Raw genomic sequence first — 121,896 nt, 5'->3', positions numbered from 1 at the left:
ATTTATAGCAGCATTATGCAGAACAGCCCCAAACTGGAAACTCTAATGTCCATGAACAGCAAAATGGATAAGTTATGGTGTGAGAGACACAATGGAATTCTATACAACAGCAAGTAAACAAACCTCTGCTGCCTGCAACCTGGATGGATTCCAGGCACGACACAGAGCCGAAGAAACCAGGCACAAAACCAGATTGCATGAGTCTATATCAAAAGCAAGCAAAACTAATCTATGGTGTTGGATTCGCAGTTGCCCTTGGGGAGGGGTGAGGGGGGCAGGTTTTCCGAATAGTGTTCGTTTAGGCGGCCAGCGGCGGCCACGCGGGTGTGCTCACTCTGCTGCAGATTTCTGATCTGCGCGCTTTCCTGTGTACCAGGCTTCAACATGAATATCTAATTGTCTGTAGAGCACAGGCCTAACCACAAATTCGACCGGGGCGGGCGACCCAGCCCGTCCTCATCTGGTACGCCGGGGGCCAAAATCCGGGACCCATCACTGGACCCACGGGTGGAGTGAGGACAGTCACAGCCTCCCTTTCACCTCACGGTGCACGGATGCACGAGAAAGTTCCCTTTCGGGGCTTTCACATTTTGTTAACTTGCGGACACAGCTGTCCGGACTCGGGGTCCCTGCAGACCGCTGCGGTGCCAGAGGAACAGAGCCAGAACCAGAGCGGACCCCGAGCCCAGGGGCGTGGCTTCTCGATTGCTTCGGCCTGGACGCTGCTCAGCCCGCGCACGCCGGCGGCGATTGGTGCTGCCTGGCGCGGGCGCCGGCGCGGGCGCGGGGCATGCCGGGACGTCAGTGCGGCGAGAGGAGCGGGCGGCGAGGTGGGCGGGAGGTGGCAGGATGGTGAAACTGACGGCGGAGCTGATAGAGCAGGCGGCGCAGTACACCAACGCCGTGCGGGACCGCGAGCTCGACCTGCGGGGTGAGTCGGACGGGGGCGGGCGGTCCGGCCTCCCCGCCCGCCAGGCGGCCCGGCCTAGCCGCGTGCGCCAGGGCCGGAGCGTGGCCGGCGGCCTGCTTCCCGTGCTCCGAGCCGGGCTGGGTCCCGCTGTCGTCGGCGAAAAGCCGTCTCTGGGCCCTTCCGAGGCGCCCCTCACCCCAGCTCTTCCCCGCACACATGGGGCCGCCGCGATGCTCCGGTAGGACCGCGGGCCTGTGCCGGGCCAGCCGGGCGGGCTTCGCGGCCTGAGCCGCTGCGGGACCGGGAAATACACGATCTAGCGGTTGCGACCCTCGTGCGGAGCGAGACGCGTTAACTTGCTGTCGTGAGAGTGTAGACAGGGTAAGGGAGCGAGGAGACGAAGTACGGGACAAAAGCGATTGTCTTCCCGATATATGCTCCTCATTGGCTTCAGTCGTCTTTTCCCCCTTTACCAGAACATTGCAAAGAGCGGACTGTGAGAGCGAGGCTGGCGCTGCCCGGTGCCTGCTGAAGGGTCGCGGAAGCCCCCAAACTGTTAGGTTCCTGTAGTGATTTCCGCCTCGGCGTGCAGCTCGTCAGCATTTTAAGGGGCGGCTTCTCCGGGGTATAAGATAATTAGTCTTGGCCTGAGATTGGCTCCCACGGGGAAAGCGCGGTCGCCGGAGCAGCACGGCTGCGGGCTCTGCTTTCTGCTTGCTTTTTTGTTTGCTGACAAAACCCAGTACTTTCGTTTTGTTGAAACTAAGTTTCTTAGAGAAAGGTTCAACCCAAGCGTAACCGACCGCTTTCACAGTCTTGGCACAGGTGATCCCTGCCTTCTCTCTGAGTCTGAAGTGCACCCCAACGTTGAGGAGTCTTGTTTTGGTGCAGCACTTACTTTGATGTAGCCCTTACAGCTCTGCACTGTGTGCTTTCACCTTGGCTCGTTTAACTTCTTTTTTTCTCCGAGCACTTAGCACAATAATTATGCCCGTGTTAGACAAATCAGGGAGTATTTGAGTTGTCCACAGGGTGATTTACCATTGTGTGTGAACTATTGACTTTCAACTCTGGGTTTGAGCTGGGGGAGGTGAAGTAAGGGGGAACTGTCATGATATCATGAAGACATCCCAATGAGTTCTAGGAATCGGGCCTGTGGGATGCAAAAGAGGTTGAGGGCTGTTGTCCACCATGTGTGAACAACGTTTGGACGCTGACAGTTAAGCAGCTCACAGCGTAAAGTCCTCTTAGGCCACTTCACTAGCTCTGGGGCCTTGCTTAGAGCAGCATTAGGCACCTTGTAAATATTCTTGAAAACTGTTAGGTACTAGTTACTGCTACTAAGTATTCTCATCATTACTGCCCTTGTCACCATCGCCATCTTCATGTCCACTGCTAGACTATAAGCTACATGGCAGCTGGGACTTGTGACTGTCTTGTTCCTTGTACTATGTGCCAGTACCTGGCAGTGTCTGGCAACGGCATAGGTGTTAGGTAAACACTTTTGGAAGGAACATTAGCTGTGAGTCCAATTACATGAAATGCTGCTAATGTTTTAGGTGCCTTTTAATTATATTAATATTTGTGTGGGTGTTTTTTTTTCCTCCTTTTTGCAGGGTATAAAATTCCTGTCATTGAAAATCTAGGCGCTACCTTAGACCAGTTTGATGCCATTGATTTTTCTGACAATGAAATCAGGAAACTGGATGGTTTTCCTTTGTTGAGAAGACTGAAAACATTATTAGTGAACAACAACAGAATATGGTAATTGTCTACCAGTGGAAAGTAGCTTTTTCCCCCTAGAGTAAATGTTGCAGAGTTCCCTGAAGAAGTTGCAGTATATACTGCCAGTTAAACCTACATATTTCTTTATTTTTCTTTTTAACCTACATATTTCTTAAATGGAAAATGAGCTGCACTTGTCTCATACAGATCCAGAGATTAATTTGTCATTGGTCTAGTCTTATTTGCATTTATTCAGAAATCTTGTGTGTATATATATATGTTCATGGTAAGTTTCTAATTTAAGTTAAAAACATGCTGCTTTGTACATATTTTGGTTGATTTCTAAAATAATAATTAAAATTATCAGAGGGGTCATATTAAAGAGATAACATAAAATTCAACAATTATATTTTTGACTGAACATCTCATTCTACCTCAAATCCTCTGCTATTTGTTTTTCTTTAACTGCAGCTGATTTTTAGAATATTGCTTATTGAAATTAAGATTTTTTTTTGACCCACGTTCATCATCTCTGTAAATTTTGTTGGAGAAAAGTTATTAAAGGTCTATAGACAATGTCTTTAAGAAGTTCTGGGTGTTGAGTTGCGTTTTTTTAATAGGTGTATTTCTCATGAGTTAACTATTCCGTTGTGGTTTGGTTGGTGTATCTTGTGCTTGAGCTGTGAATGCAGAACCACTTGTATTTCTGTGCTACCTGCACACAAGTCCTGAGATGAGCAAAGTAAGTCTATTTACACAGGACTTTCTCTTCGTGTTAGGTCTCATTAGATAGCGTAGCAGTGGAAGGAGCCCCCGGCAGCTTTCAGGAGGCATTTCAGGAGGCATGGGTTTTAAAATCATCCCACTTCTGTGACCTCAGACAAGTTTCCTCTTTGTGCCTCATTTTCCTTCTGTTAGAGTGTTGGAAGAAAGATCTCTAAGGTTCTTCCCGCTTTGAAGTCCTCTGGGCAAGGGCTTAGATGAAGTTGTTAGCTTACTTAATTTTTACTTTCATTAAGATTTTTTCTTTTTATTTTAGCCGTATAGGTGAGGGACTTGATCAGGCTCTGCCCTGTCTGACAGAACTCATTCTCACCAACAACAGTCTTGTGGAATTGGTAAGTTGAACAGGGGAAAAACGTATTTGCAGGGAGGAGTTAAAGGTACTTACATGCCTTTTATAGAAAACTTGGAAAATCCAGAAAATTATCTCATCATCCTTTTTCTTTTCTTAATTAATTCAGGAAAAGGGCCTTTTTTGGTTATGTGTTGCAAATATCTTCCCACTCTCTAGCTCACCTTTTGACTCTCTTAGGGTCTTGATAAAGAAGTTCCTAATTCAAGCATAATCCATTTCATCAGTCTGTTGTTATTAGTACTTTTGAGTTCTGTTAAGCTTCCCCTACCCCAGGGTCATAAAGAAACTCACATATTCTGTTTTCTAGAATCACAGTGTCCAGTATGGTAGCTATTAGCCACAAGTGGCTACTTTGAATTAAGATATACTAGAATATAAAATACACTACAGATTCTAGAGCGTTAGTACAAAAAAAAAAGAATATAAACTATCAATTTTTTTAAACTGACATTGAAATGGTAATATTTTGGAAAATAGGTAAAACAATGTATTACTAAAATTAGTTTCTCCTGTTTTAATGTCACTACTAGAAAATTACATATGTGACATACATTAAATTTTGTTGGAGAGTTTTATTCGAGAAATTATTGTTTTCCTCCACATTTAGATCAACGATCCATTTGAAATCTGTTTTTTTTTTAAAAAAAAATTATACTTTCTTTATTTTTTTATAAATTTATTTATTTCTTTTATTATTTTTGGCTGCGTTGGGTCTTCGTTGCTGCGTGTGGGCTTTCTCTAGTTGTGGCGAGTGGGCTTCGCATTGCGGTGGCTTCTCTTGTTGTGGAGCATGGGCTCCAGGTGCACGGGCTTCAGTAGTTGCGGCTCAGGGGCTTAGTTGCCCTTCAGCATGTGGGCTCTTCCCGGACCAGGGCTCGAACCTGTGTCCCCTGCATTGGCAGGTGGATTCTTAACCACTGTGCCACCAAGGAAGCCCCTGAAATCCAGTTTCTTATAAGATAGGGGGCAAGTTTCATTTTCTCTATTTGAATATGATTATTCTTATGTTTTTAAATTTCTGCTCTGTGTATAATTTTTAACAAAATTGAGCTTATACTATACATTGTTTTGCAACCTAAATTTCTCACTTAAATACTGGATGTTTAAGTTCATATGATATAACTTGATTTAAGGTTATTATGCCCTTAACCCCTCCCTTCCCTATTTCCCTGATTGTTCCTTTCCTGGTGGACGAGGTCTATAAGCTTCTTTCAGATTCCCAAAGGAGTACTTGACTCCAAAAGTAAGAAAGCACTGATCTGAGGGCATGTCCTTTCTAAACTATATGAGGTATGTGCGTTCATAGGGAACTTGTGGCATGATGGGGGCAGTATATTCTGTGTGTTGTAATTGTGTTTAAAGCTGTTTGCAAAGATGAAGGCTGTTTGTCCGATCAGTCACCGAAAGAGGTGTATTAAAATCCTGCATGATAGTGGATTTGACTGTTTCCTTGGAGTTCTGTCAATTTTAGTTTTATATATTTTTAGGTTATTTTATTTGATATATCCAAATTTTATGTATCTTACTGATGAAATAAACCTTTTATGTGTGGTGACCCTCTTTACATCTTATTAGTGCTGTTTTACCCTGGTTGTCTATTTTATCTGCTGCAGTATACCAAAACAAGCTTTCTTTCAATTAGTATTTGCATAATCATTTTTTTCATCCTAACTTTACATTGTTTTTCTGTACTTATATTTTAGATTTGTCTCTTGAAAACAGCATATGATAGGATTCTTTTTTTAAATCCAGTCTGAAGTCTGACTTTTAAATGAAATAGTCTGTTTATGTTTAATGTAATTACTGGTATATTTGAGTTTATCTTCTTTCTTTTCTAGAATTTTTTATTTGTTCCATCTATCTGCAATTTTTTTTCTCTCCTGTATTGCTTGCTCTCTCTTTTTTTGGCATTCCACTTCTCCTTCTGATAGTTTAGAGATTAACTAATTATTAAATAGACTCTGTTTCTATTCTTAGCATCCTAGGAATTAGCACACCCATATTTATCCAAGTGTAAAGCAGTTAACCAGCACCTCTACCTCCTGAATAATGTGGCACCTTAACCATCTCACCGCCCCCCACCCCCCCGTGAAGACGTCACTGTGTTTTGCACAGTCCATATGTGTGTCTGTGTGTGTGACTAAATTTACCGTTCTTCCTTTCTTTTGGTTTTGCAGCTTTATTGAAGTATGATGGACAAATGAAAATTATATATGTTTAAGGTGTACAATGTGAAATTTGATATATGTATACATTGTGAAATGATTACCACAGACTAACATATTCACCACTTCACCTAGTTACCTTTTCGTGTGTGCAGTGAGAATACTTGAGATCTACTTTTTTATCATATTGAGTACACCATATGTTATTTTTAACTATAGTCGCAATGTTGTACCTGAAATCTCTAGAACTTATTTATCTTATAACTGAAAGTTTGTGCTCTTTAATCAATAGGTCATCTCCCCTTTCCTCCACCCCCTCAGCCTCTGGTAACCACCATTCAACTCTGTTGCTGTGAGTTGGACTTTTCTTGAGATTCCACATAAAAGTGAGGTCAGGCAATATTTGTCTTCCTTTGTTCCTTTTTGGATTGTTCTTTAGATTTCCTTTAGTGATGGTGTGCCAGTAGCAAGCTTTAGAGCTCCCTCCCATGCTGTTGTGAGGTATTTAAAAGTGGCAGCTTTCTGAGCACCTGGCTGTGTTGCCCTCTCCTGCTTTTACTTGTACTTTTTTCCTCATTGTCCCTCTTGGCCCTGTCCCACTTAGTTCAGATCTGTTCTAGCAGTTTCTCCTCCATGTGGGGCTTTGTTCTGGAAAGGGCACAGTTTCTGGTGGAGTGAAGTCCCAGATTGCTCGAGCCCTTCAGGCGTCATCACACACTTAATGTGTTCATTATTGGGACATGCCTATCTTTTGCCTATCCTTTCTCAAACTGGGTACCTGTCAGTCGCTTTGGAGTTCTCGGGTCTCTTGGACGCCTCTCTGCCTTTCCTCTCTTCTTCCTTTATGGATGTTGTCACCAGGCAAGGCATGTAGCTCTCACAGTAGTTTGTCCTCACTGGCTTCTGTGTTAGGTTCTTGCCAGAGTACCTTTTCATCTAGTTTGCTTGTAGTTGACTGTACATTTTGGTTTTCCTATCCTTGTGGCACTGTGTTTTATGACATAATTTGGGAAGATTCAAAAGCTAACCTGCCTTCTTCCCATATACGTTTGTTTTTTTTTTCTTTGCGGTACGTGGGCCTCTCACTGTTGTGGCCTCTCCCGTTGCGGAGCACAGGCTCCGGACGCGCAGGCTCAGCGGCCATGGCTCACAGGCCCAGCTGCTCCGCGGCATGTGGGATCTTCCCGGACTGGGGTACGAACCCGTGTCCCCTGCATCGGCAGGCGGACTCTCAACCACTGCACCACCAGGGAAGCCCAATATATACGTTATTTTTTAAGTGTACTCCTTGTCCTTGAAAATTTTATTTGAAGAGGTTTGGGGGCGCCTAGAATAAAGCTGCCTTCCCTCAAAGATGACATACCCGTGTTGCTCCCAGGCACCAACAGGAAAAACCACCTTACACCAAGATCACGGTTTGAGGTTCCCTATGTGAACAACTTGCTCAAAAGTTACAGAAGTTTTCACATTGCTTTCTTTTCTCAATCACTGCTTTAAGCTCAGTAGTCCTTTTGAACTTGCTACAGGAAATGATTTTTTTTTTTTTTTTTTGGTCTCTTCTGCTGTTGAGACAGAAACTGTTGTGGCCAAGATATTAAGTTTAAGAAGCTCAAATTTATGAACCAGGGTATTCAGTAGAAATGTGCCAAGCATCTGTGATGTGCTAGTGTTGTGCGGTTCTGGGGCAGGAAAAACAAATGCATAAAAGACAAGATCAGTCCTTGCTCCAAAGGCATCCACCGTTTCACAGTATCAAAATGGGGTGTGGTATTCGTGTTCTTACCTGTGGCTGTTATTTTACAGGGTGATCTGGACCCTTTGGCATCTCTCAAATCATTGACTTATTTAAGGTATGGAAATTATTTGTGGTGGTGACAATAAAGTCTTTTAAAATAACACCATTACCAGCCTTGATCTTAAAGTCATCAGTTAGTAAAAAGTACCTTTAAAAAACAAATACTGAAAGTATTTCCTTTGGGCTATGTTAAAATTTCCGTAGTGTTAAGTTCTTATGACATTGAAATGTGAAGAATAGTGAACTTTGCCTTACTTCATGGACTCATTAGATTTTATTAAAATGGACCTCTTGAGTGCTGTGCTGTGAACAACATTGGCACTGTATTGTTCCTTTTCTTGTAGTATTCTAAGGAATCCTGTAACAAATAAGAAGCATTACAGACTATATGTGATTTATAAAGTTCCACAAGTCAGAGTACTGGATTTCCAGAAGGTGAAACTAAAAGTAAGTATTACTCTGTTGTAAGTCATTATAGATTGGTGTGTTTTCCTTTATACTTTCGTTACTGACTTTTTAAATGGCCCAGTGATTTTTATCATTGGTTTATAATGAGAATGGGGAGGGGGCGCTAAGTCAATTTTCGCATACGGTGTTTATGGTGGGACTTTGAGTTCCGGTTGTCTTGTGTGGGGCTGGCCTTTCTAGAGGTGGCACAGCCTCAGAGCCGCCGTGGGCACTGTCACAGCAGACGGCCTGCTTAGATGCACTCCCTGTGGGGAGTGTAATGTAATCCACGTTTCAGTACCTTTAATTGTTAGAATGATTTTCCCTTTATTGGGGGATTTTTTTTTTTTTTTTAACCTTCTTAGTTCCTTGAGAGCCCCTCCTTGAAACTCGGAGAGGGAACTTTCTTCAAGGACCTTCACCAGAAAGGCGACCACTGTGTCTCCTTTTAATGTGAAATTGGCTTCGTGGTATTTTCACCAGCCCAGAGTATTCCAGGAGAGTTTTCTTCCATGTTTTCTGAGGAATGCATCTAAATGCATGTGGTATTCCTATTTCCATTAACTATGTGTGTGGTGTCGCTGTAGGAGCGTCAGGAAGCAGAGAAAATGTTCAAGGGCAAACGGGGTGCACAACTTGCAAAGGATATTGCCAGGAGAAGCAAAACGTAAGATCCGGATGTCCAACTTCACTCCACTTCACCTTCAGAAACATTATCTGTCTGGCATTTTGCCTCCTGCAAAATGAAATGAAACACCTGTGACTACTACAGTACTAAATTTGCGTGATGATGATCCGTGACCATCAGTGGTCCATGTATCACATGAGATTTCTACCAGGGTAGCAGAGCAAATATTTCAGTATTCAGTCTTAGTGTGATATTATATACGTCCTCCTTTCTCTGTAGGAAGATGAACTGGGTGGTGTTTCTGAAGGAGAGAGTTTCTTGTATCAGTTTGTTAACAAAGATAAGATACTACACTGGTTGAATTACTTTCAAAAGCTTTTGAAAGTAAAAGAGAAGCAATTTCTATTGGTCTGGATTTGACAGTTTTGTACTTCCCTCCCCTCCCAAGTTTCAATCCAGGTGCTGGTTTGCCAACTGACAAAAAGAAAGGTGGGCCATCTCCAGGGGATGTGGAAGCAATCAAGGTAATCATGTGTTAGGATTCTTGGACTGGAGTGAGCTGTTATGGGTTTAGGACACAAAATTATGTAATAACCCAAGTAATAAATCAAACACTGCAAATTTTCCCCACAGTTGTTAGAATCCAGCTGTATTTTTGTGTAAGGAAAAACTAGCTTAAAGATATCATAGGACCAGACTTTGACTTGAATTAATTATATGAGCCAGTCAAAGTGGAGGCAGCTCTGGTCTTTCTCATTTTCCCAGGATGTGTTTTATTTGAACAGTTAGTTACCTTTGCATGCTGTCTTAATTTTTACTTTGAAAGATTTGCTACCTGAAAGATCCTGCTTGATGAGAAATCCTAATTTTATAATACTGCCTCCTAAATTATCCAGTAGCATAATTCCAAATAGGTACTTCAATTAGCTAAGATTTTAGGACACGAGCAGCGATTATTTGCTCTCTTATAATAGGGTCTACAGCTGTTTACCAATTTTGGAAATTTATGATTTGGTTTTGGGCTTGATTTCACTGTGCCAGTAAAATTCTTCCCCCAACAAAGAACTATTTAATATTCCAACTCAGAAAGACGGTGTGAATTCCTGTGAGTGTTTTCTGGGTGGTGGAGGCTTAGATGAAAGTAACTGTCCGTCTCCATTGTCTCCTGGCATCCAGAATGCTATAGCAAACGCATCAACTTTGGCTGAAGTGGAGCGGCTGAAGGGCTTGCTTCAGTCCGGTCAGATACCTGGCAGAGAACGCAGATCAGGTAACAATGTTCTGTCTTTATTTCCAAATTAATGGTACACTTGGAGTGATTGCAAAACAGTTTAGATGCTACGACCCAAGAATGCTACAATAGTGCCTCATTACCATCTAATCTAATCCACACAAAATGCCTTTAAATGCTCTTTGAAGAGAAATCATTTGTTAAAGAATGTTATGTTCTAGGACTCTGGGGTTTTTGTAAAAGTTGAGACAAACATTATTTCATAGCCATGGAATGAAAGCGAACAGTGGAGGTGACCGTGTTGCCTTTGACCCCTGTCCATGTAGGCTAGCTTAGCAGATGAGGACACAGGCTCCAGAGCCAGACAGGCTGAGGGTCAGAGCTTAGCTTCACCAGTTCTGTCCTTGGTTAAATTTCTTAATCTCTACTTACTCTTAAATCTGTGTCCTTATCTTTAAATCTGAGATAGTGATAATGGTAACTTCAAAAGGTTGTTGGGAGCACTAAGTAAGATACTTCGTAGGTAGCACTGAGCATAGGGTGTGAGCCCTTCTGATAGTAAATGCCAGCTTTGTGTCAGGCAGACTGGTGGACAGTTGGGTATAAAGTGAAAACTACCCCAGACCGTGCATATTACAAGTTTGATATGAATGTAACTGGGACCTCTGTCTAGACTGGCAGCTCAGGGAAAGTTTCCTTGGGGAAATAATGCTGGAACTGAAGCTAAAAATGAGTAAGACGTTAATTAGACCAGTGGTTCTCATCCGTGTGGTCCTTGGGGCCTTGGGGCACACATTTTTGGTTTCCTGGGTGACGATGGAATGGGGGTGCATAAAGCACCTCTGTGCCTACATGGGTGGTTGGCTCCCTGTGCTTGTGCTGGCTCAGGTGAGAGGCAGGCAGCTTCACCAACGTGAAGTGAGCTTGCCACTTCAAGGAGAGCAGCTAGTGTTTGTTACCAATGATAATCAAATTTTCAAGCAGAAATTAAAAGCTGGGAAAATTTTTTTCCACAATTGTAACCTTGACAGTTTCCCAGTACTTCCAGACTTCTCTGCGGAAATTGTTGCTATTAATGAATGTGATTTTTTTTATATAACATATAAAGAAATGGGTCAACATTTGGAAGACCTGTATAACTCAGTGAACAATGTTTTCCAAATGATGTTACAGAGTTATGCATCCATTCAGAGTACAGAATAAACCGGTGGATTTTCAAGTCAGAGAGTATGAAAAGTTCATTGATAAGGTTTCAGACTCCACACTGCAATCTAACCTTTAAGAAACTACCACTTTCAGGACTTCCCTGGCAGTCCAGTGGTTAAGACTTGGCTTTTACTGCTGTGGGCCTGGGTTCGTTCCCTGGTCGGGGAACTAAAATCCCACAAGCCAAGTGGTGTGGCCAAAAAAAAAAACAACTACCACTTCTGTTAAGTTTGGGCATAGTATCAGAAAAGAATATCCACAACTGCCTGCAAAGACTTAAAATACTCCTCCCTTGTCTAACTACATGTCTGTGTGAGGCTGACTTTCTTCATACCCTTCAATCAAAACAACATACTGTAGCAAGTGGAATGATGAAGTCACTACACGGGTCCAGCTGCTATTTGGCAGACATTACAGAGATGGGCAAAACTAGAAAATAATGCCGACTTTCTCACTAAATATTTTTGTTTTAGAAAATATTGGTATTGTTATATTTTATAAAAATATAAACATTGTTACTATATAATAGATTTATTGTTTTAATGAATTACTGTTTTTTAAAATACTTTTAATTTTCTAACATACTATCGATAAACGTAGTCTACTTAAACAAAAGCTCTTTGGGTCCTAAAATTAAAATATTTGAGAACCCCTGAACTAGACAAAGGCAGAATGGCATTCTCGGGGCAAGGAACTGCACTGGCCTTAAGAGATCCTTGCACACTTGGACTGAAGGAGGACAGTGTGAGCCAAGGTCAAGGGATGGGGGGGAATGTGGTGAGACGGGCAGCAGAGTGAGCTCTCAAGTCCAGCCCCTCCGGGGACTGCAGGCCTGCAGTCCCCATGCCGGAGGAGGTCTGCGGTCCTGAGAACAATACAGGTCTGTCAAAGGCTTTCAAGACTCCCTGGTAACAGCTTGGGGGAGGAAGCTGTGTCTAATTGCTTATTGGGACTGCAGTATGACAAAATTACTGAATTAATTTGCTTCCCCTAAAGTGTTTTATTTGAGCCTTAGGCTAGCTTTGGATTTTTCAGTGTCATCTAAACATGCGGGCACATTGAGGACAGGAAGATGGAGATTGTTCCTGGTTCTGTCAATTTCAGTGGGCCCAGGCTTCTGAGTAGCAGCACTTCCTGTATCTAGAAATGTAATGTTTGGGTCTAACTAGAAACAAACATGAGAAATTTTCCCTAACATTGACAGGGTTAAAACATTTCCTTTATCAGAATACATTGACTAAAATATCTGCAATAAATTGTTGACAAATAACAACTGTTTCATTGTTGTTGCCATATTTTTCTTAATTTAGAGACATAGTCACTAACTGACTATCCCCAGCATGTGGTAGGTATTCCCCCCCCCGCCCCTTTTTTAAATCTTTTTGAGTGTTCCCAGTTTCTTTGCCCATAGTAGTGGCAAGAACAAAACACAAAGTGTAAGCTTTTTGTGTTTATAAAAAATGAGTTATCAGGCTTCCCTGGTGGTGCAGTGGTTGAGAGTCCGCCTGCCGATGCAGGGGACACAGGTTTGTGCCCTGGTCCGGGAGGATCCCACATGCCGTGGATCGGCTAGGCCCGTGAGCCATGGCTGCTGATCCTGCGTGTCTGGAGCCTGTGCTCCGCAACGGGAGAGGCCACGGCAGTGAGAGGCCCGAGTACCGCAAAAAAAAAAAAAAAAAAGAGTTATCAGCTTGACTAGAATGGCAGGCAAAGAGTTTGACTTGCATAAAACACCTTTGTGACCCTTCCTCTTAGGAACTGACAATCCTTTCCAATACCTGCCAAAGATAGATGGTCTCCAGACCCTAAACTCCTCAAGGCAGAGGCCGCTGTTGGGCTTTTGTACCTTGCCCAGGGCCTGGCACACAGCAGCCTCACGGATGGGCGCTCACACACTGAGCAAGCACGTTCTCTAAAATTGATATTACTTCCGGCTTTGTGTTTTTCTCTAGGCCCCACTGATGATGGTGAAGAGGAGATGGAAGAAGACACGGTCACAAATGGGTCCTGAGCAGGGTGGCCTCTAAGGATCTCAGGACATACAAGAGTCCACTTCAGACAGGTCCTGCTTTTTGAATAGCTTTGTTTGTGTCAGCAAGGTAGAGTTCATAAGCATTGTTGAAATGCTTAAGACTGCTGGTAATTTTGTAATAAAAATTTTGAAATCTAAATGCCAGTTTTCTATCAATAGTGCAAATAAAGGACGTGCTGTGCTGCGGATTGCACATCATTGGGGTGTATGTGTGGTGAGACCTGGACGTGTGGGAGTTGGAAATGCAGGAGGGCAGATCTTGTGGGTAGGCTTCCCAGTCCTCATGAAATGTTTAGGTTTTTAAATTCATAATAAAACTTACAGTTATCTGTGTGCTGCCACTGATTGTCAGAATTTGCGATCTGGGGTGCATTTTTTTTTCTGCATGAAAAATAACAAGAGCTTTGTTAAAGGCAGCCAGGCTCTAGGGCTTTACAGAAGTCAACATCCTTTAACGTTTTTATTTAACCCTATGTACAAACATGCAAACGATGAACTGCTGGTTGGGACAGTTAGAGGGGATGTGATGTCTGCCTGTCAGTTGGTGGGATTTGTGCAGAGCAGCAGCACGTTCCAGCGCTGAGGACGCAGTGGAGGAGTTGGGGCTGCCCGGCAGCCCACTAAGGCGTGGTGTCCAGCTCCTGGGTGCCCATTACAGTCCTAACACCCTGCTGTGGCCAGTTTGGGCTAATCTAAAAATCAAGGTGGGGCTTCCTTGGTGGCGCAGTGGTTAAGAATCCTCCTGCCAATGCAGGGGACACAGGTTCGAGCCCTGGTCCAGGAGGATCCCACATGCCGCAGAGCAGCTAAGCCCGTGCACCACAACTACTGAGCCTGCGCTCTAGAGCCCGTGAGCCACAACTACTGAGCCCACGTGCCACAACTACTGAGCCCACGTGCCACAACTACTGAGCCCACGTGCCACAACTACTGAAGCCCGCACACCTAGAGCCGGTGCTCCGCAACAAGAGAAGCCACTGCAGTGAGAAGCCCACGCTCCGCAATGAAGAGTAGCCCCCGCTCGCCGCAACTAGAGAAAGCCTGTGCGCAACAACGAAGACCCAGTGCAGCCAAAAATAAATAAAATAAATTTTTTAATAAATAAAAATCAGGGTGGTGGAGGGGAGTGCCTTCGCCAGCCATCTTTTCTCATCTGCTGGTGTTTGTGTTGTTTTTTAAAGCTCCCTGGATGATTTCTAAATGTGAGAAGCACTCCTCTAAATAGGCCCTGAAACAGTTTGGGGTGATGCTGATGGACTAGTTGCTGTTCGTGCAAGGCATATACAAGATGCCTGGGACACGAAGAAACTCCTGCTTGGAGGAGCTGACAGTCTAACTGGGGAGACAGAACCTCACACAGTAGTGGGGCTAAACCTCAGTGCAGTAGCAACGAAGAGAAAAGAATGGGTAGAGCCTTCAGAAAGCTTCGGAAAGGAGATGGAGCTTGGGCATCAGGAGGACCTGGCCTTTAGATTTCCTCAGTACAACCCTAGACCAGTGCCTCTCCAACTCCAGTGCACTGTGAACCCTGGGGGTCTTGCCAGAGTGCAGGGTCTTTTGTGGGGCCTGAGGCTCTGTGCTTCTAGCAGGTTCCCAGGAGCTGTCCATCGGAGGATAGCACTCAGGATTTCTAGCCTTACTGCTCACCCCTTCCTTACACCTTCAACTCCTTCCGGGGCCGTCCCTATGATCTGTTTACTGATTGATTACAAAAAGCACTTCTCTTTCTCTTTGGAGGTAAAGTGTGGTCTTACCTGCCTCTTCTTTAGCAAATCATTTTTCTGGATGATTGTGCCATGTCAGGAAGGGCCTGTGCTGTCAGGAACCAGGATTTATACTCAGCCCCTGGCGGCACTGAAAAGGCCTCCCTGGCAGAGGCCAGCCTACTGGGTGTCTGAGTGACACTTGCAGCTTCTGATGGAGGGGATAATGTTCAAAAAGCCAGGTGGTAACACTTTAGCTCTTGACAGTGGAGTAGGTACTTGGCGTGAGCTCAGACTTGGGTCTGGTTTTCACTCAGGTTGGATTTCAATATTTTGATTGCTAGTGCTGTGTCCATCATCAGTTTGGGGGCATTTCCCTGATGGACCTCCCTACACCCTCCCCAGTCATGATTCATCTTTCAAAGCTCCCTCATCTTTCAAAGCTCCCAACAGGAAAGGTTTACAATCCCATGACATGACCAAAGCACAAGACTGCAGAAAAGCCACAGCAATTCCAGAGGGCTACAGGCCCCTGAGCTGCCCCCTCCCCTGCCAGCTGGCTGATCCCCCACCCCCACCAACAACCGAGGAGGGAGGGAGGAGAGGGGGAGGGAAAGAGAGAGGAAGAAAAGTGTGTCCTGAGAACCCTGCTCCACTCCAGGGACCGCTCACCCCAGCCTGGCCTTGCTCCACACTTCCCTGCCTGAGCTCTCCAAAGAAGTTAAACTGTTTGCAGATGACATGACGCTATATGTAGAAAATCCTAAAGATGCTACCAGAAAACTAGAGTTCATCAATGAACTCAGTAAAGTTGCTGGATACAAAATTAATACATAGAAATCTGTTGCATTTCAATACACTACCAATGAAATATCTGAAAGAGAAATTGAGGAAACAATTCCATTTACCATTGCATCAAAAAGAATAAAATACCTAGGAATAAGCCTACCTAAGGAGACAAAAGACCTGTACTCCAAAAACTGTAAGATGCTGATGAAAGAAACTGAAGACCGTATAAACATATGGAAAGAATGGAGGTGGGGGAATCATGCTTGTGGTCTCCAGACTATACTACAAAGCTGCAATAATCGAAACAGTATGGTACTGGCACAAAAATATATGGATCAATGGAACAGGATAGAAAGCCGAGAAATAAACCCATTTGTGGTCAATTAATCTACAACAAAGGAGGCAAGAATGTACAGTGGAGAAAAAAATCTCTTCAATAAGTGTTGCTGGGAAAACTGGACAGCTACATGTAAAAGAATGAAATTAGAAAACCTCACACTATATACAAAAATAAACTCAAAATGGATTAAAGACCTAAATGTAAGACTGGATACTATAAAACTCCTAGAGGAGAACAGGCAGAACACTGACATAAATCGCAGCAATATCTTTTTGGATCCATCTCCTAGAGTAATGGAAATAAAAATAAATGGGACCTAATTAAAAGCTTTTGCAAAGGAAACCATGAACAAAACGAAAAGACAATCTACAGACTGGGAGGAAATATTTGCAAATGATGTGACCGACAAGATTAATTTCCAAAATATACAAACAGCTCATATAGCTTAATATCAAAAATTAAATCAAAGAACCCCAATCAAAGAAAGTCATGGCTTCTTTATCTGAATGACGAAGATGTTCTTTCACACTTCTTAGAACCCAGATTAAAACATAAGTCCATCAGATAAATGGAAGCAATTTTAAAAATAAAAAGAGGGATAGAAATTTCATTTGTATATACATGGGGGAAAAGTGTTATTTTTTTTAAAGATCAGAATTTTGCAAATTTTATGGATGGTAAAAACTGTTCCATTTTCCATGTACTCCCTTAGGTTTACCAAATCAAACTCTCTACAATGAGTATGTCTAACACTGAGCTGTTTTAAATTCTTATTTTCCCGTCGTCAATGGCCAAGTGCAGAGGTCATCAGGAGGTCAACTCTAATCCACCCATGGACATGGCAGCCTTGACTACTGATGTTCAAGCTAGACACCATCAGCAGAACCACATCTCCTAACGTGGGTGAATTTCTACTCGTAATCATGGATGGAAATGGGGAAATCAAAGGATATTCTCTATTGAGAATCAAAGTTGTAGATCCCTATCATGGGTTCATTACTTTGAATGTTTGACCCAAAACACATACATCTATTGCACCATGCCCAATTCTACTATCTTTATAAGATGCAGCCTTACAGTGAAAGAGAAACAGGTGCAACAGCAATATCTCATCCTCTCTGAAGCCCCTAGACTCAGAAGTTTTAAAGGCAAAAGAAAATCATACTTTTCCTGAACAAAAAGAGTAGAGGCATTTAAATTTAAATTTAAATTTGGAGTCTGTCCCATCCCTTAACTGTCATGTACACTCTCTTTCCACATAAGCCTGAGTTTAGGATGTGTTGTTCAGAGATTGTATTGTGATGAATGAAGTATTTTTTTATTCTTTAAAAAATATTACTAATTTGTTAAAAAGTGATGGAGTGAGCATAATACTAAATTTCACGATTTTTTTTTACCAGAATACTGAGATGGACCACCTTGAAGTCCAGTTTTTTCATAAGAGTCTTTATTCAGTGACAGCATTAACTTTCCTATAAAGCAAATAATCCCCACAAAAGAAATGTTAAAAATATGACTCATGCTCGCTGACTAAAAGAAAGCAAGGCAAACTGAGCAGTTAGATATCAGTGTAATAAATTATATACGTGAATCTTACTGCAGCATTGTTTATAATAGTGAAACTGGATGTCATCAAATATCTATCAAAGACGGAATAATTAGACAAATCATGGTATAAAAAATAATTAGGAATTAAGAATGAAGGGAAGAAAGACTTATTAATAACAATTGAATAAAGCAAAGCTTTCACAGGGAAATAAAGGAACAAAAACAATTCAGACTTCATTTCTGGTTCAGCATGTGAAGAATTTGGAAGTTGCCATTCTAACAACAAGTAAAAACTAAACAAACTGAAAATCAGTAAATTTTGTTAGCTCTATCAAAGAATTGAGGTCACAGGCAAATTGCTGGCCCCCAAATCAGAGAGACAGACAGGTAGGTACAAAGAATCTCATTTACTGAAGCAGAAATGTGCAAGCAGAAACCTCCATGGACACCAGGGAGGAAACCTGAACCGCCATTGACAAATTGCTGGAGGCTCAGTGCAGCAAGTGTAAGAGTTACAAACTCTAGGGGGGCCCAGTGTTAGGGAGGGTCTTAGAACCTCACCCACTTTTGTGAGTCTTAGCTTCAGAATTCCTACCAGGTTCTCACTCTGAAAAATTGGAGACAGTGTGCTGCATGTCCAGCAGGGGAACAAGAAACTGTTTTGAAATAGGCCCACAACATTTTATTCTTCTTAATGAAGCCTGCCCTCAAGAGAATCTATTTTACCAGACCCTAAACAACTTGGGATTTAACAGAACATAACTGACCTGAAGGAAGAGAAATACCAAAATCCAGCCCTCTCTAGAGAAACCATATGAATGTAATACATGTAAGAAAAGCAGTGGCTAGAGAGCAAACCTTCATCCAGACCAAAGAACTCATGCTACGTGCTCACGAGGCTCTGCTCCGTGTCATCTTCCCTCTGGACTCGGGTTGATGGAGCAGTCTCTATCTGGATACTGCCTTTGCCAGGGAAAGAGGAAAATCATGCACTGGTTCTGAAGCATGTGCTCACATTTCTTTCCCTGTTCATCAACCCCTTTGCCGTGACTGGAGAAACAAAGGGCAGGGCTGTATAATCCTCCAGTGCATTGAATGTGGGCGAATCGTAGTCCAGTTCCACACCAGGCTTAAGATTTTTTGTTTTTGCAGTATGCAGGCCTCTTACTGTTGTGGCCTCTCCCGTTGCAGAGCACAGGCTCCGGACGTGCAGGCTCAGCGGCCATGGCTCACGGGCCTAGCCACTCCACAGCATGTGGGATCTTCCCGGACCAGGGCACGAACCCGTGTCCCCTGCATCAGCAGGCGGACTCTCAACAGCTGCGCCACCAGGGAAGCCCCCAGGCTTAATATTTTGATGTTTATCTTAGGAGCAGTGGAAAACCACTGAGTACATTTTCCATTTTTAATAAATCACCCTGGCTGTAGTGAGAACAGCAGAGTGGATGTGGGGAGAAACATTAGGAGGTCATTTCAGTTTTCCCGGGACAAAGGATAGTACTTTAGACCAGGGCCCTGGCAGTGAACTGGAGAGAAACCAATAGACTTAAAGACAGGAGGACCTAGTGCTGTGCAAATGGAAGCAGAGGTGAGTGAACATATGGCCCCAGGAGGGTGGAAGAAACACAGCAGACCTGGCGTCTCATGTCTCACCAGCTGCAGCTCCAGTCTTCTGGAAAGACAGCTAATCCATTCTCTGTTCTTAGGTTCCCTGTTTTCTCATAAATCACCCTTCTTGCTTAAAAAAAAAACAAACAGCATGATCTAAATAAAGGAGGGAACAAATGGATTGATTAATAGGGTGACCTGACAATAAGTGACAGAATGACCAGGGGTATTAATTGACGTCCCCAAATGTTCAGAGTGAAGAGAAACTAGACTCGTCCAGAAGAAAACAGTCTCCCCGCTGAGCCTGCCTCACAGGGATCCCTCCCTTCCCCACCAACACATCAGGGGTCTCTGTTCTTCCAGGGAGCCATGACCAATTTCATCTGTGACAGAGAAAGGGAAGCAGAGAGGGAGGTGGATGATGGATGGACTCCATGGAACCTCCACACCATCCTCTCCTCCCCTCCATGTGGCCTCCCTCTATTTCCCTTTGAGAGCCCCAAACTTGACTTCAAGTGGGAGAACTTGGGAATCACAAATGCCCCAAAAGATTTCCTGGGGCAGCAGCAGCACTGGGCAAGCTCATAGGGACCTAGAGCTGGGGGTCTTCACAGGCACGGAAAGAGCTGATCCTCCTCTGCCCTGGGTGCTCTCAGCAGCCATGAAGGGGAAGGATTTAGATGCACAGCTGTGTGATTGTGGACTCAACTCAGCCCAGCTTTGCCATGGGAGAGTTGTGGCTATTTTCCACGGTGCTCATCGGCTGACTCAGCTGGAGAGACATGTTCTAAGACCCAACCACAGCATGTCAGAGCTGAGGGGGCTCCAGGAACTCATTTTCCCCAGTGCCTCTTCAGATGAGAAAGCAGAAGCCCAGAAAGGAGGAGGAATTCCTCAGGGCCACACGGTGGGTGGCAGAGCGGGACTGGAAGCTCACCTCCAGATGCTTCATCACACAAAACTTGTTCCCTTTTGGAGGCTCCTGGGTGATACCCACTACTCAGAACAATTAACAGTCCTGAGAACCCATAGCAGCATGTAGTAGGTGCTCAGTGGATGTTTGTTGACTGAATAAATGATTGTAACGGGACACAGAAACCAAGCCTTGAGGCTGGAAGGGGATCCCCAATCCTCCCTCTTTTTTTTAAATTATTTTTTTATAAATTTATTTATTTATTTTTGGCTGCTGTTGGGTGTTCATTGCTGCGCACAGGCTTTCTCTAGTTGGGGCGAGCGGGGGCTACTCTTCGGTGCAGTGTGTTGGCTTCTCATTGCGGTGGCTTCTCTTGTTGCGGAGCACGGGCTCTAGGTGCGCAGGTGTCAGTCGTTGCGGCACGCGGGCTCCAGAGCGCAGGCGTCAGTAGTTGCGGCTTGCGGGCTCCAGAGCGCAGGCGTCAGTAGTTGTGGCTCGCGGGCACTAGAGCGCAGGCTCAGTAGCGCACGGGCTTACTTGCTCCGCGGCATATGGGATCTTCCCGGCAGGGTCCGAACCCGTGTCCCCTGCATTGGCAGGCGGATTCTTAACTACTGTGCCACCAGGGAAGTCTTGCTCATTTTTGGTGTTGGTGGGTGAAACGGGGCTTGGGAAGAGAAGAAATGCATCATGAATTCTTTTGTAAACAGAGGACAAAGGGGTGTGGGCGGAGGATGTGAGCAGGTACCTCCCAGGAAACTGAGCACAGAGGACGCAGCAGCTGGTCCCTCACCCCTGCTCTCTCTGTATCACCCTGTCTCCCACCCCACACAAAGGGTGAACAGCCAGCAAGTTTCCCGGAGAGGATGGGCACATGACCTCGACCTAGCCAATCAGTATGTTTCATCCTCCCTGGCCACCGTGATTGGCTCAGGGGTGGGCTAGTGACCAATCAGGGCCCAGGGTGGGGCCTTGTGCTGGAATCCTGGGGAAGAGAAGCTGTGTTTCGCTTGCCCAGCCCGCGGTAGCTGGAGGGGACGGGAAGTCAGCCCGCAGCAGCTGGTGGGGACGCGAGGTCAGTCCGGGGCAGTTGGAGGGGACTTGACCTCAGCCTGGGGCAGTTGGTGGCCGTCTTACTCCCATCAAGGTAGAGCCGCCTGCGTGAGGATGACACCAGTAAGCAGAACCCAGAGGCGGGGAGAGACCGTTTCTGCTGACGTCCGTGAGCTCCAGGTGCAGCCCTGCCGTAAGCGGTCCACCTGTGGACTTAGTTACGTAAGTCATTCTCTCGTGCTTGTTTGTTAGCCTGTTTGAGCCACTTTGGGTTTTCTGTCCAGCTGGCTAAGTGGAGACCCTGGAACCGCAACTGTGTGGGTTTCGTCTAGCTTCACGGAAGAACTTCCAGATAACACTGGAGACTCCAGTTTAATCTGGAGATCCGAATGGATTCAAGCGGTATCTATTGGGGCCAGCTATAAATTCTAGGATCACCCAAATTAGTCCTCACCGAATTAGTCCCATTAAGGTAGCAATCCATGTCCCCGTTTAGAGGACAAGACTGGGGCTCAGAGAAGGGAGGTAACTGGGCTACAGTGAGGAAGTGTGGAGCCAGACAGAACCCCCAGATCCCGCTGCTTGAACTCTGGGGAAGCCACATGGTATGGCTTGTTCTTTAGACGGGGCTAAGGTACCCAGCAGTGCTTGGGCCAAAGTGACTCCACAGGCATTTTGATGGCTGGAGGCTTCTGGCCATGGTCGGGGTGGGGTGAGGTCCCTGAGGCTCTGAAGGCGCACGGTGTGCAGGCTCAGGGGGCACAGAGAGGAGAAGGCAGAGGCCTGCCCCGGAGGTGTTCACAGACCAAATATGGACGGGCCAGACAGGCAGGCAGGGTACCATAGAGCCTGAGCTGCTTTCACAGGTGAAGGGTGGGGGGCTTTTATTTCTCTATGGGACAAAGCTCTTAGCTTCACATTGAGTCCCATTAGGGACATAAATAGTTTCCCTTTTCATGTCCCTTCAGTATAAGAGGCCACCCCAAAACTTCCCCTCCCTTCCCCTTGTCAAGGCCTCCACACAGGCGAGCAGGGCTCTTTTAATGCAGTTCTGCAGATTTTTTGAGCTAAGGATTTAGAATAACGAGGCAAGGAGGGCCCTGCCCCACAGGAGGGCAGGGTGGGCAGGTGGTGACGAGTAACGTGTACAACCTCAGCCGGCTGAAGTGTCAGCAGCAGCAGGAGAGCAGCAGCCAAGCGCTGAGTGGGTGCAGAATCAGTGGATTAAATGTGTTCATCCAGCAGCCTCTGGGATGGTGGGCCCTGGGGCACAACTCTAAGTGTGGAAGAGGGAGGGTCCCCAGTGCCTGGACCCCCGCCTTCCAGAAATCTGGGTTGAGATGTGACTTTGAAATCACAACACGGGTTCAAAGCTGGCTCCAACACTTGGGCCTCCGTTTTCTCATCTGTAAAATGGGAATATTGAAGTCTCTCCCTCTTAGGGTGGGGAGGGGATTAAATGGGATGACAGGTAGAGCACAGGGGCTGGCTGGGCTGAGCGTGCACCCAGGCATGCTGTTGTTGCTGCTAAACCACTGTCTTCCGGGCCAGGGTCGGCACACTCTTCCCAAAAATTGTTTCCCAGCCCTCTGCTGTTGTAGAGCAAACGCAGCTTCGGCAACAGGTTGTCCACGCTCTCACCCCTGATTGCTGAGATATAGATATTGGGTATGATCGTCACATAACACCGTTAGTTTTAGGCGTCCAGCATCATGATTTGATATAGGTACATATTATGAAATGATCACCACAGTAAGTTTGGTTACCATCACCACCACACACAGCTACAGATTATTTTTCTTGTGATGAGAACTTTGAAGATCTTCTCTCTTAGCAACTTTCACATACACAGCACAGTGATGTTGACCACAGTCACTTTGCTGTACATACATCCCCAGGGCCTGTGTATCTTCCAGCTGGAAGTTTGTGCCTTTTGACCCTCTTCGCCCATTTCACCAGCCCCCTCAACACCCAGCCTCTGGTAATGGCCATCCTGTTCTCTGTTTCTATGAGTTTGGTTTATTTTTTCAACTCTGTGAGTGAGGTTGTAAGTATCTTTCTCTGTCTGACTTATTTCACTTAGCATAATGCCCTCAAGGTCCATCCTTGCTGCAAATGGCAAGATTTCCTTCTTTTTTATGGCTGAGTAAGATTCCATTATATATATAATTTATATATATATATATATATATATATATATATATATGTCACATTTTCTTCACCCATTCATGTGTCGATGGACACCTAGGTTGTTTCCATGTTACTGAACACAAATCCATGTGCCCGATGCACAGTGAAGCCAAACAAACACCAGAGTGAAGCAGAGAAAGGTTTATTGTAGGGCCAGCAAGGAGACGAGTGGCTCATGACCCCCAAATCCCGAACTCCCCAGAGGGTTTCAGCAAAGCATTTTTAAAGGCCAGGTGGGGGAGGGGGGGTCACAGGGTGTGTGGTCAGCTTGTACACGATTCTCTGATTGGTCGATGGTGAGGTGTCACAGGGGTTAACTTTATCAGTCCTTAGGTGCCAGTAGGTCTGGGGGCTCATGATCATCAAGTAGTTAATTTTTTCCACTTGGTGGGGGTTTTAGCATCTGAAAAACTCAGGAAACATGCGTGAGATACTATTATCTGGCTACTTCAGAGAGGAGCTACAGCAGAGAATATGGGGGAGGGGTCTGTCCCGGGAAGGCCCCATAGGGTCCTGCTCGGTTACATCCATATCTTGGTTATTGTAAATAATGCTGCAGTGAACTGCCTCCCACGTCCACTCCAGGCCTGCAGCCCTGCTGGCAGCACAAAGCCGGTCGTGAAGGACGCAGGCAGTGGGGCCTGGGTGATAGCAGGGCTTCCCTGCTCCTTCTATGCGCCTCAGCGTCCTTGGCTGTAACAGAGTAACAGGGCCTCCAGGAAAACTCAAAGAGACCCTGCTCTGTGACCTTGGGCAGCCACTGCCCTCTCTGTGCCTCGGAGACCTCATGTGTAATAAAGAACTTGTAACTGGGCTGCCGGAGGACTCGCTAAGGCCCTGCTCTGTGATCTTGGGTGGCCCCTTCCCTCTCTCTGGCTCAGTGTCCTCATCTGTATTAAAGGACTAGTAACAGGCACTCCAGGAAGGCTCCCTAAATCCTGCTGTGTGACCTTTGGTGGCCCCTGCCCTTTCTGTGCCTCAGTGTCCTCATCTAGAACAGAGAACTAGTAACAGGGCCCCAGGAGGGCTCACTGAGAGCTGCTCTCATCAGCTGCCCCATCATTACAGAGGAAGGGGGAAGGAGGCCTGCTACAGGTACAGGATTACATCCCTCTACTCCCCACACCTTCTGAGCCATTGTGCGTGCAGTTCCACCAAACACACCTGGCCCCTGTCCCCCCAGGTCACATGGTGGTGATGCTCCAAGGCCACCCCAGGCACCTGACCTCCCCTCCCCGTCAGATGCATTCTCCTTCCTCCTTGAAGCCCTTGACATCACTGCCTTCTCATCTGGTTTATTTGGTCCCTTGTGGTCAGATGCCCAGGCTCCCCCCATGCCCCAAGCTCCCATGCCAGGACCAAGTACACAGCAGGTGCTCAATAAAGGTTTAGGGCTGCAGGGAAGCCTCACTCACTCTCCTGCACAGGGATGCTCCTCTGGGGGAGGTCAACTCCAGCTCTTCAGCACGAAGGGCAAGCCTAGTCTGGTGGGTAGAGGGCTGGATCAGTGTGTGTGTGCGTGCGCGTGTGTGTGCACGCGCGTGTGTGCGCGCGAGCACGAGTGGTCTCAAAGCTCCAGCTGCCGAAGATCTGCTGAAGGAAAGGGCAATCCCAGAAGAGCCCTGTTCCCTCCATACCCTGACCCGGGGGCTGCTTCCTGGGGATGAAGCTATCCCCTGAACATCAGTGAGGAGGCACTGGGCAGGGGTGGGGACGTGGGCACAAAGGCTGTGCAGTGACAGGGCATCCAGCCTGGACCCTGCCTCAGGGTGGCTGCCCAGCCCACCCTTGGTCTTAAACCAAGGGCCTCGAACTAGGGCTCAGGGGCAAGTCTAGATTTTTAAAATTAATTCTAACATTTAAAAACTAGAAGATTTCAGGCAAAAACCCAGGCTTCGAGCTTTGTTAGTTTTGATATGAAGTGAGAAGTTCTGGACTCCTGGGTGACGTTCCTTCTGGGCAAAGCTCTTCTGGGGCTGAGTGGGAGCCCTATCTGGATGGAGCTTGTGTCCCCAGCTCATCACAGTCCCCACTCCCCCTAAGATTCCCCCGGGCCCAGGCATTCCCCCAGCCTCTCCTTGCCTGGCCCCTGGAGACATCTGAGTTTGCAGTCCTCCCTCCAGCCCTCACTGCTTCACAAGGCACTTGAGGACCACAGTCATGTGGAGCCTGCCCTGAACGCCGGGCGGACAGGATAAATGGGCTGAGAGTGTAGCCTTCAAAAGAGGGGTTCCTCGCATGTCCTCTGAAGGCAGCCAGGAAGGGGTGGGAGTGGGAGAGGCCCAGGGCCATGGGCTCTGGAAAGTGTCCCTTGGATGCCCTGTCTTCTGGCTCCAAAGCTGCCCCCTAACCTCTGCCCTTCTCCCACCCCCTCATGCATCGCTGCACCCAGGCTTTCTGCAAACCCTGGCCATGCCGAGGCCCACTTCAAGGGTCAGCCCTGAAGGTCACAGCCACAGGCCCCCGGCCCTGCTTCTCCTCTGGCAGGTCCAGCAGCTGACTGTCGCTGTGGGGTGGCCACTGCCAGACCCCTTTACAGTGAGAGACGGAGGCTCCCAGGGCATAAGGGACTCGCCCAGGGTCACTCAGACTTAGAGCTTATAACCAAGGTCTGCTGGTCTCTCAGCTGGTCCTGAGAAGCAGACCATGTCCCGGGGCATCAGGTCATCCTCAGGCCGTGACAACCAGGAGAGGTGAATGCAGAACGGGTGAGTGGGTCACAGTGGGACGGGTGCCCCGGGCAGGCAGGGTCAGGGAGAAGCCCTCAGAAGAGCAGGGTCTTGAAGGGTGAGGGCATTGCTGCTGGTGAGGAGAGGAGAGGGGCTCCTGCTGGAGGCCCAGTCATGTGAGGGCCTGCAGGTGTGATGCAGCGTGGGATTCAGGCTCCCGTGTTGAGGCGGGAGCAGCACGAAGTGACAGGAGGTGACCCTGGGAGCCCCTGGACTCACCTCCTCCTGCTGTGACCTCATCCTCTCTCTCCCCGCCTCCCCTCTGCCTGCCCCGAGGCCCAGCCCCTGAGCCATCTCCTCCTCCGCGTCCTGTGCTTCCATCCTGTCCAGTCTCAGCTCAGGCATGACAAGTGGATCCCACTGCTGAAGTGGTGACTGAGTTTCTCACTACTGAGGGGCACCGTCGTGACATGGCTTCCAAGTTAAAAAAAATTAAAATTGAAGGAGGTGGGGGAGGAAGGTGCAACTGAGGTCAGCGCGGGAGCTTGAGACCCAGATGAAGGGGGGCAGGGGGGCAGCAGACCGGGACTGAGGGCGTCTGGATGTTCACTAACTGGGGTCTTCAGGGCAGAGACAGTCATGCTCACTACACAGCCGCCTGGTGCCAGACACAGCTGGGCCCAGGGAGGCCAACCAGTAAACACGCGCTGACTTGACCCGCATTCACCCGTTTCCACTTTTTTTTTTTTGAATTTTTTTTTAACATCTTTATTGGAGTATAATTGCTTTACAATGGTGTGTTAGTTTTTGCTTTATAACAAAGTGAATCAGTTACACATATACATATGGTCCCATATCTCTTCCCTCTTGCGACTCCCTCCCTCCCACCCTCCCTATCCCACCCCTCTAGGTGGTCACAAAGCACCGAGCTGATCTCCCTGTGCTATGCGGCTGCTTCCCACTAGCTATCTACCTTACATTTGGTAGTGTATATATGTCCATGCCACTCTCTGGCTTTGTCACAGCTTACCCTTCCCCCTCCCCATATCCTCAAGTCCATTCTCTAGTAGGTCTCTGTCTTTATTCCTATCTTACCCCTAGGTTCTTCATGACATTTTTTTTTCTTAAATTCCATATATATATGTGTTAGCATACGGTATTTGACTTTCTCTTTCTGACTTACTTCACTCCGTATGACAAACTCTAGGTCTATCCACCTCATTACAAATAGCTCAATTTCATTTCTTTTTATGGCTGAGTAATATTCCATTGTATATAGGTGCCACATCTTCTTTATCCATTCCTCTATCGATGGACACTTAGGTTGTTTGCATCTCTCACATAATATGGTGTATCATGTTGATTGCTTTGCCTATATTGAAGAATCCTTGCATTCCTGGAATAAACCCCACTTGATCATGGTGTATGATCCTTTTAATGTGCTGTTGGATTCTGTTTGCTAGTATTTTGTTGAGGATTTTTTCATCTATGTTCATCAGTGATATTGGCCTGTAGTTTTCTTTCTTTGTGACATCCTTGTCTGGTTTTGGTATCAGGGTGATGGTGGCCTCGTAGAATGAGTTTGGGAGTTTTCCTCCCTCTGCTATATTTTGGAAGAGTTTGAGAAGGATAGGTGTTAGCTGTTCTCTAAATGTTTGATAGAATTCGCCTGTGAAGCCATCTGGTCCTGGGCTTTTGTTTGTTGGAAGATTTTTAATCACAGTTTCAATTTCAGTGCTTGTGATTGGTCTGTTCATATTTTCTATTTCTTCCTGAATCAGTCTTGGCAGGATGTGCATTTCTAAGAATTTGTCCATTTCTTCCAGGTGTCCATGTTATTGGCATAGAGTTGCTTGTAGTAATTTCTCATGATCTTTTGTATTTCTGCCATGTCAGTTGTTACTTCTCCTTTTTCATTTCTAATTCTATTGATTTGAGTCTTGTCCCTTTTTTTCTTGATGAGTCTGGCTAATGGTTTATCAATTTTGTTTATCTTCTCAAAGAACCAGCTTTTAGTTTTATTGATCTTTGCTATCGTTTCCTTCATTTCTTTTTCATTTATTTCTGATCTGATCTTTATGATTTCTTTCCTTCTGCTAACTTCGGGGGTTTTTTGTTCGTCTTTCTCTAAGTGCTTTAGGTGCAAGGTTACGTTGTTTATTCGAGATGTTTCCTGTTTCTTAAGGTAGGATTGTATTGCTATAAACTTCCTTCTTAGAACTGCTTTTGCTGCATCCCATAGTTTTTGGGTAGTCGTGTCTCCATTGTCATTTGTTTCTAGGTATTTTTTAATTTCGTATTTGATTTCTTCAGTGATCACTTCATTATTAAGTAGTGTATTGTTTAGCCTCCATGTGTTTGTATTTTTTACAGATCTTTTCCTGTAATTAATATCTAGTCTCATAGCATTGTGGTCGGAAAAGATGCTTGAAACAATTTCAATTTTCTTAAGTTTACCAAGGCTTGATTTGTGACACAAGATATGATCTATCCTGGAGAATGTTCCATGAGCACTTGAGAAAAATGTGTATTCTGTTGTTTTTGGATGGAATGTCCTATAAATACCAATTAAGTCCATCTTGTTTAATGTATCATTTAAAGCTTGTGTTTCCTTATTTATTTTCGTTTTGGATCATCTGTCCATTGGTGAAAGTGGGGTGTTAAAGTCCCCTACTATGAATATGTTACTGTCGATTTCCCCTTTTATGGCTGTTAGTATTTGCCTTATGTATTGAGGTGCTCCTATATTGGGTGCATAAATATTTACAATTGTTATATCTTCTTCTTGGATCGATCCCTTGACCATTATGTAGTGTCCTTCTTTGTCTCTTGTAATAGTCTTTATTTTAAAGTCTATTTTGTCTGATATGAGAATTGCTCCTCCAGCTTTCTTTTGGTTTCCATTTGCATGGAATATCTTTTTCCATCCCCTTACTTTTAGTGTGTATGTGTCTCTAGGTCTGAAGTGGGTCTCTTGTAGACAGCATATATATGGGTCTTGTTTTTGTATCCATTCAGCCAATCTGTGTCTTTTGGTTCGAGCATTTAGTCCATTTACATTTAAGGTAATTATTGATATGTATGTTCCTATTCCCATTTTCTTAATTGTTTTGGGCTCGTTATTGTAGGTCTTTTCCTTCTCTTGTGTTTCTTGCCTAGAGAAGTTCCTTTAGCTTTTGTTGTAAAGCTGGTTTGGTGGTGCTGAACTCTCTCAGCTTTTGCTTGTCTGTAAAGGTTTTAATTTCTCCAACAAATCTGAATGAATCCTTGCTGGGTAGAGTAATCTTGGTTGCAGGTTTTTCTCCTTCATCACTTTAAATATGTCCTTCCGGGGCTTCCCTGGTGGCGCAGTGGTTGAGAGTCCACCTGCCGATGCAAGGGACATGGGTTCGTGCCCTGGTCCAGGAAGATCCCACATGCCGCGGAGCGGCTAGGCCCGTGAGCCATGGCCGCTGAGCCTGCTAGTCCGGAGCCTGTGCTCTGCAATGGGAGAGGCCACAACAGTGAGAGGCCCACGTACCGCAAAAAAATATAAATAAATAAATATGTCCTTCCAGTACCTTCCGGCTTGCAGAGTTTCTGTTGAAAGATCAGCTGTTAACCTTATGGGGATTCCCTTGTGTGTTATTTGTTGTTTTTCCCTTGCTGCTTTTAATATGTTTTCTGTGTATTTAATTTTTGACAGTCTGATTAATATGTGTATTGGCATGTTTCTCCTTGGATTTATCCTGTATGGGACTCTCTGTGCTTCCTGGACTTGATTAACTATTTCCTTTCCCATATCAGGAAAGTTTTCAACTATAATCTCTTCAAATATTTTCTCAGTCCCTTTCTTTTTCTCTTCTTCTGGGACCCCTATAATTCGAATGTTGGTGTGTTTAATATTGTCCCAGTGGTCTCTGAGACTGTCCTCAGTTCTTTTCATTCTTTTTTCTTTATTCTGCTCTGCAGTAGTTATTTCCACTATTTTATCTTCCAGGTCACTTATCCGTTCTTCTGCCTCAGTTATTCTGCTATTGATCCCATCTAGAGTATTTTTAATTTCATTTATTGTGTTGTTCATCGTTGCTTGTTTAGTATTTAGTTCTTCTAGGTCCTTGTTAAATGTTTCTTCCATTTTGTCTATTCTATCTCCAAGATTTTGGATTATCTTTACTATCATTATTCTGAATTCTTTTTCAGGTAGACTGCCTATTTCCTCTTCATTTGTTAGGTCTGGTGGGTTTTTATCTTGCTCCTTCATCTGCTGTGTGTTTTATTCTGTCTTCTCATTTTGCTTATCTTACTGTGTTTGGGGTCTCCTTTTTGCAGGCTGCAGGTTCATAGTTCCCATTGTTTTTGGTGTCTGTCCCCAGTGGCTAAAGTTGGTTCAGTGGGTTGTGTAGGCTTCCTGGTGGAGGGGACTAGTGCCTGTGTTCTGGTGGATGAGGCTGGATCTTGTCTTTCTGGTGGGCAGGTCCACGTCTGGTGGTGTGTTTTGGGGTGTCTGTGGCCTTATTATGATTTTAGGCAGCCTCTCTGCTAATGGGTGGGGTTGTGTTCCTGTCTTGCTAGTTGTTTGGCATAGGATGTCCAGCACTGTAGCTTGCTGGTCGTTGAGTGAAGCTGGGTGCTGGTGTTGAGATGGAGATCTCTGGGAGATTTTCGCCATTTGATATTATGTGGAGCTGGGAGGTCTCTTGTGGACCAGTGTCCTGAAGTTGGCTCTCCGACCTCAGAGGCACAGCACTGACTCCTGGCTGCAGCACCAAGAGCCTTTCATCCACCCGGCTCAGAATAAAAGGGAGAAAAAGTAGAAAGAAAGAATTAGTAGAAGTAGAAGGAAAGAGAGAAAGAAAGAAAGAAAAGAAGGGAGGGATGGAGGGAGGAAGGAAGGAAGGAAAGAAGGAAGGAAGGAAAAAAGAAAGAAAGAATATAAAGTATAATAAAATAAAATTATTAAAATAAAAATTATTAAGAAAAAAAACGGACGGATAGAACCCTAGGCCAAATGGTGGAAGCAAAGCTATACAGACAAAATCTCACACAGAGGCATACACATACACACTCACAAAAAGACGAAAAGGAGAAAATCATAAATCTTGCTCTCAAAGTCCACCTCCTCAGTTTGGGATGATTCGCTGTATTCATGTATGCCACAGATGTAGGGTATATCAAGTTGATTGTGGAGCTTTAATCCGCTGCTCCTGAGGCTACTGGGAGAGATTTCCCTTTCTCGTCTTTGTTCGCACAGCTGCCGGGGCTCAGCTTTGGATTTGGCCCCGCCTCTGCGCGTAGGTCGCCGGAGGGCGTCTCTTCTTCGCTCAGACAGGACGGGGTTAAAGGAGCAGCTGATTCGGCGGCTCTGGCTCACTCAGGCCGGGGGGAGGGAGGGGCGCGGAGTGCGGGGCGAGCCTGCGGCAGCAGAGGCCGGCGTGATGTTGCACCAGCCTGAGGCCTGCCGTGCGTTCTCCCGGGTAAGTTGTCCCTGGATCCCGGGACCCTGGCAGTGGCGGGCTGCACAGGCTCACCGCAAGGAGGGTGTGGATAGTGACCTGTGCTCGCACACAGGCTTGGTGGCGGCAGCAGCAGCCTTAGTGTCTTATGCCCGTCTCTGGGGTCCGCGCTTTTAGCCGCGGCTCGCGCCCGTCTCTGGAGTTCCTTTAAGCAGCTCTCTTAATCCCCTCTCCTCGCGCACCAGGAAACAATGAGGAAGAAAAATTCTCTTGCCTCTTCGGCAGGTCCAGACTTTTCCCCGGACTCCCTCCCGGCTAGCCGTGGCGCACTAACCCCCTTCAGGCTGTGTTCACGCCGCCAACCCCATTCCTCTCCCTGCGCTCCAACCGAAGCCTGAGCCTCAGGTCCCAGCCCCGCCCGCCCCTGCGGGTGAGCAGACAAGCCTCTCGGGCTGGTGAGTGCCGGTCGGCCCTGATCCTCTGTGCGGGAATCTCTCTGCTTTGCCCTCCGCAGCCCTGTTGCTGCGCTCTCCTGCGCGGCTCCGAAGCTTTCTCCGCCAGTGAAGGGGCTTCCTAGTGTGTGGAAACCTTTCGTCCTTCACAGCTCCCTCCCACTGGTGCAGGACCCACCCCTATTCTTTTGTCTCTGTTTTTTCTTTTTTTTTTGCCCTACCCAGGTATGTGGGGAGTTTCTTGCCATTTGGGAGGTCTGAGGTCTTCTGCCAGCGTTCAGTAGGTGTTCTGTAGGAGTTGTTCCACGTGTAGATGTATTTCTGGTGTATCTGTGGGGAGGAAGGTGATCTCTGTGTCTTACTCTTCCGCCATCTTCCACTCGTCCTCCACCTGTTTCCACTTTAAATCACTGGGATAGAATTTGCTAAACTCAACAGATGGTGACCCAGACTCAGGTTAATTAGGAAGAAAGGTGAAACCAAGGATTATAAATAAAAGCCACATACAGACTGGAGAGAAAACTAAGAATCCACACGGAAAACTAAGACTCTGCATCTGCAGCCCACTGTGGCCTCAGGGCCCTTGAACTGGCCATAGCCTCAGCTGGGAACTATCTCCCTCTGCGTCGCTTGCTCCCTAAACACCTCCAGGACTTCACTCCAGCGTCCTGCCTGACTTTGTTTTTCTCCATGGAACATCTCACTGCCTGACTTTGCCTGTATTTTACTTATTTTTCCTCTGTCTCACGCCCCCAGGCTGTCTGCTGCATGAGAATGGAGACCAGGTGTCTGGAGCCTGCCCAGCACACAGTAAGGCCTCAGTGAACGTGCACTGGGTGTGTGGACGCTGAGGCCACAGACGAGAACGTTCCAGGCAGTGATGGTAAGAGCCGTTGATTCACTGCTTGCTGAGCCCCCTGTGTGCCCGCGCTGACCTGGGCAGCGGGCCCGGCACTGACGGAGGCGCTCAGTGAGCACACAGCCTGTTAGAAGGCCACATGCTGTGGGGACATGCAGGACTCGGGGAAGTCAGGAGGGCAGGGTGTGGGGAAGAGAGATGGGAGACCAGGTCGTGCGGGGCCTGTGGCCCCTGTGAGGGCCCTTCTTCTGCATGCACAGCCAGGGGCCAGCCCTGAGCACTGGGCAGGAATGAAGTGACTGAGGGCTGGGGAGGCTGTCCGTGTAGACTGTGCAGGGAGGAACGGCTCCTCTGAGGAGGTGACATTTGAGCTGAGCCTGAACAGACCGTGTTTCGACCTTCTGTAAACTTGGTGCTTTGTTTTTGCAGGATACCCCCTGTTCTGTGTCACCTCGACTTGGCCTCCTGCCCCCCTTGTCAGCCTCTGCCCACCCGCAGGAGGAGTCCTTTTAGGGCCCAGTTTTTTGGGGGTTTTTTTTGGCTGCATCTCGCGGCTTGCAGGATCTTAGTTCCCCAACCAGGGAGCAAACCCAGGCCCTCGGCAGTTAGAGCGCCAAGTCCTAACCACTGGACCGCCAGGGAAGTCCCCCAGCACCCACTTTTCAAATACAAACCAAACATCTCCTGTGTTGGACTCATGCTCTGAGCCCCTGTCCACCTGCCCTGCTCCCCCAGGGTCAGGTTCCAGGCCGCTGGGGGCCCCTACAGCCCAGAGCCCATGAAGTTGCTCAGCCTGGCCGGTCCTCAGCCTGTTCACCCTGCTTGTCGTTCCCTCCACAGAAGCTGCGATGAAGGCTCCTGTCCGTCTGTCTGTCCGTCCACGGCTCTGGGCTCCTCCACCTCCTGCCCTCCCCATGCTCCCTGCGTGGTGCGTCCTCCCTCTCCTCCAGGACTGTGAGTAGAAACTCTCTTTTCAGTGGCAGGTGTCTCCTGACCTGCTGGCCTTACTGAACCTCAAATTTTCTACTAAACATTCTATTTTAAACCAGCCTACGAGACACTTTGCAGACAGAGTAAACAAATGAAGGATAAGTAAACTGTACACCTTTTTACAGTATCGTCAAGTTTAATAATTTAATTTTTAGAACTCATTTTCCCATAAAATCACAGGCTCCATCAGGGTGGAGAGTGTATAAAAGTCACGTGGACAGGACCAGACACCTGTGAGGTCCTAACTGTCTGTCTCCCCAGACTGAGGGCTCAGGCCCAGGCTTGACCAAGTCCCAGTCTCTGCCTTTGCACCGTGAGTGGAATTGGGTTTGTTTTCAAATTAAGCTTTTACGCTTATCAGCTTAGCAGGGAAATTGTCAGTTCTAAACTCATCTTTCCAGCAATAATCAAGTCACATGGGGTGGGAGAAATGGGGAGAGGTTGGTCAAAGGGTAAAAGTTACAGCTCTGCCCGCAGCAGGGAGAGTCTCCCAGGCAGCCAGTCCCCAAAGAGGGCACGTGTCACTGTCCATGTGAATGAAGTAACACAGGCCAACCCAGCGCGTCGGCTGAGAGGTGCCCTCCTGGGAGTCAGACGATGAGGCCAAGCAGGGCCAGGATCGTCACAAATGTCAGGGCACCGTCACCCCAGGGAGAGGGCTGTTTGCAGGAGGGCCGCGCTGGAAATGCCCGTTTACTGACTCGGGGGTCAACACCCGTGTCTGCACTGTAGTGGAGCTTTAAACTGTGTGCAGCGCACGCGCACACACGTGTGTAGATAAGCTTTGTATGTCCCGTGTGTACATCAAGGTTTAATGGAAAAAATGAACAATTGTTCAGCAAAGTGGTGAGACGGGGCCCCCTAAAACTGGGCCCTATTTTTAAAAGGGGGACAGAGGCCCCAGATACTCCTCAAACACCCAGGCCCCTTGTCACAGGTGGACAAACCTGGGCTCCCTGGCAGCACCCCGCTCCCCGACCTCATTGGTAGCAAGTGAGTGACCAGCAGGTAGCTCCCAGTTGCCTGAGTGTAAACCCCTTTTCCAGAAGGACCCTGGACTCCCTGCCCAGCAACTCCAGGTGGGCATCAGCACGCACCAGCAGGGCCTCAGTGCCCGGATGCTGGCAGGTGATGAAAACCAGGGTGGCCCGCAGACCCTGTGCTCTCTGCCTGTCGTGGGCCAGTGACAAGGCCTGCCCGCCCCCTGTCAGCTGGAGACTCTCCACAGCCGTCCTCAGGACAGTTCTCAGGACGGGGGACGCGTGGTTCCTCCTCCAGCCTTCCCACCCCTCAGGGCCCTGGGAGCGACCTTGTCTTCGTCTGCTTACTGCTGTCTCTTCCTCCACGAGGACTAGGAGTGTGTTAGGCGCACCGCAGGGTCCCCGGTGCTAAGACTGGCAGAGGCTCCCAGCTAAACGGCTGAGGGGCAGTGACGCAGCTGTGCCAGGAGCCCCGTGTCCTGGGACGTCCTGTGTCTGAGCAGCCAGGATGCCCCAGGGAACAGGAGAGGACCCTGAGCAGGCCTTCCTGGTCCCTACCCAGTCCCTCCCCTTACTGCCTGCCAAGCGACCCCAGAATGTCACTCAACCTCCAGGAGCCTCATCTGTGGATGAAGGGTGACAGGAACAATTAGCCCCAAGAATGTGGAAGGAGACAAGTCAGACACCCGGCCCGGAGGGGTTGATGGATAAAGCTGCTTCTCTCACCAGCTGCCTGAAGGTGTAACCGAGGATGTGAGCTCCCTGCCACTGGGCGGTGCTCGTGGGCAACTCTGCGGGGCTGGAGGGAAGGGTGACTTCTGTGGTGGGTGATGCAGGACCTGGCACTGGGCAGGCTCCAGGGAAGTGTTTGCTGCCTGCACCCATGACGGAGTTGGCCCAACCTCACATGCTAATAGCAGAATCACATTTAAACCAAGGATGGCGCGTTCAGAGGACACCCTTGCTGGTCCTACGGCAGAGGAGTAATGCATGACGCAGAGAGGGGGTGGGCAGAACTCCGGCGGCATCAGTGTGGACAGGGCAGCAGGCGGAGGGAGCATCCCGGAGCCCTCTAGTTTCCTGCCCAGGAGGATGAGAACCAAGAACAAGATGACTTTCCAAACTGGTGTGAATGGATGCAAGGTCACAGAAGCAGCCTCATAGCCCTTAACCCACCCCCAGGGCCCTGTCCCCAGAAGGTCGTAAAGAATCAGGTTGAGGCTTTACATGGACACGTGCTCAGGCCAGAGATGCCTTAGTTTGGGCTGCCCTGGCCACACCTGGAGATACAGATTCTGGCACAAGGAGTTTATATGGAGGTGAAGGCAAGGGTGTAGGGAAGTGAGAAGAGGAAGAGAAGGTGACTATGACTGTTATCAAGCTGCCTGCCGCTGTGGAGCCCCCACTAGAGGATTCCACTACTGCAGGATCCCCCAGTACAGGATGCCCCCACTAGAGGATCCCCCCACTGCAGGATCCCCCTACTGTGGGCAACAGGAATCGGCCCACTAGGGAGCCTGGGAGCCAGTGCAGAGAGGCGGCTGGGGTCCTGGCTGAGTCTGCTCCTTGGGACGCTAAGCCTCCACACTGCAGCCTGCCCCAAGGAGGCCAAGCAGAGAGGTGCTGGCATTTGGAAGTGAGAGGAGGCCAGGGCGAGGGGCTCTGGCAGCCAGCCCTCCCTGGACTGAGAGAGAGCCTCCTGCTGTCCTTATCATAAGACCATGGATAACTGACGCACCGTATGGACTTCAGAAGGTCAAGGGTACATGTGATCGTCTTGTCACCCTTGCCTTGCTTCTGTAGTGGATCCTGCAGACTGAGTCATTCAACCTGTGTGCCACCCCCTCTTTCCATGCCTTTTGTCTCTGGAAAACCTGAAATCTATATTTCCCAGGCACCCGTGCAACTAGGGTTCTGTAGGTGGCCTCAGCTCCTCTGGACAGGAGCCTGCCTGCGATCTAAAAGGCGGAAGTGAGCAACACAGGGTGGTGGAGGGATGGGGCTCCTGGATGGCAGGGAACAGAGGGGTCTCGTTCTCCCACAGCAGCAGCCCCAGTGTCTGGGCCTGAGCATCACAGACATTGGGGTTTCCATAGCAACTGTCTTAGGTGGAGTCAGGGGATTGTCTAGGCTGTGTTGTACCTGGCTATGGGGCCTCCACTCTTTGTTCCCTGGTAGTCCTGGAATCTCAGTCTTAACACCCAGAAATAAGCCCCCTCCGCTCAAACCACAAAAAGTGGATTCTGTCATCTGTAACGAATCACTGTGACCGATACAAATTGAGATTCTGAAGTCAGCTCCATTGTTCTTCCTGTGCGAAGAAACACAGGAAACTTAAGAAAAACACGTAAAAATCATCTGTTATCCCACCATCTGGAGGTAATTGCTGTAATATTTTTGCATGTTTCCTATTTTTTTCTATAGGCAAAATGACACAGTTTGTATTATTCTCTGCCAGCCTTGCTCACTTAACGTGGATCATAAATGTGTCCCAGTAGCTTTGTCCATGTGGCCTTCAGCTCCCTAGACCAAATCAGATTCTATTCACTTTTTTTAAACCACCATGTTGATGTACAGTTGACATAGAAAAAGCTGTAACTGTTTAATGGAGATAAGCATGCATCTGTGAAACCATCACCAGTCTCTGCCATAAATACATCCATCAGGTCCAAGTTTCCTCCACCCTCGCTATTTATTATTGTGATAAGAACACTTAACGGGAGATCTACCCTCTTAGCCAAGCTCTAAGTATATAACATGGCATTAAGAACCCCAGGCACCGTGCCGTGCGGATCTGTAGAACTTACTCATCTTGGGTACCTGACGCTTTGTACCCTTTGACCATCACCTCCCCGTTTCCCCCCTCCCCAGCCCCGAGCAACCACCCTTCTACTCTCTTCTAAGGGTTTGGCCATCTTAGATTCCTCATATAAGTGGTACTATGTAGTATTTGTCCTTCTGTGTCTGGCTTCTCTTAGCATAATGTCCTCCATGTTCATCCATATTGTTGCAAATGGCAGGATTTCCTTCTTTCTTTAAAGGCTGGATAATATCCCATTTTGTGTCTATACCACATTTTCTTCAGCCGTTCATCAGGCAAGGCACATTTAGGTTGCTTCCATGTTTTGGCTATTGTGAACAATGCTGCAGTGAACACGGAGTGCAGATACCTCTTTCAGATCCTGACTTCAATTCCTTTGTGTGTATACACAGAAGTGGGATTGCTGGGTCATCTGGTAGCTCTGTTTCTAATTTTTTGTCTGGCCTTGGTGTCAGGGTAATGCTGGCTTCAGAAAATGAGTTTGGAAGTGTTCTTTCTTCCATTTTTGGAAGAGTTTAAGAAGGATTGGTATTAATGCTTCTTCAAATGTTGGGTAGAATTGCTTGTGAAGACCTGGCCCTGAGTTTTTCTTTGCTGAGAGGTGTTTGGTTACTGATTCAACCTCCTTATTTATTACTGGTCTGTTCAAGCTTTCAATTTCTTCACGGTTCCGTCTTGGTAGATTGTATGTTTCTAGGAATTTATCCATTTTTTCTCAGTTGTCCAATTTATTGGTATATAATTTTTCATAATAGTTTCTAATAATTTTTTTATTTCTGTGACATCTGTTGTAATGTCTTCTCTATTATTTATGACTTTATTTATTTGAGTCTTTCTTTTTTATTTCTTAATCTTGCTAAGGGTTTGTTGATATTGTTTTGTCTTTTCAAAAACCACCTTAGTTTCATCTATTTTTTTCTGTTTTCCTATTTTCTAATTTTATTTATTTATGCTCTGACCTTCAGTTTTTTCTTTCCTTCTGCTAACTTGGATCTTAGTTTGCTCTTTTTCTAGTTCCTTGAGGTGTAAATTTAGGTTATTTGAGATTTTTCTTTTGTGAGGTAGGTATTTATTGGTATCTCTTGGTACTTTCCATTTGTCTCAAAATATTTCTAATTTCCCTTTAAGTTTCTTCTTTGATTCAGTGTTATTCAAGAGGATGTTCTTTAATTTCTGTGTATTTATAAATGTCCCCATTTTCCTTCTGTTATTGATTTGTAATTTCATTTCACTGTGGTCAGAAAATACATTTGGGATGATTTCAATCTCCTTAAATTTGTTAAGACTTGTTTTGTGATCTATAATGTGATTTATCCTGGAGAATCCATGTGTGCTTGAGAAGAAGGTGCACTCTGCTGCTGTTGGATGTTCACTATATATCTGTTTGGTCCATTGGTTTATAGTGATGTTCAACTCTGCTGTTTCCTTACTGATTTTCGTCCAGATGTTCCATCCATTTTTGAAAGTGGAGTATTCGAGTCTCCTACTATGATTGTATGGCCATCTATTTCTCCCTTTAGATCTGTAGATGTTTGCTTTATATATTTAGGAGATCTGATGTAGGATGCATATATATTTATTTTTATTATTTATTTTATAACCATTTTAAAAATTGAAGTATAGTTAATTTACAACGTGTTCATTTCAGGTCTACAGTAAAGTGATACATACATATATATGTATATGTATATAAATGCATATATATATATATATATATATATATACTTTTTCAGATTCTTCTCCATTATAGGTTATTACAAGATTTTTTATTTTTTTAAATAAATTTATTTTATTTTATTTTTAGCTGTGTTGGGTCTTCGTTGCTGTGCGCAGGCTTTTCTCTGGTTGCGGAGAGTGGGGCCACATCTCGTTGTGGTGCACGGGCTTCTCATTACAGTGGCTTCTCTTGTTGTGGAGCACAGGCTCTAGGCACGCGGGCTTCAGTAGTTGTGGCGCATGGGCTCAGTAGTTGTGGCTCGCAGGCTCTAGAGCACAGGCTCAGTAGTTGTGGCGCACGGGATTAGTTGCCCCGCGGCTTGTGGGATCTTCCCAGACCAGGGATTAAACCCATGTCCCCTGCATTGGCAGGCGGATTCTTAACCACTGTGCCACCAGGGAAGCCCCTATTACAAGATATTGAATATAGTTCCCTGTGCTATAGAGTAAGTCCTTGTTGTTTATCTATTTTATATATAGTACTGTGTATATGTTAATCCAAAACTTATTTATTTGTATTAAAAATTTTTTACTTTAAAACATTTGTAAAGGTTACTTTCCATTTTTATTTATTACAAAATATTGGCTCTTTCCCCATATTGTACAATACATCCTTGAGCCTATCTGACAACCAATAGCTTGTACCTCCCACTCTCCTATGCCAATATTGCCCCCCCACCAACTGGTAACTACTAATTTGTTCTCTATATCTCTGAGCCTGCTTCTTTTTTGTTATATTCACTAGTTTATTGTATTTTATAGATTCCACATATACGTGATTTCATACAGTATTTGTCTTTCTCTGTCTGACTTATTTCAGTTAGCATAATGCCCTGCAAGTTCATCCATGTTGCTGCAAATGGCAATATTTCATTCTTTTTTGTGGCTTAGTAGTATTCCATTGTGTGTGTGTGTGTGTGTGTGTGTGTGTATACACCACACCTTCTTTATCCATTCATCTGTTGATGGACACTTAGATTGGTACTGTATCTTGACAATTGTAAATAATGCTGCTCTGAACATTGGGGTGCATGTATCTTTTTGAATTAGTGTTTTTGCTTTTTTTGGTTATATACCCAGGAGTGGAATGGGTACATAGATAATTGTTATATCTTCCTGTTGAGTAAACCTTTTTATCATTATATAATCATCTTCTTTATCTCGTGTAGCAGTTTTTGATTCAAAGTCTGTTTTGTCTCGTATAAGTATAGCCATTCCTGCTCTCTTGGTTACCATTTGTATGTAATATCTTTTTCTATCCCTTTACTTTCCACCTCTGAGTGTTCTTAAAGCTATAGTGAGTCTCTTGTACACAGCATATAGTTGTAGCTTGTTATTTTATCCATTCAGTCACTTTTCATTAGTGAGTATAATCCATTTAAATTCAAAGTAATCATTGATTGATTATTATAGTTATAGTTATTCTTAATACTTTTGTCTTTTAACTTTTCAACTAGAGTTAAAAGTGATTTGTGCACCACCATTACAGTATTGCACTGTTCTTTATTTGTCTATATATTTACCAGTAAAATATATACTTTCTTATGCTTTTGTGTGGTTGTTTAGTGTCCTTTTGTTTCAACTTGACAAACTCCCTTTAGCACTTCTTGTAAGGCAGGTCAAGTGGTAACAAACTCCCTCAATTTTTGTTTGTCTGGGAAAGTCTATCTCTCCTTCATTTTTTTTTTTATATATAGTGCTATATATAGCACAAGCTCCGGATGCGCAGGCTCAGCGGCCATGGCTCACGAGCCCAGCCGCTCCGCGGCATGTGGGATCTTCCCAGACCGGGGCACGAACCTGTGTCCCCTGCATCGGCAGGCGGACTCTCAATCACTGCGCCACCAGGGAAGCCCATCTCCTTCATTTTTAAAGGGCAGTTTTGCCAGGCATAGTATTCTTGGTTGGCAGATTTGTTTTTCCAGCACTTTGAGTATATCATCCTACTCTCTCCTGACCTTCAAACTTTCTGCCAAAAATTCTGCTTATAATCTTAATGGAGTTTCATTTTATGTGATGAGACATTTTTCTTTTGCTGTTTTCAACATTCTCTCTTTAACTTTTGACTATTTAATTTTAATGTGCCTCAGTGTAGACCTTTTTTAGGTTCAACATGTTTGGGGTCTTTTGGGCTTTATGAATCTAGAGGTCCTTTTCCTTTCCCAGATTTGGGAAAATTTTAGCCATTATTTCTTTAAATAAGCTTTCTTCTCCTTTCTGTTCTTCTCCTGGAACTCCCATTATGTTATATTGTTTTTCTTGACTGTGTCCTGTGAGTCCTGTGGGCTTTATTCACTCTTTTCCATTCCCTTTTACTTTTGCTCCTCTGAGTAGAGCATTTCAAGTTACCCGTCTTCAAGTTCACTGATTCTTTCTTCTGCCTGATCAAGTCTGTTATTGAAGCTCTCTATTGAATTTTTCAGGGTGGTCATTGTATTCTTTGCTCCAGAATTTATGTTTTGGTTCTTTTTTTATGGTTTCTATCTCTTTGTTGAACTTGTGATCATGTATTGCTTTTTCTGATTTTGTCTAGTTGTCTGTCTGCATTCTCTTATAGGTCAATGAGCTAAGATGATTATTTTGAATTCTTTGTCAGCAATTCATAGATCTCCATTTCTTTGAGGTCAGTTACTGGAGCTTTGTTTTGTTCCTTTGGTGGTGTCACGTTCTCCTGATTCTTTGTGATCATTTTATCCTGTGTTGATGTCTGCACATGTGAAGGAGTAGTCACCCCTTCCAGTCCTTATGTACTGGCTTGGGAGGGGAAAGACCTTCACCCGGCTAGAGATTCTGGGAATCTTTTGAACCTTTTGTATAGATGTGCCCACTCTACTCTTCTCATCCCTCCCTGGGGGGCTAGTTTTCGGATTGTGTGCCTTGTCCTGATACCGTAGAGCTGTGTAAGGTGCTGGGAGCTGCCTATTCCTTTTCTCTAGGGTGTGCTCAGCTAGGCTAGGGCATAGGGTGCAAGCACCACTTCCATCCCTCCCTTCTGAAAGGTGTGTCTTAGGATTTTGTGCCTTTTCCCTACCCCACAGAGCCATGTCGAGTGCCAGGCATCACCCACCCATTCTCCATAGGGCAGTGCGCTGAGTTGCTAAGACAAAGAGCTCAGTCCCACGCTGTCCCTCCCTCCTGAAGGAGCAGTCTCAGGGTTGTGTACCTTCCCCCAATCCTGCAGAGTCAAGTTGGTTGCTGAGATCTTCACTGGCTGCTGAGGTTCATGTACCATCTGTGGACGTGTGTGGGGCACCGTCTTTGGGGAATTGTTGCTTTGGGGGTGTATATGTTGGTTGTTATGAGCCTCCACCGTTTTCTTTGTTCTTAGCTGCTCCCAAACAATCCAGCCATGCCGATTTCTTCAGTGTTCTGGATGCATCCAGATAAGCAGAGCCTTTAGACATTGCCCCCAAAGGCTGGGGAGTGAGACCCTCACCTGTTCTCTCTTTAACCTGTGGCGGAAATCGTGGGCTAGGAGATCTCTCTTGGTTCTGAGTTTTGTCAGCCTCGGGGAGAGGTGATGCAAGCAAAGGGACACTGCTCTTTCTACCCTTCCAGTGTGGCCGACCTTGCATTTTGTGGTCCACTGGGGTGCTGGAACCTCTCACCTGGACTCCAGAGCTCTCACAAAGGTATTTTTGCCTGTAGATGGTTGTCAAATCATCAGTGTTTATATGGGGGAATGAGGACTGGAACCTCCTAGTCTGCCATCTTACTGATATGACTCCCTCTCTCCAGGTACTCTTGTAACGCTCGGCCCTTAGAACAAAACTCAGACTTCACTCACAGCCTACAAGGTCTGAGGGATCTGGCCCTACTCACTTCTCCACCTTCCTCAGCTTCCAGCTTCCTCTGGCTTATCCTGCTCCAGCCACACATCTTCCATTACTTCCCTCTCACAGCCAAGCTCCCTGACCCCAGCATCTTGGTAATTCCTGTTCCCCTTGCCTGGAAGATCTTTTCCTGGCTGTTTTTTTGGCTGGCTCCTTCTCAACTTTTGGATTTCATTTTAAATGCCAGCTCCTAGAGCAGGGTTTCCCTGTTTCCCCATCTAAGAAACCTCCCCAACCCTCCCATGGTTCTCTGCCACATTACCCCTTCTTCCTTCTGTGTACTTGTCACATTTGTCCACTTGCTTATTGTCTGTCTTCCCCCATAGAATGTCAACTCCAAGAGTGCAGACACTGTATCTGTCTTGTTTATCACTATATTCCCTGCCCATTCCCTGTACATTTCTTTTAAAAGAATATTTCAAACGGCAACATAACAGTCAATGTATACAGTGCCATACTTGACTTCACCCTTTTCTATTTGTGTATATGCAATAATTTCTGATTATAAATAATACTACAATGGACATCTCCATGCATAATATTCTTTGTCCCTGCCTCTGGTGATTTTGTTCAGTAATGTCTCAGAAGTAGAAATATTGGCTTCATGATAGAGCATGAGTATGTTTAAGGCTCCTTCATAAACATGGCCACACTGCACTCCAGGAAGTCTGACTGAAGCCCTAACATAAGTCTCACCACCCCTGAATGTGGGAGCTATGAGACAAGAGACAAGTATTATGTATGTATGTATGTATGTATTTATTGCTGTGTTGGGTTTTTGTTGCTGCATGTAGGCTTTCTCTAGTTGTGGCGAGCGGGGGCTACTCTTCACTGCAGTGCATGGGCTCATTGTGGTGGCTTCTCTTGTTGTGGAGCATAGCTCTAGGCACGCGGGCTTCAGTAGTTGTGACACGTGGGCTCAGTAGTTGTGGCTTGCAGGCTCTAGAGCGCAGGCTCAGTAGTTGTGGCTCACAGGCTTTGTTGCTCCACGGCACTTGGGATCTTCCTGGACCAGTGCTCGAACCTGTGTCCCCTGCATTGGCAGGCGGATTCTTAACCACTACACCACCAGGGAAGTCCCAAGAGATGAGTCTTTAGATGAGCAGTGCATATGGATCACCTGGGGATCTGATTAAAATTCAGATTCTGATACAGGAGATCTGGAGTGGGACCTGAGATGCTGCATTTCTAACAAGCTCCCTGGAGGATTCCCCCAGAGGTTCTCATCCTGCCTGCTCTTTCCTGTCAGTGTCTGGGCTCCATATTGACACAGCCCCTGGGCACCTGTGCCACTGCCCAGACCTCAGCCTGCCGGGCCAGCAGCCCCAGCAGGAAAGCCTGTGCTCGTTTCTGCTCTGCTTGCCTCAGGCCCTGTCTCCATTTGGCTGTCAGCTCCAGGCTCCATGACCCCTGATGTATGTGTGGTTCTTAGGGGTTCTGAGTTGTTTTCCATGAGGTGTGGGTTGAACTTAACCCTTCAGATTCCAGGATGCACCACTGCCCTGGGTGGGGTAGTGGATATCTGTGACTACCTTTCCTTCCAGTCCTCTGTTCCCTCATCATATGTTAATAATATCTGTTTTTTCCTGAGAAGACCCCACCCCCACCCCCAGCCTTTCCTGGTCCATGTGGTTTGGGGGAAGTTAACCTTCTATAATACCAGAATCTAAAGGTGAGCCTATAACCTAGATCTGGCCAATCAACAGATTTCATCTCCTTGCTTTCAGTAATCTGTTTGAGGGTGGCCATGTGACCTGGTCCCAGGAAATCTGTGCCAGGACTTACAATAGAACTATTGTGAATGAGAAGCTCTCCCCCCTCTGGGGGGCTACCAGGGCCACTACATAAGCTAACTGACCAGAGAGTAAGGCCAACATGGAAACCAGAGATAAGGTAACTCCTGATGTCATAATTTGAGGCCCTGGGTCAAGCTGGACCTGAAGCTCACTTGATTTTAATGGGCTTGGGCCATAGTGGAGCTGGGACCAAAGCCATCACAGCAAGACACCAGCTTGGGCACCGAGGCTTGTGTGTGTCAGTGTGTTCAGCACAAACTAAGGAGGGCAGAGGGCTCCAGAAAGAAAAACCTCAAAAGTGTGCCTGCCCCCCCCCACACACGTACCCACAGGCACGTGGGCACGCACAGTCCAGGCCAGAATAGTGGGGATCATGGTGGGGGTGGGGGGACTGCCGCCAACAGAGAGGAGGGCTGCTCCTGGCAGATGGGAGGTTTTCCCACGTTACTGGCGTCTTTGCATGATACACAGTGAGCTTTGAAACAAAAATAAGAGGCAAATTGGATGGGTAAGAAGTAGCTTAATGTAAGTCAAAACAGCATTTAAATCTGGTATAGCCTCTAAACAACCTTGTGCCTTTCATCTCTCCCTGGAAAGGAAGTCCTGAATGCTGTCAGTTTTTCTTATGCATGTACAGGGGCTTCAAAGGCACCCTTGTGGGAGGATGTGGCGGGGGTGGGGGGGGTAATGCAGAGAGGACAGGTGGCCGGGTCAGGGTCGCACAGCCCATTGTGTCCAGTGCACCATCTGGGGGAGAGGTGACCAGTGCAAGGTCACACAATCTACTGGGGCAGAGCGGACACACGGGCAAAGGTTTTCTTACTAAAACCCCGGGTTTGACTCATCACCAGAGGCAGGTTTCTTGGGAAGCTATGGAGGCTGAAACTGCAGGGCCCTCACTTGTTCAGCCCCTTTTTAGATCCCAACATAATTCTGGGTTCTTTTTCTTAAAAAACACCACCCAAAACTACATAGATCCACAAGGTGTGGATCAGCCCCAGCCCCCAACCGACCCAAGGCTGTTTCCCACTTCCTTCCCCATCACCTTTCAAGAACCCCAAACTCAAGGGCGTTGTCATAAACTTGAAACAGGTACTGAAAGGCCTTTGCTTCTAGGGTATCTCTGCTTGTCCTCGTGCAGTTTCTTCCCTATTTCTGATGATTTAGGCACTTGTTATGCAAACGACATCTACGGAGACCCATTCTGTGAAATGCTTCCATGCCTCTTTCAAGGTCCTCTGCTTCATCTTAAACATAAAACCAAATCCTCTTGCTTCTCCCTGGCCAGTGCTCGGGGGTCCCAGCCTGCAGAAGGGGAAAAGCCCGTGAGAAGCTCCCTAGCCATCCACCCAGTGACCCACGAGAGCACCGCCCTCCTCCTGGCCAGTCAGGGCCAGTCGAACGTGGAGTGTTTCATAAGTCAAGTGGCTCCATTTCGCCACAGGTGCTTCTGTCTGTCGGTGTCTGTCACTTCACTGGAAGCATCTGCAAAGCCCAGCTTGCTGTCTGGTCCTGGGATGGGTGTTGACAAAACTCAGCAGGGAGCCACCTGCTCAGGGCTGGGTGTGCTTGAGGCTCCTGGAGGGGACACAGGTGGGGGCACGTGTCCCAGGGCAAAGGTTTAGGGGAGCACTGAGAGAGGCTTCTGGGAGGAGACCTGAGGGCAACCACCTCCTGGAGGAGAGCATGAAACGTGTCTTCACTCCTCCAGAACCCGGGCAGGGATGCAGGCCCCACCCCACGTTAGTTCACGTGCAGGATACACTTTATAGAAGCCGCATCTGTGGGTAGGACAAATCCTTCCTGTCCAAATCACATTTTGCAAAAAATTAAAATAAAGTTGGGCACTTTCTTCTTCCCACCTTCTCTAGCCGAGTCCTCCAAGGACAGTGGGGGCTCAGCCTCCAGCCTGCTGACCACTGGTAGGCAGGGCCGGGTCTGGGACTACTGGCAGCAGTTTTGCTTCTCTGTAAAACTTTAGATCTCTCTATCAAATCTGAATGAGAGCCTTGCTGGGTAGAGTAAATTTGGTCATAGGATTTTCCCTTTTATCACTTTAAATATACCATGCCATTACTTCTGGCCTGCAGAGTTTATCCTGAAAAGTCAGGTGATTACCTTATGCGAGTTCCCATGATGTAACTTACCGCTTTTCCTTTGTACCTTTTAGTAGTCCTTAATTTTTTTGCCATTTTAATTACAGTGAGTCTTGGTGTGGTCCTCTTTGGTTTGATCCTGTTTGGGGCTTACTGTGTTTACTGGGCTTGGATGTCTGTTTTCTTTGCCAGGTTAGGGAAGTTTTCAGCTTTTATGTCTTTAAGTATGTTCTCTGCCCCTTTCTCTTTCCCTTTTCCTGCTGGGACTGCAAATGTTAGTGCACCTGATGTTGTTTCAGAGGTCTGTTAAACTGTCCTCATTTCTTTTTATCCTATTGTTTTCTGTTCGCCTTCAGTGATTTCCAGTACTCTGTCCTCCAGTTTTCTGATTTGTTCCTCTGTATCATTTCATCTACAGTTGTTTCCTTTTAGTGTATTTTCAATTCAGTTATTGTGTTCCTCGTCTCTGTTTGGTTGTTCGTTAAGATCATCTTTTTAAAAAACTTCTAAGGGACTTCCCTGGCGGTCCAGTGGTTAAGACTTCACCTTCCAATGCAGGGAGTGAGGATTCGATCCCTGGTCAGGGAGCTAAGATCCCACATGCCTCGAGGACAAAAAAACCAAAACATAAAACAGAAGCGGTATTGTAACAAATTCAGTAAGAGACTTAAAAAACCCCAAACTTCTAACTTCTCCCTCTGGTTGTCGTTTTTTCTCCTGAGTTCTTTGATTATCTTTACAGTCATTACCTTGAGCTCTTTCTTGAGTACATTGGCCATTTCCACGTCACTTAGATCTTCTTGTGGGTTTCCTTGGGTTATCTTGTTCCTTCATTTGGATCGTGTTTCTGTGTCACCTCATTTTTCTTTTTCTTTTGAATTTTCTTTCATTGTTTTTTTATACAGCAGGTTCTTATTAGTTATCTATTTTATACATATTAGTGTATATATGTCAATCCCAATCTCCCAATTCATCCCACAACCACCACCGCTGCCCTCACTTTCCCCCCTTGGTGTCCATACATCTCATTTTTCTTAACTTGCTGTTTTTATTGCTATGTATCTGGTAGGTTAGTTACATTTCCTGACCTTGGAGAAGTGGCCTTTTCTAGGAGATGTTCTGTGTTTCCCAGCAGCCCGCTTTCCCCTGGTCACTAGAACTATATGCTCTAGGTGTACCCCCTGTGTGGGCTGCTCGGGTCCTTCTGTTGTGGTGGGCTGACTACTGTGGGTGGTCTGGTAGGCTTGGCTGCCCCCAGTCTGGTTGTTTGCCAGGCTCTGCCTTGTATGGTGCTGTCAGTGCTGCTTGGAGGGAGAGAATAATGAGGCAGCTGGCTGCACAACCATGGGTGACATCGAGACTAGTGCTGGCTCACTCGGGGGTGGCGTTGGTGTCCAGGAGGTATCAGGGCTGGTGTATAGAGCCAAGTCCTGGGGCTATGCTGGCTTACTGGCAGGCAGAGCCAGGCCCTGGGTTCTGGTTGCAGGGCCCAGGAGAACCAGAGCTGGTATCACACCACTGTTCTGGACACAGCCGGCTGCAGGATCTGGGGCGTCCTGAATCCTGTGTTGGCATTCTGCCGTGCGGGGCAGGACCCAGCCGAGTCCATAGATGGTCCTTGCCTGCTCGTGTTTGGGCTGGGTCCGTAGGCTGCTGGGCTGTCCTAGGTAGTCCTAGGGCTGCTATCCATCCACTGGTAGGTGGGGCTGGTTGGGAAGCTCGAGCAGCCTCAGTGGCAGTTGGCGCCAGGGCCCAGCCAGTCTTAGGGCTGGTTCTGGCCTGCTAGTGAATGGTCTGGTTCCACAGGCTGCTGGGCAGCAGGACTCGTGCCTGCCTGTTGCTTTGGGAGGCTGGTCCTGAGGCTAGAGCAGTCTCACTTGTGGGAGGGGCCTGGGATTCCGGTGCTGATGCCCGCCTACCTGTGGGTGGAGTTGGGAACCAGGGTCTCTGGCTGGAGGGTCCTACGGGGCCCTGGATCTAGTTCCTGTACACTGGTGCTTGGAGTCTGGTCCCGGGGCTTCTGGTGGTTAGGGTCCAAGTCCAGGGGCAGCTGTGGGCTTGAGAGGGTCTTAAGGGAGCCTGAGTGCTGGTGGATGGGGCTGTGTCCCTGCTCAGTTAGTTGCTTGGCCTGTGGCATTCTAGTACTTGGGCTAAGGGTACCTTTGGGTAGATTTCTAAGGGTGACCCCTTACACAAGCCTAAACCCACCTGCAATTTCCACCAAGCCAGCAGCATCTACCCTAGGCAACAACAAGGCCACACCTATTCTAGGAGGAACTCAGCCCCTAAGAATCAGGCCCAGGGAAGCTGCACTTCTGGAAGTTGTTACCCAAACCGTCTCACTACTTAGCAGTCCCAGGTGTGCTGTGCCTGACATCTCCAGCTCAGTGCTACTGAACACGGGTCTGAGGGAGGAACATCTGCTTCAACAACAACTTGTCAAAGATGTCATTTCACGAGCCCCACAGGAGGATCCTAGCTTAGAGTGGGTCCTGATTCCCCCGCAAACTTGTACTCACTTTAAAGCTTCAGAAGAAATGTTTGCTACGTGGTTCCCATGCAGTTTCCCATTAGTATTACGTGGTGAGTATTTAGAAATAACATCATCTGTGCCCTCCCCGCAAAGTCTGTCTATTGATCTGGGTGGGAGCATCCGAGTGTTTTAACTCCAGGTGATTCTAAGGTTAGGCCCGGTTTAAGCCCAAGCCCAAGGGCTGCTGGTACCTGGTAACAGTTTCCAGTCTTTAGTCCTTTTGCCTTTGGGGAGGCATCAGTGTCTGCTCTACATGGGATTGAAAGGGGCAGGGCAGTGTAGCCCACTTAACTCTGTGCTGTAGCAGAATTTTTGGACATCTGTGTGAGGGGAGAGCATATACAGACAGGAAAGAAAAAGCTCACAGCTTGTTCTCCATGCAAGAGCTCATTGTTCCTGAATCTCTCTTTTTCAGAAGGTTGGCATTTGTATTTTTTTTTTAAGATTCCACATATAAGCGATATCATATTTGTCTTTCTCTGTCAGACTTCACTCACTATGACAATCTCCGGGTCCTTCCATGTTGCTGCAAATGGCGTTATTTCATTCTTTTTTATGGCTGAGCAATGTTCCATTGTATATGTGAACTATATCATCTTTATCCGTTCCTCTGTTGATGGACATTTAGGTTGCTTCCATGTCCTGGCTATTGTAAATAGTGCCGCTATGAACTTTGGGGTGCGTGTATTGTTTGGAATTATGGTTTTCTATGGTTACATGCCCAGGAGTGGGATTGCTGGATCACATGGCAGCTCTATTTTTAGTTTTTTAAAGAATCTTCATACTGTTCTTCACAGTGGGTGTACCACTTTACGTTCCCACCAACAATGCAGGTTAAAGTTAATTAATAAGCAAAGCCACGGGCATATTCACCACCATGACTGACATGGGAAAAACTCCACAGAGTCCAAAAATCTCATCTCAGGACAGGGCACTGCTGAAATTTTGCAATGACAGAGTTGGGCCCTTTAGCCAAGTTCAAAAAATTCAGACACTTGCCACCAAAGTCTGATGAATACCGTAGCTTCCTATTTACACTACAGTTACTCAGTTACTTAAAATGGATTTAGATTGACAACTTGACATGTCAGTTTGCTGAGTACCATTTGATACAGGACTCTAATACCATCATGAGACAGTGCAGGGCTTGCATGTGTGTGTCCCCAGGCGTGGTCTGGGTTTCCACCATTGTGTCACCCACCAGAGGTGAAGGATCACTGATTTCCCAGGGACAGCTGCCTCTTGTGACTTCCCCTCCTCACTTCAACAGCCTCCAAGTTACCTGAACCTGGAAGACAAGTCTTAGTTGCCATCAGTGTCTCCCTCCCACTCACTATCTTCAGAGGAAGAGGAAAGCTGAAGGTCATCATAGAGGACACTTCAGGGGCCAGAGCCACGGTGCTCCTCAGACTTCCTGCAGAGGGAGAGTTCTGACCAGGAGGGCTGGATTTCCGCCACAGGATGGGAAGAGGGAGATGTCATGGACCTGCAGCTCCACCAGCCTCTGCTTAATCTTGTGAAGGCCATCCTGAGGGGCTGACCTGGAACATGGTTAATTGGTGGAGGATGGGGTCTAGTGCAGGCTTGAACAGTATTGGGGTGAGATCTGTTGAGTGGAGGTTGGAGGTCAATGCTTTGCACCAGGGCAGGTGTCCTCCTGGCCCTTGGGATGCCCTTGTTGGTCGATGTCCAGTTGTTCTGGGTGGAGGATGGAGATTCTGGAACACCCCCCACCCCGACCCAGATCTGGTCTCTGAGTCCTCTTCCGGGGAGTCTGGATGGGACTGAGTCTGGGTTTCTTTGCGGGGGCTTCAGTCAAGCTTGGATGGAGATCTCTCACTTGGTGCCTGGATGCTGCTTTTGGAGTCCTGGACCAAACTTCTCTTGATGGGAGACACTGAAGGCCGGGTGGATTTCAGGTCATGTTTCCCGATAAGTGAGCTAACCGAGCGATCCATTTCCAGGACAGATTTCCTCTTGGATGTCTGGAGGAGCGTCAGCCTGCGTGGATGCAGTAGAAGAGCAAAAACCAGAAAGATGATACGTTAGAATTTTCACACCATCAGATAAAAGGTAAAATTAACTCAGCGGCATCTCATAGCATTAAATTTAACAGCAGGAGATACGAGGAATCAATTTAAATAGGACGAGTTACTCAACCTCAGTGGTGGTCACGAAAAAAAAATTACCATATTGCCTTGATACACTTATACATCAGAGAGAAAAAGAGACTGTAATAATATCTCTTGTTCAGCAAATGGAAAGAAGCTTTTTCATACACACTTTTATGGATTGTACACAGTTTGGGGTCTTGCAGGCACTGTGATGGTGAAATAAGTTTGATAGACAATTTTGGAGGATATATCACTATTTAAAGATGCCTGGGGCTTCCCTGGTGGCGCAGTGGTTGAGAGTCCGCCTAACGATGCAGGGGACATGGGTTCGTGCCCCGGTCTGGGAAGATCCCACATGCCGCGGAGCAGCTGGGCCCGTGAGCCGTGGCTGTTGAGCCTGTGCGTCCGGAGCCTGTGCTCCGCAACGGGACAGGCTACAACAGTGAGAGGCCCGCGTACCGCAAAAAAAAAAAAAAAAAAAAAAAAAAAAAAGCCTGTTCTAAATTAAAAGATTCTACTTATGGAATGCCTCTGATAAAATCACCTCTGTTTCCCCTACCACAGCATGTTCTTTCCAGACATGCAAGTAAGAATGCAAAATGAAAGAAGTCGAGGAAAATGGCATCTGAAAAGTACACGAAATTATCACTTTAGTCGGAACAGAATGGGAACAATTCTCTCACACAGAATGGGATTGGGGCAAATCGGGGTTAGCCAGAAGGGCAAAAGAGCGGGAACCAGGAGAGATTTACTCTCACACGGTTGCAGGATGCTGTCACTTTCTTCCAGTACTGCTGCTGCCTCCCTGTGGTCTCCCGGGAAATCTCTGGAGGAGCTTCCTCTGCTGCTATGATTTATTTAGTAGACTTTCATCGAAAGCATTGACATGAAAGCATCCGATTCATTTTGTTAAATCAAAGAACAGCACTTTGACCAGTGCTTGCCTTCTAGGCATGGCATCTTGATGAACAGTCCTGTTTTTTTCCAACTGAAGATCAGCCTCCAGCCCGATACGCTTTGTGCTCTCAGGGTCCTGAACTATCTCTCGGAGTGCCTTTCTGAATGGGAACGTTTTCACCAGCATCATCGCCTGGAGACATCTTCAGCCTGTCCCCCCCATCCCCCTCCTTTTTATTCTTTGTATTCTTCAGCTCTCCTTACACTGGTCTCTCGCACGGTAGCAGTGTTGTCCTAGGCATGCTCAGGTGTCTCCTAACCCCACCCAAGTGGACTTCCAGTGTCATCATTTTCGGTTTCTTAGCTGCACTTTCGTCGTTCTTGGGCAGTTCTTTTTTTTTTTTTTCCATGGATGGGGGAGACCGGGGCACCGGGGGGCGGGGTAGGGGGCAACACAGTTACACACTGCGTGTGACCCGGAAAACTGATACACACCAGGCAATCACCAACAGGCTCTGAAGGAGGATCAATCGCTAGACACGCTGCACGCAGGTTTGCAATTTGTGGGTTTATTGCAGACTGGACAGGCAGCGGCAAACTTTGATTAAAGGCTTAACTCTTTCATTTTTGGCTTTTTAATTGGCTACTCTGACAACTAGCAATTCAGCTCTCTCTCCCATCTCAGTTGAGTTCCGGACACTGACTTTCTATAATTAAACTTACTAGATTCAGGGAAATAAAAGACAAGTTTAAATATTCTGACAGAGAAGCGGAACATACCTTTAAGAAGAACAAAGCAATTTTTGGGAAAAAAATGAAATAAAAATTCTAAAAATGAAAAGTACATAACATGGTGACCTCAGTGGATGTGTTTGAAAGTGCTCACCTTAGAAACAGACAATAAAAAAAATAGTGAACAGAATAAGTACCAGAAAAGAAATTCAGAATAATAAAGCCTGAAGAGGCAACATTTTGAAAAAAATAGTCATACCCAGAGGGAGAGATATCACAGTACAATAAAAAAATTCTAAAATGCATTTAATTAGAATCACAGAAGTTAAAGAGAGAAATGAACAGAAGCAATATTTGAATTAAAATGACTGAGAACTTTAAAACCGATGAATGAATACTCCACAGACTCAATAAGCTCGTTAGATTGCAAACACAGCCAAAAAAAAAAAAAAAATCTACATCCACATTGATTACAGTAAAATCACAAAAAATAAAGACAAAGAAACAACCTGAAAACCATCAGCAGGGGATAAAAACAGGAAAGAAAGAAAAAAGATTGCATAAAAGAAGAAAAAATTAAATGGGCATCTAATTTCTCAACTGGATCACAGTCGAAAGATAGCTTTCATATATTAAAAGGTTATCATGACCAATCTAACAACTGTATACCATGCAAAGACATATTTTGGAAAAAAAGAGAAAATGAAAACATTTATAGAAATACAAAAACTGGGATTTTTCATTAACATATCAAACGAAAGAATAATAATGAAAGATATTTATTAGAAACAAGGGTGGAAATACTGGATGACAGGATGGAGCAGTAGGAACAAATTAAGAATAACAAAATTAATAAATGTGTGGATAGCTCAAAATAAATAAAAATGTATAAAACATGGACAATATGTGATAAGCTTTAAACTATTTATATTTTTTAACTTTATTACATATATTTTCATAAATTACATCTATATATTTCTTGTCTATGTGTAATTTGAGTACACAACAATAATAACCTACCGACAGGAAGCGGTACCCAGGGTTCTGGCTCTCCCCTAGAAGAAGATAGAAATACCAATTAACTTTAGATTTATTAAAATAGGATAATCACAAAAATAATAGAAAAATATTGATCACCTCAAAACTAACAAAGTTTTGAAAACTTTAATCAATTTAAAATGAGGAAACAAAAGGAATCAATACACAGAAAATACAGGGTAAACAGAGATTTAATCTCAGATAGATCAGTCATCACATCAATGAAAATGGGCTAAATGCTTCCATTCAAAAAAAGTTTTATACAGCAGAAATAATACAACATTGTAAATCAACTATACTTCAATTAAAACCAAAACCAAAACAGTTTTATAAGAAATATACCTAAATATTAAAATACAGGAATTAAAAGTAGAAGAATGGGGAAAGATAGAGTATATAAACTCTACCCCGATATAAACAGTTATAACTTTATTAATACCAAAGTAGATTCTAAGGCAAGAAGTATTCTTAAAGATAAAAAGAAGACTTAATAAAGACAGAGGTTTAATTCAAAAGGAAAATATAGCAATTTAATATTATATATACCTAGTAAGTGACAGAATCCCAGGAAAATAGACAAAACTACAGTAACAGGGGATACAATAAACAGTGGTGAGCACAGGCAGTGATAAAATATGTTAGTAAAGTTTAATCCTCTACACATGTCAGAAACATTTTATTTAAAGATGAAATGGTACACGCTTTTCCTCTTATCAGCAACAAGAAAAGGTCGCTTACTGTCACCACTATTATCCAACAGTCTACTGGATGTCTTAAGTAATGCAGAGAAAATTCTGTATCATCGCTCTATCTATATAGAAAACCAAATTTACAAGATTTAAACCCTAGAAAAACACTACAGTTATTTATGGATGATTGTTATATAAAAAAATCCAAATTAATTAATTATTAGATTAATTATTAGAATTAGCAAATTATTAGAATTAACAAATTAGTTTTTTTCGTAATTGCTTGATTAAAGATCAATATATCCAAGTGAATTTTATCTCTATATACCAGCAAGAAACTGAAAGAGAAATTTTAAAAATTTAATTTTAAAAGCATCAAAAATACCAAATATCAAGGGAGAAGTCTAACAAATGCAAGAGCTTTATATGGAAAACTATGAAATGTTACCAAGAGAAATTAAAGAATATTTAAATAAATAGATAAACATACCAAGTTCGTACATTAAATAAAAATTAATATTGTAATTTGTTAATTCTCTACAAAATGATGTATAGATTCAAGGAATCCTAACATAATTCCAATTTTTTTAGGGGATTTGTCAAGTAGATTCTATAATGTTTATGGATATTCACAGGATGAAGAATATTAAAGACACTTAGAAAAAATAAGATAGCAGGACTTCATCTAGGTTAACAGTTCTCGTGATAAAACTACAGTACAATAACCAAACTATATGGTCTTTATGCAAGGATGGATCAATACACCAGTGGAATAGAATATAATATGGAAATACACCATGTGCTTTTTTTTTTTTTAACATCTTTATTGGGGTATAATTGCTTTACAATGGTGTGTTACTTTCTGCTTTATAACAAAGTGAATCAGTTATACATATGTTCCCATATCTCTTCCCTCCTGCATCTCCCTCCCTCCCACCCTCCCTATCCCACCCCTTTTCTGAACACTTTCTCTGTGACACAGGATATTGCACAGGCATGGGGGAGTGGCAGTCTTTTTAATAAACAGTATTGGGACATTGGGTTTGCACAAAGGAAAAAAAATGGAGCTAACTCCTATCTCACACTGTTGACATGAACTTAATTCCAACTGTATTCTGAAACTGTAGGTGGAAAACAAATTTTTTCTTAGAAAATAATGTCCCCGTCTGAGCTCATTGACACCCTCCACATTTACTTCTCTGCCTACTTCCCTCACACCATCCCTAAGAGGCTCTCCCGTGCAGTGACCAGCCACCTAATGGCCAAATCAAGGATTCCTTTCAGTCCCTTTCCTACTTAACCTTCTCCTCTTCACTATACTGTGAGCTCCTTGAGAATAGAAACCGTGTCTTCATCATCGTCACGTATCCATTCCCTAGCAGAGAGAAGGCACGTAACGAGGGCTCAGTTCTGTCTTTTTACTGAGCTGGTCTGAAACACTCAGCTTCCATGACAGCTTTTCCCCCATCTTGGCGCCTTATCATTTTGCTCCATGAGTTTCCCATAATTTCCTTCCCCTTTAAAAGTCGTGGTCTTCCTATGACATTTGCTTCATATTTTTCTTATTCTCCACTTATTCTGGGTTATTTCAACAGAAGCCAGAGACTCAGTTACCACCTATATTGTTTAAAACGCCACAGATCCTTTTCTCTTTTGCAGACATCCATGGATGTCTGATCATTTCTGGACTTGATCTATATGCACAGGTACCATAGCACATAAATTCAGCATGTTTCATACTAAATTCACCATAACCACACCACTCCCAAAACTTCCTCCATTTCCAGTATTCCCAGACTCAGTGATATCTCCCTCTACTTGGTTACTCAAGTGAGAACCACAGGGCATATATTTTCAATAGGTCTCTTGATTTCATCTACATCATTTCCTTCCTGGAATATTGCAGCTGGTTTCCCTGTTTCTGGCCATGTTCTGTTCTTAACCCATTGCCCTCACACCTTCTAAGATGCTCATTTCTCGATGCAAGGCTAATTGGTTCACTGCTTTGTGTCAATTTCTCCTCATTGCCTACAGACTCAATTGTGACCTTCTCAGCAAGGCATACCTGATCCTCTTCATGATCTCAGCCTGCTTGTTCCTCTAGCATAGTTCCTGGTCAGTTCCACAAATTCACCCTGTGAAAAAGCCTCACTAAACTATGTGCACTTCCCTCATGCAATGACACAATACTTTGCCTGTTCTCTTGACTCATCCTTCAACTCAAGATGACTGTCATCACCTCCTCTGTGAATGGGCCCCATGAGGCAGTTAGAAGCTCCATTTTTTCCCTTCATATTATGTTACAGATATCCCTACATCATAGCAATTACTGCATTGTTTTATAACTATTTATACATCAACATCACCTGTATGACCTGTGACCTTTCAAGGAAAGCATGTTTAGCTTCCTATGTCTTTGTAGGAGAAGTAGTATGATACAGTTGAGCATCTTTTGAGAGAAACAGATGATAATTTAGTTACCTGCTCTGCAAGTAGATCTGAACATTTGTATTAGTTAATTTCTGCAACTTTCTGGTCTTTAAAAGAATGGGATAAAGCAAGATGGAGAATATTTGTGCAGTGTCTGGCATATAGAATGTTCTCAGTAAATGGTAGCTGCATCATTACTAGTATTGTCATTATTGTTATTGTTAATTCCCTGGCACCAGTCTCAATGTCTGGTACCTATTAGGAATCCAGCTTGAGTGTTTGATGAATGATTTATATATGTATAAAATATATATAATGTGACGGTTTGGTTGACATTGACTCTACCTAATAAATATTGGACTCCAAACATTTTTTGCGTTACGCGGGCCTCTCACTGTTGTGGCCTCTCCCGTTGCGGAGCACAGGCTCCGGACGCGCAGACTCAGCGGCCATGGCTCACGGGCCCAGCCACTCCGCGGCATGTGGGATCCTCCCGGACCGGGGCACGAACCCGTGTCTCCTCCATTGGCAGGCAGACTCTCAACCACTGTGCCACCAGGGAAGCCCTCCAAACAACTTTTAAAATGCTTCTTTTTAAATTGCAGATATTCATTAAATCTTTTTTGAGTGGATTTTTCTGTGGCCTTTTGCTTCTTCCAAAGAAGCATATTTAATTTCTTCACTTACTGCCAGTTACAAATTTATAGACAGTAATACATTTATAGAGTCTATGGATTCAACCAAAGATTTTATTTAACAGATTTTTGAGAAGAAGTTAAGGTTTAGGCTTTGAAAATAAGCCTGGTTTAATATACTCAATTCTCATGAGCAGTTTTTGAAGATATTGAGAAATAACATTAAAATATTACATACTATGCACAGTCTAAGATTACAGTTTTCCTGTTTAATTCATGTCTGAATTATAAAACTTTCAGGATATATTAATAAAAAGTATCTGGAGTGTTTGTAGATTTAGTTTTTTAAAAGTTTTTTAAAAAGTCTTCCTCTAAAAATTAAAAAGTGTGTATGGAAACAAAAAAGACCCCGAATAACCTAAACAACCTTGAGAAAGAATGGAGCTGGAGGAATCAGGCTCCCTGGCTTTGGACAATACTATAAAGCTACAGCAATCAAAACAATATGGTACTGACAGAAAAAAAGAAATATAAATCAATGGTACAGGATAGAAAGCCCAGAGATAAACCCATGCACATACGGCCAATTAATCTAAGACAAAGGAGGCGAGATTATACAATGGAGCAACGATCGTCTCTTCAGTAAGTGGTTCTGAGAAAACTGAACAGCTACATGTAAAAGAATGAACTTAGGACATTCTCTAACACAGTATAGAAAAATAAACTCAAAATGGATTAAAGACCTAAAAATAAGACCAAGTACTCTAAAAATCCTAGAGGAATACATAACCAGAGCTCTGTTTGACATAAATTTCAGGAATATTTTTTTGATCTGTCTCACAGACTAATGAAAATAAAACCAAAAATAAACAAATGGGACCTAATTAAACTTAAAAACTCTTGCACAGCAAAAGAAATCGTAACCAAAAGGAAAAGACATCCTATGGACCGGGAGAAAATATTTTTAAATGATACAATGAACAAGAGATTAATTTCCAAAATATACAAACAGCTCATGCAGCTCAATTAAAAAAAAAAAAATCCAAAAATGTACAGAAGATTTAAATAGACATTTCTCCAAAGAAGATATAAAAATGGCCAACAGAGGGCTTCCCTGGTGGCGCAGTGGTTGACGGTCCGCCTGACGATGCAGGGGACATGGGTTCGTGCCCCGGTCCAGGAGGATCCCGCATGCCGCGGAGCGGCTGGGCCCGTGGGCCATGGCCACTGGGCCTGTGCGTCCGGAGCCTGTGCTCTGCAACGGGAGAGGCCACAGAAGTGAGAGGCCCGCGTACCACAAAAAAAAAAAAAAGTGGCCAACAGGTACATAAAAAATGCTCAATATCATTAATTATTAGAAAATGCAATTCAAATCTATATTGAGGAATCACCTCAAATCATTCAGAATGGCCATCATCAAAAAGGCTACAGATGATAAATTCCAGAGAGCGTGTGGGGAAAAAGGAACCTTCCTACACTGTTGGTGGGAATGTAAATTTGCATGTGCTATTCTGTACTTGATATTTCTTTTCACTCAGTGAAGTAATCAACTCAAGTCTAACATGGCCCAACAGACTCCTTACTGTCTTTTTCCATACCTTCTCCTTTCACATCCCTCCCAATCTCAGGAAGTCACAATGAAGTTCTAGGAGGTTCATCAAAACCTGCCTGTCCTTATGCCTCACCTTCACAGTAAGAGCAAAGTGCTACTGTTTCTGCCTCCAAGACATCCCCAAAGGTGTCCCCAGGGCCATTCAAGTGCAAGCCAGGATCCCCTGCCAGGAGTAGCAAAGGGTCTCCTGCTGGTGTCCTGCTTCCTTGTTAACTATCACAGAATGGTCCAGCAGCAACCAGGGGTACTGGGAAATATGCATCAAGTCACATCACTCCCCTACTCACAAGATTTCATTGGTGCCCTGTTAAGCCCCTACCTGGGTGGTCTCACCCCACCTCTCCAGCCTCCTTTTCCTGGTTTCCACAAAGTTCAAGGTCATGCAGGTTCTCTCCTCTTCCTCTGGGACCCTGCACAGCAGCCAATACTAGACCCACAGTGCCCCCTGGTGGCTGGAGATGCAAGATGCTCCGGACAGCTGGGCAAGGGGTGAGGCCCGGAGGAAGCGAGGTGGGAGGACAGGACACTGGATTTGAAAAAGGTCTTGGAAGAGCAAAAGCTTAGGAGAAGACCAAGAGTGTTAGATTTAGAGAGGAAAGTCTAATTGAGACCCCTCTGGGATGGCCCTGCTCGCTGGGTTATGGAAATGGAGTTGGAACCAGAGAGCAGTTGGCCTCTGGATGGGCCTCAAGCTCGACTCCAGAAACTCTCGTGAGACCTTTGACCATGTCTGTGCAGGAGAGGATGCTGAACATTTGGGTCCTAGACTCTGAGTCACCTTCCTCCTGCAGGCTCCTCTCTTCCATTTGCAGGGCTGGGTGTGAGGGGCTCCTGGAGAGAGGTGGCATCAGAACACACAGGGGGTCAGTGTCATTAACAGGAGGGGAGATGGAGGTTCGGGGTCACTCAGCCCTGAGGACAACCTTGCGCATCCCAGGTCTTTCCAAGTTTTTACTTTTCCAAGGTCTGAAGAGTTGTGCTCTGGGAACATAGGTGGGAAGAGTTTGGAGGTGGCTTTAGTGGCTGTGCGCAGTGAGGACCAGGGCTGCTGGGGAGGAAATTCCAGTTGAGATGAGGACTTGTGCTTCTATTCAGAAGTTCAGGGGGCATCAGTTACTTCCCAAGATCCCTGTGAGTTTTGAAAGAAAACATACTTCAGGTTTACCAGCATCCTGTATTTCTCTACACTCTGCCTGTTTGCAGGGGATTGCATGTTTTTGACCTCAGGATTCATATTAAATATCTTTTTGGCAAAACAGTCATGCAGATGGCCAACAGGTACTGAAAAGATGCTCAGCATCACTAATCAGGGAAATGCAAATCAAAACCACAAGGAGATATCACTTCACACCTTTTAGAATAAACGTCATCAAAAGGACAAGAGATAACAAGTGTTGGGGAGGGTGTGGAGAAAAGGGAGACCTTGGCCACTGTTGCTGGGAATGTAAGTTGGTGCAGCCACTGTGCAAAAGTGTGTGGAGGTTCCTCCAAAGATTAAAAATAGAACTATCATAAGATCCAACAATTCCAATTCTAGGTATATATTGAAGGAAATGAAATCACGTTCTCAAAAGGATATCTGCAGCCCCAAGTTCACTGCAGCATTATTTGCAATAGCCAAGATATGGAAACAATCTAAGTGTCCCTCAGTGGGTGGAGAAAATGTGATATATCTGTATAGAAACCAATCAATCTATCTATCATCTATTTATATATAGAAATGTGTATATATCTGCCATACAAAGAAAAAATTTCTGCCATATTCCACAAAAAGAAAGGCCTTTGAGGGCATGATGCTAAGTTAAGTATGTCAGAGAAAGTTAAATAGTGTATGTTCTCACTTACAAGTGGAATCTAAAAAACTCAACTCCTCTTTTTCTTCAGTGGAAGCTTCTTATACTCTCTCTCTTTATTTCCAATTCACTGTACATTGGCTCTTGATTTTCAAAAATGATAATGCCCTTATGTTCATCACTGGTCACGTAAAGGATCTGATAATAAAAAATGTTCAGTAAAATACAGAAAAGGTGAGTGGAAATATAAAGGAAATTCACAGAACTTTATGATCACTGTTGCTTTCATCTTAATGGTCACCTTCTGGAGATCTCAGCATGTTGATCTAAGATGCTCACAAATGTGAATTACATCATCCTCTTACCAATCCAGGTTCACTTGCCTGATGATCAGCAAGGCAAATGCCAAGATTCCAAGGTTTGCAGCAGAGAAAGGGTTTATTTATAAGGGAATCAAGGGAGGAGACAGGAGAACAAGTTTGAGATCTATCACTTCAAAGGGAAGGGAGCAGGGGTATTTAGGGGTGAAGAGTAGAGGGAGGTTGGAGGTGAAGGGAAAGGTGATTGAAGGCAGGGAAAATGTGAGGTTATCGCTGTTCTGTGCAGGCATATCTCTGTTACATGCTAGTTCATGGGATGCATGTTCAGAATATGGTGGCATTAGCATGAGCTAAGGATGGAGCTTTTGGCCCCATCATTTCAAATGGTCATCCACTGTGCACTCACACGGGCCCAATTGAATGTGTGATGGTCTTGTCTGGTTTGAACAGAGCAAGACTAGATTCATGACCTGAAAAAAACAACCAACCATTACTATAGTGACCCATCTGTCAGAGGAGTTATCTACAGGCGGTGGTTAAAGGAGTCTTGTAATATATTGTCTAAGCTATGGGAAACTTTCAGGGTATGCAATTCGCAGGAACAATGAATGCGAGCTTGACGGTGAAGGCATGTTACAAGAGGAGGGTTTTAAACAGGCTGTTCCCTTAACTGCTGTTCTGTGAGACAAAGTCAAGAATATCTATTAGTTACCAGTTTCTGTTAACCCTATGAGATGGGTTTCAATTCCACAAGGATTGGGTCCATGTAACTTTCACTTGCTAAACTCCATCTAGGCCTAGTGGAACCCAGGTATATAATAAACTTTTGTTAAGACATGATCTGAAATAATGAATGAAAGAGTGATCGCTATATTCATAGGGAATTTTATTTAAGAACGGATTGATTATAAAGTCAGTCATGGGACCTGTATTTTACTTTAACGTGCTATGGACAACACCTTTTTTTTTAAAACATCTTTATTGGAGTATAATTGCTTTACAATGTTGTGTTTGTTTCTGCTGTATAACAAAGTGAATCAGCTATATGTATACATATATCACCATATCCCCGCCCTCTTGTGTCTCCCTCCCACCCTCCCTATCCCACCCCTCTAGGTGCTCACAAAGCACCGAGCTGATCTTGTGCTATGTGGCTGCTTCCCACTAGCTATCTGTTTTACATTTGGTAGTGTATATACGTCCATGCCACTCTCTCACTTCGTCCCAGCTTACCCTTCCCCCTCCCCGTGTCCTCAAGTCCATTCTCTACATCTGTGTCTTTATTCCTGTCCTGCCCCTAGGTTCATCAGAACCATTTTTTTACAGATTCCATATATATGTGTTAGCATATGGTATTTGTTTTTTCCTTCCTGACTTACTACACTCTGTATGACAGTCTCTAGGTCCATCCATGTCTCTACGAATGACCCAATTTCATTCCTTTTTATGGCTGAGTAATATTCCATTGTATATATGTACCACATCTTCTTTATCCATTCGTCTATCGATGGACACTTAGGTTGCTTCCATATCCTGGCTATTGTAAATAGAGCTGCAGTGAACATTGGGGTACATGACTCTTTTTGAATTATGGTTTTCTCAGGGTATATGGCCGGTAGTGGGATTGCTGGGTCATATGGTAGTTCTATTTTTAGGTGTTTAAGGAATGCCCATACATTTCTTCATAGTGGCTGTATCAATTTACATTCCCACCAACAGTGCAAGAGGGTTCCCTTTTCTCCACACCCTCTCCAGAGTTTATTGTTTGTAGAATTTTTGATGATGGCCATTCTGACCAGTGGGAGGTGACACCTCATTGTAGTTTTGATTTGCATTTCTCTAATAATTACTGATGTTGAGCATCTTTTCATGTGCTTCTTGGCCATCTGTTTGTCTTCTTTGGAGAAATGTCTGTTTAGGTCTTCTGCCCATTATTTGATTGGGATGTTTGTTTTTTTGATATTGAGCTGCATGAGCTGTGTCTGGTCCTGGACTTCTGTTTTTTGATATTGAGCTGTTTGTGTATTTTGGAGATTAATCTATTGTCCGTTGCTTCACTTGCAAATATTTTCTCCCATTCTGAGGGCTGTCTTTACGTCTTGTTTAGGGTTACCTTTGCCGTGCAAAAGCTTTTAAGTTTAATTAGGTCCCGTTACTATTTTATTTTCATAACTCGAGGATGTGGGTCAAAAAAGATCTTGCTGCGATTATATGTCAAAGTGTGTTCTGCCTATGTTTTCCTCTAAGAGTTTTATAGTGTCCGGCCTTACATTTAGGTCTTTAACCCATTTTGAGTTTATTTTTGTGTATCGTGTTAGGAAGTGTTCTAATTTCATTCTTTTACATGTAGCTGTCCTGTTTTCCCAGCACCACTTATTGAAGAGGATATCTTTTCTCAATTGTATATTCTTGCCTCCTTTGTCATAGATTAGGTGACTATAGGTGTGTGGGTTTATCTCTGGGCTTTCTATCCTGTACCATTGATCTATATTTCTGTTTTTGTGCCAGTACCATATTGTCTTGATTATTGTAACTTAGTATTATAGTCTGAAGTCAGGGAGCCTGATTCCTCCAGCTCTGTTTTTCTTTCTCAAGGTTGCTTTGGCTATTCAGGGTCTTCTGTGTTTCCATACAAATTGTAAACTTTTTGTTCTAATTTTGTGAAAAATGCCATTGGTAAGTCGATGGGGATTGCACTGAATCTGTAGCTTGCTTTGGGTAGTGTAGTCATTTTCACAAGATTGATTCTTCCAATCCAATAACATGATATATTTCTCCATCTGTCTATGTCATCTTCGATTTCTTTCATCAGTGTTTTATAGTTTTCTGAGTACATGTCTTTTGCCTCCTTAGGTAGGCTTATTCCTAGGTAGTTTATTCTTTTTGTTGTGGTGGTAAATGGGATTATTTCCTTAATTTCTCCTTCTGGTCTTTCATTGTTAGTTTATAGGAATGCAAGAGATTTCTGTGTAGTACTTTTGTATCCTGCAACTTTACCAAATTCATTGATTAGTTCCTGTAGTTTTCTGGTAGCATCTTTAGGATTTTCTATGTATAGTATCATGTCATCTGCAGTGACAATTTTACTTCTTCTTTCCAATTTGTAGTCCTTTTATTTCTTTTTCTTCTCTGATTGCCTTGGTTAGGACTTCCATAACTGTGTTGAGTAAGAGTGGTGAGATGGATATCGTTGTCTTGTGCCTGACCTTAGAGGAAATGGTTTCAGTTTTTCACCATTGAGAATGATGTTTGCTGTGGGTTTGTTGTATATGGCCTTTATTATGTTGAGGTGGGTTCCCTCTATGCTTACTTTCTGGAGAATTTTTATCATAAGTGGGTGTTGAATTTTGTCAAAAGCTTTTTCTGCATCTATTTAGATGATCATATGGTTTTTATTCTTCAATTTGTTAATATGGTGTATGACATTGATTGACTTGCATATCCTGAAGAATCCTTGCATTCCTGGGATAAATCCCACTTGGTCATGGTGTATGATCCTTTTAACGTGTTGTTGGATTCTGTTTGCTAACATTTTGTTGAGGATTTTTGCATCTATGTTCATCAGAGAAATTGACCCGTAATTTTCTTTCTTTCTTTTATTTTTTTCTGATATCTTTGTATGGTTTTGGTATTGGGTGATAGTGGCCTCGTAGAATGAGTTTGGGATTGTTCCATCCTCTGCATTTTTTTGGAAGAGTTTGAGAAGGATAGGTTTAGCTCTTCTCTCAATGTTTGATAGAATTCACATGTGAAGCCATCTGGTCCTGGACTTCTGTTTGTTGGAAGATCTTTAATTTCAGTTTCAATTTCATTGCTTGTGATTGGTCTGTTTATATTTTCTAATTCTTCCTGTTTTAATCTTGGAAAGTTGTACCTTTACAAGAATTTGTCCATTTTTTCAGGGTTGTCCATTTACTGGCATATAGTTGGTTGTAGTAGTGTCTTATGATCCTTTGTATTTCTGCAGTGTCAGTTGTAATTTCTCCTTTTTCACTTCTAATTTTATTGTTTTGAGTCCTCTCCCTTTATTTCTTGATGAGTCTGGCTAAAGGTTTATTAATTTTGTTTATCTTCTCAAAGAACCATCTTCAAGTTTTATTGATCTTTGTTATTCTTTTCTTCATTTCTATTTATTTCTGCTCTGATCCTTATCATTTCTTTCCTTCAACTAACTTTGGGTTTTCTTTGTTCTTCTTTCTCTAGTTGCGTTAGGTGTAAGCTTAGCTTGTTTATTTGAGATTTTACTTGTTTCTTGACATGAGATTGAATTGCTATAAACTTCCCTCTTAGAATGCTTTTGTGTCCCATAGGTTTTGGTTCATCGTGTTTTCATTGTCATTTGTTTCTATGTATATTTTTATGTCCTCTTTGATTTCTTCAGTGATCTGTTGGTTATTTAGCAGTGCACTGTTTAGCTTCCATGTATTTGTGTTTTTTACAGTTTTTTTCCCCCCTGTAATTGATTTCCAATCTCATAGCATTGTGGTCAGAAAAGATGCTTGATACAACTTCAGTTTTCTTAAATTTTCCGATGCTTGATTTGTGACCTAAGATGTGATCTATCCTGGAAAATGTTCCCAGTGCACTTGAGAAGAAAGTGTATTCTGCCGCTTTCGGGTGGAATGTCCTGTAAATGTCAAGTAAATCTATCTGGTTTAGTGGGTCATTTAAAGGTTGTGTTTCCTTATTTATTTTCTGTCTAGATGATCTGGCCATTAGTGTAAATGGGGTGTTAAAGTCCCCCACTATAATTGTGTTATTGTTGATTTCCCATTTTATGGCTGTTAGCCTTTGCCTTATGTATTGAGGTGCTCCTATGTGGGGTGCATAAATATTTATAACTGTTATATTTTCTTCTTGGATTGATTCCCTAATCATTATATAGTGTCCTTCCTTATCTCTTGTAACAGTCTTTATTTCAGTCTGTTTTATCTGATACGAGTATTGCTACTTCAGCTTTCTTGTGATTTACATTTGTATAGAATAACTTTTTCCAACCCCTCACTTTCAGTCTGTATGTGTCCCTAGGTCTGCAGTGGGTGTCTTGTAGACAGCATATATAAGGGTCTTGTTTTTGTATCCATTCAGCCAGTCTGTGTCTTTTGGTTGGAGGATTTAATCCATTTACATTCAAGGTAATTATCAACATGTATGTTCCTATTAACATTTTCTTAATTGTTTGGACTTGTTTTTGTGGGTCTTTTTCTTCTCTTGTGTTTCCTGCCTAGAGAAGTTCCTTTAGCATTTGTTATAAAGCTGGTTTGGTGGTGCTGAATTCTCTTAGCTTTTGCTCTTCAGTAAAGGTTTTAATTTCTCCAAGTCCGAATGAGATCCTTGCTGGATAGAGTAATCTTGGTTGTCAGTTTTTTCCTTTCATCACTTTAAATATATCCTGCCACTCCCTTCTAGCTTGCAGAGTTTCTGTTCAAAAATCAGCTGATAACCTTATGGGGATTCCCTAGTATGTTATTTGCTGCTTTTCCTTTCCTGCTTTTAATATTTTTTCTTTGAATTTAATTTTTGTTGGTTTGATTAATGTGTGTCTTGGTGTGTTTCTCCTAGGGTTTATCCTGCACGGGACTCTGCGCTTCCTGGACTTGGGTGGCTATTTCCATTTCCATGTTAGGGAACTTTTGAAATATAACCTTTTCAAATATTTTCTCAGATCCTTTCTCTTTCTTTTCTTCTTCTGAGACCCCTGTAATTCAAATGTTGGTGCATTTAATGTTGTCCCAGAGGTCTCTGAGACTGTCCTCAATTCTTTTCATCCTTTTTTCTTTATTCTGCTCCATGGCAGTTATTTCCACCATTCTAACTTCCGGCTCACTTATCTGTTCTTCTGCCTCAGTTATTCTGCTATTGATTCCTTCTAGTGTATTTTTCATTTCAGTTATTGTGTTGTTCATCACTGTTTGCTCTTTAGTTCTCTTCTAGGTCTTTGTTAAATATTTTTTATATTATCACAATCCCTGCCTCCATTCTATTTCTGAAAGTTTCTATCATCTTTACTATCGTTGCTCTGAATTCTTTTTCAGGTAGGTTGCCTATTTCCTCTTCATTTATTTGATCTTGTAGGTTTTTACCTTGCTCCTTCATCTGTAACAATTTTTTTGGTCGTCTCATTTTTTTTTTTTGATGGGTTAAGCTGTGTTCCTGTCTTCCTGGTTGTTTGCCCTGAGGCATCCAGTACTGGAGTTTGCAGGCAGTTGGATAGAGCCGAGTCTTGGTGCTGAGATGAGGATCTCTGGGAGACCTCACTCTGATGAATATTCCCTGTGGTCTGAGTTTCTCTGTTAGTCCAGTAGTTTGGACTTGGCACTCCCATCACATGAGTCAGACCTGACCCCCGGCCTGGGAACCAAGATCCCGCGAACCACGTGGCACATCAAAGAAAAACAAAAGGAACAGTATAGTAACAAAGAATAATAAAATAAAATAAAATTAGAAAAATTAAAAATTCATTAGAAAAAATAAAAATATAAGTAAAACAACAAAAGAAAGGTAAAACAGAACCAAACAGCCAAAAAAAAAAAAAAAGGCGGGGGTGGGGACAAACCAAAAGGAGCAGAACGATAACAAAGAATAAAAAATAAAATTAGAAAAATTAAAAATTTATTAGAAAAAATTAAAATATAAATGAAACAACAATAACAATGAGGTAAAACAGAACCACAACCTCAAAAAAAAGAAAAAAATAGACAAAAAAGGGCCAGAAAAGTCCTTGGCTGTGGAGGGTGGGGCTTAGGTGGGGGTGGAGTTTAGGGTGGGGGCGAGGCCTAGGCTCAGGACCCACACAGCCTGGAAAAGGCAGCATGGCTGGAGAGGGCCTCAGAGTGTGCAGTGCAGAGATAAGGCCCTAGGCGGGGATGCAGAGGTAGGGCTTAGGCCCAGCGCAGGTGGAGGGGGACTTGGAGGGCAGGGGATCTGGCCCAGGAGCTCAGCAGGCTCTTGGGGGCCCGAGTGGGCAGGGGAAATGCTGGCCTAGTTCCCTTCTGATCCTCCAGTCCCCCAAGGGTTTCTCCCTGTCCCTGCTGATCCCCTCATTGTGGGTGGGTCCCTCCTGAGCAAGGGAGTAGCTTCCTCTGCTGCTCTTCTTACCTGCAAAACAAAGCAGGTTAAGTTGCAGAACCCCAGTCTCCTTGTCAGAGTGCGGTTGTGATAGTGGAACAGTCACATTGCCGAATTCCACAGTTTCAGTGGGGAATGTCCCTGCCTCCCTGACTTATATAGGGCTTTAAGGTCATGTAATCTCCTTGAGTCTTTCTCACGCAAGGAATTTTCTCTCACCTTTTTTCACACCTTACATCAAAAGGTGTGACTGCAAGTTGTGCTGTAGTGTTTTCATGCATTTTAGGCTTATCTGGACATTTGTGTCCATTTTCAGCAGTATATTTATTTTTGGAAAGAACAACTAATTTTTCTTTTTTTAGTATGCCTATGTTTTTCTAAATTCCACAATGCTTATCATGGTACAATATAGAGAACATAATATTTACTATTTAAATATCACTTGGAGTGTATTTCTTAGGGCCTCCCTTATCTTCGTATATTAGTGCAAACAGCAACATCACCGAAGTACTAAGCTCTAACGGCCACGCATACTCTACATAGAGAAGAGAAAATGAAATAGAATTTTTATTCAGTAAAATGGCAATCATACAAACATGGGATGCCTTCATTTAATACTTTCATACACGCATTTGAACATCAAAGCCAGTGTGCCTACTTCTGAAAAAATAGGCTTTCCCATATGACAAAAGATGAGTCTACCTTTGTTTACAGGTTTACCTGGGGAATCTTTTCTGATCCGGTAGACTGGTAGCTTCATAGCTGGGTATTTGAATTCTTTTCTTTTAGCTTTTATCTTGGTGTGGGGTTTCATTTTCTTTATCATACGGTCAAATGAAGAGGTTTCAGGTAGGAAGGAACGAATAATGATCTGGCCTATCCAAGCCTATGGAAAGATAGCTACCACTTTGCTTCACAGCACTTGCGTTGGGATTTTATGAATCCCAGTGGTTATGTCCATGTCATTGCGTGGCCATCTTCATGAAATATATAGTATGCAGAATGATTTATCAGTCTGTTTCAGAATTTCTTATAAAGGATCTCTCAATTGCAATCTGGCATACTAACCCAAACTAAACTCAAGAAATGCCATGAGTGGAATACAGAATTAGAAATTTTACTATTTCTAGAGGAAAAGACAGGCTATACAATGCTTCATATCATTCCTAATCCGTGAATCACTGGGTCATGAAGAATGGATAATGCCTAGACAGAATGTGCAATTTCCCCCCTTAAGACCTCAGATGTTATTTATCATTTCTGTTCCCCATTCTTTGGGAGGCAAAGACTCATCTCTGACCTACGTTTCTTGCATTTCATAGGACCATGAACTTAGCAGAAAAATGGGTGGAGGTGGGGAGAGAAATTGCTTTAACATAACACATTGTAAAATATCCATCTAATATCAATCATCTTTGTATGAATATATGTATGTGAGTATGAATGTCTATCTTTGTATCTATACATCTCTCTATTGACCTACCAAATTTTTTTTTCTCATTCACTACAATTCATGGGTTCTATTTCACTCCCCTTTAGAAGCCATATAAGTTACAAATAAATTTGTGATTCATTCAAATGGCGGCCCATCATTTTTGATAGTTTCTAAATATGTTGAAATTTCATTTTCCAGTATCTTTGTTCATTGGGCTGTTTGAAATATCATTTCAAAAATAGGCTAGCCAGTAAAGCAACCATACGCCAATAAAAATTAATTTCAAATATAGGTTAACCAATTTTTTCTTACTGTCTGGGAATTTTCTATCAAGTGTGAAGAGTTTCCTGACTTGCCCTGGGTAGATTAAACAAACAAACAAACAAAAAATACCTTGCCTTAACTGACATCACTTGATTTCAGTGAGCCTCACATCAATGCTGCATTACTAAAAGGTAACATTCATGTGTCCTGAGACCGTGCTCCCTGTGTTGGCAGCTCAAAGTTCTTGTACCCATCCCTTCATTCCAATCTCAAATGACTTCTCTAACAGACATCTATTCTTTACTTCAGTGAAGCTTAGAAGATTCTGGAAAGTAGAGTCAGTGCCTACTCAAACCCTATGCAATGATAGAAGGAAAGAGTAGAGCTATTTGTTTTTTGTTTTTTTTTACATCTTTATTGGAGTATAATTGCTTTACAATGGTGTGTTAGTTTCTGCTTTATAACAAAGTGAATCAGTTATACATATACATATGTTCCTGTATCTCTTCCTTCTTGCGTCTCCCTCCCTCCCACCCTCCCCATCCCTCCCCTCCAGGTGGTCACAAAGCACCAAACTGATCTCCCTGTGCTATGCGGCTACTTCCCACTAGCTATCCACTTTACGTTCGGTAGTGTATATATGTCCATGCCACTCTCTCACTTTGTCACAGCTTACCCTTCCCCTCCCCATATCCTCAAGTCCATTCTCTAGTAGGTCTGTGTCTTTATTCCTGTCTTACCCCTAGGTTCTTCATGACATTTTTTCCCCTAAAATTCCATATATATGTGTTAGCATACAGTATTTGGCTTTCTCTTTCTGACTTACTTCACTCTGTATGACAGACTCTAGGTCCATCCACCTCATTACAAATAGCTCAATTTCGTTTCTTTCTATGTCTAAGTAATATTCCATTGTATATATGGGCCACATCTTTTTATCCATTCATCCGATGATGGACACTTAGGTTGTTTCCATCTCTGGGCTATTGTGAATAGAGCTGCAATGAACATTTTGGTACATGACGCTTTTTGTGGTTTTTTTTTTTTCCATTTTAACATCTTTATTGGAGTATAATTGCTTTACAATGGTATGTTAGTTTCAGCTTCACAACAAAATGAATCAGTTATATATATACATATGTTCCCATATCTCTTCCCGCTTGCGTCTCCCTCCCTCCCACCTCCCTATCCCACCCCTCCAGGCGGTCACAAAGAACCGAGCTGATCTCCCTCTGCTATGCGGCTGCTTCCCACTAGCTATCTACCTTACGTTTGGTAGTGTATATATGTCCATGCCTCTCTCTCACTTTGTCACCGTTTACCCTTCCCCCTCCCCATAGCCTCAAGTCCATTCTCTAGTAAGTCTGTATCTTTATTCCTGTTTCACCCCTAGGTTTTTCATGACATTTTTTTTCTTAAATTCCATATATATGTATTAGCATACGGTATTTGTCTCTCTCTTTCTGAACATTTTGGGTATATGCCCAGTAGTGGGCATATGCCCAGTAGTGGGATTGCTGGGTCATATGGTAGGGTATATGCCCAGGGTATATGCCCAGTAGTGGGATTTGCCCAGTAGTGGGATTGCCCAGGGTATATGCCCAGTAGTGGGATTGCTGGGTCATATGGTAGTTCTATTTGTAGTTTTTTAGGGAACCTCCATACTGTTCTCCATAGTGGCTGTACCAATTCACATTCCCACCAAGACTGCAAGAGTGTTCCCTTTTCTCCACACCCTCTCCAGCATTTATTGTTTCTAGATATTTTGATGATGGCCATTCTGACTGGTGTGAGATGATATCTCATTATAGTTTCGATTTGCATTTCTCTAATGATTAATGATGTTGAGCATTCTTTCATGTGTTTGTTGGCAGTCTGTATATCTTCTTTGGAGAAATGTCTATTTAGGTCTTCTGCCCATTCTTAGATTGGGTTGTTTGTTATTTTGTTATTGAGCTGCATGAGCTGCTTGTAAATTTTGGAGATTAATCCTTTGTCAGTTGCTTCATTTGCAAACATTTTCTCCCATGCTGAGGGTTGTTTTGGGTCTTGTTTATGGTTTCCTTTGCTGTGCAAAAGCTTTGAAGTTTCATTAGGTCCCATTTGTTTGTTTTTATTTCCATTTCTCTAGGAGGTGGGTCAAAAAGGATCTTGCTGTGATTTATGTCATAGAGTGTTCTGCCTATGTTTCCCTCTAAGAGTTTGATAGTTTCTGGCCTTAAATTTAGGTATTAAATCCATCTTGAGCTTATTTTTGTGTATGGTGTTAGGGAGTGATCTAATCTCATACTTTTACATGTACCTGTCCAGTTTTCCCAGCACCATTTATTGAAGAGTCTGTCTTTTCTCCATAGTATATCCTTGCCTCCTTTGTCATTAGTTGACCATAGGTGCATGGATTTATCTCTGGGCTTTCTATCCTGTTCCATTGATCTATATTTCGGTTTCTGTGCAAGTACCATACTGTCTTGATTACTGTAGCTTTGTAGTATTGTCTGAAGTCAGGGAGCCTGATTCCTCCAGCTCCGTTTTTCGTTCTCAAGATTGCTTTGGCTATTCGGGGTCTTTGGTGTTTCCATACAAATGGTGAAATTTTTTGTTCTAGTTCTGTGAAAAATGCCAGTGGTAGTTTGATAGGGATTGCATTGAATCTGTAGATTGCTTTGGGTAGTAGTCATTTTCACAATGTTGATTCTTCCAATTCAAGAACATGGTATATCTCTCCATCTATTTGTATCATCTTTAATTTCTTTCATCAGTGTCTTATAATTTTCTGCATACAAGTCTTTTGTCTCCTTAGGTAGGTTTATTCCTAGATACTTTATTCTTTTTGTTGCAATGGTAAATGGGGTGTTTTCTTGATTTCACTTTCAGATTTTTCATCATTAGTGTATAGGAATGCAAGAGATTTCTGTGCATTAATTTTGTATCCTGCTACATTACCAAATTCATTGATTAGCTCTCGTAGTTTTCTGGTAGCATCTTTAGGATTCTCTATGTAGAGTATCATGTCATCTGCAAACAGTGACACCTTTACTTCTTCTTTTCTGATTTGGATTCCTTTTCTTCTCTGATTGCTGTGGCTAAAACTTCCAAAACTATGTTGAATAAGAGTGGTGAGAGTGGGCAACCTTCTGTTGTTCCTGAACTTAGTGAAAATGATTTCAGGTTTTCACCATTGAGGACGATGTTGGCTGTGGGTTTGTCATATATGGACTTTATTATGTTGAGGAAAGTTCCCTCTATGCCTACTTTCTGCAGGGCTTTTATCATAAATGGGTGTTGAATTTTGTCAAAAGCCTTCTCTGCATCTATTGAGATGATCATATGGTTTTTCTCCTTCAATTTGTTAATATGGTTTATCATGTTGATTGATTTGCGTATATTGAAGAATCCTTGCATTCCTGGAATAAACCCCACTTGATCATGTTGTATGATCCTTTTAATGTGCTGTTGGATTCTGTTTCCTAGTATCTTGTTGTGGATTTTTGCATCTGTGTTCATCACTCATATTGGCTTGTAGTTTTCTTTCTTTGTGACATCCTTGTCTGGTTTTGGTATCAGGGTGATGGTGGCCTCGTAAAATGAGTTTGGGCGTTTTCCTCCCTCTGCTATATTTTGGAAGAGTCTGAGAAGGATAGGTGTTAGCTGTTCTCTAAATGTTTGATAGAATTCGCCTGTGAAGCCATCTGGTCCTGGGCTTTTGTTTGTTGGAAGATTTTTAATCACAGTTTCAATTTCAGTGCTTGTGATTGGTCTGTTCATATTTTCTATTTCTTCCTGATTCAGTCTTAGCAAGTTGTGCATTTCTAAGAATTTGTCCATTTCTTCCAGGTTGTCCATTTTATTGGCATAGAGTTGCTTGTAGTAATCTCTCATGATCTTTTGTATTTCTGCAGTGTCAGTTGTTACTTCTCTTTTTTCATTTCTAATTCTATTGATTTGAGTCTTCTCCCTTTTTTTCTTGATGAGTCTGGCTAATGGTTTACCAGTTTTGTTTATCTTCTCAAAGACCCAGCTTTTAGTTTTATTGATCTTTGCTATCGTTTCCTTCATTTCTTTTTCATTTATTTCTGATCTGATCTTTATGATTTCTTTCCTTCTGCTAACTGTGGGGTTCTTTTGTTCTTCTTTCTCTAATTGCTTTAGGTGCAAGGTTAGGTTGTTTATTCGAGATGTTTCCTGTTTCTTAAGGTAGGATTGTATTGCTATAAACTTGCCTCTTAGAACTGCTTTTGCTGCATCCCATAGGTTTTGGGTCATCGTGTCTCCACTGTCATTTGTTTCTAGGTATTTTTTTGATTTCCTCTTTGATTTCTTCAGTGATCACTTGGTTATTAAGTAGTGTATTGCTTAGCCTCCATGTGTTTGTATTTTTTACAGATCTTTTCCTGTAATGGATATCTAGTCTCATAGCGTTGTGGTCAGAAAAGATACTTGAAACAATTTCAATTTTCTTAAACTTATCAATTCTTGACTTGTGACCCAAGATTATGATCCATCCTGGAGAATGTTCCATGAGCACTTGAGAAAAATGTGTATTCTGTTGTTTTTGGATGGAATGTCCTATAAATATCAATTAAATCCATCTTGTTTAATGTAGCATTTAAAGCTTATGTTTCCTTATTTATTTTCATTTTGGATGATCTCTCCATTGGTGAAAGTGGGCTGTTAAAGTCCCCTACTATGAATGTGTTACTGTCGATTTCCCCTTTTATGGCTGTTAGTATTTGCCTTATGTATTGAGGGGCTCCTATGTTGGGTGAATAAATATTTATAATTGTTATATCTTCTTGGATCGATCCCTTGATCATTATGTAGTGTCCTTCTTTGTCTCTTCTAATAGTCTTTATTTTAAAGTCTGTTTTGTCTAATATGAGAATTGCTACTCCAGGTTTCTTTTGGTTTCGACTTGCATGGAATATCTTTTTCCATCCCCTTACTTTCAGTCTGTATGTGTCTCTAGGTGTGAAGTGGGTCTCTTGTAGACAGCATATATAAGGGTCTTGTTTTTGTATCCATTCAGCCAATCTGTGTCTTTTGGTGGGAGCATTTAGTCCATTTACATTTAAGGTAATTATCGATATGTATGTTCCTATTCTCATTTTCTAAATTGTTTTGGGTTCGTTAGTTTAGGTCTTTTCCTTCTCTTGTGTTTCTTGCCTAGAGAAGTTCCTTTAGCATTTGTTGTAAAGCTGGTTTGGTGGTGCTGAACTCTCACCTTTTGCTTGTCTGTAAAAGTTTTAATTTCTCCATCAAATCTGAATGAGATCCTTGCTGGGTAGAGTAATCTTGGTTGCAGGTTTTTCTCCTTCATCACTTTAAATATGTCCTGCCAGTCCCTTCTGGCGTGCAGAGTTTCTGCTGAAAGATCAGCTGTTAACTTTATGGGGATTCCGTTGTATGCTATTTGTTGTTTTTCCCTTGCTGCTTTTAATATGTTTTCTTTGTATTTAATTTTTGACAGTTTAATATATGTCTTGGCTATTTCTCCTTGGATTTATCCTGTATGGGACTCTGTGTGCTTCCTGGACTTGATTAACTATTTCCTTTCCCATAATTAGGGAGGTTTTCAACTGTAATCTCTTCAAATATTTTCTCAGTCCCTTTCTTTTTCTCTTCTTCCTTTGGAACCCCTATAATTCGAATGTTGGTGCATTTAATGTTGTCCCAGAGGTCTCTGAGACTGTCCTCAGTTCTTTTCATTCTTTTGTCTTTATTCTGCTCTGCAGTAGTTATTTCCACTATTTTATTTTCCAGGTCACTTATCCGTTCTTCTGGCTCAGTTATTCTGCTATTGATCCCATCTAGAGTATTTTTAGTTTCATTTATTGTGTTGCTCATCGTTGCTTGTTTCATCTTTAGTTCTTCTAGGTCATTGTTAAATGTTTCTTGCATTTTCTGTATTCTATTTCCAAGATTTTGGATCATCTTTACTATCATTATTCTGAATTCTTTTTCAGGGAGACAGCCTATTTCCTCTTCATTTGTTAGGTCTGGTGGGTTTTTATCTTGCTCCTTCATCTGCTGTGTGTTTTTCTGTCTTCTCATTTTGCTTATCTTACTGTGTTTGGGGTCTCCTTTTTGCAGGCTGCAGGTTCGTAGTTCCCGTTGTTTTTGATGTCTGTCCCCAGTGGCTAAGGTTGGTTCAGTGGGTTGTGTAGGCTTCCTGGTGGAGGGGACTAGTGTCTGTGTTCTGAGGGATGAGGCTGGATCTTGTCTCTCTGGTGGGCAGGTCCACGTCTGGTGGTGTGTTTTGGGTTGTCTGTGGCCTTATTATGATTTTAGGCAGCCTCTCTGCTAATGGGTGGGGTTGTGTTCCTGTCTTGCTAGTTGTTTGGCATAGGGTGTCCAGCACTGTAGTTTGCTGGTCGTTGACTGAAGCTGGGTGCTGGTGTTGAGATGAAGATCTCTGGGAGATTTTCTCCATTTGAAATTATGTGGATCTGGGAGGTCTCTTGTGGACCAGTGTCCTGAAGTTGGCTCTCCCACCTCAGAGGCACAGCACTGACTCCTGGCTGCAGCACCAAGTGCGTTTCATCAGCACGGCTCAGAATAAAAGGGAGAAAAAGTAGAAAGAAAGAAAAAGGAAGGAAGGAAGGTAAAATAAAGTTATTAAAATAAAAAATAATTATTAAGAAAAAAAATTTTTTCAAGAAAAAAAAAAAGGACGGATAGAACCCTAGGAAAAATGGGGAAAGCAAAGCTATACAGACAGAATCTCACACAGAAGCATACACATACACACTCACATAAAGAGGAAAAGGGGAAAAAATAATATATCGTGCTCTCAAAGTCCACCTCCTCAATTTGGGATGATTCGTTGCCTATTCATGTATTACACAGATGCAGGGTACATCAAGTTGACTGTGGAGCTTTAATCCGTTGCTTCTGAGGCTGCTGGGAGAGATTTCCCTTTCTCTTCTTTGTTCGCACAGCTCCCGGGGCTCAGCTTTGGATTTGGCCCTGCCTCTTTGTGTAGGTCGCTGGAGGGCGTCTGTTCTTTGCTCAGACAGGATGGGGTTAAAGGAGCAGCTGCTCGGGGGCTCTGGCTCACTCAGGCTGGGGGGAGGAAGGGGTGCAGTTGTGGGATGAGCCTGCGGCGGCAGAGGTTGGCGGGACATTGCACCAGCCTGAGGTGCCTCGTGCGTTCTCCAGGTGAAGTTGTCCCTGGATTCCGGGACCCTGGCAGTGGCGGGCTGTACAGGCTTTGGGGAGGGGAGGTGTGGATAGTGACCTGTGCTTGCACACAGGCTTCTTGGTGGCGGCAGCAGCAGCCTTAGTGTCTCATGCCCGTCTCTGGAGTCCGCACTGCTAGTCGCGGGTCGCGCCCATCTCTGGAGCTCCTTTAAACAGTGCTCTTAATCCCCTCTCCTCACGCACCTGGAAACAAAGAGGGAAGAAAAAGTCTCTTGCCTCTTCGGCAGGTCCAGACTTTTCCCCGGACTCCCTCCCGGCTAGCCGTGGTGCACTAACCCCCTGTAGGCTTTGTTCACACCGCCAACCCCAGTCCTCTCCCTGTGCTCTGACCGAAGCCTGAACCTCAGCTCCCAGCCCCGCCCGCCCCGGTGGGTAAGCAGACAAGCCTCTCAGCCTGGTGAGTGCCGGTCGGCACCGATCCTCTGTGCGGGAATCCCTCCGCTTTGCCCTCCGCACCCGTTGCTGTGCTCTCCTCCGCAGCACCGAAGCTTCCCCCCTCCGCCACCCGCAGTTTCTGCCCGTGAAGGGGCTTCCTAGTCTGTGGAAACCTTTCCTCCTTCACAGCTCCCTCCGACTGGTGCAGATCCCATCCCTATTCTTATGTCTCTGTTTATTTTTTCTTTTGCCCTACCCAGGTATGTGGGGAGATTCTTGCCTTTTGGGAGGTCTGAGGTCTTCTGCCAGCGTTCAGTAGGTGTTCTGTAGGAGTTTTTCCACGTGTAGATATATTTCTGGTGTATCTGTGGGGAGGAAGCAGATCTCCACGTTTTACTCTTCCACCGTCTTCCTGCCTCTCTCCGCTATTTGGGTTTTGTCAGAGTCCATCATTCAGTGAAAGGCCGGATTTGGTCAGAAGACAAGGGAGGAAAAGGCATAAACTGTGACGTAGGTCACTGGCAACAGGTTTATATCCACAGTTGTAGCAGGCTCTGGGTGTAGCCCAAAGGGGAGCCTATTTCCTACATATTTAAAAGACCTTTTGCTTTCCTCCAACCACAGTGGCTTTTCTGTCCTGGAGGTACAGAGTTCTGCAGAAGGAAGACGTATTCCCCAAACAGGTGTTCTCTAGGATGGAGGGAGCAGCCATTGGCTCCTCCCAGGAAGTTCCCTCTATAAAGCTACATAGTTTTCCTTGGTCCTAGTCAAACTGTGTCCTATGTTAGAAAAAGGAGATGACATGGGACTTAGGGGATATCCTGGCACACCACCTCCAGTGGGTCTCAAACATTGCCACCTAATCCACTCACCTGGAGAGCAGCTGAAATCCCAATACCCGGGCCTCAAAACAGACAACCAAAATATGGGATCCTTTGAAGTAAGATTGAGGCATATGTAGCTATTAAAATTCACCCTCAGAGTGGCATGTGGGCCTCAGTGAGAACAAGTCAGCTTACAGTGCTATCGCATTCTCCATGCCTGACATTGACAAGGGCACACTGTGTATGTGCATATACTGACCAGTGAGTGGTCTTGGGGGCACGGGTGCCTGAGAGTCTATATTTCTGAATAGCCTCAGTCCTTCCAAGCTCCTCTGTCCTCCCAGTTCCATAAGCTTTGAGGATAAATGTTAAGGGGATCTTCAAGGCTGAAAAATAAAAACCATGTATGTCATGACTTGTTTTACCTAGAATTTTATTGGTATTGAAAGAAAAATTTTAAACAAAGATTTAGAATAATGTTTACTAAGGAAATAATAATAATAATAATAAACAAAGCCACAGGAGCAGTCCCCTGTATGATTTACATGGAAAGAAGTCTGCAGAATCCACAAATTTCATCTTAACTCAGGGCCCTGCTGTCATTCTGTAAAGCAGAGTTAGGCCCGTTAGTCAGCTGCAATACTTTCAGACATTTGCCACCAATTCCAGATTCTCACCACAGCTTTCTATTTACACCACAGTTAAAACTTTCTCGTGGAATTGTCTCAAAGTTGTCTACAAAGGATTGAGTTTGCAAAAGAATTGACATTCCAGTTTGATAAGCACCATTTCCATGTTGACTCTAATTCCATCAGGAGAAAATGCAGTGCTTTCCACATGTGTGTCCCTAAGCAAAACCTGGGTTTCCACTACTGTTTCACCCACCCACCCCCCAGAGGTGAAGAATCACTGATTCACCAGGGACAGGCCACTCCTTGGGACTTCCCCTCCTCTGTTCCACAGTCACCTCCAGGGTACCTGGGGCTGAAGGACATGTCTTAGTGGTCATTGGTGTCTCCCTCTCACTCACTCTCTTCAGAGAAAGAAGAAATCTGAAGGTCACCATAGAGGACACTCCAGGGGCCTGGGGCACAGTGCTCCTCAGACCTCTTGCCCATGGCTGGGCTCTGAGCAGGAGACGAAGAGGGAGATGTCATGTATGTGCAGCTCCACCAGGCTTTGCCTACTCTCCTGAAGAGCATCCTGAGAGACTGGCCCGGAACATGTTTGAGGGGTGGAGGCTGGACTCTGGTGTAGGCCTGGAGAGTATTCAGGTAAGATGTTTGTGTGGAGGCTGGAGGTTAATGCTTTGCACCTGTGCAGGTGTCTTCCTGGTCACTTGGGGTGCCACGGTTGGCCCAGGTCTGGTGGTACTGGGTGGAGGCTGCAGATTCTGGAAAACCCCCGGATCTGGTCTCAGGGTGCTCTTCTTGGGAAATTGGATGGGACTCAGTCTGGGTTTCTTTGGTGGGTTCAGACAAGCCAGGGTGGAGATCTGAGCAGATCTCTTGCCTGGTGCCTGGATGCTGCTTATGAAGTCCTGGACCAAACTTCTCTTGATGGGATGCCCTGAGGGCCAGGTGGATTTCAGGTCATCAGTCCTGATCAGTGAGCTAATTGGGCGATCCATCTCCAGGACAGATTTCCTGTGGGATGCCTGGATGAGCATTGGCCGTTGTGGAGGCTGTAGGAGAGCACCAAAAAGAGAAAGACAAAATGTTAGAATTTCCTCATTGTCCCGTAAAAATTAACATTAACCAAACAACATCTCCTATATTAAATTTCACAGTAAGAGACAGACGAGGAGTCAACTTAAATGTAATGAGTTACTCAACCTCTGGGGTGGTCACCAAAAACGAAACAGCCATATCCTGTTGATACATTTTAAACATCAGCTCGAAAAAGAGGAAGATTGTAATCAACGTCTGTTGTTTAACTAATGGAGACAAGGTTTTTATACACTCTTCTTGGCACTGTACACTGCTTAGTGTCTTGCAGGCCCTGTGATGGTGAAATGAGTTTTGATGGCCAATTTTGGAGGATGCCTCGCAAATGAAAACTGGCTCTTCTAACTTCAAGGATTCAGCTTACGGCATGGTATGGCTAAAATGCCTTTCATTTCCCCTGCCAACATACTCTATTCTCCCCAGAAAGGCAAGGAAGAATGCAGAATGAAAGAAATGGAGTAAAATGGCATCTGAAAGCTCCACTAAATGACCCCATTGGTCAGAGGGAATGGGAACAATTTCCTCACACAAACGGGGATGGGCAGACCAGGGTTATCCAGGAGGGAAAGAGTGTAGGAACCAGGAGGGACTCACCCTCACAGAGTTGCAGGATTCTGTCACTTCTTTTCATTGGCTGCTGCCCCCCTTGGGGTCTCCTGGGAAATCTCCACCCCTCCCCTCCCTCAGCTACCCCTCAGGGGCACTGGTCCCCCCCCCATGCCCTCAGGACCCACGTGACCAGAGGGGACCTAGGAAGGCAGAGGATAAGGCCCAGGACCTCAGCAGGCTCCAAGTGGGTGGGGAACATGCTAGCTGCTTTCCCTTTCATTCCTCTGATCTCCTGAGGGTCTCTCCCTGTCCCCGTTGCTCCCCTCACTGAGGGTGGGCCCCTCCAGGTATGGGTACCCCTCCCCTCCCCCAGCTTCCCTTCATGAGTGCTGGTCCCATCCTGCCTCCACTTCTCCTTTCCCCTCTCTCCCCCACATGTCCTACCTGGTCACTCCGGGGTTCCTCCCATCCCATTAGGTGTCTGTGGTTCCCCACCAGTGCTTGGTAGGTGCCCTAATTGTTGTGAGACATGAACTCTGTGTCCTCCTACCCTGCCATCTTGACTCCGCTCCTATATCACATTGTTTTCATTCCTGTAGCTTTGTAGTAGTATCTAAAGTCTGGAAGGGTTTATGGTTCCTGCTTTATTCTTTTTCCTCAGGTTGCTTTGTCAACTCTTGGTCTTTTATGGTTCTGTATAAATTTTAGGATTATTTGTTCTTGCTCTGTAAAAAATGTCACAGATAATTTGATGGGGATCACATTATATCTGCAGGTTGCTTTGGGTATTATGGCCATTTTAACAATATTAATTCTTCAAGAGCATGGAATATCCCTTTCTTTGAATCATCTTCAATTTCCTTTATTAATATTTTGTAGTTCTTAGCATATAAGTCTTTCACCTACTTGGTGAGGTTTACTCCTAAGTATTTTATTTTTTGATGTGATTTTAAAAGGAATTGTTTGTTTACACTGCTTTTTTAATATTTCATTGTAAATGTAAACAAATGAAATCAATTTCTGTATGTTAATCTTGTATCCTGCTACCTTCCTGAATCTGTTTATCAGTTCTAGTAGTTTTTTTATGGACTCTTTAGAGTTTTCTGTATATAGTACTATGTCATCTGCATAGAATGAAAATTTTACCTCTTGTCTTCCAATCTGGATACCTTTTCTTTTTCTTGTCTTATTGCTGTCACCAGGACTATGCTGAAGAGAAGTGGTGAGACTGGGCATCCTTGTCATGTTCCAGATTTTAGTGGTAAGGCTTTCTGCTTTTTACTATTGAGTAGTATATTGGCTGTGGGTTTGTCATAAATAGCTTTTATTATGTTGGGATATGTTCCCTTTATGCCCACTTTTGCAAGGGTTTTTATCATGAATGGATGTTGAATTTTAGGAAATGCTTTTTCTGCATCTCTTTAGATGATCATGTGGATCTTGTCTTTTTTTGTTGTTGTTGATATGGTGTATCACATTGATTTGTGTATGTTGAATCATCCTTTTAACCCTTAGATACATCCAATGTGGTCATGGTATATGACTTTTTATGTGTTATTTGATTCAGTTTGCTAATATTTTATTGATAGTTTTTGCATCTATATTCATCAGAGATATTGGCCTGTAATTTTTTTTTTGGTAGCATCTTTGTCTGGTTTTGGGATCAGGGTGATGGTGGCTTCATAGAATGTCTTTGGGAGTATTCCTTCCTGTTCAACCTTTTGGAATAAGTTCTTTTTTGTATGTTTGGTAGAATTTGCCTGTGAAGCTATCTGGTCCTGGACTTTTGTTGGTAGGGAATTTTTTAGTTTACAGATTCTATTTCACTTCTATTGATAGGTCTGTTCAAATTGTCTGTTTCTTCTTGATTCAGTTTTTTTTTTACAGTACGCAGGCCTCTCACTGTTGTGGCCTCTCCCGTTGCGGAGCACAGGCTCCGGACACGCAGGCTCAGTGGCCATGGCTCACAGGCCCAGCTGCTTCGCGGCATGTGGGATCTTCCCGGACCGGGGACCTGTGTCCCCTGCATCAGCAGGCGGACTCTCAACCACTGCGCCACCAGGGAAGCCTGGTCTGTACTTTTTAAGCTAAGCCTTTACTGAAACTAGAATTTTTGTCTCTGAGAGAAAGTTGTACTGATAACTAAAATGGAGGATATCGTCTTCATTTTACATGTTTTGTTTATTAAAAATTACTTGAAATGATATTTGGTTAGTTTCTTCATGATAATGAGATCCTCCCAATGTGTTATATTGTACAAATATCCTCACTTCCAATCATCTATAATAAGTTTTTTTTCTTGTCACCAAGTTTTATTTACTTGAGTGTAAAACAGGACCTTAATAGTTTCACTGTAGTCTCTGTCCCTGAATTGTGTTCAGATTTCAGTCTTTTAGGCATAACTCAGGCCTCCTTGTCAGAAAGTGCATTTTAACAGTATTTACATGTGACTCACACGTGCTTTTTTTATTTAACTAAGTAGGGCACGTGTACTTATTCTCAATCTGATAGCATTTTGAATAAGCTGATGATCTTTTAAAAGTAATGATGCCCAGAAATACTAATTTACTGAATCCTTTTAAGTTCTGGACATGGGAATTTTTAAATGTTTTCTAAATAATAATGATGTAAAGCAAAGAGAACTCCTGGAGGTGAAGAAAAAGGGTAACAGCTCCCTGATTTCTTCTTGTCTTTTTACAGCATGGGAAGAAACTCTGACCTGGGTCAAGAAAGTGTGGGTGGTTTTATAGAGAGTGGGGTTCTATTAGGAGGGACAAAGGACCTAATCATTTTTCCATGTGAGAATCTATCACATGGAATTGTCTCTCTCTCTTTCTCTCTCTAGGACTTCTTCCCTTAATAAATGAAGAATGGGAGACTCCAGGTGGCCTCATGGTTGAGGTTTCAAGACAAGTGAAGAAAGATAAAAGCAAAGTAAAAGAAGCTCAGGTTGAATTACTCACTTTGACTTGAATATACTTCTGTGAGGAGTTACATCAGCATTATGATTGAATAAGGTGTGTTTCATCATACCCCCCTTTAATAACAACTTGGCTTCATTCACAGACCAAAGTGTCTTTGTGGGAGAGCTGTGGGATCCAGCAAAATATGTCAAGGGGAACAGGAGGAGTCTCACCCACCTGTGCACAGGGTATTAGGCATAGAGACCTCAATCCCAGCTCTGGACATTGCAGTTATCTGTTAACTGGCTCCATACCCTCTTGGCTACAGCCTGGGGGTACCTGGAAAATCCTGTTTTAATCCATCACTTAAGAACGAAAGAGCTTTTGTGGATATTCAGGTTTCTTGTAGAGAAGTACTGGCATAATGTTGGGGCAAAAAATATATATATTTATGAGTTTCCATGAATTGAACAAAGTAAAAGGAATGGTTTCACTAACATCAAGCCTCCCCCAAGACTGAACAACTAAAGGCCAAGAGGGCTCTTCTTGGCCCATGATTTCCCCTGCAGGGGCAAGTGAGAGCATGTGAATTAACATGTAGCTTCTCCAACTATGTGGGATGTTGCCAAAAAAGCCCATTGATTTCTTGCCCCAATTAGAGTGCTGAATTATAAGATGAATGACTGGGGTGGGAAGAGGTAGAAGATAGGATTCTTAGAAGAAATTGATGTGGTGCAGATTCTACCTGCTGTATCACAGACTCTATCAAGAAGCCCGTCCCTGAGCGAATAGGGATGCCTCACCCATGGATCCTCCCAACTGGCCAGTGGGCACCCTCAGTGCTCTGAACACATTATACAAATATCCACACTGTGGCTAGTTTACCATGGGTGCTCACAACCAAGGCAGTGAGGGAAGGCTTTGGCTGACAGCTTGAGAACACACAAAAAGGAAGCTGGCTCACATCTGCAGGCCAGAGACAGACCATAAATTTCTGCATTAGCAACACCCTTAGGAGAAGAAAAGGGGCTCTATCAGCCCCCAGCCTATTGTGTTGCTAGATAAAAATAGAGCATATAAGCGCAAGAATTCTGCCAAAAGATGAAATAAAAAGCATGAAACACTTTTATTCATAGAAGGTCTGAGAAAGCCTCTGAAACTCTAAGTCTAGAGAGCCAACAGAAGGTGTTTTTCTCCTGAAGACAATTAGCAAACACTGGAGTAGGTGGCTGATACTTCAAAAGTGAAGACAGAAGCACAAAACGCCAGGAACATTTTTTTTCTAAATCAAAGTAACCTAACACAACTAAAGGATTACAGAGTCTTCCAGTTATTAATCCCAAAGACTTTGAAATCTGCAATCTACCTAATAAATAATTCAAAAACACTGTTATAAGAAACCTCAGTGAGCTACAAGTTAAGACTGAAAGACAATTCAGTGAAATCAGAAAAAACATGAAGAAAACAAAAATAGACAAAAACTGTAAAAAAATAAAAGGAACCAAAAACATGGTGGGGATGAAATGAAAAATGCAATAGAAAAGTCCATAGCTACAATAGCTTTTTAAAAAATATGCAGAATAAAGTGAAGTGTATTGTGACATTAAAAATATAAAAGGAGAATTAAAAATGGAACATTTACAGGCCTACAAAGATAAGTTTCTATCAACATAAGATGGACTGTTTTAACTATGAGTTATTTTATGTTTACCTCATGGTAACCCCAAAGCAAATATTTTTAGTAGAATCACAAACACTAAAAAAGGAAACAGAGCATACCAACATGGTACACCACCCATTATAAAGGTAGACAGAACCAGAGGGGAAAAAGAAACAGTGGAAATATATAACCCCCAGACCGTGGACTGGTACTGGTCCGTGGCCTGTTAGGAACTGGGCCGCACAGCAGGAGATGAGTGGTGGGCAAGCAAGAGAAGTTTCATCTGTATTTACAGCAGCTCCCCCATCACTTGCATTACCACCTCAGTTCTGCCTCCTTTCAGATTATCAGCAGCATTAGATTCCATAGGAGCGCGAACCCTACTGTGAACTGGGCATGTGAGGGATCTAGGCTGCATGCTTCTTGTGAGAATCTAATGCCTGATGATCTGAGGTGGAGCTGAAGCGGTGATGCTAGTGCTGGAGAGCGGCTGCAAATACAGATTATCATTAGCAGAGAGGTTTGACTGCACAGAGATCATAACAAATCAATTGCTTGCAGACTCATATCAAAACCCTATCACGGGCTTCCCTGGTGGCACAGTGGTTGAGACTCCACCTGCTGATGCAAGGGATATGGGTTCATGCCCCGGTCCAGGAAGATCCCACATGCTGTGAAGCAGCTGGGCCCATGAGCCATGGCCGCTGAGCCTGCGCGTCCGGAGCCTGTGCTACGCAATGGGAGAGGCCACAACAGTGAGAGGCCCGCGTACCACAAAAAAAACAAAAACCCTATCAGTGAGTGGCAAGTGAAAGCAAGCTCAGGGCTCCCACTGATGCTGCATTATGGTGAGTTGTATAATTATTTCATTATATATTACAATGTAATAATAATAGAAATGAAGTGGACTATAAATGTAATGCACTTGAATTATCCTGAAACCATCCCCACCTCCCACTCCGTGGAAAAATTATCTTCCATGAAACTGGACCCTGGTGCCAAAAAGGATGGGGAACGCTGATATAAAACATTCAGAAAGCAATTAATAATATGGCAGTAATAAGTCCTTACGTATCAAAATTCACTCTAAATAAAAGTGGACTTAATTCACAAATTAAAGCCACAGAGTGGCTGGATGTATAAAAAATACATAAGGTACAATTAAATTCTGCATATAAGACACTCATTTCAGCTTTAAGACACACATATACTCAAAATAAAGAGATGGAATATTATATTCCATGCAAGTAGAAGCCAAATAATGTGGGGGAAGCCATACTTATATCAGACAAAACAGACTTTAACAAGAACAATATCAAGACACAAAGTCATTATATTCAATATAATGATACAAAGGTCAACATATCAAGAAGATGTAACAATTGTAAATAGATACACACCCAACATCAGAGCACCTAAATATATTAAGCAAATGCTAACAGATCTGAAGGGAGAAACAGACAATACAATAATAGTAGGGAACTTCAATACTCCACTCTCAGCAGTGGATAGATCATCCATATACTGGATGAGCAATGATTTATGTATATAGACCAGTGTATATACACTGGTCTATACATTATACCAAATGGACTGAACAGGCATATATAGAACATTCCATCCAGCAACTTGTTCTCAAGTGCACATGGAACATACTCCAGGATAGATTATATGAAAAACGATGTCTTAGCAAATTTAAGAAGATCAGAATCGTACCAGCTATCTGAACACAATGATATAAAACTAGAAAGCAACAAGAGGATATCTGGAAAATCTACAAAGAAGGGAAAACTACACAGTGCACTTCCAAAAAAGTCTATGAGTCAAAAAAGAAATCAAAAGGAAAAATTTTTTAAAACTTTAAAGCAAATGATAATGGAGACACAACTTACCAAATCCTATGAGATGCTGCAAAAGCATTCCAGAAAGGAAAGTGTATAGTGATAAGTGCAAATGGCAAGAAATTAGAAAGTGCCTAAGTAATCTATCTCTACATATCAAGGAACTAGGAAAATAAGAAATTTTTCCTAAAGTTAGCAGAGGGAAGAATATAATAAAGACTAGAGTGGAGGGGCTTCCCTGGTGGCGGCGTGGTTGAGAATCTGCCTGCTAATACAGGGGACACGGGTTCGAGCCCTGGTCTGGGAGGATCCCACATGCCACAGAGCAACTAGGCCCGTGAGCCACAACTACTGAGCCTGCGCATCTGGAGCGTGTGCTCCGCAACAAGAGAGGCCGTGATAGTGAGAGGCCCGCGCACCGTGATGAAGAGTGGCCCCCGCTTGCCGCAACTTAGAGAAAGCTCTCGCACAGAAACGAAGACCCAACGCAGCAAAAATAAAATTAATTAATAAACTCCTACCCCCAACATCTTAAAAAAAAAAAGACTAGAGTGGAAATAAATAAGATACAAGAAAATCAACAGAAAGGATCAACAAGCGAAAAGCTGGATTTTCAAAAATATATAATTCACAGACTTTTAGCTAGACTAGGAAAAAAGAGAGAAGACAAATAAAATTAGAAATGAAAGAGGAGACATTACCACTGATACTACAGAAATACATAGGATCATAAGAGACTACTATGGACAATACATATAGTACTGCAAGTATTGGTATTAGCTGAAGCAATTAGGCGAGACAAAGGCATCCAATTAAGAAAGTAAGAACTAAACTTGTCATTATTTGAAGACATAATTTTCTATATAAAAAATCCTAATGAAGCAACCAAAAAGTTGTAACTAATCAACAAAGTATGTAAAATTGCACTGTATAAAATCAACATACATAATCAGTTGTATTTCTATACACAAACAGTGAAACATCTCTCTGAAAAAATAAGACTTTCTAATTTACAATACCATAAAAAAAATACTTAGGAATAAATTTAACAAAGTTGGTGAAATGTCTCTACATTGAACACAACAAGGCATTGATAAAATAAATTGAAGACACTAACAAATGGGAAGATATCCTATGCTTATAGGTTGGAGGAATTTCTAAGATTTAGAAGTCCTTAATTCAACACCATCTGCAGATTCAAAGAAACCTCTCTCAAAAATCCAATGACATTCTCTACAGAAATAGAAAAATCAATTCTAACCTTTCTATCAAACCAGAAAAGAACTGAATAGCCAAAACAATTCTGAGAAAGAAGAAAACCAGAATCATCACACTTCTAATTTCAAACTCTACTACATCTATACTATTTAAAACAGTATGGTGCTAGCATCAAAATAGACACCCAGACCAGAGGGACAGGATAAAGAGCCCAGAATTAAACCCCCACATAGAAGGTTAACTAACTTTTGACAAGGTAGCCAAGAACAACCATGGGGAAATAATAGTGTCTTCAATAAATGGTGCTGGAAAACCTGGATAAACACAAGCAAAAAGTAAATCTGGACCCCTATCTTAAACCACTCAAAAGAATGAACTCGGGATTCCCTGGTGGCGCAATGGTTGAGAGTCCGCCTGCCGATGCAGGGGACACGCGTTTGTGCCCCGGTCTGGGAAGATGCCACATGCCGAGGAGTGGCAGGGTCCGTGAGCCATGGCTGCTGAGCCTGCACGTCCGGAGCCTGTGCTCCGCAACAGGAGAGGCCACAACGGTGAGAGGCCCACGTACCGCAAAAAAAAAAAAAAAAAAAAGAATGAACTCAAGATGGGTGAAAGACTTGAACCTAACACCTGATACCATAAAAGTCCTAAAAGAAACATAAGAAACTCCTCTACATTTGTTTTGATGACTTTTTGAATATGACACCAAAAGAACAAAAAACAAAGGCAGAAGTCAACAAAGGAGAATAAATCAAACTTCAAAGCTTCTGCTACAACAAATTAAAAAAATCAGCAAAATGAAAAGTCAACCAACTAAATGGGAAAAAATGTGGACCATATATTGGATAAAAGGCACATAATTAAAATACCTAAAAAAAAGCCTCATAAAATACACATGAAACCAAACAATCCAATGTATGAATGGGCAGGAAATAATTTTTTTTTTCAAAAAGACATATAGATGACCGAAGGTATATAAAAATGTCATCCTGACTAATCATAAGAACAATGCAAATCAAAACCACAACACGATATTATCTTGCACCGGTTAGAATGGTTATCATTAAATAACGAGATAATGAGCGTTGGTGAGGATGTGGACAAAATGGAACACTTGTGAACTGTTAGTGGGGATATATGTTTTGCAGCAACTATGTAAAACAATATGAAGGTTTCTCAAAACTTTAAAAATACGGGGCTTGCCTGGTGACGCAGTGGTTGGTAGTCCGCCTGCCAGTGCTGGGGGCGTGGGCTCGTGCCCTGGTCTGGGCGGATCCCACGTGGCAGCGGAGCGGCTGGGCCCGTGGGCCATGGCCGCTGAGCCTGCGCGTCCAGAGCCTCTGCTCTGCAACGGGAGGGGCCACAGCAATGAAAGGCCCACGTACCGTAAAAAAAAAAAAATATATATATATACACATTTATATATATATATATACACACACACACACACACACACACACTATATGATCCACCAATTCCACTTCTGGGTATTTATCCAAAGAAAATAAAAGCACTAACTTGAAAAGATATATGCACCCCCATATTCACTGCAGCATTATCCACAATAGCCAAGATATGGAATAAACCTAAATTCCTATCAACTGATGAATGGATAAGACAGATGTGATATTTATATATTTATCTGTATTTACATACACACAATGAATATTATCAGTCATTAGAAAGAAGAAAATTCTACCGTTTTCAACGTTAAGTACCTTGGGTAAGTTATGTTGAGATAAGTCGAAAAGAGAATGAAAAATACTATGTGATATCATCTATTTGTAAAATAAAAAAAAAAAGCCAAACTCACAAAAACAACCAGGAGAGTGTTGGTTGCCAGGGGCTGGGGTGTGGGGAACAGGAGAGATGTTATTTAAAGGTACAAACTTTTAACTAAGAGTAAATAATTCCTAAGGATCTGATGCACAGTATAGAGAATCTAGACAGTGGTATTTTATTATAATCGATAAACTTGCTAAGAGACTAGAACTTAATTTTTCTAAACACAATAAGAAATAGTGATGATAACTACTGCTACAATGGCAATCATAGTATAATACGTAAATGTATCAAATCACCATGTTGTGCACCTTAAATTCAAATATTATATGTTAAATATATTGTAAGGAAAAAAAAATGCTAAAAAGTACCATCAATATTAAAACAGGTCAAGCAGAAGAAATTTTCTGTGAGTTAGAAGACAGAAGTTGAAAATATCCACTCAGAGGAGAACAAAGAGAAAAAGAGTGAAGAATAATTATGTGATCTATAGGATAAACTCAAAAGCAATATTCTGTGAATTATGGAGACTTAGAAGAAAAAATAGAGACAGAAAGCTTCTTTAAAGAAATAGTGGCTGAGGTGGCCCCGGGGCAGCCGGCGCCAGGGACATGCGCTGATTCGGAGAAGTGTTGAAGTTCCTGGGAGAGGGCAACTTTAATTTATAAAGAGTTGTTAATATTCACTTCCTCTAACAAAAGCCTTTAAAGTCCAGGCGGAGGGGAAGATGGAAGAGTAAGACGCGGAGAACACCTTCCTCCCCACAGATGCACCAGAAATACATCTAAACGTGGAACAACTCCTACAGAACACCTACTGAATGCTGGCAGAAGACCTCAGACCTCCCAAAAGGCAAGAAACTCCCCACGTACCTGGGTAGGGCAAAAGAAGAAAACAGAGACAAAAGAATAGGGACGGGACCTGCACCAGTGGGAGGGAGCTGTGAAGGAGGAAAGGTTTCCACACACTAGGAAGCCCCTTCGCGGGGAGAGACTGTGGGTGGCAGAGGGGAGAGCTTCGGAGATCCACGGAGGAGAGCACAGCAACAGGGGTGCGGAGGGCAAAGCGGGGAGATGCCCACACAGAGGATCGGTGCCGACCAGCACTCACCAGCCCGAGAGGCTTGTCTGCTCACCCGCCGGGGTGGACGGGGCTGCAAGCTGAGGCTCAGGCTTTGGTCGGAGTGCAGGGAGAGTACTGGGGTTGGCTGCGTGAACACGGCCTGAATGGGTTAGTGCACCACGGCTAGACGGGAGGGAGTCCGGGAAAAGGTCTAGAGCTGCCAAGGAGGCAAGAGACGTCTTCTCCCCTCTTTGTTTCCTGGTGCGCGAGGAGAGGGGATTAAGAGCGCTGCTTAAAGGAACTCCAGAGACGGGCGCGAGCCGCGGCTAAAAGTGTGGACCCCAGAGACAGGTGGGAGACGCTAAGGCTGCTGCTGCCGCCACGAAGGGGCCTGTGTGCGAGCACAAGTCACTATCCACAACCCTCTTCTGGGGAGCTTGTGCAGCCCGCCACTGCCAGGTCCCCGGGATCCAGGGACAACTTCCCCGGGAGAACGCACGGCAGGCCTCAGGCTGGTGCAACGTCACGCTGGCCTCTGCCGCCGCAGGCTCGCCCCGCTCTCCGCGCCCCTGCCTCCCCCCGGCGTGAGTGAGCCAGAGCCCCTGAATCAGTGGCTCGTTAACCCCATCCTGTCTGAGCAAAACAACAGACGCCCTCCAGCGACCTACATGCAGAGGCGGGGCCAAATCCAAAGCTGAGCCCCTGGGAGCTGTGAGAACAAAGAACAGAAAGGGAAATCTCTCCCAGCAGCCTCAGAAGCAGGGGATTAAAGCTCCACAATCAACTTGATGTACCCTGCACCTGTGGAATACATGAATAGACAACGAATCATCCCAAATTGAGGAGCCGTGTGGATGAAAGGCTCTTGGTGTGCTGCAGCCAGGAGTCAGTGCTGTGCCTCTGAGGTGGGAGAGCCAACTTCAGGACACTGGTCCACAAGAGACCTCCCAGCTCCACATAATTTCAAATGGAGAAAATCTCCCACAGATCTCCATCTCAACACTAGCACCCAGCTTCAGTCAACGACCAGCAAACTACAGTGCTGGACACCCTATGCCAAACAACTAGCAAGACAGGAACACAACCCCACCCATTAGCAGAGAGGCTGCCTAAATTCTTAATAAGGCCACAGACACCCCAAACACACCACCAGACATGGACCTGCCCACCAGAGAGACAAGATCCAGCCTCATCCACCAGAACACAGGCACTAGTCCCCTCCACCAGGAAGCCTACACAACCCACTGAACCAACCTTAGCCACCGGGGACAGACATCAAAAACAACAGGAACTACGAACCTGCAGCCTGCAAAGAGGAGACCCCAAACACAGTAAGATAAGCAAAATGAGAAGACAGAAAAACACAGAGCAGATGAAGGAGCAAGATAAAAACCCACCAGACCTAACAAATGAAGAGGAAATTGGCAGTCTCCCTGAAAAAGAATTCAGAATAATGATAGTAAAGATGATCCAAAATCTTGGAAACAGAATAGACAAAATGGAAGAAACATTTAACAAGGACCTAGAAGAACTAAAGATGAAACAAACGATGATGAACAACACAATAAATGAAATGAAAAATACTCTAGATGGGATCAATAGCAGAATAACTGAGCCAGAAGAACGGATAAGTAACCTGGAAGATAAAATAGTGGAAATAACTACTGCAGAGCAGAATAAAGACAAAAGAATGAAAAGAACTGAGGACAGTCTCAGAGACCACTGGGACAACATTAAACGCACCAACATTTAAATTATAGGGGTTCCAGAAGAAGAAGAGAGAAAGGGACTGAGAAAATATTTGAAGAGATTATAGTTGAAAACTTCCCTAATATGGGAAAGGAAATAGTTAATCAAGTCGAGGAAGCACAGAGAGTCCCATACAGGATAAATCCAAGGAGAAATATGCCAAGACACATATTAATCAAACTGTCAAATATTAAATACAAAGAAAGCATATTAAAAGTAGCAAGGGAAAAACAACCAATAACACACAAGAGAATCCCCGTAAGGTTAACAGCTGATCTCTCAGCAGAAACTCTGCAAGCCAGAAAGGAGTGGCAGGACATACTGAAAGTGGCGAAGGAGAAAAACCTGCTACCAAGATTACTCTACTCAGCAAGGATCTCATTCAGATTCGATGGAGAAATTAAAACATTTACAGACAAGAAAAAGCTGAGAGAGTTCAGCACCACCAAATCAGCTTTACAACAAATGCTAAAGGAACTTCTCTAGGCAAGAAACACAAGAGAAGGAAAATACCTACAATAACGAGCCCAAAACAATTTAGAAAATGGGAATAGGAACATACATATCGATAATTACTTAAATGTAAATGGACTAAATGCTCGAACCAAAAGACACAGATTGGCTGAATGGATACAAAAACAAGACCCATATATATGCTGTCTACAAAGCGACCCACTTCAGACCTAGAGACACATACAGACTGAAAGTAAGGGTATGGAAAAAGACATTCCATGCAAATGGAAACCAAAAGAAAGCTGGAGTAGCAATTCTCATATCAGACAAAATAGACTTTAAAATAAAGACTATTACAAGAGACAAAGAAGGACACTACGTAATGATCAAGGGATCGATCCAAAAAGAAGATATAACAATTGTAAATATTTATGCACCCAACATAGGAGCACCTCAATACATAAGGCAAATACAGCCAAAAAAGGGGAAATCGACAGTAACACATTCATAGTAGGGGACTTTAACACCCCACTTTCACCAATGGAGAGATCATCCAAAATGAAAATAAATAAGGAAACACAAGCTTTAAATGATACATTAAACAAGATGGACTTAATTGATATTTATAGGACACTCCATCCAAAAACAACAGAATACACATAATTGTATCAAGTATCTTTTCCGACCACAGTGCCATGAGACTAGATTATCAATTACAGGAAAAGATCTGTCAAAAATACAAACACATGGAGGCTAAGCAATACACTACTTAATAACCAAGTGATCACTGAAGAAATCAAAGAGGAAATCAAAAAAATACCTAGAAACAAATGACAGTGGAGACATGATGACCCAAAACCTATGGGATGCAGCAAAAGCAGTTCTAAGAGGCAAGTTTATAGCAATACAATCCTACCTTAAGAAACAGGAAACATCTCGAATAAACAACCTAACCTTGCACCTAAAGCAATGAGAGAAAGAAGAAGAAAAAAACCCCAAAGTTAGCAGAAGGAAAGAAATCATAAAAATCAGATCAGAAATAAATGAAAAAGAAATGAAGGAAACGATAGCAAAGATCAATAAAACTAAAAGCTAGTTCTTTGAGAAGATAAACAAAATTGATAAACCATTAGCCAGACTCATCAAGAAAAAAGGGAGAAGACTCAAATCAATAGAATTAGAAATGAAAAAGGAGAAGTAACAACTGACACTGCAGAAATACTAAAGATCATGAGAGATTACTACAAGCAACTCTATGCCAATAACATGGACAACCTGGAAGAAATGGACAAATTCTTAGAAATGCACAACTTGCCAAGACTGATTCAGGAAGAAAGAGAAAATATGAACAGACCAATCACAAGCACTGAAATTGAAACTGTGATTAAAAATCTTCCAACAAACAAAAGCCCAGGACCAGATGGCTTCACAGGCGAATTCTATCAAATATCTAGAGAAGAGCTAACACCTATCCTTCTCAAACTCTTCCAAAATATAGCAGAGGGAGGAACACTCTCAAATTCATTCTACGATGCCACCATCACCTTGATACCAAAACCAGACAAGGATGTCACAAAGAAAGAAAACTACAGGCCAATATCACTAATGAACATAGATGCAAAAATCCTCAACAAAATGCTAGCAAACAGAATCCAACAGCACATTAAAAGGATCATACACCATGATCAAGTGGGGTTTATTCCAGGAATGCAAGGATTCTTCAATATCGGCAAATCAGTCAATGTGATAAACCATATTAATAAATTGAAGGAGAAAAAACATATGATCATCTCAATAGATGCAGAGAAGGCTTGACAAAATTCGACACCCATTTATGATAAAAACCCTGCAGAAAGTAGGCAGATAGGGAACTTTCCTCAACATAATAAAGGCCATATATGACAAACCCACAGCCAACATCGTCCTCAATGGTGAAAAACTGAAAGCATTTCCACTAAGATCAGAACAAGACAAGGTTGCCCACGCTCACCACTCTTATTCAATATAGTTTTTGTAGTTTTAGCCACAGCAATCAGAGAAGAAAAGGAAATAAAAGGAATCCAAATTGGAAAAGAAGTAGTAAAGCTGTCACTGTTTGCAGATGACATGATACTATACATAGAGAATCCTAAAGATGCTACCAGAAAACTACGAGAGCTAATCAATGAATTTGGTAATGTAGCAGGATACAAAATTAATGCACAGAAATCTCTTGCATTCCTATAAACTAATGATGAAAAATCTGAAAGTGAAATCAAGAAAACACTCCCATTTACAATTGCAACAAAAAGAATAAAGTATCTAGGAATAAACCTACCTAAGGAGACAAAAGACCTGTATGCAGAAAATTATAAGACACTGATGAAAGAAATTAAAGATGATACAAATAGATGGAGAGATATACCATGTTCTTGAATTGGAAGAATCAACATTGTGAAAATGACTATACTACCCAAAGCAATCTACAGATTCAATGCAATCCCTATCAAACTACCACTGGTATTTTTCACAGAACTAGAACAAAAAATTTCACTATTTGTATGGAAACACCAAAGACCCCGAATAGCCAAAGCAATCTTGAGAACGAAAAACGGAGCTGGAGGAATCAGGCTCCCTGACTTCAGACGATACTACAAAGCTACAGTAATCAAGACAGTATGGTACTAGCACAAAAACAGAAATATATATCAATGGAACAGGATAGAAAGCCCAGAGATAAACCCACGCACATATGGTCACCTTATCTTTGATAAAGGAGGCAGGACTGTACAGTGGAGAAAGGAGCGCCTCTTCAATAAGTGATGCTGGAAAACTGGACAGGTACATGTGAAAGTATGAGATTAGATCACTCCCTGACACCATACACAAAAATAAGCTCAAAATGGATTAAAGACCTAAATGTAAGGCCAGAAACTATCAAACTCTTAGAGGAAAACATAGGCAGAACACCCTATGACATAAATCACAGCAAGATCCTTTTTGACCCACCTCCTAGAGAAATGGAAATAAAAACAAAAATAAACAAATGGGACCTAATGAAACTTCAAAGCTTTTGCACAGCAAAGGAAACCATAAACAAGACCAAAAGACAACCCTCAGCATGGGAGAAAATATTTGCAAATGAAGCAACTGACAAAGGATTAATCTCCAAAATTTACAAGCAGCTCATGCAGCTCAATAACAAAAAAACAAACAACCCAGTCCCAAAATGGGCAGAAGACCTAAATAGACATTTCTCCAAAGATATACAGACTGCCAACAAACACATGAAAGAATGCTCAACATCATTAATCATTAGAGAAATGCAAATCAAAACTACAATGAGATATCATCTCACACCAGTCAGGATGGCCATCATCAAAAAATCTAGAAACAATAAATGCTGGAGAGGGTGTGGAGAAAAGGAAACACTCCTGCACTGCTGGTGGGAATGTGAATTGGTACAGCCACTATGGAGAACAGTATGGAGGGTCCTTAAAAAACTACAAATAAAACTACCATATGACCCAGCAATCCCACTACTGGGCATATACCCTGAGAAAACCATAATTCAAAAAGAGTCATGTACCAAAATACTCATTGAAGCTTTGTTTACAATAGCCCGGAGATGGAAACAACCTAAGTGCCCATCATCGGATGAATGGATAAAGAAGATGTGGCACATATATACAATGGAATATTACTCAGCCATAAAAAGAAACGAAATTGAGCTATTTGTAATGAGGTGGATGGACCTAGAGTTTGTCATACAGAGTGAAGTAAGTCAGAAAAAGAAAGACAAATACCGTATGCTAACACATATATATGGAATTTAAGAAAAAAAAATGTCATGAAGAACCTAGGGGTAAGACAAGAATAAAGACACAGACCTACTAGAGAGTGGACTTGAGGATATGGGGAGGGGGAAGGGTGAGCTGTGACAAAGTGAGAGAGTGGCATGGACATATATACACTACCAAACGTAAGGTAGATAGCTAGTGGGAAGTAGCCGCATAGCACAGGGAGATCAGCTCGGTGCTTTGTGACCGCCTGGAGGGGTGGGATAGGGAGGGTGGGAGGGAGGGAGACGGAAGAGGGAGGAGATGTGGGAACGTATGTATATGTATAACTGATTCACTTTGTTATAAAGCAGAAACTAACTCACCATTGTAAAGCAATTATATCCCAATGAAGATGTTAAAAAAAAAAAAAAGAAATAGTGGCTGAGAACTTTCCAAATCAGGGGAGAGATTTGGATATCCAAGTTCATGAAGTTCATAGGCACCAGACAAACTCAACTCAAAAAACAATCTTCTCCAAAACACATTAGAGTAAAACTGTCAACTATCAAAAACAAAATCTTAAAAACAACAGTAGGAGAGGAACTTGTAACTTATAAGAGAACCCTCGTAAGGTTATCCACTGATTTCTCAACAGAAACCTCACAGGTCAGGAGAGAGTGGGATAATAGATTCAAATTGTTCAAATTAAAAAAAAAAGTCAACCAGGATAATTGTCTCCATCATAATTGTCGCTCTTAAATGGAGAGATTAAAAACTGTTTCAAAAAAAAAAAAAAGCCGAGAGAGAGCATCATCACTAGATCTGTCTTAAAAGAATTTCTAAAAGAGTTTCTCAAGCTAAAACTAAATAGTACCATGAAAACATATGCGAATACACAATAGACTTGTAAACATAGGTATATAGTTAAGGTAGGAATACTTAAATAATGTGATATGGTGGTGTGTTAACCAGTTAACAAGGTTAAAGTATGTGATGATTAAAATAACTGCAGCTATAATCACTTTAATGTATAAACAATATACAAAGAGCTAAACTCCACAAAATTTTATGGAGGGGAGTAAAAGAGTAGATTTTTTTGTATGTGATGTAAGTTAAATTGTTATCAACATAAAATAGAGTGTTATATCTATAAGATGAGCCTCATGGAACCACAAAGCAAAAGCCTAGAGTAGATTCACAAAATAAAGAGAAGGAAATCATAATACACCACTACACAATATCACTAATTCATAAAAAAAAGCAGAAGAGGAAGAAAGGAACAAGGAACAACAAAACATCCAGAAAACAATAAGATGGCATTGGTTAGTCCTTACCTGCCAATAATCACTATAAACATAAATATATTAAATTCTTTAGTCAAAAGTCATAGCGAGGCTAGACAGATAAAAATTCATGATGAAACTATAAGCAGCCTATCAGAGACTCACTTCAATGTTAAAAACACACATAGGCTCAAAGTGAAGCACTGGAACAAGATAATCCATAAAAGTGGAAACCAACAGAAAGCAGAGGTAGCTACAGTTACACAAGACAAAAAAAAAAAATCAGCCAAAAGCTGCAACAACAACAAAAATAAGGTCATTATATAATGATAACATTGCCAATTCATCAAGAATACAATTATAAATAAATACGCCTTAACAGTGGGGGACTTTAATATGTTAAGCAAATACTAACAGATTTGAAGATAGAAATAGACAATACAAAAAAAAATTGTAGGGATCTTTCATACCCAACTTTCAACAATGAATCCAGAAAGAAAATCAATGAGGAAGTACTGAACTTGAATTATACATTAGACCAAATGGACTTAAGAGACAAAAACAGAGCAGTCCATCAAACAGGGGCAGAATACATATTCTTCTCCAGTGCACACCGAATATTCTCTAGGACAGATCATGTGATGGGTCACTAAACAAGTCTTAGCAAATTTAAGAAGACTGATATTATACTAAGTATTTTTTCAACTACAATGGTAAGAAACCAGAAATGAACAACAGGAAGAATCTGGAAAAGTTACAGATATGTGGAAATTAAACAACACGATCCTAAAGAATCAATAGGCTAAAGAAAAAATTTAAAAATAAAAAATAAAAAGACTGAATCATGAAGAAATAAAACAATCTGAACAGGCCAAATTACTATTAAGGAGATTGAATCAGTTCTCAAAAACCTCCCAGCAAAAATTTGTATTTTATAAATACACTAGGGGAGACACACACAATGATATAAAATAAGGTAGAGCTATTGGTTCTGAATCCCTGATTTCTTAGCAAATATCATTTGAGTTGAGCTATATTTCAGAAATTTAACACAATTGAGCATACATTAACAATATGATTCTTGTAAACTTTTTTAAAAATACGAAGTGATAAAGAAGACTATGTCTGTTACATGAGTGTGGAGTATAATGGAAACTTAGAAGAAAAAGGCTTGACTGATTCCACTTTACAACTTCCACTTGTAAAGCCAATGTCTTTAATAAAGAAAGGTGAAAATGTTCATTTTTCAAAAACAAAGTACAAACAAAGGAAAACTAAGAAGACACAGGAATTTCCAGATTTACTGTGATGGTTTATGCACATTTCTTGAATCACACAAAACCCTTATTAAAGATAAAAGAACTATTTGAACATCATGGAGGAATCTGCAGAAAGCACCTAAACCAGTGAACATCAGGTGTATTGGGACAAATGATTATCAGGTGACTGAAGCACGCCAAGACATTATCACTGCTGTTGTATTCTCGGTGAAAATACATAAGAAAATCATAATCTGAAACGATCATGAAAAAAATGTAAGTTTATGCAAATTTCAGTCCACATATACTTCTCATGTTCCCTAACTCTAATTGTGTATTTAAATAGTAAATCTTTCTTATAAATATAGAGAGCAAGTCTCTCCTAATTACTTTTTTTTTTCAGAACTTTGTGTTATCTAGATCACTAATGCCATCCCATTTAAAAGTGCATTTTCTGGGACTTCCCTGGTGGTGCAGTGGTTAAGAATCCACCTGCCAATGCAGGGGACACGGGTTTGAGCCCTGGACTGGGAAGATCCCACATGCACAGAGCAACTAAGCCCATGTGCCACAACTACTGAGCCTGTGTGCCTAGAGCCCGTGCTCTGCAACAAGAGAAGCCACTGCAACAAGAAGCCCACACACCGCAACGAAGAGTAGCCCCCGCTCACCGCAACTACAGAAAGCCCGCAGGCAGCAACGAAGACCCAACGCAGCCAAAAATAAATAAATAAATTTATTCTTAAAAATTAAAAGAAAAGTGCATTTTCTCTTTTTTTTTTTTTTTTTTTTGCAGTACGCAGGCCCCTCACTGCTGTGGCCTCTCCCGTTGCGGAGCACAGGCTCCGGACGCGCAGGTTCAGCGGCCATGGCTCACGGGCCCAGCCGCTCCGCGGCTTGTGGGATTTTCCAGGACCGGGGCACAAACCCATGCCCCCTGCATCGGCAGGCGGACTCTCAACCACTGCGCCACCAGGGAAGACCAAAAGTGCATTTTCTTAATCCTGGTGTGATAAATTGTTGCATTCAGATGTACATTAATCATTTCACTTTCCCCTTCTTTTTTTTTTTTTGCGTACGCGGGCCTCTCACTGTTGTGGCCTCTCCTGTTGCGGAGCACAGGCTCCGGACGCGCAGGCTCAGCAGCCACGGCTCACGGGCCCAGCCGCTCCGCGGCATGTGGGATCCTCCCGGACCGGGGCACGAACCCGTGTCCCCTGCATCAGCAGGCAGACTCTCAACCACTGCGCCACCAGGGAAGCCCCCCTTCTTCACTAATAGCTCATCATCCAAAATTCTCTCTTAGGGAATTTTGGATATTAATGCCTTCCCATGTAGATCTTCCACAAAGGGAATCATTTCAATAGTTGGATGTCATTCTCCACGCTCTGTAGGGAGCCTGGATGCAGACAATGGGGAAAAGGCTCTGGAACGCAGGGTAGGAGTATTCTAAAATGCTGACTTTGACTATCACAAGAAGGAAAAAAGTAAGTAGTTGAAAATGACCTTGCTAGGCCCATAAGAAGTAGAGAGTTAAAGATTTGTAGGTTCTTAATCCATGACATTTCAGAAGGAAAAGCAGACAGAGCCTCTGACCCAGGACAGGACAGTTACCTGAGAAGCTGCCATTTCCTCCTCTCCTTCCTCCTGCTCTGGGTCGTTTTCTCATCGATATGATGTTGAGGAATCACATTGGGATCTTGAAAATATGCCTCAGTGCTGTCAGCACAGCTCCTTCACCTCTTCCCACAACACCAACAGGCTAAAGGACCTTGAAATGCTGAAACAGCAACCTGAAAAAGAGATTCAGGAACAATGAGCTCCTGCATGGAAACCAAACTGTGAGCTTTTTCTTTCCTGCCGACACATGCTCTCCCCTCACACAGATGCCCCAAAACTTCTGCTACAGCACAGAGTAAGTTGGCTACACTGACCTGCCCTTTCCAATCTCATGTAGAGCAGACACCATTGTCTCCTCAAAGGCAAAAGGACTGAAGACTGCAAACAACTATCACCAGGTACCAGTAGCCCTTGGGCTTGGGCTTAAACCGGGCCTAACCTTAGAATCACCTGGAGTTAAAACACTCGGATGCTCCCACCCAGATCAATAGACAGACTCTGTGGGGAGGGCACAGGTGATGTTATTTCTAAATACTCATCACGTAATACTAATGGGAAATTGCATGGGAACCACATAGCAAATGTTTCTTCTGAAGCTTTAAAGTGCGTACAAATTTGCGGGGAACCAGGCCCCACTCTAAGTTATGAAACTCCTGTAGGGCTCAAAAAACGACATCTTTTACGAGTTTTCTTGTTCATGCAGATGTTACTCCCTCAGACCCATATTCAGTAGCACTGAGATAAGAGATCAGGCATAGCACACCTGAGACCACTGAGTAGTGTGAAGGCTTCAGAGAATTTCCAGAAGTGCAGGTTCCCTGGGCCTGATTCCTAGGGGCCGAGTTCCTCCTGAAATAGGTGTTGTCTTGTTGTTGCCTATGGTAGATGCTGCTTGGTTGGTGGAAATCATGTGGTGGGTTTAGGGATGTGTGAGGGGTCACCCTTAGAAATCTTCCCAAAGGTACCCTTAGTCCTCAGGTCCTTTAGCCCCCTCTCCTCTCAGGGCCCACTTGACAGACAGGACTACCCAGGGACAGGGCAGGACCACCTGTCCTCAGGTGAGCTGAGACTCCATACCCCAAAAGATGCAGAGCACAAAGTTGTTTACATCACAGATCTGTTTGAAAATAAACGAAAGGCAGCAATGAAGGGTGGATTAACATTTTGGGTTGGGAATGACAAAAGACTTTGAAAATGATGCCATGAATGCATATTTAATGATTAACAAAGGAAGTTGTGATCTATGTTAAGTAATAAAGCACATTATACCTGAATTAACAGATAAGATTTTTCATTCATTGTATGTTTGTCTATGTGTGTGTGTTATAAATTGTGGCGCCGCAGTTTGTTCTCCCCATCTTCCCTTACGTGTTTATACTTTCTCACATCTTTAATATATTTTTATTTATTTTGGCTGCACTGGATCTTAGTTGAGGCATGCAGGATCTTCGCTGCGGCATGTTTAGTTGCAGCATGCAGGATTTTTTTTTTTTTTTTTTTTTTTAGTTGTGGCGTGTGGGCTTCTTAGTTGTGGCATGCATGTGGAATCTAGTTCCCCCACCAGGGATCAAACCCGGGCCCCCTGCATTGGGAGTGCGGAGTCTTACCCACTGGACCACCAGGGAAGTCCCTATACTTTCTCACATTTTAAAAAGCGCATTGATTAAGGTAAAAATTAGAGAAAAGCACATCCACTTTTTCAAATATTCTGAGAATTCTGAATCTTTTTAAAATTTTATTAAAAATTTCTTTTTAATTTTTATACTTTAAAGGTTACTTTTCATTTACAGTTACTATAAAATATTGGTTATTTTCCCCAATATGTATGTTGTACAATATGTCTTTCAGCTATCTTACAACGAATTGTTTGTATTTTCCACTCCCCAACTCCTATATTGCCCCTCCCCTCTCCTCACTGGTAACAAGTAGTTTGTTCGATATATCTCTGAGTTTGCTTCTTTTTTGTTATATTTACTAGTTTGTTTTATTTTTTAGATTCTACATATAGGTGATATCATACAGTATTTGACTTTCATTGACTTATTTCGCTTAGCATAATGCCCTCCAAGTCCATCTATGTTGCTACAAATGGCAAAATTTCATTTTTTCGTGACTGAATAGTATTGCATTGTACATATATACCACATCTGCTTTTTTTAATTTTTATTTTATATTGGAGTATAATTGATTTACAATGTTGTGTTAGTTTCAGGTGTACAGCCAAGTAATATATATATATATTTTTTTCAAATTATTTACCTGTTTAGATTATTACAGAATATTGAGCAGAGTTCTCTGTGCTATACACTAGGTCCTTGTTGGTTATCTATGTAGGTATGTCAATCCCAAACTCTCAATTTATCCCCCCACACACACACCTTTCCCCTTTGGTAACCGAACAACTATATATGCCAATAAAATGAACAAAGTAGAAGAAATGGACAAATTCCTAGAACTGTACCATCTCCCAGGACTGAACCCAGAAGAAATAGAAAATATGAACAGAGCAATTGCCAGTAATGAAATAGAATCAGTACTAATTAAAAACAAAAACTCAACAAACAAAAGTGAAGGATCAGATGGCTTCAGAGTTGAATTCTACCAAACATTTAGAAAAAAGTTAACACATAACCTCAAACTATTCCAAAATATTGCAGAGGATTAGGTCAGCATCATCTTGATACCAAAATCAGACAAAAATATCACATAAAAAAAGAAAATTACTAGGCAATGTCACTGATGAACATACATGCAAAAATCCTCAAAAAGAATCAGCAAAATGAGTCCAACAATATATTAAAAGTATCATACACCATGGTCAAGTGGGATTAATCCCAGGGAGTCAAGGGTGGTTCAGTATCTTCATATCAATCCATGTGATAAACCACAGTAACAAATTGAAGAATAAAAATCATATGATAAAAAAAAATGATCATCTCAATAGATGCATAAAAAGCTTTTGAAAAAATTCAACATCAATTCATAATTAAAAGCTCTCCAGACACTGGGTATAGAGGATACATACCTCAGCATAATAAAGGCCATTTGGAGAAGGCAACAGCTAACATCATACTCAATGGTGAAAAACTGAAAGCATTTCCTTAAGGTCTGGGTCAAGACAGGAATGCCCACTCTTGCCACTTTAATTCAACACAGTATTGGAAATCCAGGCACACCAAATCAGACAAGAAAAAGAAATAAAAGCAAACCAAATTGGAAAGGAAGAAGTACAACTGTCACTGTCTGCAGATGACATAACACTGTACATAGAAAATCCTAAAGACGCCACCAAAAAACCACTAGAGCACATCAATGAATTCAGAAAAGTTGCAAGATACAAAATATACAGATCTGTTGCATTTCTATACACTGACAATGAACTATCAGCAAGAGAAATTAGAGAAACTGTACCATATGCAATAACATCACAAAGAATAAAATACCTAGGAATAAACATACCTAAGCAGGTAAAAGACACATACTCAAAAAACTATCAGACATTGATAAAAGAAGTTAAAGGCAACACAAAAAGATGAAAAAATATACCATGCTCATGGTTTGGAAGAATTAATACTTTTAAAATGACCATACTACCATATATATATGGTATATCTCACATGCTCTTTCATTTCATGTAGCTATTCCTACAACTCCAGGCTGTTTGTTTCCAGGAAAATATATTATTTCAGATACCTATTTGCACACTCAAGACTCCTCTGTAATCCCAGACTATTTAAGAGACTTCTGCTTGACACTGCCTAGATTCTGAAGCTCCACTACAAGCATTAATAAAATTATATTTACATAGGTATTTATATGATAATCAAACAATAATGCATTTACGGGCTTCCCTCGTGGCGCAGTGGTTGAGAGTCCACCTACCTATGCAGGGAACGCAGGTTCGTGCCCTGGTCTTGGAAGATCCCACCTGCCGCGGAGTGGCTGGGCCCGTGAGCCATGGCCGCTGAGCCTGCGCGTCCGGAGCCTGTGCTCCGCAACGGGAGAGGCCACAACAGTGAGAGGCCCGCGTACCGCAAAAAAAAAGCAGCATTTACAATTGTACTATGATTTATTGCTTCTTTTGGAGCATAAAATTGTCTTATTTGCCACTCTCTTGTAAATGACTTTGTAAATTATACTTAGGACTTAGAGAGGAATGAATATACAAAAAACTGATCAATGTGCAAATATCATCAATTTACATATATCTCACAAGATTAGGAAATTCTCCCATTATTATCAAAGAAAAACAAAGCCTGGATACTCTGCAGTCATGAATCAAGAGAATGCAGGGGACTAGAGGTAAGAAACAGACAGTAACCAACGCAGCAGAGTTCACCATTCACCAGCTGGGATTACTAAAAGGAGCCAAACAAATGTGAAATATGGAAGAGAGGGTTACAAAGACACAAAAGTGCTCACCAAGACAAGGACGCTTTGGGTGGCTCTAGATTCAGGGGAGTATCTAGAGGAGTTAATAGTCCTATGGATGTGTTGAATCTGCTGCCTGTGCCTATTCAAGATGAAAACCATAGAGACATGGATCAGATCATGAGCAGCAAACATGAAACATCAGGGAATATGTAATAACAGTCCTACAGTCAGTAAGATGGTGATTCTGTTATGAAATACATCATAACCAAATCCCAAATCCTTTTTCTGTTGACAAACCTAGCGTACTTAATTACTATGATATACTTACAGATCTAGTTAGCTGTGTTTTTCCAATAGTTTAGATATATATTTATCTGTTTTCCTAACTTGTTATTATAGTTTAAGTTGGTGGTAATTATTGTTTTAGTACTGACAAGTTTCCAGTTCAGTATAAAGATTTATTAATAGGCCAATATCAATTATGCAAAGGATGCAGTGATCTTAATATAGATACTCTCATTGTAATACTACAGAAACCTGCAATATGACAAAGTTGGATTTAATACATGCAAGACAGGCTCAATATTAGGACGGCAACAGAGAGAGTCATATGTTTCTGTGCCTGAACAAAATGGAATACCACCCATCACAGGAATTGTTGAATAGCATCATAGTGTGCCTTAAAGTAGGTGTTATGAGTCACTAATATTAATAAAATTGTGTAGGTTAAAAAAATTTTACGAATTTCACATCATATTATCATCAATTTATTAATATGTAAGTGAAGTAAAACTATTAGCAGTGAAGATAGCTACACCTTGTTATTTTAACATACAAGATAGTTATGTAAAAATGGAATCTCTCATGTGTGAAATCTTGTGCATTTTATTAAATTTAAATCATACATTTTTATTGATAGAACATTTTTGAAACAGAGGAAATATCAAAAGATACATTTGAGACTGACTTCTGTTCTCTGAAACGCATTATTATACATTTATATTTCCTTAAGGACGAATTCCTTTTCTTCAAGAGGGAAGACCATCTCATCAAAACACACAGACCACTGACGATGGCAGCAGAAAAAAGTTTCTGCCTCCATTAAGTACTTCATACACCTTGAGTTAGAGAACATATTTCTCTTCCAGCAACTGCCATTTGGATACAACATTCTGTGCAGGACTAAATGACTTACATACATTTCTCTTAGTCTTTATTATCAGCATGTGGTGTTACAGGCTCATACCTGCAGTAATCCTGAACATTTAGTCTCTGATTCCAGTCATTAATATGAACAACAGATTGGTTTCTGCACTTGGTTTCTGCACTTAAGAGTATATTAAAAGTCAGGTTGCAGTATTACTTGGATTCAGCACCAAGAATCAAGGTCATTGTGAATTACACTAAATTACATTAGAAGTCGTAACAGATTGATGGAGGAACTATAATCCCAGTCTCTCTTTACTAGTTCAGCTCAAGCTTCAGAATTATTTCAACTTCCTGTATGGCTTTGGCACTGGACCAGAATCAAACCCTGAAGAATCACTTTTTCTGGAATAAATATTTACTTAAATACCTGATACCCTCCCATAGACAGTCATCCTTTCAGATTGAAAGAAAAAATTGTCACCTGACTCCTTTCTGCTGTCAGGGTGGTGGGCTCAGTGTGATTGTCAAGACAGCCAGTACCCATATTGGAGGGAAGCAGTCATAAACCTAGGTGTAGGTTTGTGATTCTCTGGCCTCATCTCCCCTCACAACTGCAAGTATCTTTTCACCTGTAGGTGCAATAAGAGATCAGTTTTGGGGAACAGAGGATATTTGTGAAAAACTTTATTCCAGTGGTTAATTACCAAAAAAACCCCTACAAACTACTAGTTATTTCCAAGGAGATCATTGAAGAGTTTTGAGAGACTGCTTTTTGTTTTGTTTTATGTTATCCCAAACGTAAAAGTCAGACAGAGTCTCATGTGAAAGAAGCAGGAAATACTGAGTAGGCTGTGGAAACTGGGAATACACAAGAGCCTGAAAGATCTTACAGAGCCTATAAATAATGCTTGAATCAAAAGTTTGGTGGCAGGCTTCCCTGGTGGCGCAGTGGTTAAGAATCCGCCTGCCAATGCAGGGGACATGGGTTCGAGCCCTTGTCCGGGAAGATCCCACATGCCACAGGGCAGCTAAGCCCGGTGCCACAACTACTGAGCCTGTGCACCTATAGCCCATGCTCCGCAACAATAGAAGCCACTACAATAAGAAGCCTGTGCACCACAATGAAGAGTAGCCCCCGCTCACCGCAACTAGAGAAAGCCCATGCACAGCAATGAAGCCCCAATGCAGCCATAAATAAATAAATAAATAAATAAATAAATTTATTAAAAAAGAAAAGTTTGGTTGCACATCACGGGGAAACAGAACCAACCTGAAAAAGCTCCCAATGGTCAAATGTAGATGAACTTGAACAACAAAATAAAGAGCATGGAACTGAATGATAATAACAAAATATTCAATAAATACACAGGATTCCATATCAATGTTAAAAATATAATTATAGAAATAAATGGAAAAAAGGAATATATTCTGTACATAAGGATGATGAATAATATAAGGAGTTATTCCTCTTTTAAAGTGGGGAAGATTATTTTATCCCCTCAGCCCCTCCTTGCATATGAGATGCACTTAGTGATTGCCCTACAAAAAATAGAGTATGGAAAAGAAACACACAGTAACTTCACAATGGAGAAAACTCGCAAATACTTTAAACAAGTGATGGACCACCTTAATAAACCATGTCAATTACTAAATGATATGACATGATGAGATGTGGAATCTTTCTTGAAAATTACTCATTTATTCTAATCATGAGGAGCACATAACACAAACTCAGCTTTAGGGATAGTCTAAGCAGTGTCTCATCAGTATTCCTCAAACTCATGAAGGTCATGAAAAATAAGGGAAGACTAAGAGGGTCTTAGAGCACAAGAGAGAGGGAACATATGATGACTATATGTACCTAATGTGCTCGACCGAGTCCTGGAAGAGAAGAATGACATAGGGTCAAAACTGGTGAGATGCAAATAAAGTCTGGAATTCAGCCAACAGTAATGTACCCGTGGAAATTTCCTAGTTTTCACAAATGCAGCATGGCAATGTACAACGGTAACTATAGAGAAAACTGGATGAAAACATATTTGAGACCTCTCTGTATTATCTTTGAAAGATTTTCTACAATTCTAAAATTATTTCATAACAAAATATTGACTTATAATTATATAAAAGTTTATAATTGAATTACAAATAGTTATGTTAACTGATTACCTCTTTGAGTTTATACCCTTTTTTATTTTCTAAGGAAGGCATTTTAACTCTTCTTGATTTCGAAAATAATCAAACTATTAAACAAAATAGATTCATATATTTTGCCTTCTATGTTGTTCCAAATTTAATGAAAAGATCCTCTATAAATGTGTTTTTCTAAGGTCAGAAATGCAGGAGTTCCTCTTGAAACCTTTCTTTGTCAATAAAGGGGGTATCACAGGAAAGTCTTCTTTGTGCAGATTATAAGAGCTCATTTTTCATGTACACCAAATCTCTAATCAGTTGTTGCCTCCCACATGCTGTTTCCTTAAAATCCAGTTGAAACATCTTCCTGTGTTCTTTGCAGTGACCCTACAGCTCATTATTCCAGTGTTTACTGGAAATTTTTCAGTAAATTAATCTATCTCAACAAGCATGATATTTCAAAGGTCCACAGTTTATGACAGCCAGAAGACACAAACCTAGGCCCCCCAAAATAATTTTCATTGAAGCAGAGCTTCCCAGACCACATTTTAAGGCCAAGCTTCCTCCTTCACCTTTGGACATCACACCTGTGCCATCTGCTTTATTCATTCCCTACCAGAGGGTATGACTGTTATCTCCTTTTCTTCACATCCCCGCTCTTTCCTTTGCTCAAAAAAGGTGACCAGGTTCAGCTTAGAGACAGCAAGACCTATTTATTTAGAAAAGGAACATGACTCATGCCGGGGATTCCACAATTTCCAATCCAGTACTGTGTTCAGCAGAGAAGAGAGGACACTATATGTTATAGAAAATGATTTCACCAAATAGTATTTCCTGACAGCCCCTTTAAAATACATAGGAAGAATTTCTAATTTGCAGATTTTGAGGCCAAAATGTGATGTTCTCCTTCCCTGTTTTCACCTGCCCTTCCGCCTCACAGTCAACCACTAATTCTGCTATAGCAATGGGGAATGTGGTTTGCAAGGACCTGACCCGACCACACAGACTCTATTACCTTTTCTTGAACCAAAGGTTGGACTCAACTCTCACACCACAAATATACCTGAGAGCCCTCTTGCTTAACTCTGGTTTCGCCCTGGAATTGCCTGAAGCACGCAGTTTAAAAAAATTTATTGTAATCTATATAAATTATGCTGTTCACCTGAAACTATGTTGTACACCTGAATCAAATATAATATTGTAGGTCAATTATACTTTTGTTTTTTTTTAATGTGCTCTCAGGCAGAACCTGTGAAGGAGGACTTCCCAGGTGGCTCAGTGGTTACAAATCCGCCTGCCAATGCAGGGGACATGGGTTTGAGCCCTGGTCCGGGAAGATCCTACATGCTGTGGAGCAACTAAGCCTGGGCACCACAACTACTGAGCCTGCGCTCTAGAACCCGTGAGCCACAACTACTGAGCCCACGTGCCACAACTACTGAAGCCTGCACACCTAGACCCCAAGCTCTGCAACAAGAGAAGCCACCACACTGAGAAGCCCGCGCACCACAACGAAGTATAGCCCCCGCTCACCGCAACTAGAGAAAGCCTACACACAGCAACAAAGACCCAAATGCAGCCAAAAATCTAATTAATTAATTAACTAATTAAAAAAAAAAGAATCTTTGAAGGAGGTCACAGGTGATACTGGTTATTATAACTCACCATGTCATCTTTATTGTAAGCCTAGAGTGATAAGCATTTATGTAAATTCTGCCTCTCAAATTTGAATATGCACACAAAGTATTCCAGGACCCATGGAAGAAACTGTCATTCTGCAGGTTTGGAGTGGGGCCCAGGAACTGGCATCTTTATCAAGTTTCTTCTTTGTGCCAATGCTGCTCCCCCAGACCAGTTTTTAGTAGCACTACACACTTGCAGTACTTAATAACCATGAGGATGCAGATACTGGGACTCACCTTTCTGTCTCTTGTTCTGTTTCCCTATCATTGATTTTAAAAAGCGTTTGCATGCAATAGAAGCTAACTATAGATGGTGGAGGAATACAGAATGGAAGGGTATCTTAGAAGTTCAGAGATGTTTCATTGTTTTGTGCTTACTTTCACTTTTTTTCCTAATAGGGTAAAGGTTTATGTTTATTAGTAAAAGTCAATCAGTTTTCCTAACTGGATATATTTTTAATTCTCCAATCAGCAATACAGAAGATTAATTGCTCTTCCTTCTCACTAAAATTTGATGATCCCAATTTGTGTTTTATTTATTTAATTTAGGCATCTAGAAATTTGAGGTGCCATCTATTGCTTCCCTGGTGTCCAGCATAAAGAAATGTGATATATGACTGTGGGGCAACCATACCAGGGTTATGAGAGAACAGAAATGTGTAAAGTGCCTGCATGTGGCCAACACCAGAGAGAAGAAGTGAAAAAAGTAAAGGTAACTCATAAATATTCTCACCCATTTTTTCAGCTGTGAACATCTACCTATGCACTGTGTACATAACACCAAATGTACATCTTTTCTATGCATATGCATAAGTCCGTTCTTGGTATAACTGAAAACAAACCACTAGCTACAGAAAAACACACGATTACATTTTACTTATACCAAGGTTAAAAGTGAGCTTAAACTGCTACCCAAGTCCATTGTATCAATTAGCACAACTGAAAAAAGTCCTCTTCCCATTCCAGGCAAGATTGGTAAAAAGACAGTATGGGCTATGAAAAAAATCAGAACTTCTAGCCTAAAAACCAAATAAATTGTTTGAAAAAGAAATGCTCACTGCCTCTGACTGATAAACTTTTCCCCCAACTAAGTGACACCTGGTACAGATCCCAGAGCACATGACAAGGCCATCACTCTGTTGAGAGGAAGTGAGGATGCTCCCTGCCACCTGTGGGTCAGCTTCCCTGGAAGGTCACTCATTTACAGTAGATATATTTTATGTTGCTGGTATATACCTGGCACCTAGGTTTCTGTGAAACCACAGCACATACCATGCTGACCTGCCTATTACAGTGTCCGGAAGTCTTCCTCATCTCCACATCTAGTCTGCCACGGGACATTTCAAGCTATGTTCACAAAGATTGTTTCATTCCACACCCCACCTCCATCAAACTGCCACTGATCTAATCCTGGAAAAATGTAATAATCTCTGTCTACTAATAGCATCCAGTCCTTAGTACTGCCCAGGAAATATTTTAAATCACTAGGACAGAATTAGATTTCCTGGATTCTCAGAAACCCAGCACACTTGCCAAGTCTCCATCTCTGTCATTTGTACATCCGAACACACCACCACCAGCTGCCTAAGACCTTGGGGTGAATATGTGGAGCTTCCTTGCTACATTCCTTTCCTCCCTACATTTCCAAGGAACTCTCCATATGTACTTTCAACAAGTCTTATGTAACTCTCTCTAAAAAAAAACCCAACCAACCAAACAAAAAAACACCACTGTCCTATTTTATCAGTCTTTACAAGTCTCCTAGTGCTAACTGCCCGAGTTAAAACTCTGGTCCATTGAAGCTGCTCCACTTTTATCACAATTAGGTGATCATAATGCTGTATTTGAATCGTATAAGTGACCTCAAATTGATCACTTAAATTTCTCATTGCTTTCGAAATTTTTAAAGTACACATCAAAAACTACCAGGGCCTGCATGGATGACTGGGGGTGAGGAGAGCAGCGGGAACCCTGTGTCCATAATGAAAGCAAAGAAGGACAGTGACTGTGATTCATATGTAGCAAGGATGACAATGATAAAAGACAAACTGGAAATAATCAGGAAATGAAACAAGTAGATTTTTCTCCTAAACTTAGGGTGTGTCAGTTGTGCAGTCAGAGAACAGGTGTCCTCTCACCACATGCGAAATCATGCAATTCTTCATCTTGTACATTTTCTGTCTTTTAGATCATGCTACAGCATCATTCAAATTGGAATATTTTTCTCCTAATTTTACAAAATCTATTAAACACCCATCACAGTCACGTGTGTTTGTTCATGCCTAAACAACCCCATGACTTATGAATTCTCCAAATTTTCACCTGATCTAATTTTTACAGTAAAGTGATTAACTTTGATAATGTTACATATAAGAGGTGGAAGAAACAATAACTGAAGAAAAGCCATCTTACTGTTCCTCTCCAATTGAGAATAAACTGTATTAATTAAACAAAATCAACTTAATATGCTCACTGAAGAATTACTCTCATCTTTAATTTCTGAACATGAAAAATTTAATGAAAACCATCCTAAAAATGCCCCAGCATAAAATAAAAGCAATAGTCATGAATTTTGGACCAAATAAAACTCATAAGCTAGATTTTTCATGACTAAAGGCAAGTAAAAAAGATGGTTTTGTAAAGGGAAGAGCTAAATTGGACTCCACGTTCCATCTGTTTCTTTGACTTTAATCTTTGCTTTTCATTGCTTTTGTTATTCTAATCATACATAATGGCCTGCCTCAGGGAACCCTGCCCTTCTGCCAGAATGTTAAAGTGCCTCGGTTCAGCTTACAGGTAGACAATCTGACCCTGTCCACCTGTGGATGGCTGCAAGAAAGAAGAAATTAACACATCCCCTCCCCAAGGCTGGCCATTCCAGGGGATATTTGCAAAGCTTATGGCCTTTTCACTTTACTTCCTCATCTCCTCTCCCTCTCTGTGCTATAAAAGAAACGGGCATGCAAACCCCACCCCCCCGCCAGTTAAGATGGTTTTTGAGAGACACTAATCTGCCATCTTCTCGGTCAGCTGGCTTTCCGAATAAAGTATTCCTTTGCCTCAACACCTCGTCTCCGATTCATTGGCCTGTCGTGCGGCAAGCAGAGCGAGCTTGAGCTGGGTAAAAAATTTGGCTTAGCCAGCCAGGAGCCTTGCTGCTCGTGGCTAGCCGCCCTGGTCAGGGAATACTGGGGCAAGGCCCTAGCAGCTGCCGGGACCATTAGTCCTGAGGATCTTCCCGTCAAAGTCGCCTGAAGCGACACCGGCTACCCCAGCACTTGGCAGTCGAGGCAAGGAACCGACCAACTTCAGTTTGGTGCTACGAGTTGATGGACTCGATTCGATTCTGAAACTTCGGTTCCAATTTGGGGAACTTTGGTTCCATTTGGGGAACTTCGATTCCAATTTGGGGAACTTCGGTTTCATTTAGGGCTATGAGTCGACAGACTCTGATTCTGGAGGGTAAGTCGCTCCGGCGTGCACACCAGGAACATATTCCCCCCCAGTCTGGGCTTTTCCTTTACAGGACAAGCCAATCTGGCTGGAATACCCTGTTAGCGGGGGCAATTGTTGAACCCTACCTGATTCCGGGAATCGGTTCAGTGGGAAAAAGTTCTTTGGTTTTGTACGGTTAAGTCTACCTCATCTGGGAACTAGTTCATTGGTTTTGTCGTGGTTTTGTGTGCATCGATGCTAGAATTTGTGCCTTTTGTATTGGAATTTGCGTCTTTTGTGTCTTGGTGTTATCAAACTTTTAGAAGTGGAAAACACTCCATCTATCCCAAAGGAGAGCACTTTGGGGAATATATTAGATAAATGGGCAAAACACAGCGGTGATTCTATGACTAAAAAAGACATGATAGATATACTATTGTAATAGGATGCGGACCCAGTATATCTTAGGATCAGAAAAATGATGGCCTCTGAATGGCTCACTCGCAGTTAGAAATGTTCTGCAAAAGAGCAGGGAATTATGGTTTTCTCAGGGTATATGCCCAGTAGTGGGATTGCTGGGCCATATGGTAGTTCTATTTTTAGTTTTTTAAGGAACCGCCATATTGTTCTCCAGTGACATGTACACACCACCAAATGTAAAATAGATAGCTAGTGGGAAGCAGCCGCATAGCACAGGGAGATCATCTTGGTGCTTTGTGACCACCTAGAAGGGTGGGATAGGGAGGGTGGGAGGGAAACGCAAGAGGGAGGGCACATGGGGATATATGTATACGTATAGCTGATTCACTGTCACACAGCAGCAACTAACACAACAATGTAAAGCAATTATACCTCAATAAAGATGTTTAAAAAAGAGCAGGGAAAAGAGATGAGATTCCATATGTAGGAGCATTTATGCTATTGCATCAGGAGGAAAAGGAGTCAGAGGGCTGCCATCTTATGGTGCAGCAGTCTGAAAGAAAACCCAAGGGAAAACCTGTTCTACAAGGGAAGAGAAAAAAATGAGAGTGGGGACATGTTATTTCAAAACTTACACCCTCCTCCAGCCTATCCAGCTCCTTCAATGGCCGAGCAGGCTGCACCAGCAGTAGTTCCAACTGCTCCCCTCCCATGCCACCAACATATACACTGCCTCCTGTTTCCCCTACCCATGGGGATCAAATAGAAGTTTCTATGGTAAACCCCAGGGCACAGGGACCTGGTTTAGTATCACCATCTAAGACCCAACCGGGCACCCAATTTGGACCGGGAGCCACTTCTAGAGCAGAGCAATTTCCCTCGCCCCGATATCCTGTAAAAGGCCAGGACTCAAGTTCAATTTCCCTTGTACTTGAGGCGTCTGATTCTGATTTCCCCACAGGAGCCCCAGGTACCATTGACAGTGGGGAGGAAGTTGATTGATTTTCTAATAAACACGGGTGATCTTAAGAGGCTTGTAAATATTAAACAAAGGGAAAACAAAAGTCATCCTAGGAGAAACTTGCCTGTATCTTTGAGATACAAATGTCCTATCCGGTCTTCTCAAAAACCCTTCTCTCTGCCATCTTTTTAAAATGCAAATTTTGAAAAAGAGGGTACAGCAATTTAGAACTTGACTTGTTTTCCATAATTATTAGTAGAAAGGGTTTAGCCATCTAGACAAGAGCTTGATTTGTTCCATCTGCCAGAAACCCAACTTTAATCCAAACTCTTTTGTAAACTGATGGGTTTTACATTGCTGTACCTCACTCAGGGCTGAACTTTTGAAATGAGAACTATGATGTCTCTGTTTGTACGTGTATTTGTCTTTAGATAACATTGCTGAGGTTAATCTGTAAATTAGCTCTATTTAATTGGCTTAAAGAAAAGTAATTGCTTACAAACCAAACAATTCCACCTACAAGAGAAATTAAGCTAAATGAGTTTCAGGTACACGTGAACTGGGAAATATCTAGTATTAAGTAAATGCCTGGTATTAATGTTTAAGTTTGTTGATCTAATTAATATAGACATGTCTTTAGAGCCACCAACATTAAGTATAGTACTTTCACTGCACCTAGATTTAAAAAAAGTTAAATGAAATCTTGTTATATCTGTTGCAAATTTGTCAGCAAGAAACATAACTTGATATGATGAAATTTTAAATGTAAATGACATAAGAGCTTTTAGGTAAACTATAAAAATAATCATGTTCTAAAAATCATCTAAATAGTTTCTCCAGATTCTGGTAACTATTACTTGCCTCTTGGTTGTCACTAGAAATTAAGGTTTTTAAGAGTCAGGGATTCTAATTTAAATATATAATTAAAGCAACTGAAAATAATAAAACATTTCAGTATGGTAAAATGTGTGTTTTCAGTAAAGATGGTATGAGGAATGGAATTACATTTTACTGGAAAGTTTTATACATGGTCAGGATTAACTAAATTTAGATTGAAGTTAACTAAGTAAATCAATTTTGTTAAGTAAGCTAATACAAGACTGGAATTTGATCTCTCTGTTAGAAGTACTCCTTTTGATAACAGATTATAAGTTTCTATGCCCTTAGGTGATCCATATTTGTTTTCTTTTAATCATTTTGTGACTTCGGTTAAATGAATAAGTATTCTTTCACGGTGACCTACGATCCTGTTGTGTTTTAAAACATTTTTGATATTTTTAACAAACTTCCCAAATATCAAAAATCTGACCAAAGTTTTTTAGCCTCCAGCTGGCTCTGGGGCACTTTGAAAGAACATCTCAGTGAGAAATGTCAAACTACGTTTATTTGGTATGTTAAAATTACTTTAAAAACTTTGTCAAGTGATTGGAGATGAACCTTAGGTTCTAGTGTATGGGTAAATGCCATTTATATAGATATACCAAAATGTATATGGAATCCTTAACATCTGATATGTCCTGATATGTTATCAATCATAATACTAGCTATCCTAAAATGGTATATCCAAGTTTCCTGCTAATTACATTGTACGCAAATCTTTAGCCATGCTGTTTTAAGTTTTGTCCTGATGCTTTTACAAAATGAGGATTTTCAAGAAGACTGATAAAGAGGAACTTTTTAACAGATATAACTTTCTGATAGCCTTTAGAAAATATCACTGGACTGGGTAACAAAGGACAAAACTAATGGGAAACATGATTATTTCATCCAGATGAATGGGAATTAATTACATGGGACTGAATGAACTGGTAAATATGATTTATAACTTTATGACTTTGGGAAATATACTGGCTTTGTTGCTGAAATCTCGGCTTCTCTGTGCACCGATGCTGAACAGAAATACAGAGACACAGATTTTGGAGGAAGAGAGAGATGGCTCTTTCTACCAGGCAGAGGGGAAGACACAGCAGGCTAGCACCTCAAGAACCGTGCGCTCCTTTGGGGATCGGAGAAGATTTTATATGTGGGGCTCGCAGTCCAGGGTATATGATAAGGATCAAAGTAGTAAAGGTCTTGCATTCTTCTACTTCCTGCATTCCTTCAAAACAGTCACAGCTGGCGTCAGGTAGCCTGGTAATTGGGTCCGTTTGTCTCTGGGTTATCAGCCTGTGACTGTAAGGCCAACTGGCCCGAGGCAGGGGAACACAATCAGATTAACAGGTTGCATCAGACCGAAATTCTCTGGACCACCCAGTTCCAGGAACTGACCTGGGGACTTTGAACCCAGCCCCGCCTTTCGAGGGGCGGGACTAACGGTCCCCCAGGATACCCGAAAAGACCACCAAATAAGGAATACCCTGCGCCCTCCCAGATTCACCACACCCCTTTCCCTTCTTCCCCTATAAAGTCTTGCCCAACCCTCGCCCGGGTGCGACTTCTCGGGCCCCTTTCTCTCGGACCAGTGAACCTCGCCCGGGAGCGCTCCCTAATAAAGCTCACTTGAAGCTTTCCTCTGTTTCGCGGTGCCGTTTGTTAAGATCCGACCTTACAGTGACTTTTTTCTGAAATGCAAATACTACAAGGGATGATTTGCTACAAGCGAGTGAAGGATGTAACTCACATATAGTGCTAAAGAGTAATAGGTTAGCTTTGTGAAGTACAAATCTAGTTACAGATAGTAACAGTTAAAAAAAAAAAAACGTAGGATTAACTCTTTCAGGCCAGGCTATGTTTCTTCTCTAGCCTGTTCACTGTTAGCTTTGTTTTCCTTGTTCTCAGGAGAGGGAAAACTTCATTTCTATTATTGCTGCAACAGCTTTAATCTTTGTTTTTAGGAAAAACCTTTTCTCTTATGCTATGACCTACAACAAGTTGATAAAGTATGCCTTTGTAAACAAAGAGGAAACTTTTATCTTTTTCTACCTGATCCTGCCAGAATTTGTTGTCTCCAGCTGACTCTCCTGTGAAATCGATATTATGTTAACCACTGTTTTAATTTGTTCTTTGTTTCAAAATTGCTTGTGCTTTGTGTCTCCCTGCTGTACTATGTCTTTGTCAAGGTTACTATCTACATTACTTATATCTTGTCTATTTTATAAGATTGTTGTCTCTTGCAGTACCCAGTGTATAACCAAGCCTCCAACAAAACTTCTATAGCTAACTATCTTACAGAAATAGATCACATTTATAGCATAAAATAATTGTAATAATGTGATTCTAGGTATGGGAAGAAACAACAAGGAAAAATGTCTCCTGGATCATAATTAGACAGAGGATCCAGAGAATCTTTAAATATCGATAGGGCCTAATCCGAAAATTAGCCCCTGGAGTGGTATATCAAGATTTTTCACCTGACCTGGGATGAGCCTCCCAGCACCATGGGACAAAATTTGCTCATAAAATGTCTCTCAAATATTGGTCAAATTCCTGACCAAGAGGAGAGGCTCAATCATCCGCGACTGCAGCTCTCCAACATGAGCCAGTGAACCTTGAGAAAACTCTGGGAGGAGAAGAATACCTGCCGTCAGCAGCCATCAGACTGCAGCTACTCCCTGCGGTAAGCCCTGAGGAAACTCAGGATGTGAAAATACAGCATACAGGCCACAGATAGGTGTGGTGCATATCAAAGGAATTATTTCAGTGAGCCCTGACCCTTGCACTAAATTCCTTAACTTGAGATGCGGTCTCCAGGCTTGAAGCCCTCAAAATTCCTGATAAATCTCAACTTTAAGGTTGTAAATATTTTTTCAGTCTACAGATGTAAAGTAGACACTTCCAAAGCGGAACAAAAGAAAAATCTCAACATTTGGAACACTGAACCGATGGCAGAAACTCCCAGAAAGATCCATCTGATGGAACAGTTAAAACGTTGTCACCCCTTTTTCCACAAGATTGTGGCATGTACATTGACAGTGGGGAATTGTAACAGGGAAGAGCTAAATCGGACTCCATGTTCCATCTGTTTCTTTGATTTTAACCTTTGTTTTTTGTTGCTTTTGTTATAATAATCATACATAATGGCCTACCTCAGGGAATACTGCCCCTCTGCCTGAATGTTAACTAAAGTGCCTCTGTTCAGCTCACAGGGAGACCATCTGACCCTGTCCACCTGTGGATGGCTGCAAGAAAGAAGAAATTAACACATCCCCTCCCTGAGGCTGGCCATTCCAGGGAATATTGCAAAATTTAAGGCCTTTTTACTTTACTGCCTCAATTCCTCCCACTCTCTGTGCTGTAAAAGAAACTGGCATCCAAACCCTGATAAGATGGTTTTTCGAGACACAGGGCTGCCATCGCTATCATGTTGGTCTGCCGGCTTTCCAAATAAAGTCGTATTCTTTGCCTCAACACCTCGTCTCCGATTCATTGGCCTGTTGTGCGGCGAAAGTAGTGAAATTGGACTCTGTAAAAATAGCAATTAGCAGAGACATGGAAATCAAACAACAAGGAGGGAACACATTGCACTGGTCTCAAAGGCCATCATAAAAATCACAATGAATAAATGGTTGAGAGGGCTTTGAGAAAAGGAAACCCTTTTACGGTGATGGTAAGATGTAAATGTGGAACAGCCACTATAGAGAACATTATGGAAGTGCCTTTAAAAGGTAAAAAGACACCTAACGTATGATCCAGCAGTGCTACCACAAAGAGTATATGCAGAGAAAACCAGAATTCGAAAGACACATGAACCCAAGCTTGCACTGCAGCACCGTTTACAATACTCAAGATGTGGAAACATAAAAAATGTCCATGGACAGACGAAGAGATTAAAAAAAAAAGTGATACATGTACACAGTGGTATTATGACTCCGCTATGTAAAAGAATGAAATAATGCCATTTGCAGGAACGTAGATAAACCTAGAGATAATCATACTAAGTAAAGTAAGTATCAGAAAGACAAATATAATATGATATAACGTATAGCTGGAATCGAAAAATGCACATGATTGAAATAATTGAGGAAACGAGCAGACACAGGAACCTAGAAAAGAAAATATGGTTACCAACTGGACAGAAGGGGTCAAGGGATAAATTAGGAGAATTAACAAATACATACTATTTCATATAAAATAGATATTCAACAGGGATCTACGTATACCAAGGAAGGGCTATCAACACTCTCTAATAAACTAAATGGGAAAAGAAGCCAAACATGCAGAGATATGTATATATGTATAACTGAAAATGGTTCTGTATCCCTATCACATACACAACACTGTATATCAATGTCACTCCAATAAAAAGAAATTAATTTATTAAAAAGTGGTAATGAGACACAAGATTCGAGTGTTTTTCCTGGCACATTCCTCTTTTTTTACAAGCCCCAAACAGGATTTCCCCTAAGGCTCTGGTTGCTGGCATAAGCAGAATTGGGCCTAAAGAAATGCTGGCCTTATGACCATTTGCCACAAAAGCAACCTCAAAAAGACTGCTTATGGGCACTTAATATTCACAAGGACTTCTGGACTCTAAATGATGCCTGACATCACAAAATGTCCAGGGCTAAGTGTTCAAAAACCATTGAAAAGAGGGCAGACTTTCAAGAAGGCAATTTCAACAGGTAAATTCTACTCACACTGTTTATGAATTAAAATAGCCCATGAGAACATGTTCAACACAGCAATTAGCAGAGACATGCAAATCTAAATCAAAATGAGGATTCACCTTCACCAGTTGGTAAGGCGATCATCAAAAATTGAAAATGAATAAATGACGTAGAGGGCATGGAGAAATGCAAACCCATTTATTGTACTGGTGAGACACAAATTGTAACAGCCACTGTAGACAACATTATGGAAGTGCCTTCAAACCTAAAAGGAGAGTTCCATATGATCCACCATTGCTACCCTT

The 121,896-nt window shown here is 42.7% G+C and overlaps 1 protein-coding gene and 2 long non-coding RNA genes across 4 annotated transcripts; 2 read left to right on the top strand and 1 right to left on the bottom strand.

The window, feature by feature from the left end:
- The first annotated feature begins 823 nt into the window (after nucleotides 1–823).
- On the top strand, nucleotides 824–13,541 carry SNRPA1 (small nuclear ribonucleoprotein polypeptide A'). 2 transcript variants are annotated; one of them, XM_079913135.1, is made up of 9 exons: nucleotides 824–931; nucleotides 2,527–2,674; nucleotides 3,675–3,753; nucleotides 7,742–7,788; nucleotides 8,078–8,180; nucleotides 8,768–8,847; nucleotides 9,257–9,332; nucleotides 9,985–10,078; nucleotides 13,198–13,541. In XM_079913135.1, the coding sequence occupies exons 1-9, from the start codon at nucleotides 850–852 to the stop codon at nucleotides 13,254–13,256; spliced, it is 768 nt and encodes a 255-aa protein (XP_079769261.1). In that variant the 5' UTR covers nucleotides 824–849; the 3' UTR covers nucleotides 13,257–13,541. The 2 variants fall into 2 exon arrangements, with proteins under 2 accessions (XP_079769261.1, XP_079769262.1); XM_079913136.1 differs by lacking the exon at nucleotides 824–931 and adding an exon at nucleotides 944–1,148 and having other exon boundaries at nucleotides 13,198–13,540.
- A 7,738-nt stretch (nucleotides 13,542–21,279) lies between these two features.
- On the top strand, nucleotides 21,280–80,165 carry LOC307181698. The gene is made up of 4 exons (XR_013827009.1): nucleotides 21,280–21,453; nucleotides 32,734–32,860; nucleotides 33,677–33,790; nucleotides 80,067–80,165. It is a non-coding gene; the product is annotated as an uncharacterized lncRNA (long non-coding RNA).
- On the bottom strand, nucleotides 80,152–106,370 carry LOC307181699. The gene is made up of 4 exons (XR_013827010.1): nucleotides 106,317–106,370; nucleotides 101,889–102,067; nucleotides 84,444–84,622; nucleotides 80,152–80,711 (listed from the first exon to the last, which is right to left on the bottom strand). It is a non-coding gene; the product is annotated as an uncharacterized lncRNA (long non-coding RNA).
- Between the last annotated feature and the right edge of the window lie 15,526 nt (nucleotides 106,371–121,896).

The sequence above is a fragment of the Stenella coeruleoalba genome, assembly GCF_951394435.1.
Source record: "Stenella coeruleoalba genome assembly, chromosome: 2".
Classification (NCBI taxonomy): Eukaryota; Metazoa; Chordata; class Mammalia; order Artiodactyla; family Delphinidae; genus Stenella; species Stenella coeruleoalba.
The sequence above is the reverse complement of the archived record's forward strand: the minus strand, read 5'-3'. Positions and strand labels throughout refer to the sequence as shown.

What these genes read in the sequence shown, in the direction of transcription:
- SNRPA1 (XM_079913135.1), top strand. Translation starts at nt 850, where the DNA reads ATGGTGAAACTGACGGCGGAGCTGATAGAGCAGGCGGCGCAGTACACC. An exon ending in ACAACAGTCTTGTGGAATTG is followed by an intron (nt 3,754 to 7,741) that starts GTAAGTTGAACA and finishes GTTATTTTACAG; the next exon opens with GGTGATCTGGACCCTTTGGC. An exon ending in TGGCAGAGAACGCAGATCAG is followed by an intron (nt 10,079 to 13,197) that starts GTAACAATGTTC and finishes GTTTTTCTCTAG; the next exon opens with GCCCCACTGATGATGGTGAA.